General features: G+C 46.1%; 4 protein-coding genes and 1 long non-coding RNA gene across 5 annotated transcripts; 2 read left to right on the forward strand and 3 right to left on the reverse strand.

The window, feature by feature from the left end:
- Positions 1-19,676: 19,676 nt before the first annotated feature.
- LOC132316903 (uncharacterized) lies at positions 19,677-26,064 on the reverse strand. The gene is made up of 3 exons (XR_009483954.1): positions 26,026-26,064; positions 20,109-20,177; positions 19,677-19,854 (listed from the first exon to the last, which is right to left on the reverse strand). It is a non-coding gene; the product is annotated as an uncharacterized LOC132316903 (long non-coding RNA).
- Positions 26,065-32,586: 6,522 nt separating this feature from the next.
- Positions 32,587-78,541, reverse strand: RIMKLB (ribosomal modification protein rimK like family member B). Its single transcript, XM_059816503.1, has 6 exons — positions 78,475-78,541; positions 72,049-72,269; positions 40,050-40,280; positions 38,044-38,130; positions 34,869-35,072; positions 32,587-33,449 (listed from the first exon to the last, which is right to left on the reverse strand). Exons 2-6 carry the CDS (start codon positions 72,221-72,223, stop codon positions 32,986-32,988), a joined length of 1,161 nt encoding a protein of 386 aa, XP_059672486.1. The 5' UTR covers positions 72,224-72,269; positions 78,475-78,541; the 3' UTR covers positions 32,587-32,985.
- A 22,446-nt stretch (positions 78,542-100,987) lies between these two features.
- MFAP5 (microfibril associated protein 5) lies at positions 100,988-113,126 on the forward strand. The gene is made up of 9 exons (XM_059816819.1): positions 100,988-101,234; positions 101,636-101,698; positions 104,432-104,479; positions 105,652-105,687; positions 107,336-107,371; positions 108,167-108,202; positions 108,923-109,010; positions 109,444-109,517; positions 110,103-113,126. The coding sequence occupies exons 2-9, from the start codon at positions 101,638-101,640 to the stop codon at positions 110,222-110,224; spliced, it is 501 nt and encodes a 166-aa protein (XP_059672802.1). The 5' UTR covers positions 100,988-101,234; positions 101,636-101,637; the 3' UTR covers positions 110,225-113,126.
- A 14,858-nt stretch (positions 113,127-127,984) lies between these two features.
- On the forward strand, positions 127,985-129,587 carry AICDA (activation induced cytidine deaminase; the record flags this gene model as incomplete). Its single annotated transcript, XM_009821611.2, has 4 exons — positions 127,985-128,149; positions 128,647-128,917; positions 129,113-129,228; positions 129,534-129,587. Coding segments are annotated over 4 exons (606 nt in total), but the record flags the coding sequence as incomplete, so codon positions are not given.
- A 7,492-nt stretch (positions 129,588-137,079) lies between these two features.
- APOBEC1 (apolipoprotein B mRNA editing enzyme catalytic subunit 1) lies at positions 137,080-143,379 on the reverse strand. Its single transcript, XM_059817118.1, has 4 exons — positions 143,333-143,379; positions 141,999-142,026; positions 141,190-141,578; positions 137,080-137,398 (listed from the first exon to the last, which is right to left on the reverse strand). The coding sequence occupies exons 1-4, from the start codon at positions 143,352-143,354 to the stop codon at positions 137,370-137,372; spliced, it is 468 nt and encodes a 155-aa protein (XP_059673101.1). The 5' UTR covers positions 143,355-143,379; the 3' UTR covers positions 137,080-137,369.
- Between the last annotated feature and the right edge of the window lie 800 nt (positions 143,380-144,179).

Raw genomic sequence — 144,179 nt, forward strand, 5'->3', positions numbered from 1 at the left:
GCCCGTTTGGCCAAGGAACGCACGCTGCTCTGCGACGCTTCAAGAACCTCCTCGTGGAGCAAAGCCCTGATCCTAACACCTTGGTCCTGAAAGCCGGTGTTTGCCTTCGCTCCTAAAGTAGCTCCAGCCTCAACTTTGACATCCCCACCAGGAAGGCGAAGCACTGGAACAGTCTTCTGATGGTCACCGAGCAGCATGCAGTTCTTGTCCTGGGTCTCCACCCTGGGGGGAAGCATCAGGGCTCCTCCATGGTGGCAGAAAGCCCACATGGACCTTCTCTGTAGCTTGGTCACGCTGGCAGCACCAGCCCACAGATCCTGGCAAGATAAGTGAAAACTGGGACAGAGGTTTAACAGCATTAATGCTTTAAAAAGAGAAGCATCTGTGTCTAAAAAGGAGAAGGAAATTCGGAAGTGAACCGAGTTCTTCACTAAGTGGTGGCCTGGCACCAACGTAACTGCAGCAGCCCATCAGGGTCTGGAGGGTGGTGTTGGGTTGACGGTTGGACTTGATGGTCTTAAAGGTCTTTTCCAACCTTAATGATTCTGTGACAGCCACAGCTCTGCCGGTCCCTGCCCAGCCACCCCCCGGGGCTCCCCCCACCTGCCCAAAGCCCAGGACCCCATGTCAGCCCCCCAGGTCCATCAGCCCCTGCCCCAGCGACGCCATGGCAGGACCAGTCTCCGTCTCCCGCAGCCCTGCCCTGCCTGGCCATGGGCCCTATTGACCCCACCCCACAGCCTTCTCACCCGAACCTTGGACCTGCCTCATCATTTCTCAGGTGCCAAAGGGACGCAGCAAGGTTTGTGGACTCCAGCGTTAGTATTTGGGGACACAGAAGACGTGGCCCAGGAAACTGCACAAACTGAGGCAACAAATGCTCAGGCACCTGCCCTACAGAGGTACGCCCAGCACACAGTAAGAGGAACAGGCACTTGAAGCACCGCATCTCTCAAAGGGATGAGGCCCTGCTGTTACCTCTGAATTTCAACCAGAAGAGGCCCTTAGCCGCTCCCCGTGACATCGGGGTCGTTTCTCTGTCATCCAGTAACAAGGCCACGGAAATAAAGTCTCCACAGAGGTACCACGTCTGTGTCCTCTTTCTGTCCGTGCCACCACCCTTTGTCACTGCTGTGCCTCTAGGCAGTGAGCACTGGAAAAAGACCGAGGTGTTGGGGAGCCAGGCGAGAGGGCAAGAAGCATCCCCAAAGGGCATCTGTCTACACGCCCTATGGTCCTTGGCTTTCTGTGACACCACGGCAATGGCTAGCTATCCCCCAAAGGGAAAGAACAGTGACAAGTGGAACGAGAGGAGAAGGCTTTCACTGTCTCTCTCCTCTATTTCTACCATATAAAGAACAGGAAAGAGAGAGAAATTGGAGGGAAAAAACTGTGGCTACTCAACTGGTTTCATCAAAAGGTTCTCAAGAGCACAACACCGCTACCGGCTTTTCAAAACCCCCGCTACACCCCCTCCAAAAGTCATATTAAATGGCAAAAATGTCCAGCCTCTCCCTCCCTTGGTCCCTTTGGCTCTGCCATCCATGGGAAAAACCTCGCAACTGGTCTTTCTGGTTCCCTTACCACATTATAACCACCTGCCCACACCCATCAGGCACCTGTCCCATCTCCAACCTCCTCTCTGAGGGACAATGCGTGCTCCCTCAAACCAAGCCGCTAGCCTCCTTCCCTGCCTCTTTCACACGGTGCTCCCTACGCCTTTACTACTCTTGTGCCATCAGTACTCTTGTGCCATCTTCTCCCAAGTGACGAGTGACAGGACAAGAGGAAATGGCCTCAAGTTGCACCAGGGGAGGTTCAGGCTGGATATTAGGAAAAATGTCTTTCCTGAGAGAGTGCTGAAACACTGGCACAGGCTGCCCAGGGAAGTGGTGGAGTCACCATCCCTGGAGGTGTTCAAGGAATGTGTGGACGTGGCACTGCGGGACATGGTTTAATGGGCATGGTGGGGTTGGGGTGATGGTTGGACTTGACGATCTTACAGGTCTTTTTCCAACCTTAGTGATTCTGTGACCCTTTGTCCAATCTCAATCCAAAGCTGTAAAGTAGTTCCAGCAGGAAAAATTCCTTAATCTGACCATGTAGGTGGTGGCAGCAGACCAAGCTCTGTCTAAAACTCACCAGCCCCAACTCAAACAGCTTCTGTGCTGTCGCCGCTATTCCCGGCGAGCCTGCTGTAGCAGAGAGAGTCACAGCTATCAGGTTTGCTAGCTCATTTACGCAAGATTTAACAGAGAGCTCAAAGGCAGGGCATGCCTCGCCCAGGAAATCTAGCCCCACAGTTACAAGACACACAGCAGAATGCCCTGGGACCTCTCCCAGATACCTTGATCTGAGGAAAATCAGATTGTCACAGGGAAATCAATTTGATTTAAACTTACAGCTGCAACTTTTCACATATGTCAGTTTGATCCTGGTGAAGTTAGGGGAGAGTTTGCATTTTTGTTAGTAACTGGTATATCCTGCATGGTACATGTGAGGCAGACTGAAATCTTTTCATAGAATCATGGAATCATTTAGATTGGAAAAGACCTTTAAGATCAAGTCCACCTGTTAACCTAGCACAGCCACGTCCACCACTAAACCATGTCCCTAAGCACTATGTCTTCATGTCTTTTAAAAACCTCCAGGGATGGTGACTCCACCACCTCCCTGGGCAGCCTGTGCCAGTGTCTTACAACCCTTTCACAGAAACACACAGAATCACTAAGGTTGGAAAAGACCTGTATGGTCATCAGGTCCAACCATCACCCCAACCCCACCATGCCCACTAAACCATGTCCCACAGTGCCACGTCCACATCTTCCTTGAACACCTCCAGGGATGGTGACTCCACCACCTCCCTGGGCAGCCTGGTCCAATGCTTCACCACTCTCTCAGTAAAGACATTTTTCCTAATATCCAGTCTGAACCTCCCCTGGCGCAACTTAAGGCCACTTCCTCTTGTCCTGTCACTCGTCACCTGGGAGAAGAGACCAACACCCACCTCACCACAACCCCCTTTCAGGTAGTTGTAGAGAGCGATGAGGTCTCCCCTCAGCCTCCTCTTCTCCAGACTGAACAACCCCAGCTCCCTCAGCCGCTCCTCATCAGACTTGTGCTCCAGACCCCTCACCAGCTTTGTCGCCCTTCTCTAGACACGCTCCAGCACCTCAACGCTAATCATCTCAAAGAAAGCAAGATAACAGAGGAGGAAAAAAGTAAGCAGTATCTGGTTCAGCAGCTGGATGAAAAACTCTTATAGCCAGAGGAAAGCAGTTACTGGAATGAGGCAGTTCAAAAGGAGAGACTGCAAAACAATTTGCAGCGAGTTCAGAGAGAACAATGGGAACAATTCTCCACCGCTCTGGGTAACCTTTTTCTGAAGGTTATCCACAGATTTAAATTTTGAAGGATCTACCGCTTGCTGAGATTAAGAGCGTAAAAGTCAAATGCTGTTTTATTGATGCATGCAGGTTAATTCCCATGCTGCTGCTTCACCTGCACGACAGTAGGGGTTACAGTAGCCTGGAAGCTCCAGGATTCCAACTGAAGTTGTTTGTGTCCCTTGCTTTGCACACCGAATGTACCGTTATGTCTATACCTATGATTTCCTTCGATTTTTTTTTTTTTTTTAAGTCTTCTTGCATGTTTCCACAGCACTGTCACCGTGAACTGCCACTTCTGCAGTTTTCCAGTCACAAACATTTGGAAATCTGGATGTTGTTGGAGTTAGGAACTGGGAAGCTCCTCTTTCAACACACTTAACCCACAGCTAATGAACATCATTTTGAGAAACAAGCTCTATTTCTACGGTTTGCTCAGCCCATACCAGCACGTTCTGCTTTTTCCTACCTTTACATAGGGAGGCTGGTTTCTGGGAAGTATCCCAAGCACCATGGGAAGAGTTCAAGACAGCTCCAAGCCCCAGTGCAAGGCTGACAGGCACCGCGAAGTCCCCACCAGCTGCTGTATGGGCACACTCACCTGAAGGAAGTAACACGTGATCATGTCAATACCCTCCTTTGGAAAGAATTATTTCCCCTCCCCGGGTGTTTGAAAGCACATGCTGACCCGCCATCATCTGTTTGTCCTTTTTCTTGTAGACAAGCCTACCTGGAAAAATGCTTGAGCTGGCTTAATAATTTATGGCATAACGTGCTGTCCACACTGCAAATCTCACCCCTGGACAAGCGTTGCCTGCCTGCAATTCACACCTGCGACTGAAGAGCTCTACGGTGCAACCGGTCAGCACTGCCAACCTTACTCCTCTGGGCAATAAATGACTATTTTCCTGCATGGGCTACCAAAAACATGGAGAAAGTGGTTGCCCTGCTACGTTAGGTCTCCGTAGAAGCTGCAGGTTTCACTGAAAGTGCACAGAGCAGTTGCACACGTAAAATGGACTCCATGCAGCCCGCCCCGGCTTCTGGCCCTGATACAGGCTCAGGAGGTAAGTGGGCGCAGGTCGTAATGTGCACGGCACTGCTGCTCTGAGCACACCGCTAACGACAGCAGTAATTCTTGCGAGGGCCCAGCATTCAGCTTAGCATGCTCCCCACCATCCCTCTTCCCATCCTCTTCTACAGCATGCCCAGAAGTTTCTCCTTCCTCTCCTCTTCCGATCTAGAAATCCAAGGTTAACCCTGCTGAGAGGATGTTTGGCTTCGCTACAGAGAAAAGTTTAGCTAAAGCCATAGTTCCACAGATACTAGCGTCGGCTTGGGGTGCTGCCAGATCACTTGTAATTATGCACATGATCCAGATAAAGTGGGAGCACATGGTTGCAATTCTATTGAACATACCTAGGTGTTTCCCTGACCTGTGGGGCTGCAGGTGATGACTGATGAAGCAAGAAGCCTGCTAGGAACGTGTCCTCTATCAAAAAGAAAAGGAAAGCACCTTGAGCCTGCAGGACACATCTGTCTGTGTCCCACTCTGGGCCACGCAGCCACAAAGCTTATAATCTAATTATCCAGTACACAGGATTTACTGTCATGTGGAATCAATCTGGTACCCAAGTGGAGCTTGGAAACTCCACTTCTAAACCAGCATCCCAAAATGGAAGAATCCCTTTTCCATGCTCAAGACAAGTGACTTTCAGCCTCTCCTTGCTGGCCCTTAGAGGTCTGTGCCTTCTGTTGTGGGGATTATGAAAGGTCACTAAAACACAAACCCACTGTTAGTGCACACGTACTTTTGCAATATAAAATTCCGTGTTCTTACTGGAAAAGCTGCAGGAAGACAAAATTTTTCTTTTTTTAAATAAAGCTTGCAAACAGCTATGAGACCTTCTCTTCACTCATCAGCTACTCCCACCTGATCCTCTCAGCCAAACACAACCCGATGCTCTGAAAATGGTGGTGGTCCCTCTTCACTGGCAGACTGCTTCATACCGCTCCCCCGCTGTGCCTCCCGACATCCCCAGCTCCGCCGTAAAACCCCTGGACCGCCTGTCCAGCTTAAATGATCTCCTTTGTTCCAACTTGCGTACACGGATGTGGCATTCAGGTTCCTAGGGCACTAGAGCCACTACGAAGCCACGTTGCACACTGTAATTGAATTTAACAGCGCGACCTGCTCTGGCAGATGTGCTTGAGGATTGCCAGTCTGAGGTGGGGCAGGACACAGGAACACAGATAAAAGGAAGTCAGAAAGGCCAGACAGGGGAAGATAAAGCTTATGCCTATTATTTACAATACACTTGGCTTTTATTTGCCTTGAACATGTTTTTACCTTCAAAAAAAAGAGCATGAATTTCAAGAAAGGGAAGCAGAATCACAACCTAGAAACTATATGAAAGTTGTTAAGATCGAGGCAGCAGAAAAACGTTTAGAGTGAAGCTGGACAGGTAGAGTAGATAAAGCTAAGGGATGGTGGCAAATTCAGGCTGAACATCCTATTTAACAATAAAACTTCTTCGCAATTCTGGTAAGTGCAATGAGAGAATAAGACATTAAGAAACTGCCACTTCATTCTTTGAGAAGTAGACCCTGGCCTGAAGTTTTTTTAGAGACATTTGAGTCAATTTAACCTCTCACACACTTACAGGGGTGAAAACACTCACTGTAACGGCCATAGGAGAGAGCAGAAAATGTTTGACCCCTAAAAATTGGCTGCTTCTGTTTAACACCTAGTCTCCACAAAGTAAGACACCCAAAAAGGGGAGGCAAAATGACGCACAGACCCTTCTCAGAGAGCATTCATATACACATACCTGCCATCAGCTATAGGTAGAAGACAGAGTATCATTACTGTTACGCTATTTCTAACTGGCACCATTGTCATCCCTTGCGATATCCGAAACATGAATAGTCCTAAGGACAGGTAAGTTTTTGAGTAGTTTTCCTTAATTCAGAGAATCTAAGTTCATTGCTTTTCATTCAAGACTGCCTAACTACTGATAATTTCACAGTTTCATTTTTGTTAGTACTTAGTAACTACAAAAGCATACTCAGACATTGCAGACAACAGATCTGGAAAACAGACAAATCTGAAGGCAAAGCATTTCTCTGCCTCAAAGCAAAATGAGATCAGCTGCAGACAAATAATGGGTTGAGACGCTGAATCTATTAACAAGAACAAAAGATGGTTTTGAAGTCAGGGAACCACATCACATAATAAAAAGTAAAGGAGCATTTTACTACAGAAGTCTTTTCTGGGCTTTTATAATCCTCTTTCTCCTTGTCTACAGCCTAAGCAAAATACCTGGCACTCGGGACTCCTGCCCAGAGCTGGCTCCACTCAAATTCTCCAATGCGGATAACTGGGAACCACGGGACTGTTCGCTCCCTAAGAAACATCTGCTTTCTGGAGTGAAGGAATGTGAGTAATATAGTTGTGCCCTACAGGCAAACATGCCCTCTTTACAGAATGGCTGAGCAGTTATTGTTTCAGAAGGGATTTACCTAGCGAGATCCAATAATCCTGGCTGCAATCTCTGCTTCTGAGCAAACTTGGGGTTCAGTCCGCACATGGAATAATCATAGAGCGTGCTTGCACACACGCAGACCACGCAAAACCTGTTCCTTAGGTAGGATGCTGCACACCAGAACTGACTTTTGAATACAGGTAACTCTAAGCAAAACTGTAGTACGTCTTACTAAAGCTAGTTCTTCTCGCTATACCAAGCTGTTCCCAGTTGCAGCTAGCAGTCCAGGGCACGCATCTTCCTTGCGCCAAGTTTTTTTGAAAGCTTCTGCCAAAAGCTGCACACTTTCCCAAGGATGAAGATAAGGAACTGTAATGTTGAATTTTAACATCAAAGTTTTCTGGTGGTCCTTCCTTATAACTCGCTCACATTGGAACTGCAGCTTGGAAACAAGCACAGGCTCAATCAGAACGTGCTAGAGCTTAACAGCTTGCTGAAGCCTCTCTGCTAGCGCTGACAAACCCGCTACGTGTACCATCCTCACACAGCAACTTAGCAAATTCCTTTTTAGAGCTCCAGAAGTGAGGACAGATGTAGCTTCAACAGCAAGAAGCAAATGCTTGTGCTGAGCCTTGTCTGCTCCGCACGCTCACTTACTTCTCTGCGATACGACACAGGTAGTGCATGACAGGCCAACGTCAGGCTCGCTGCACAAGTGTCAAAAGCACCCTGAGGCACCCAAAGGGGATTACTGGAGGGGATTACAGCCTGCAAATGGGGACTGAGAATGGCCAGACGAGGCCACAGAAGTGGGTACGAACCAGAACCAGTGGGACTGAAATTAAAGGGAAAGCAGGGAAAGAAATTATTGGGAAGTTTAGATATGTCCAGCAGCCAAGAAAGAGAAAACCATTCAAAGGTGGGGAAGAAGGTAGGGTATGGGAGAGCTCTCAGCCTGGAAACCAGTGGGAATAGGAAAATGATCACTCCAAGAGCAACTGCCTGAATGCTGAAGTACTACTACTACTACTTTTTGAGCATCTGCAGATGCACAAGAGTCCCACACACGGTAGTTTGGAAAGATTTCTGCAGCCGTTGGCATCAAGGGTAACATATGTACCCAACACACTCTTGTGTTCCACTCCCAAATGATAAGGAGTAGAATAACCCCTTCTGTCCTCACTTAATTTCTTCTTTCTCTAGAATCCCAATGCTAAAATAACAGGCTGAGGAGAATGGGTGACAGGATTTTCACTTGCTGAAAAGCAGAAAGACATCAACGAGTCTTGGAAGTCAACAACCACTATTTTCTGTAGATCCCGCTTACGGTGATGAGCCTACAGCCTGGTCTTGCCAGTGGACTGAGTTGCGAGTTCATCTGAATACTACCCTCCCTCAAACTAGTTGGTAAAAGTTTGCAGCAGCTCTTTAAAGTGCTTTGGGGGCCATGCTGTGGAAGATCCAGCTTGTTTATAGTATAGGCTGTTGCAGTTGGATGTGCAATCCATTTTGTCAGCCTCTGATCCGAATTTTCTGTGCTGTCAAAAGAAGGTATAACCAAGGAACCTGCTAAGGGATCTCATTCTGTTTGAGTCTTTGGGCTTAGAATATTCATTTACATTGATGGGACAGTTTTGCTCCATTTCAGGATGATTAGGCTCATTGGGAAAAAAAAAAACTTCAAAGGCATTCCTAAGTCTTGATCATCATTAAAGTCTAGCACCATTTTAGATAAATGTGGAATGATGTTTCATGGCTCTGAATGGAGTACTTTGACTGGAAAGATTGACATATATCTTGTCTTTGTAAGCTGAAATAATTGCCACTAAAAAGTCACCTTCTAATAGACCGAAGAAGAAAATAGTGGCTCCAACAATGGTTTTGTCAAGTGTTGAAAGACCTGAAGTCCTACAGTGATGAAATCTTCCTGGCTAGACAATAAAGGTTTGGTCTGAGAAACTGGGTTCCTATTGTACTGGTAAGTGGCAGGCAGATATTGCTGTCGAATGTACCTCTCTCCTACTGTAAAATAGGTTCTAACAAAGACAAACACTCCAGAGTAACCGAAAGTGAAGATTGTCTAAGACGCTTTGTTTTCAGCTTCGAACAATATTTCCACTGAAGAGCGTAAGTTCTGGCATGGAAAAGCTTTGCAGTAGCATTCCCTGGGTATCTGTCCAGCAATCTGTTTCCATAGGTGTTGTTCAGATACACTCCACACCATGAGCTGAGGAATATCCATCTTGATGGAACAGTAATTCCAAATTCCGCAACGTACCGTGATTTGGGGTAGCAGTACTGACTTATGATGATTGTGTGAACAGAGAATGTAAAAACAAGAGCTACCAGGGTTAAGCTGAAATTAATACCGTTATCTGAGCACTGTCTTGTCTACTCTTTCCCTGAACTCCATGACTTCAGAGGTTTCCTTAGCTGACACACACCACCTCTCAAGAAGTAATTGCTATCAATATTGAGCTATTCTGTTCCTGAGAAAAAAGGAAGACAATTTGCATTGTCTTTGGTCACAAGGAGATCTCAGAGACAAATATCCATGGAATACTTAGGGTACTCTAAGTACCTTTAGGATGCACTTTGAAAACCATCTTAAATTAACCTCAGGCTGTACTATTGCTGAAATTAGTAGAATCAACCTTTTCAACAGGGGGATGGGTCTTAGATAACCTTAAGCTGATGATCAAAATACACCTGCAGAGATCATTTGTGGGAAACACAGGCTCTCTTGCTCCGACAGCTGCTTGCCCTCCCTGCAGCGATGCATAGCCAGTGATTTTACTTGATTTATGATGTTCAGTTCTGAAGACACATTAGCTTCCTAACATAAATTATTTCATTCCCCTTGCTTGCTTAAGGCTGTTAGATAGTCCAGGCTCTGACACAGAATGTTTCTTTTCCAAATCCAGTGAAAGATTCGTGCAACAGCCACAGAGCTTTCAGATCCCAAACACCTATGTGAAGTCTGAAATTTGTTTTTGATCATATTCCATCTATCAGAAAATGATACGACTGGGGGATTAATAGGCTCTTGTGCGCTTTGGAGGTAAACATTTTTCTGTTCTTTCCACTACAGAAAGGGTAAGAAAGAATTCCAGATTCTTTACCAGCAGGCTGTTACTGTTAATATTCTGACATCACTGACATCTAAAACTGTCTGAAGTATGACCAAGCAAACTGTCACAAACATGCAAGCTGCTAGATATGCCAAAGGACCGTTGTTTTAATCTCTGACAAACCTGGATCAGCCTGCAAGTCCTATTATCTGAAATCTTCTGGATGGCTGAGAAAGAAGGAAGAGTCCTTATGATTCTGAAATCCAAGACCCCAAGGTCTTGAAGGGACTGTCGTCTCTACAGCTTCTTCTCCCTAGAGTGCAAGTGACAAGAAAAGTCATCTAGAGATGCTCAGTCAAGGACCTGGTTCATCCAAGGAGTAAATACCATTTCTGATACCATCTCCTTGTTCTTAATTCAGAATACCTTCTGTGGCTGTTTTTGCCGTTGCCTCAACTAGCAATAGATGGCTCGGAGAACACCCCCTGATGGAAAAGGCAAAAAGAATCTCCCATGAGCAATCAACCCAAAGAGTGGATCTCCACGAAGATAATTAGCAAGCATGCAGCAACAAACGGAGTATCTGTTACACCAAAGACAGCTTGACTCTCTAACCTATTAAGAAGGACATTCTAAGAGGACTTCAGAAAAGTTCAGGCCTTCAACACTCATGCCAAGAAAGTATCCTCATCCTAGCATACGGAGTCAGAACTTATTTCCTCCTCATTTGGCTCCAAGTCTCACATTTCTTCTCTCTATGCAGTTGTAGATTCAACAGAAAGACTTTCACAAGTCTTCCCCACCCTACTTGCCTATACTCTTCCAGTGCCTATACCATGAAGGTAAGAAATAGAGATAAAGGTTCTCAGCACCTTGAAAGGGAGTAACACCATTTTTTCTTCCTCCACCATCAGGCAATTTCTGAATGACAGGCCATGGCTACCACACTTGGTGCTGAGTTTAGTGCTGCCTGACCACTCAAGGGACTGTGCAGATCTTATGCTCTAGTCCTATTAAGACAAATACCAAGATGCTCAAGACAGCACCTTCTGTTCAGAACAGAACTTGAGGTGACAAGCATCGGCTTTCGTCCCTTTCAATTCATCCCCCTGAACATCTCAGACTTCAGGCATGACTATTGCGGGGCCTCTGCTAGACCTAGACTCTACGATTTCATTGAAGCCATACACACACATTGAATACATCTTCTAGCATGGAAGCTGTAAGAGCTTAAACCTGGACTGTACTTAAAAAAGCTTAAAAAAAAAGCTTAAGTAGAGCTTTGTTCATATTTTTGCAGTTATAATTTTCCTCTTCCGAGTACAGTACAATCATGCAAAGAAAAGCAACAGCTTTTAAATTTGCATCGGCAAAGCAGCTCCAAGAAATATTGCAACTATAGGCATGAGAATCTAAATAATAAAAACAAGGTATGGAAAAATAAAACTTTTAAAACTTGAAAAAAGATTTTATGTGGCCTATCCAGACTATATAATCTAACAATTTTAAACGGGGGCATCATGGTTATTAATTATTGCTGCTTGTGAGGAAGAGCTGAAGTACGGTTTTAGCTTCTACTCATGCAAACATACACACACGTGCCCAAACTGCATTTGAGGTTCAGGAAATCAGTACCATTACTCACTTGCAAATCTACACACCTCAGTTTCTAAATGACCCAAGGCCCTAATTTCAATCTTTTTTTTTTTAAATCTATAGCAGTTTTACAAATGTAAACTAGTAAAATGGCTTTTAAAACAGTGCTACTTGTAATTTCATAGCTTTTCTTTTTAATCTTAACATGCAGTACAACAACCGTTCAGATGAATTTTATAAATTTCCAGGTAACTTAGATTAGCTAATCATGCCTGACAGCGGTATGAATTTTCACAAATGTTATTAGTTTGAGGGTTACCGAAGTATTAATAATTACCCTAGATGAATAAAAATAGGAGACACTGAAAACTGTCATTTCACCTCTTCAGTCTAACTCCCCCCTTCCCTCCTTGCCCCCTGCCCCCCCAAAGAAGGTAGCATGCATATCACACTCCGAAAAACCAGCAAGTCATTCCAGCCCAATGTTCTGCTCAAAGCAGAGCCAGCTTCGCATGCAGACTGGGTCAATCCCAGCCCGGTCCGGCCAAACGTGAACAGTGGTCCAGGCAGGGCGGTTCCACAGCCTCTTCAGACACCCGCTGCAGCGCTGCATCACGCTCACAGCGGACAATTTCTTCCCACGTCCAGTTCAAATTTTCCTAGTTGTAGCTTTAGGCTTGTACCCTAAAACAGTGTCTTTACATAATCCAATAGAAAAACTCCAGGTAATACTTCTTGACCCTTGAAGAACACAATTAACTACAGCAACTCTACTTCTGTTGATAGTTCCCCTCTAATGATACTTTTTTAATATTGCAAGGAAATACTGTTACTCTACTCCAGGTATTTCTAGTGTCTGCGTGTTTTCCCTTCTTCAAGTTGGTATTTATGTACTGTATTTAAACATATTGTTTACAATAGAAGTTTCTTTCACTCATTACCACTGTTGCTGTTTCTTTCTTAATTTTATTTTGATTAACATGCTGTGTTTGGTCACTGAAGACAGTTTCTTGGGATTACAAGGAAGCAGTAGCTTCAGAAGCTTGGTTTTGAGAAAAAAAAAAAAGTCGGCAGTATTAACTGCATGCCAGCAGAGGGAAACACAGCCTCAGGAAAACTAACTCACCCTCTTGGAGACGGTTTTTTTTACCCATCACATCCGTTGACACTGACTGATTTACCCAGGGATAAATTAGACCCGTTGAGACGTGGCAGGATACGTTGTCTTGTTATCTTGTATTTACTATGTACACTAACAGAAATAAAAGTGATATCTTCAAGTTGTACCTGTTGATAAATGACTCGGACATCTTGGGCTTGACATTTTTCAAGGTTATAAGTGTTTCCTACTCTCCATGAAGTTAATGGGTCCAACGCACACTTGACAAAACAGCATCCAAATCCAGCACAGTTAGAAGCGACCCGTGGATGTTGGAATTCACATCTTTCACCTTGGGCGATGCCAGTCAAACACTAGCCACTGCAGCAGAAGGCACTTGGGACAAAACCACTTCTGGAAACAAGAAAAAGAACGAACAGGCGTGATGGGCAAGCTCCAAGAGCACTTCTCACACACCGGTTCAATGCGTCTCTGTCCCGAATGCTGATGACCCAACACCCTTTCTACGCAAAGGAGAAGTGCAGTATTCGGCTAGGCGTTATCCGAAGTTCAACAACAGGGGAGCACTGCTGCCTTAAGGAGGTGTGTTCAGACAGCGTGGATCCAAAACACTGGGAAGGCTTCCAAAACTGATGAGGAAGGTAGGAATTGTAGAAAAAGCTTCCAAGAGTGGGACTGCCTAGGAGCATGAACTTCACCTCTCCGAAAGCCCTTCCACCACTCGGGGGTCACAACATCTGCTTCCAAATCCCTCCAAACCAGCCTGCTCCTCATACTCGCTGTTCTAGCTCCTAAGGGTTACATTTGTTAAAGGACACTTACAAAAACACGTAATTAAAAGATGCTGAACTCCTCCAGGCAACCGAAGCAAACACACATACTATGACCTGCTTGCCAACTCCATACAAACAAAACAATGCACCACAGCGTGCTCCACTCCAAGGGACACTGAATGCAGTGATATTAAACACCAGTCATTTGGGCTGAGGGGAAGAGATGGAAATTTAATTAAAAGTTGATGGCTATGACAAGTAATTTTGCAAGATTTGGCTGCCTTAAGAACACATTCTTTTCTTTCCCTCCCACATGTCCAAAGTCAGCTACAGCCTCATCCTTGAGGTTTTGAGCACCTTTTTTCTCTGAAGTCAGGAGGCACTGACAAAATTCAGCACATCAAATCACTTCCCACAGTCAGCATCCCCTGACTCTTACTGTACTCCTGCCCCCACCACGTGGAAAAGCTCGGTGCCACTGCCTGCAGAGACCTGACACGACTTTGTGAGTTTTGGTCATCAAAAGTGGGTCTGCACAGTGTCCTTAATGTTAAACTCCTGTGACTGCATACTCACTTTTGTCACCGGCACCTTCAGCTGCACGCAGCTCACTGGGAGCTCCCTACGTGACAAAGAAAACTGTGGCAACTCAGCCTGGGAAGGTGGGTCATCACGACCCTTCCCGTCAGTACACAGGCTAGCTGCTGAAGAACAGGTGTCCGTAGTTTCTGCCTGCAAATGCAGTATGACTCTGGCAGTAATACCATATATGAGAGTGAAATACAGAATCACAGAATCATTAAGGTTGGAGAAGACCTGTAAGATCATCAAGTCCAACCACCAACCCAACCCCACCATGCCCACTAAACCATGTGCCGCAGTGCCACGTCCACACCTTCCTTGAACACCTCCAGGGATGGTGACTCCACCATCTCCCTGGGCAGCCTGTGCCAGTGCTTCACCACTCTCTCAGGAAAGACGTTTTTCCTAATATCCAGCCTAAACCTCCCCTGGCGCAACTTGAGGCCATTTCCTCTTGCCTTATCACTTGTCACTTGGGAGAAGAGACCAACACCCACCTCACCACAACCCCCTTCCAGGTAGTTGCAGAGAGCGATAAGGTCTCCCCTCAGCCTCCTCTTCTCCAGACTGAACAACCCCAGCTCCCTCAGTCCCTCCTCATCAGACTTGTGCTCCAGACCCCTCACCAGCTTCGTCGCCCTTCTCTGGACACGCTCCAGCACCTCAATGTCCTTCTTGTAGTGAGGGGCCCAAAATCAAACACAGCATTCGAGGTGCAGCCTCACCAGCGCCAAGTACAGGGGCACCATCACCTCCCTACTCCTGCTGCCCACACTGTTTCTGATCCATTAATGGCCAGCCTTGTAAGAAGGGCCACGAGACCTTAGCTCAATTGCAAAAAAAGGAACCTGCAATAGTTAAGAACTGTTGACCTTTGAAACTAAAGCAAAAAAGCCACCTACCAAATCACTCTGCAAAACACTTATCTCAGTAGAGCAATGGGAGGAAGACAGTTTAGAGAAGAAAGCATCTTTAGGGACCCCTCTTATCCTTCTGCTACTATGTCATCACTACGCCAAGCAGAGTCAGCCGCATCTAACCAAAGCCATACTCCTTTCACGTCTCCCCTCCAAGCAAACTGACTTTGTGTGACAGCTGATGAAATCAGAACGAGGGGTGTTGTAACAGAAAGGTACACACACCCACCTAACAAAGTCTGGAATCGTAGATGCTGAAAGTAGTCTGTCTTTCCTTCCCTCGACTGGGCCTCTTCTCCCACTTCAGGGTTTGCTTGTTCCAGAGCGAAGTCTCGTAACTGGGCTGCACTTCTTCATTTCCATTCCCTGTTCACAAATTCAGCTGTTCTCAAAATATGTGAGCTATTACTAAGATTGGGCTAAAAGAGAAGATCACCAGTCCAAGCCATAAAAGGATTCAGGCTGCAGAGAATGCTTTGAAGGGTTTTGTAGAGGAATTCTTCCCTCGGAGTCTTACCTTGCAAATAGGACCCCAGAAAGCTGTGCGGTGTGATGTTATGGGGAAGACTAAGGACATATTCTTCCCTGTAACACAGCACTGGCCCCAAGGCTGGAAAGAAGGGACTCAAAAACTGGGGAGGTTCCTCCTTTATTTCTCCAAAAGCCCAAGCTCCTCACCCTGCCTCTCCCCCACCACAGATGTGACCACTGCTCCATTAGTGACTGACCTATCACAGCTGGAAGCGATTTGGCCCCTTCCTTCCCTGCCTCCTCCTCTCTCAACTTCCTGTTCTTGCAGAGGCAAGCACCATCACCACTAAGCAGCTGAACATGGATGGGTATCAGGGATGCTAGAAAGCAACATCCCATTCTTTCCTCTTGGATGCTCACCACTATATTCTTCTGTATCTCTTCATCCTGGATCTTAAGGGCTGTAGGGACAAAGCAGTAACACTACCGACAGCTCTGACAGCTGCTGTATGCTCTCTCTAGGAAGGAAAAGATGGGCAGAACTAGAAGGAGGGCTTTTTCCTTCATCAGAGATCTTCAGAAGCACTGTCACAAAAAATATAAAATTTTTTTAAATGAAAAAGCTGAAGAAAAATACGGAGCAGTTGTAACTCCACCTCTGACCAAAACTCTTCCTAGTGTGTTTCACGTGATTTTGGAGCCCAGTATTACACATCTTCCTCCCACAAACTGGGATAGTAGATCCGCAGCAGATGAGGGCAAACATGCAGGAGGCCAAGGGACTTGCCTGAATCTCAGCACCAGGCACTCGCAAAGCAAGACAGAGCTCAGCAGTACTGATACAGTGATCACTGATCTCACCAGCTGGCAGGGAGAACTGCTGTCTATCCCAACCACTGCTGCACGCCAACGTCTAAGTGCATAAGGCAATAAACAGCGTCGGGCTTAGCTTATTAGCTTGGGCTTTGCTCACTAGCCTGTGCACCAACAGCTAAATTGGGGGGGGGGAGGCAACTTTGTCATTGCGTTGCACGCTCTCCCTTCTCAACAACTTCACCATCTCAGCAGAGGGAGCCCTCCGAAGCAGCGTGTCTGGAAAAACGTTAAAGTGATAACGGCATGGGATGAGAGAGTCACGGAGAAGATGATGCGATGTCTAGTTCCAACGTGACACTGAGATTTTGCAGATCACCCAGAGGTAAACGTACATTGATAAACCAAGTTGTTTGGACAGGGAAAGAGCAGGCTGGAGAAGCAACGAAGGTGCTAAGGCAAAAAAATAAGGAAAGTGACCCAGAAAAACAAAGACGACAGTGGTCAAAACACAGCTGTCTGCTTCTGTCATGCACAACTGGGAATGCAGGCGAGCCGAGTTACAGAGGTTTTCCAGATCTTACACTAAACAAAATTACAACCTCTCTCCCAGTTTGGCCTCAATACAAATATACTCCACCCCAAGATCTCATTATACTAAGCAAACCAGAGTTTTACAAGTACGCCATTTCTGCAGCCAGCACAAAAGCACAATTCCAGTGAAGACAAAATGCAGCAGAAATGCAAAAGGAACTGTTTACACCGCATTTCCCTAACCATCACAGGTCAGTGTTACCACTACAGACCTATTATTACTCTGTTTTCACTGTACTGTACAAACAATGACATCAAAATATTGTATTATGAATATCCAAGTAGTATTTATTGATACCCAGTATTGATATTCAAAAGGCAAATTCAAAGGAACAAAAGAAAGACAAAGAAAAGTAAAACTTAACTTGTTACTAACACGTTCTTGACCGTAGCTCTTGAATTGGAGCTTTTAAGTGAGACATATGAAGAGATGGATTGCAAGACCAATCCCTCTCATCAAAGATAACTAAATGAGTGCAAGAGCCAGGGACCTATTGATCTTTTCAGTCTTGCCATTTGCTGATCCTCACTCACTTGAGACATTTACAGTGAAACTAGACATCTCTATTTTCATTAACTTCTTTGAATTTCTATTTACCTTCTAATGCATTTTGGGCTGTGAAATACCAAAAGAAAACACGTAGTAACAAAGCCTGTCTTTCTCCCCCTAAAAAAGGAAAACACACTTTTAGGGTAATTCACACAAACATCAAAGAACGGTTATCTTTAACAGACACCAAGGAAGAAATACACTTAAGCTACTCTGTGTGTGCCTGGGACAAGGAGAATAACAAGTAGGGCCAGCGGTTAAGAGTAGGAACAACAGCAGGTCTTTTCCTATGACAAGCAGCCCAGAGCATTTGGAAAAGGGGGGAAAAAAAAAGAAAAAAAAACCAAAACCAAAACCCCAAAGTCATTCTGGACTATGAAGGCAGGAGGAGCACATCTGTGAACTTTAGGCAATAGAACAGGGAGAACATTGCTGAATAACCACAAAGAAAATACAACTGAAATACAGATAGGGGCCTGGAACTAGCTTAGCAAGATGGGATATACAAAACTAAGAAGGAATTTAGAAGGTTCTCAGCCGTTCTACTTTTGTAACATTAAATATTAAGGGAAATGGTAGAAAAGCACTTACGGAAGCCTGAGCATCTGCATCAGCATGCTCCTAAGTACTGAACCACAAGAGATAAAACGGCCACAACTCTGCAGAGGCAGCCGGTTTACCTGCTAACAGAGGTTTCCGAGTGCTACCAGAGGTACGGTTTGACATACAGATTTGCAAAACAACCAGCCACAAACGGTAGCTATTTGAGGAAAGGCATAGCTGCAGCCAGAGTACCAGTCACGCTCCTGGTTTCCACCGAACTGTAAATAACTATAACAAGCATACAGAAAACAGGAATGAAAATATCCATACCACCACACGGAAACTTCTTCAGTAGCAGCCCTCGCTCTTTGACAGGTTTCAGAAAGCACGTTCCTGTCCTGCTTGTTACAGTGTTAAGAGAACGGAGAACCTATTATCCTAGAAGACATGCCCCAGTGCAAGGAATTCCAGCTCAAATCTGAGCCGTCAGCATTTTTTACAGCATCAGAGGTGATGTCAGCTCGACCTTGCACAATAGCATTGCATCTCTCTCTCCCTCTTTGACTGGAATACCTCTTTAGAAACAGCTGAACATTAAATTGTTTGTCTTTCTCATTGCTGCAATACATTGGTGGTTCAGTCATCATGCAGATGACAGTCATGTAAGTGCTAATAAAAACAAAACAATTGCAAAACTCTTGGCCTAAAGAGCACCTTGAAACCAATTCCTTCATCTAAGGGCACTTTCTGCACAAAGTGTCTTATATTAATTTTACCCAAACCATGCTAGCTTTCAGCCTTGTGTGATGCAATCTAACTTAAAAATATGTTCAAGATTTAAAGTCCAAGGGGAGACCACCCTTTTATTTCCTTACACTCCCTCTTGCAATTACCAGTTAGCTAAAGGTTTTACATCTGGCTCCATTTTCCACTTGTTTCACCAATTATTTCTTTTAAAATCTAATTTGATAGATCTTTATAATGCATTATCACCTCTAAAGGATTTGGCCAGGATTTCAAGGACAGAAGGAAAAGATTAGAAGGAAACTGAACATTCTACCTTGCCAAGAATAAGACGTGTTTACTGATAATGTGCCAACTCAGTATCTTGCTTCCCGTTTTTGCTTCACTTCTACAACACAAATTTCAAGTAGGCACATTACAGAAGTAGCACCAGTATATGTCTAACTCTTCACAGTGTTTCACTAACAACAAACCGAAAGAGATATGTGCAAGATCTATAACCTATGGCTTTAAAGAAGCAATATATAGTAAGAACTTGCGTGACCATGTCTATAATAAGCCCTGCCACTGTGGCCTCAAAATCCAAAGGCACATGATCTAATAGTTTAAAGAATCTCTGATAGATTAACGGAGTTGCAGTTCTGTGTCTCTCTAGCAGTCACCAAAGCTATGAGTATAGCATGATCTGTATAGTACAATTTTCCTTTTAAAACTCAAGAGACTTGTACTCTCAGTGATTTTGGTGAACTCATAACATGACTCAAAACCAAAGGCCTGATACTGAGGTTTCCAAGATATTCAAGAAAATTATTCATGTCAATATAAAGCATTTTAGAACTCTTAAGAATTAAATTAATGGAGGGGAAAAAAAGGCTAATATGATGAATAATATCCAACAGGTTTTACATTTCTGGCTTAGCTGTATCAAAGCTGCAAGATCAACGGATTTCTGAAGTTAACCAGCACTTCAAGAAAGGCACGCTGGTGCAGAAGATACCAAAAAGAACCTCACACTCTCATGAATTAGAATTCACAACTCTTTTATTCAGTTCTCCATGTTAGTAGGACAGTGTTCATCATGACTGTTACCACCCCATTCCACATTGCTGCTGGTCCATCCTTTCTTCCCTTCATTGTGAAGGGGGCATTACCAAGAGACAGGTATCCCCGTAAGAGGGAAGAGAAGACCTCCTGCTGGTGTAGAAAAACCTAGAGAAACAAACCATTGAAGAAGTTAGTCTTTTTCCCAAAAATATTAATATCAGAAATTCAAGCAGACATCATAAAAAAAGATCACTGTAACTGGCATCTATCTGGCTTCCTTGACAGTGGCATTGGAGATGCACCAAGGACTGAGCCATGGGTACCAAACTCCTCTTCTGACCTTGGGAAAGGCCTTTCCAGGTCAAGGAGTGAGACGCAGTGAAGGCTGCATTCTAAAGGTAAAATCTAGTTCCTGTTACCTTTCCTGTTGGTAGAGGAGTTCAATCTCTGCAACTGTTGATCCAGCATCTTTCGCAAGCATTACATTCCTGTGGAAATATTTCATGTGGAGGAAAAACTGTAAAAGTTTAGCAAAGTCAAACTGCAGCCTCTTTCTGCCTAGTTCTCTCACTGATAAAGCTTCAGTATTTGCCACCCAGTAAACAAACGTCTCCATTCGGGGATGGGCAAACATTTCATCACATTACATTTGCGCTACTCCTCCCATATTCTAATGTAAAGATGGGTGGGGAGAATAACCGTAACATTTGTGTTGTTTCTGTTGGCCTTGTCTTTGTTAGAGGGATGGGAAAATATACACGCAAGCATACCAAGTTTCCTCCTGAAACTTTTAAGATATTATACAAGTTTCAGGCATAATGCACAATACCACTCAACAGACAGAATCCAGAGAATAATAAATACTAGCAGACAGCACTTTGCACAGTCGTAGTGAGGAAGAGAAGCTGCACACGCACCCTTGGGCAAACCACACTTCTTGTGAACACCAGATATGAAGTATTTACAGTTGCACAAACAGCCAACGTGACATTCCCATTCCTCATCCTGGTCTAACTGAAACAGTCATTTTGACTCCTGGCCTCCCACAACATTGATAAGACAGAGTTGAAAGGATACCTGTGCATACAGCTACTGCTTAGTCTTCTCTCTCTGCTTCATGGCACCTTCCTGTTTAGTCCACATAACACTGTGTACAGTTGTCACCTCTCCAGCTCCTTTCTCCCCAAAATGTAAGTATTTTATGACACAGATAAACTAAGCATCAAGGAAGCTCAGTAGTATCACTGCTTCCACATAAACAGAATATCTGCATACAAAAAATGCATAACTGGCCAAAAAGGTAGGAACAACTGGGTTACTGGCTAACAGAATAGGGATTTTGCCTCCCTCTCTAACAACAAATACTATTTTGTACAAGAGGGATCGTCGCAATAAATTCTGGAAATTAACATATAACCCTGAAAATCTATTAATGTGATAAACTAGTTTTTTTCTGATTGCAATTCTTTATTGAAAAAAACCTCCAATGACCTCTAATAAAACTCTGTTTCTTTTCCATTCCTGTATTAAAATACCTCAATTATACTGCAATTTGTCTAAGACAGAAAGTCGGTCCTGATTTGGAAAACTGTATATATCCTATTACATTAAACCACAGATTAACATAATACAGTACCTCTACTTGGGAAAATGCAAAGCCTTACATGATATGGGAAACTTCAAAATTCACTGTTGATCAAAAGCAACTGCACATTCTAGTGACAGCTACACAGGGTACTATTTGACAAAGACTTCTGCTACTACTGTGTACATCGCAATAAAAATAAAGAGACCAGCAAAATCTATGTTAGACTTTAACCCTCTGTCCTCCTGTGGTCATGGCCCCGATGAGCGCAGCTGATGGTTCCCGGTTAGAAAGCACTCCATGCCCATTCCCCCTGTCTGACTGACCTCAGCGCTACGCACCAGAGACATTTCAGCAGCCAATACCTTTTTAATAAGATACGTCTACAGAAGCACATCAAAGAGTTCTGAAAGCAAAAAGAAATGGCAACAGAAGACGTAATTCAATGTACGCAACACTTTCAAAGTCCTTTCTCAGATGTTTCTTTATCTCCTCCTATTAAAAGACAGACCAAAAAGCCTTCTCCCCAGCAACATCAGTGAGTACTCAACTGACACCAGACTTTGGATGTAACTAGTCGTGTAGCTCCTATGCATTTTGACTGCTTTCCCTTAACCATTCTGCTTCCTACAGAAAAGGACAACAGAATGACATATTTAACTCCCTAACCACATTTCCTTCTTTCCAAACAAACAAAAAAAGCTATTCCACTAAGACAGAGTACAGTTACATATAGCAAATTGCCTCCAAATAAAAAAGTAGACTTAGCAGACACACAGAAATTCACATAAATCTTTTATGAGCCCTTCCCCCACACACTCTTGGCAGAGCTTCATACGCTGACACGTTACTCTGCAGGCTCTGTATATTCTAGTAACACTCGTACTCCTTCTAAATGGAAGAAAAGGGGGATGCAGAAATACCTTGAAAATGCCTCGCCCAAGTACAATGTAAATGTTAACTTTTCTATCAGTCCAATCCATAACCCGCTTTTCCGTTGACATGAGGAACCCATCCATTCCTCCTTTCACATACATACCACCCCTTCCTTGCCTGCCCATGGAAGTTTGTAAGAATGGAAAATATTCTGCCTTCTTCAAATCTCTACCGCATCAGAGTTGCAGAGAACACAATGCTTTGCTATGTCATATCTAGTAGAAAAAAAAATACTTTTGTATTGACAGCCTCACGTGAAAACATGGAAGATCTGGGAGAGTACTCAATTCCTGCTTCTTTTACACCCAAAAAAGTCTTCCCTGAACAGTTGACCCTAAGTCACCTAGAGCAGTCCCCTTGCTCATTAAAAAGGCTTACATACATTTCTATACCTCTATCCCTTAGTATGCTGAGAATCACAGAATGAGAGACTCACAGAATGACGGGGGTTGGAAGGGACCTCTGGAGATCATCTCGTCCAACCCCCCACCAGAGCAGGGTCACCCAGAGGTTGCACAGGGATGTGTCCAGGTGAATTTTGAGTATCTCCAGAGAAGGAGACCACAACCTCTCTGGGCAGCCTGTTCCAGTGCTCTGCCACCCTCAAAGGAAAGAAGTTCCTTCTCATGTTTAGGTGGAACTTCCTATGACCAAGTTTGTGCCTGTTACCTCTCGTCCTGTCACCCACCCCTTTAGTATTTATAAGCATTGATAAGATCCCCCCTCAGTCTTCTCTTCTCCAGACTAAAAAGACCCAAGTCCCTCAGCCTTTCCCCATAAGAAAGATGTTCCAGTCCCCTAATCATCTTCGCAGCCCTTTGCTGTACCGTCTCCAGCAGCTCCCTGTCCTTCTTGAACCAGGGAGCCCAGAACTGGACACAGCACTCCAGACGTGGCCTTACCAGGGCAGAGTAGAGGGGGAGGATAACCTCCCTCGCCCTGCTAGCCACACTCTCCCTGACACACCCCAGGGTGCCATTGGCCTTCTTGGCCCCAAGGGCACATTGCTGGCTTGTGGCCATCCTGTTGTCTCTCAGGAGTCCCAGGTCCCTTTCCACAGAGCTGCTCTCCAGCAGGTCAGCCCCTCACCTGGACTGATGCTAAAGGTTACAGATATATCTGGGCAAATAAGCCCATGTTCAGGGCCAGATGACCACCATTCTTCCCAAGTATTACCGTCATCTAAACTCAGTGCAGGAACATTTCTAATCCACATGACCACCTGTCCTAGTAGGCAAGTGCTACAGCTAGTTTCCGTATCAACAGCTCTACATCGACTTTGAGCTCTCCTCCTTGATATCCAGTCCCCAAAGGCTAGCATGCCTAGCATACATTATGTACAGAAAGTCTGGTGAGATTCCTCCTTACAACAAAAAGCTGGGAATACTCAAAATCAGCAAAAGCTGTTTTACTGCCTCATCTCCCCCTCTGCTAACAGACTGACATATGCTTCAGACACCTTTGCCTCTACCACCAGAATTCACTTTCCCTCTTTTACATCTCCAGTCTGACTGAATTTAAAAAACTTTCTCCATGAGCTTCAACTCACGCGCAGACTTTGCTCATCGTTATATTTAACAAAACTCTTTTCAAATCTCCATCCAAAATATTTTTCACTTTGCACCTTTGTTCTCCTTTCACTTTGCGGTAAGTCAGTTCTGGGATTTCCAGCCTGTGGTCCACGAAACACTTTTAAAGGCTGTATGAAAAGTGAGAAACTACTGAGAAAAGCACACCAGTTGTCCATAATCCTAAGCGGTACCTGATGTGCACTGGGGACTATTTAGTTGCCTGAATATCAAGAACTCAGATCCAGCTTAGTTCCCATATGTAAGCGTTGTTCCCGATTTTAGTGTGACTACCCCAGATAAATTCCAAATTCTGTTTCCTGTTGTTATCAACGAATCAGCTGTAGGTGAACTAGAAGCATTTATGAAAGTACAAAAGCTACTGCTGTGTTCTGCATATTGGTATACATTCTGACCGCAATTTTTTTCCCCAGTCCACTTGGATGTGTTTCTCTGCATTTTCAGCTGATCCAGATTCAAACTTCCCCTATGTCAGACCGTCCATCAGTGCTTCCACATCCTACTGTCCTCTCCTCTTTTACTTTCTTTTCAGAAAGAGAAGTCACCCTACTAGAAGTCAGCATTTTAACCTCTGGTAGGAGACTTACTTAAAATGGAGGTATTGTTATGACGGAACATACTAATGACATGCGCAACTATAATTCTTTGACGATGTCTAGATCAGCGTTCTCCAAAGCGGAGTGCACGTTCCCCAGGGTGGGGTACGCAAGACAATCCATAAGGCTGCACGAAGAAAATATTTTTTGCACCATTAATAAATACAATGAAATAAATATTTAAAATAGTGTTCATTTCATCTTTATCGCATCCTTTTTTGATTTCTGGGTTTGTGTATGTTTTATAATGTACACAGTAGTACACATATGTAACTTACAAATAAACATATATCGGGGTGCATGCTCAAAATGTTTTTTACTGATAGGGATGCACAATCAAAAAGTCTGGGAGACCACTGGTCTAGGTAACTGAATAGGTGGTTGAAATTACTAGCTGTTAGCCATCAAGTCAGAAACATTATATATTTTGTATTTCCCACTTTCTCCCACTTTCAAAAAGAATTTTAACTGTTGATGCTTTGAACATTTTTTCTATCTTGAGATATATGAAGTCTCCATAAAGAACGCAGTCTTCTACTACCATGGTGTTTCTAAGGCATCTATCATTTAGTCTATATGGTGCTCTATAAATACCATTATGCAGTAATTAGTATCTACATAAGATTCACAGAAGACAATAACAGATCTGTTTTTTGGCTTTTCCTGGTTTCGAGCTTTTATTTAAGATTTCCAAGTTTGGGACTGAGAGCATTTGAGTGCTTGAGAACATTTTGCACTTCTACTTTGTTTCTGTATCAGTATCTTATCTCCTCCTTACATAAAAATTTTTTAACATTATGTAGCTACAAATTTTTCTTAAGTGTTATGTAAAGACATCTGAGCATTTCAATTAACAAGAAGTCCTTAAATCCTTTTCATTATATGATAATGGGCTAATGACTGGTACGAACCAAAGAAGCAATTTATCTTCTGTACTCACCGGTTTGGATTTACTGCTATGACTAGCTAAACTAATCAAAAAACAGGCCAGGATTCAGAAACAGAGGGGAAAGTCTCAAAGAGGCTTTTTATATATAGGGAAGTTCATACCAGAATTTTGAAAAATTCATCTAGATTCATCTGAGTAAGTGTGCGCCATTGCATCCTACTGGACAAAATGAAGAGTGATTTAAGGCTACGCTTTAGACTTAACGCCAAACCTATTCATTTGTTATAGGTGAATCCCTGCTGTTGTCCCTAAATCTCAAGTAACTATCACGTACCACATGAAAATTCTGCGTTCTTGAAGTGTCATTACAGCATGAAGCTGGTCGCTTATTATATGCATTTGTAAACTATGCTCCTTGCACAAAAGAATGCATGTTGGCAACACTAGGATAGAGGTTCTTCACACTCAAAGGGGTACCAGGCTTTAAAGGAACCAACATTTGATGTGAAATGTTAAATACATGTATGGACACATGTAATTTCGGTTATCACCAAGTAGCATTGTGATAAAATACTCAAGAGCATTTCAAGAAAAGACTTATACATACGAGCAAGTACGTAAGAGAATCACCCCCAAAGCAGCATGAGATAGCAGATGGGCAAAAAAAGAAGTAGCAAAAAAAGCAGATGGGCTCTCAGCCCATGAAACTGACCACTGGCTGACAGTAAGGATGCTTTTTACCTTCATAGAATAAAATTCCATAGGTAAAGACTGCAGAATCTTCCTCATTTATTCCTTGGTTTTTAGACCAGGTTAAAACAAACATGTCACCAATGGCGTAACTATGACTGATCTTCCTGTGGGGCAGAGAAATGGATAGACTAGATAAATTCCTTCCAGCCTTATTTTCCAGTACTCTTTAAGATGTGGCAATTTTGCTGAAGTTTAATTTTTTTAAGGCACACACTGTGCCTTATAGAGGCAGTGGGGAAATGGGAACGTTGAATCAAAGATCAGAATTAGGACATCAGGTAACCAAACACCAAATCAGACAGATCAGTGCGTCTACCGTACTACAGCTAGTCTTTGGATGGTTAGAATTCCGTAAATCAGACTCACCATTCAAAGGGACAGTTCAGGGACTCTGCCTCTCTCCTCCGTCCCCCTTACTTCAGTTAATATTTTGCAATCCATTTCTCCCAGTACTGGAGGTTTCTCAGGTCACAGCCACATGAGTTTCTTCTGCTGCTGCTGCCACCTACCAGTTTTATTACTCTGTTGCAGCAGAAGGGCATACAGAAGAAGTTCTTGTTCAGCACACACATAATCATCATCCTTTGTCTAAGACGTCATGGCTTATTCAAGGTCTACAACATTTCCCCATACACTAGGCAAAGCACTGGGCACAACCAAGATCAATACAAGGCTTTGGAAGCCATTCCATAAAGAGGGAGGAGCATGATCTGTAAAACCACCTTTCAAGCAACATTAAATATCAAGACATTAACTTCTGCAGAATGCAGTAAATTTTGATCAACTCTCCCCACCAAAGATCATTTGCAGACACTGCAAAGAACTAGTACTGTCTTTCTTTCAATAAAATCTTCACGTGATATATATAAAACCAGGTTAGAGATGCAAAACTGTGAGCCGACATAAATTTGTTCAACAAATTTGAGGAAAAGAGATTCTTCTTTTTAGACACTATGACGAACCCACAAATCTCTCCCCCAAAAAGACACCCAACCACATGCCTGAAAGTGTTACACCCGTGTCCTATAGCAGCTGATGCACAAAAATATATACAAATAAAGGAATAGGCCTGCCCAGTGCTGAGACGCAAGAAGTGGGTGTGTCTGAAAGGAAAAAGCATTGGAAACATAAGTATAACAGGTCTGTAAAATTATCTTGCAAGTATAATTAAAGACACAATTATACACTCAATTATACCAGTGAAATTGGATATCACTCCACTGACTTTCACAGAGCGATTCCAGGTTTATCTCAGTGTAATTGAGAGCAAAATTTGGCTCTAGAATTACTCCCTCCCACCTTAATTTGAAGCTACAATTTATGGTATTGCTGATAAATTTGCTGTGTTTCAGGAAAATATAAATTGAGAATATGGAAAGTAAACTATTTTATGATGATACAGAAGAGTTATGAACGTACACAGAAAAAAAGTCTGAAACAAGTGCTAATTCTTTACAGATGTCATGGGAAATAAAATACTGCAACAGGAAACTCAGAAGCCTGTCTGAAGGCTCATATTCTTCCACTTTAAATGGTATTCCAATTGTCTGATATTTACCTTTGTGAGTAAAATACAGATCCTCCTCCTTAGAAGTAGTAAAAAAATATTAATTTCCCAGCACTTTTAAGTGGTTTGAGATTAAGGGAGGGAGTTACCAGAGAAGGATAAAGTATACAAATACTTAGATACAGCAGTAAGGGCAACATAAAACACGTCACCCCATCCGCCGCAAACAGAAATTATCAGCCCTACAGTCTTTTTCTTTAGCACATACTCTCCCATCTGTCCTCTTTACAGGCTCCTGCTCTATTGAATTTTAATAGATTTCATTTAACGTTCTTAGTACTAGTTTTTCATACTTATCAACTCCTAATTGACGCAGTTGTATTTTACGTTCACTTGGCAAACGGAAAGCATCACCTCTTTCAAAAACCTAAGCTAAAATAGTACACTCAAAGGCAAACTACCTTGAAGTGATAAAGAGGAGGTGGAATTAATGTATTACAAAACTGTGCCTCACATACTTACATGAGGGGACTCACTTTTGTCTCACCCGAGTAAAGCAAAGGACAATGACAGTTTTCTTAAAGGTCAACATGTGTAAGGAGGGGAAATAAAGAAGAAAAGTAGGATTTTCTCTAAATATCACTGTTAAAGAAATCATTCAAGAAGTTTCACCAAAATGAACTGAGGGGAAGAAAGGAAGGCAGACAAGTTAGCAAACTTACGAAGGTTACAGTAAGAGCAGAAAAGAGTCAATTTACCTGACAACAGGTCGGTTTTGGATGTCACCAAACTGCTGCGTTTACCGTTTTAACCGCTTGCATTACTGGGGGGAAAAGTTTAGGAAGGAACATTCTCAAGGACTTTTCATAAGTTCTCACTCTCGCCATCGGAAAGGGGAGAAGGGAAGGTTTTCTCTGGATTGTTTGACTTTTTTGGCTCCTGAAAAGTTTTGCAAAGAACAGTAACAAAGTGTGAACTGTTAGAACACATTTCTGTAAAAAAGGGGAGAAAAAGTCACACAAAATAGAGCAACAACAAATCCCACCTGAAATCCGCGCATCTAATTTGCGTCATCAGTTTAAACAAATAAACAAAACAAAAACTTTTCAACTCAAATTGAAAATATGGGAGGCTTGGAGACTTCCAACAGCAGGCCAAGATCCACCATCAGAATGCTCCAAAAGTCACCCTCAAAGGTTAAGAAAGACTTAAAGAAATAAAACAAAGGAAAAGGCAGCAAACAACTAGTTATAAATCCTGCAGTGTTCAGTTTAAAACAATTCCTAGAACAGTGAAAAAATTAAAACTTAAGAAAGACAGTAGCAACAGAAGTTACCTGTCCGAGCACCTACTATTCCATAGAGAGAACAGGAGTGGGTCGTGTGTCTCACACCAGCCATAAAGCCCATAAACCTTCTCAAAAAGAGTGAGCCATGAGAAAGATACTGTACATGCGATCTGTTTTCAAAGTCTCTCTAAGCCCTTAGGGTCCCTTATGTATTTAACTGACAGGTTTTTTGCAATAAGGGGGAGAAAGGATTTAGCAAGCATCACTGGTTTCATTTGTTGGATTTTGAAGTCCAGTATAACGTCTGAAGAGGTATCTCCTTTGCGGCTGACATACACAGACGTTCCAGAGGTTATTTCCTGAGTAAGTATCACACATGAAAGATGGACAGCACACGAAGTGGGAGAAAATGCTCCAAGAGCGACCATCGGCTCAGAACAAAAACGTTAACAGTCCACATATGCATCAAGCATTGACATTGTGTTACGGATGAGGTGTGTAACATTCAAAAAAAAGATTTTATAGAACATTAAAGCATTAAATACAAGGCTTAAGATACAATCCGTACATTGACATAGCAAGACATCAATTATAAACATGGTAAGTTGAACAGAAGAGAATCTCCAGCATTACAAAGAGAAACATTTCATCAGATGTAGTTTAAGAAACTTATTCTTGCAAACCAGAGTTTCTAACTGGCTCTTTCAAACATTAAAATATACAAAAAAAGCTGTACCACCATCAGCTGTATCAGCACTATTGTAACCCAGCACTACATTGACCATTTTTTCAGCACATGCTTCCAAACCCCCTTACGGAGGTAGCGTTAGTGCAACTGTATGAAAGTTTAGCATGTGTTTTTCAGCATACAGGACTGAAGGAAATAGTGTATAAAGCTGACATCTGTAAAGTTCACCTTCAATGGGCAACACCGCCTGGTTACCACAGGCTAGGTTTGTTGGTGTTTGTCTCCTTTAAGTAAAAACAAGACACCCCCCTCGCACCCCCAGCCCATTCTACATGTTCCACTATTTCAGGAGCAATGGGTAAGTAGGGAGTAAATACATGAGACAAGTGTGCCCATTTGTACCAGTGAACCCTCAGCAAGGTTTTTATGCAGTATCAATACCCAATGTCCAAACAAATGTACATGGTGTTTCAAATCCTTTCTCCCTCCCTGACCACTATGCATAGACTTATCTCCAAACTAGCAATGGAAGCACCAACCACAGAGGAGCATCTTATCCCAAGGGAGCCAAACTGTAAATCTCTCAATCCACCGACTGCCTTTCAAAAAATCTTATGTTTACGTCACAAATTTTACTACTGTGAGGTGTAACCTGGACATTCTGAAAGGATGATAGAAATGTAAAGTTCCTGTGAGCCACAAAATACTACGGAGACTCAAAAAACAGTCCAGAATGTTCAGTTACCAGCTCTTTCCTCTAAAAGATGTTTCCTGAAATAGAAATACACAGGTCCCACTATACCAACTAGCACACGTTTACTCCCTGCTGTTATTCCACATGTGCTCAATGTGTGCCACAGCTGAAAAGGGAAGGACTGACCCCATCAGCCTCTCAAGGAGTGCAGGCACCTACCAGTAAAAAGGAAAAGGAAAGAAAAAAAAAAACCACCACCACCCAAATTCCCTTTAGGGACAGAAGCAAGGGGTGAAGAGCCTCTGGAAGAGAGAGTTTACTGCTCTGTGACTAGAAAATTAGGTTCCTTTCATGTTCGGTGGTTCTGCAACTCTTCATGGAAGTTAAAGACCTCTATATTCTTCAGGTATAACCTGTGCACTTGAAGGCTCAGGAAGAAAGATTTGAAAATACCTTTACTGCTGAAGCTCCTTTTGTTGCTGGACCAGCTGGTCCACTCTCCTGCTTAACACCAACAGTCAACCTTTCACTTGATTTTAATAATAATATTTAATTCTACAAAAAAAAAGCCATTTTATTACATTCCTTTTAAAATAAAAAAAACCAAACTGTACAAAGAAGCATGATCAAACCTCCATAAAGCAGGTTAATACTGTTCTTTTTATTGCCTCTTGAAGACTCTCTGCATAGTGTCCGTGAGTTGTGTTTAAGGTCCAAGTGAAGATAAAACAGCAGAGCAGCAGAGAGGTGAGGAAGGGCCACAGAGGTGGGCAGTGCAGAGCCTCAGAGGGTACATGGGACATGCTCCATTAAAGTATCCAGAAAACAGCAGCATTGCACACACACAACCCCCCTCCAAACAAACCCTATTTTCACAAGATTATTTTTCAATTGTAAACGTTTTACTTTTTGTTTTTAAAAAAAGAGGCTTATCTTTATATATATATATATCTATAGTTCCAGGGCTTTATGAACCCAGAGAATGAGAAAGGAATGAAAAAGGGAGGAGGAGAAGGAGGAGGAAAAGGCAGGAGAAGAGAGGGACTGAAAAATGGACTCAGTATCTGTTTTGGTTCTCTGTTTTCCAAAACAGCTCAAGGCTAATGAGAAAATGCACAGCCAGAAGGACTAAGGAAAATCAGGCAGCCTGGAAAAAAATTAGGAGCTAAACAGCCAAAACCCAAAAAGAAGCGAAGCAAATGCGCACACACAAACACACACAAGTGTGTGCACTCACACCACACACACGTAAGGGTCCAGGATCAATTTGTTAATTGTTTGTGGACCTAAGTTATATATTTTATTTTTTTTAATTCTGGCTGAGCTCTCTTCTTTTTTTTTCTTTTTTTTTCTTCCCTTCTTTTTTCCTTTTTTTTTTTTTTAATTTTTCTTTTTTAAATCTGCTGCATGTTTCCCAAAGCTAAGAATTGAGTATTTCTCCCCAGTTATACTCTTTGGATTTCTGCCAACATCAGCTTTTATGTTCAGTGGGGAAAAAGTAAGCCTGGTAAGTATCATATGAACTGCAGCTTTATTCTAAAGTACCTCTAGATGTCTAATGACTTTTAACCAACTTTTCCCTCCTCCACACCTCACCATGTTTCCCCCCCCCAAAAAAAGGAAAAACTAAAAACAACAAAAAAAAACCCCCACCCCACCAATGTACAGGCTTTAACTCAGTGTTTTCTTAACAAATAGTCTGCAGTGTTTTCACTTTGGCCACTGTTAAAGATGCAGGCATAGAGAAGGGAGTGTTGGACTAGCATGTATTAAAGAAAAAGGAACATTAACATTGCAGATCTCTCTCGAAAAGACTAAAACACTAACAAATACAAGTCGATGCACGTTTGCTTTAAACTAGTGTAATTCTTTTTCACATTGGATTAAACATTATTTTGTACACCAAACATTACAGTGCTGTTTATCTCCTCCAACCATGCAAAAAATAGTTAAATAGTGCCACTTCTGCCACAAATAGAATATGACCAATTCCCCTAAATACCTTCCAAAATCAGGATTTGAAATGAGAAAAACACAAGTACTAAAATCCTCCTCCAAAAGCTTTATAAAGAAATATAGACACAAAACTGCCAATTAATACCAAGATGGCAGAAATTACAGATTTGTACAGAAAGCTCACGTTAAGTCAACTGACACTTCTCTCAGCCTCATCATTTGAAAGGCCATATCCTGCAAGGTCAGAAAGTGATGACTTTAAAAGGATCCTGAACTTACAGCTCCCATTTACAAAAGTAGGAGCAGTAGGTCTCCAGGAATTTTGGAATACCTGGTATTTAACACCTCCAACTCACATTGAGAATTTGAGGCACTCGGCAATTTACAGGATCAAGCCTTACCGAGGTAGAAGAGACTTAACTGGTGCAGTAATTCACACAAGTTTCCAGAGAGCTGCCAGACAACTTTCTGAAAATCTTCAAGTGTGAATCATGCTTCAATGCTTGCTTGTGAACACACATGAACTGCAATACGTCTGGGGACCAACGCAGCATCCAAATAAAATTCACACTTAGGTTATGAACTGAGCATCTTCATTAGAAAACTGATGCTGAAGAATGAACAGAGTTTTACATTCTGCAAAAAAGCAGGGGCAGCAATCACAGCACACATGCCTTTTACTCTTGCTCTCTTGACTGACACCCCCCCCCACTTTCCTCATTCCTCTGAGCTTCTCTGATAAACAGCATTGCAAGTTGGTTTAAAAAAAAAATTTACAAGAGAGAGTTCTGTCGGTCATCTATTTACATGTGGCGTCACTCCACGAGAAGTTTGATCTCATTGGCTAACAGCTGGTTCATGTTGAATAGAGCCCCCGGGAGCTTGGTGAGCAACTCTCTCTCCGTGGTCTCAGGGTCGCTGTCGACAGAGCTGGAGCTAGCACTCATATTGTCGACAGCGGCACTAGCTGGAGGGCCCAGCTCTGGCTCGCTAGTCTCGCTTGCCGTGGACACCACAGAGAGCAAGGACATGCGCCGCGTCAAGCGACCGGGGGTAAGGAGAGAAGCGGCATAGTCCGCTATGATACCAGCTACATCTAGATTACAGGCCTTGTCAAAGGCAATGAAACCTACATTTGCATTGGCCTCGCAGACGTAGAATGAACCGTCGTCCTTCATCAGCAGGTCAATGCCGCACACGTCCATCCCCAGGATGTTTGACACTTGGACTGCCAACTGCTTGCCTTGTTCACTCAGTGAGCACATCATCCCTACGCCACCTGGAAAAAGTGAAAAAAACCTTGCTGTCCATAGTCTGGTCACAGGTGACTGGCGTCCTTTTCAGCTCGTTGGCGCTTTTTGGTTGGGAAGCTCCAAAGCAAGCTGCAAGCATACTGCTGATGACTCAGAAAGCAACCTCCTTTCCACAGTGACTACTAAGGAACTTGAGGCCACCGAAGGATCTCAAAAGATTCTTACCTGCCAAAGGCAGGTCAAGATTATGGCTTGTTTAAAAACAGTTAAGTGCTGACTTTTTAGTCAATAAAGGTATCATACATTTTTATGATCCTGGGATATTAAAAAGATGACCTAACAAACCACCCTTGTTCCTTCTAAGGTAGAGGCTTTCCATACATATTTGTAAGTTATCACAAGAAATCTTTCAGCAAAATTAAACGAAGTGTTCCTGATAAGACTACAGCTCTAACAGATACAATTGAGGGGGATGGGGGTTAAGACATTATCATCTGCTCATGCCCCTCTCTGCTTGCTATCATAGGTTACTGTCTCTAAAGCAAGAATTAGGGAACATCTCTGCCTGAACCTCAGCTGGTCCATCATCTAATTATTAACCGACTCACAGACTTCTTTTACCACAACACTTAAGTTTAAAAAAAAAACAAACAATAACAAACAAAAAAAAAACATTTTGCAGAAAAATCCTTCAGGCTGTATTTCCTCAGCATCAAGCAGTAACTAAAACCTCTCAGGCATTTTGACCAACCAAAACTGTACTACACATGAACACATTTTATTCCATCCCTGCTCAGGTTCAGTACAGTTTCAGCCAGGCAACCTCAACCCTCCTTCTACCCTCAGAAACCCCCGTCCTACACCCACAGCTATGCAGAAACTCAGCTCTGAGTATGCTACAATCAATGCAGTAACCTTCCTCTTCCTCCCAGACATGGTCTTTCAGTGATAAGGTTGCAAGGAGGAGCCTGACAGACTTAAGGCAGCACAGCAGCTGCACAATGCAATCCAACTGTTTATTGCCTTCAACAGTTTCCTCCCTTAATACTCTCTTCTACCCTCTTACCAACCAGCTGTCTCCTCTATCTCCCTCAGTCTCGTCTCCTCTCTTCCTTCTTTTTCTGTTCCTCTTAATAGGATGAAATGAATGGTAACGTGGCATTAGCGTGGCACTGCCACCACCACATCAGTTGCTCCGTCTGTGTTCCTCAAACTTTCCCCTCCTTTTCATCCGCCCTATCCATCTAAGACTTTGCACAGAGATTATCTCTTCTGTGTTCGCTCAACATGCATCTCACTTAATCCTCACCCTCGTCTTTCCTCTGTAAACCCCCAAGCACAATTAATAATACAAAATAAAACCTGCAGCTTACTTCAGTTGGGTTTGTGATTTTTCAACTGGATTGAAAAATTCTGATCAAAACTATGAACAATGCTTTTCCTACCAAGTGAGCAGTTACTCTGCATCCTCCCATCTGTTGAGCAGCGGAGCATGGTGCCCACCACACGGCCTCCTACTACGATGACACGTACATCCTTGCCATGGGACTCTTTAACGTATTTTTGAAATAAGTAAGGGGCATCGTGACGGATCAAATGGCTTAGGTCTGCCAAATGGTGCTTGTCTCGTGCCAGGAACACAGCTTTACCTGTATGAAGAAAAGAACATCGGAAGATTGGAAGAAGCTACCAATTTGAGCTGCGTCAGTGATTCAGCACACAAAAGTAAAACCTCTGACCAATATGCTGCCCATTCTCACAGGCCCCGGCTGTAGCTTACACCCATTTACAAACTCTTCTGTGGACATCAGTGTTCCACCGCTTCAGTGTTTCTAAGTGTTCAAGTACTGACAGAGTTGAGGAGCCATATGAGGAGTTAAAAAAAAAAGGAAAGAAAAAGAAAAGAAAACAGCTTTAGATAAAGGAGGTGGTCTTGTAATTTCAACTCCTTTTGGTACAAGTCCTTAATGAGAGAAAAAAGGAAGAAACACTTAAAGAGCAGCAGACATTTAATTAATAACACAGTTTTGTTCATCCAAGAGGACCGGACCCGCAGCCTACAGCTTGGACACACAGGAATCAGTGACACGAAACTGTTAAACACCAGGCAGCTGAGAACTCTGAAGTCGCTAGTGTGCCACTGCAGAACCAACCGCTTCTCTGTCGGGAAGTTACTGAGCGCTGCTCTTCCCAATACTTACAAGAGGTCACAACTCCAGAATGAGGCTTTGCAGTGGAACAACTACCTTCAGAAGAAAACACTACACTCCGAGTAGCCAAGATAATTTAGCAGAAGATTCCACAAGACATAAAATGAATGGAATGTACTACAATTTTGAAAAAAACTCTTTAGAAATCACTAGCTTTTCTGCAAGCAAGCATCTCAAGGACTTGTTTTGTTTAACCTAAAACATGTCATTTCATTCCCCTTCATTTCTAGAGCACACCAAAGACTTCTTTGTTCTTTTCCAACTTTACTAACGCTGATGAAAGTCACCCCTGAAACAGACTCTACCACTTTCCATCTCATTTCTAGTCTCACAAGATGGCATCCCTTTCCATCTTTAGCTACGTTTCCCAACTCTTCTTCCCCTTTCTTAAGGACTATTTTATGTGTCATATTAGATTTACGTTTTTCGATAAGGCTACACAACTTTTTTTGTGGCAGAATTGTCATTCAATTATGCTACAATGTTAACAAGAGTACAAAAAACAGTTGATAATCTGCCTATCTTAACTAAGGGAACAGAAATGCGGCACTAGCAGAACCAGGAGAAATAACGTGGGAAGAAGAATTCCACCAAGTGCTCCAAAGCCCAACTGGAGCAGTGTCTGCTTCATCAGGATTTAAGGTATCCGTAACACAGAACACTGCTTGAGGAACTCATCACAAACAGACTATCAGAATGTAGTCTTAAAAATCATGACAAGAAAGCAAAAACCTCCATGTGCGTTCTCCCATTCCCAACTTTAGCTCTCCTGCAGGCACTTAATAATACCACTGTACTCCTAAAACAGGATAGGAAGAATGATGCCTTGGAGGGGAACTCCTTAGTTCTCGGAAATTATGCAGCATCACGACAACTTGGCATGACACCTTGGCAAAAAATAGATTGGCACATTTGCTGCAGCAGCAAACTATGCAGAAAATGAGCCTAGAAGAGTATGAGTTTTATTCATCGGGCAGTACCTATGACCATGTTTGCCTGGTGTTTTTTTAAGTACAATTTGCAAATGGCTGCTCTTCAATTAATTTGAAAAAGTTTCCCCAACTCTCTTAATGTGAAAGGCTATGTACTGTGCAGAAATTTGCATCAAAATGCCTGGAATTTAAAGTGCTCTAAAGCAAAACTTGCCAACAGAGATTTACATGAATTCTGACTAAAAAAGGAAGAAGAAAGTCAAGAGCTGCAAACTCTCTAATTATTTAGTAGATCTTAACAAGAGGCAGTGTCAAGCCAAATCCACTGTCTCAGATACTGCACTGTTATCAAATTCAGCTTGCTGCGAAGTCAAACTCCAGCTTGGCCTCATAGCTCCACAAGCACTTTAAAACCATATAAACAGGTATTACTGCCAACAGAAGCAGGTCTGATCTTCCTCTGCGCCAGCCTTTTGCTCTCACTCTTCCATTACATCAACACAAGCATTTGTGCAAGTAAATGATAATTCACGTAAGGAAATAATCCAAGTAAAAAGAACCCGTCTAGATTCATCCAACATCAGCTCCTGAATCCATTTACTACATGACTACAGAAACACTCGTGCCAGCAGCAGAGATGCACCAGAGCAGCACAGAGTGGGAACAAACGGGTGGACAATAAGAAGGAAGAAGTGGTGTCTTTTTGTTATGCTCTTGTTTAAGGTAACTGCTGGTTTACGTGCTTAAACTTCGGTTTCAGTCTCTTTTTACTTCTAGTATTTATTAAATTGGTTTTGAAGTAAATTAAAAACAGTGCAACCTCCTGTGCAAGTAACCTCTGAAATGGATTTTAAACCTGGTTTCCTTTAGCAGATCACTATCTAACATTAAACAAAATTGATGTATTGTTTCATATTCAACACTTAGAGCAAAAGACTGATAACAGAACAGTTTAATCTGAACCTGCTGTATTATCACCAGCGCCGTCAGAGATGTTTTTCTGAAAAACAGAGATCCAGTTTGACAAACAATACATGAGATTTTATTTAAATCAGAATCCTAATTATAGACAAAGTCAAGTTGAAAAAAAGTCAAATTAAGACTGAATGAACTAAGATTTCATATCTTATGCCTATTTAGAAACACCCCTAAGTTCCATGTAGGCTTCTCTCTACTCCCCTAAGGCCAGACCTTCCATTATTCCAGTTCAAAGCTTTCCTCACAGAAGTCACCAACGCACCGTAATTTTGAACCCCTACCCCTTCTGCTATTGCACGACTAGGTTGTACTAAAACTGCTTCCCAGCATTGCAGCCTGCTCAACATTCAGAAGTCGAAGGGTGGTAGAATTTAGAGGTACCGCAAAGAAGTCCAACACCTAATAGAAGACCTTCTTAACTATCATCCCTTGACAAGACAAAAATCTTAAAGAGTGCTGCTCAGAATACTCCTTTCCCTCACCCCTGACCTCACACCCACCTCGGTGACCCCGCGTGTTCTTCACCACCATAGGGAACTCCAGCACTTCCGCCTCATCAATCATTTTGGCAAAATTCTCATGACCACCTGGCAAAAAGAAAACCAACAACATTATGTGCCAACAATCTGGTGTGGCCAAATTAGGGATGTAATTGCCACACATTCCTCCCACCCTTACAGCTTAGACAATGCAGAAAAAACTAGCAGTTAAGAGGAACTTGGTCATGGAGCATGATCAGACTTCGAAGGTGTTTGTAATCTGTGGGATACTAACTCCTCCTTCCTTTGAAATGTAAGACACAAGTTGACAAAGGCCTCTTGATCACAACCCCAAAAGGCTCAATCCAATCTTCCAAATCTGAATGCCCCCATTCTACCATCTTGTTCCAGTTTATTCCTTTTACTTTACCAACTCCCACCTTTTCAAATGTCTAGCAGGAAAATAGCAGACATAACACCAGTAACAGTTCCAGCCAAACTACTAACCAGGAAAGCAACATGGAATACAAAGACGAGGCATAATCCAGAGAGCAGCAACAACCCAAATCTTGTCACTCCACCTCCCCCCTTTCCAAGGCTCAAGTCTCCTGCATCTCATTCTCCCTATTTCCTGAAGTAGTACTTCAACCTTTTCATCTCATTGCATCTGTAAGGACCTTAGAGAGTAGCTTTTAATGACCATTCACATGATTCTGGTTGATACTTCAAGGTTATTTGAGTTCAGTTCAATTCACAGAAGGCTGACCAGAGTACAAGAAATACAGAAGAGAAAGTCAGCGGACGAAGGGGTGAGACTCCTCTAACAGCATGTGCAGTAAAGCGCAGAAGTCAAGCCAAGACACTGGTCACAAAGCCAGCAGCAGCCATCACTACCCTGCCATGGATTTTAATGCATGTCATGGAATAACATGTCATTCAGCACATCCTGTTTTTCTTGGCAAAGCCAGCTCTCACTGATAACTTGATACTTGTGTTAAAAAAAAAAAAAAAAAAAGGAAAGAAGAAAAAAAAGAGGTCATGCTTCTGCCGAATTCCAGAGGCAGGCATTAAAAGAAGTGGCAGGGAGTTATGAACAAACAGAGATGTTCTGCAATTACCTCATCATTCGTGGTCTCCCCCCAAAAAAAATTAAAAACTCATTCCTTTCTCAAAGAGCTAGAGCAACCACATCTATGAAGAAAGGGTATGTTTCTTCTCAAATGTGTTTTCACAGTAATTGATGGAAAGAGTAATTCATAGTAATTGATGGAAACCCATGCTTTTGTTTTTGTCACGTTTGTTTGTGGTTTTGTCAAGTTCGTGTTACAAAAGCCTATTGGTGCAAGCACACAAGGGGGAGGAAAGCACTGGTATTTCCCAAGAAGGAAAGGAAGGCTGAGAGGTATCTTCAATTCTTTAATATACTGTAATTAAAACCAGAAATAGCATCAGGGTAGCTCAGACAAATGGTTCCTCTAATCTAGCACTCTGTCAGGAACCACAGACTCCAGAGGCAGGCACAAGAAACATTAATTATTAACTGTTCCGGTGGGAAACAAACCCCAAAGAATTGTTAAAAGTTGAACATGAGGGCCTATACTCTTTTTGCCCTTTCACAACAACTTATATATTTTCAGGTATTTTTATTCATACAGAAGTTTAATCTACTTTCAGGTTTCACCAAAGTCTAGATCTTTATAGTATCCTATGACATTTAGTTCTTGTTTCGGGCAATTGGAAAACAGTTCAAAGTGGTTTAGCAGTAACAGCCCACGTGAGTTGCTTGGGAGACTGAGGTACAGTTAAAGTCCTCTTCCCAAAGCATCACAGCTAATCAACAAAGCCAAAACCAGAATCTGAGTGTTGTGACTTTAATTTCCTTTTCTGGTTACCAAACATTTATCTGTGGAACTAGCCTCATGCTACTTAATTCTACGGTTTTCCAAAACTTGACTCATATCTTTTGCACTGCAAAAGCATAAATCGTGGTAGGCAACTATGCTATCCTTGTGATCCAAAAGCCTTACCATATGAAAAAGTGTCTGGAAGAGGCACACCGTGACCAGCAAGTTCCTGAAACGTCCAGAACTTGTTGACACAGTTGAGGATGGCTTGGGGACGATTCATCAATCGACAGCCCATCTTCTCTAGGTGGCGAAGGACTGTGATATCACTGTCACTCTGGACCCAAGGTGTTGGTACACGCACAACCACCACTTGTGGGTAAGCAGTAATGAGCTCCCCATTCACCCGGAGACCTAAAAAAGGAAGAGAAAAACATCCCAGTCAACTACAAAGTCTTCAGGAGGAGGGAAACAGGCAAAGAAATACTGCACTACATGTGATCACAACAGAGATAACAGACTTCAACAGTGAGTGTTAAAACAGCACAACTCTCCGTAAAATGCATCTTGTCCGTTGTGCTGTTTCATACATGTCACTCTTAACCCACTTAAAACTAAGACCAGGCAAAGAACAGACTGTATGAGGACTCACAATCTTGGGGTCCTTCCCAGGGTGAAGGACTTTTTTTATAGGTTGACATGTCATTCTTTCTATGGGTGTTAGCTGCACACTACATTCACATCAGCAGTACCAATAGCTCAGCAGGTTCCTGCCTCCCACTGCTGGTTCTTGCCTACGTGATAGAGTTCATACCTTTCCCAGTCCCAGCTGTATTGATCCCTCTGTTTGTGGTATCACATTACACAACATATTGCCAAAGTAACAGAGATTAGATATGACCCTTAAAAAAAACCCAACACAGCAGTATTTTTTAAGACAGGTAATTTCAGCAATCTGATTCATACTAAACAGGTACTCAGAAAAAACTTTATCAGCTAACAGGGCAGCACTCCATGACATGAAGGCAGGAACTAGAAGGAAAGCCAGCTTTGCCACCAAGCAATGTATTACTTAATCATGACCTACAGTTTTACAGACTATGTCTCTGAAAAAGAAACACTGAAAGACAGGCTGTAGGTATGGGAATATGACAGGCTTGGATGGGAAGGCATCAAGCTCGATGAAGACAGTCTGGCATCTGAGGATGGGAAAAGACAAATAGGATTTGATATTCACTTTATTTGCCTTATGTTCAAAGTAAAACGTTCTGACTTCAGCACAAAATACACAGCTCACACTGCTGTCAGCACCTTAAGGGTTAAAAAAGAGAAAGAAGGTGAGCTGAGAAATCACAGTGCATCTGCATTTCTGTGCCCATGAAAGGCCAGCTGTAATTATTCAGACCTAGCCCAAATTAATTACCTGATTAGCTCTATTGCAAAGACCTTACTTGTCAAATACAGACTTGCATCTACTCAACCTGAAGACACATATTGCCAGGCAATGTATTTCATTTTAAGGTGCATTTGAATTACTTGAGAGGGGGAGAAGGGAGGGTGTCCCCCTCTCTGTACTTTCCATTTTCTTTTCTTCTCCCAACCAGGATGTATTTTAGAGCTTGCCTTAAATACAGTGAAGCAACTACCTAACTCCCCAAATGGAAGTAGAAATATGCTGCTCGGTCCTCAGGAGGACACAGAACCACACTCTGGAAAGGCCAAAACAGAGCCATATCCAATACAAATCCCTTTTTCCAATCCCCACTGCCATAACTGCACAGAGATGCGAAAACATAAGCAGACGGGTGCTCTGGCTGCTCACCTCATTAGCACCAAGCACTGCCGCATTGCAGCTGACATGACTTGCGTGTTTAAGCAAGCAGGCTTCAGACACACACACACACCCCATTTTATAGAGGCATCTCAAGCAAGATTAAAAACAAGACACTGCTAAAAACCTAAGCAGAATGTGAACATCAGGAACCGGACTACCATTTCCTTTAGCCAGAAAAGGAGTACAGACTCGGCAAGCAAAAGATTTTTAACTTATTAGTCAGATTCCACCTTACACGTGTATGTTCTCATTTAGGTGCATGCCCAATTACACCCACTTTTTGCCACTGTAATTGCATGCATCTCCTGATCCAATGCAAGCTGTGTAACAATCATTTTAAAAAGGATTGCATTTTCTACAGAGCCCCAACTTTGCCACTGTATCTTTGTTATGAACCGAAACTACATGGTTTTCTAATTCATAATCTCTCAGAGTCTATTTTGTTGTTTTGCTTTAAAGTCAGACCACATGCTGAAGTTCTGCAACACGGAGACTGAAAAACAGCAGTTTCAGGAGATGTATATGCCTCACCTGGAATTCTCTCCTGAATACCTGCATTAGAGTTGACTATCAGACTGGTGTAAATTCAGCCAGGCCTCCATCCCCCCCTGGAGTGACTTTGGAAGGACAATGATGTTATCAAGAGAACAATCTGAGCTTTTGTTCCAGATTCAATCATTTTCTCTGGTCTTTATACTGTTCTCCCCAGAACAAAAAAAATTTCTCTCCCCTTATAGAAGACAGTTTACAAACAAAGAGAAGAGCTACTCAATGAAATGTATAATCTGAATCACTACTACTGACATGCGCCATAAAAATTAGCTGCAGTCTCCCAGCAACACAGTGCTGCAAAAAGAAGCAGCTTTATTACAGTAAAAAGGAGAGCCAGATTCTGCCATTTTGGAACAAGCTTGTATTCAGCATTCCGTCTGAGATCCAGCAGTTAACAATCAGGTTAATGGTCATTATTGCCGAGCGGGCTGATGAAATAATATTTATTCACTATGATGTGCTGAAAGCAGTAACACAGAAGATATTAATGCATACAAGTAACTTCTTTTCCAAAGAACCAATTCCTGAATGCAAAGAGGGAGAAAGGAAAAGAAGGTATGTTACAGAGATGTTACTTAAAGAGTGGTTAAGAGGCAATCAAACTTCTTTTTGAAAACAGAGATGAACTCTCTTTCCTTTGCAGTAATAGTACCATCCTGGTCCCAGAACAGCAGGAGTGAGTTACAATCACGCTTGCCTGTGGACAATGAACCGACCTCACAAACACGCAGAAGGCAGATGTTCACATCATACAGAAGTACCTTGACAAGTAACAAGTTGGTCCATTTGTTGGCTTTCTCAGCAGATGCCCATGACATTGCAGACACGCAAACAGGCAGCTGCACAGCCCTCTGAAGTACCAATTGTGCGAGCCAGGAAAGGGAGATTTCATGCTTATCTAATACTATGAACTTCACCAACATATAACCACCATTTTACCACTGCCTGGGGAACAATTTCTTACATTATCATAAAACATTTGGGTTTTCTTTGGCCCTATGAGATAAAAACTCCTGAGCTGGAGTATCACACTATGAAAACAGATGTAAGTCCTACACATTGAACAAGACCTGTTCTTTCACTCAGTACCAGCTTTCTTTGCTCTTCCTCTGCAAGACAGAACTCTCCAAAATGGAATATGGTAGACCTTTAACATTATACACCAAACATCACAGTATTCAGATGAAAGTGCAAAAGGAATTTTTGCAATGCAACCTGTAATCACCTGGGAATGAACTTGACCAGTTACACCACATCCCACAAATAAAGCCGAGAAGCCTCAAATTTCTCTCAAAGACAGCTCAAAGCAACACATGATAGAACTGTGTGGGTAAATGCATGATTCCTCATCAGTTGGCCCAACCGGTCCTGCCGTTTTTCATTCCCAAAAAACAGCAGGTGAGCTTAAAGTGCAAAGTAGCTGATCTCTGCTAAAAAGGCTTATTTTGACCCAAACAGATGACAAGCCATCACATGAACCCACGAAGTCCACAGAAAACTCTAGCAAAGACAGAAGAAAGAGGCAGAAACTTCTATTGCTGTTAGCAGTGAGATCAGAAGACATGTATCTATACCCTAAGAAAGTTCTTGAGACAGTAACATCTAACGCGGCAGAGCCTATTTGCATAGCAAGATACTCAGGACGACAGCTGCCTCTCGACAACCTGATTTAGTACAATTTTAGAGTGGATGCACATACTTTGGAAAAAACACAAAATTCTGGAACTTCCCAGCCCTCACTCATGCATGCAGGGTTTTTTTAGTACCTTCTCTTTTCTTCTCTATGACAAATTTATCTCACTATCACAATTTCTCAATTAAAAAGCCTCACTTTTAAAAGAGTTATCATTTAGGTGGCACACATTTCAAATGAAATGCCTCAAAATACAGCCCTACGAATGGAACTGAGTTATCCTGATTTAACAAGTTGCTGCCCATCAGCTAAGACTCCTAAACTGACTATGTGAGCTTGTTCCCATCCTACAGCAAAACACAAGGCAAAATGCTTGACCTTAAGCCTCGGTGAAGGGATACTACAATAACAAATCTCACTACACAACTGGGGTAAGTCAAGTGCCCAAACACAGGCATTGTAACAATATCCCGTAAAACTTGCAAGCCAAACACACTTCTGCAAGTCAATTACAACCACAGCCAGAGTACGTAAATTCTTAAGCTGCAGCCTCACACCTTTTACAATCTGTAAGCGTTGGTGCTTCATCTATCCCCTTATCCTACTTCCTTGTGCTTTAGAAACTCTAAGAAGCACTTCTGCATTGATGGCAGTATGGATGGCTAAAAAGGATCGCAATCTCAGGAAACTATGCGTGGCTTCTGAACATCTTCATTCACACCCAAGCAGCATTTTAAATTGCTAGACATTTTTCAAACTCATTCTAGTCAGTTGCACTCTACCCAAAACCCTTCCAATCTCTACCCAAAACCCATCCAATCTCTACCAGACTCAGTTCATCAGCAGATTAATAGCTACTGCAAAGCAGTATCTCATGTCCAGTTTGCATCTTGTGAACAATTGTACTTTCAGCTGAAACAACGCAAATGTTTTCACAGAAGGAACATCATTTCAGGAGATAGGTCTAAAATCTCAAAGATTTGCAAGGACATCAAAAATAATTACAGAGCTTTTATAGCTCTCATTATAGCAAACATTAGACATTTTTAAGAAATAATAAATCTCAGTAATATCAAATAAATTCATGAGAGTATTTTCATTCCAAACTATAATTTTGGAAAACAGTCCAAAAAACCAAACTGAGTCACCAAGACGCTGAAGTACTTAGGACTCAAATTCAGGTCTTCAAGTACAGCATGTGACTGTAGGAACCACAGCCAATTCCTTCAATAAAATGGTATGATACAAAGCTAAATGCTTAAAGTATTTAATACACAAGCAGAAGGAGATCTGGGAAGGCTTACATGTAAATCAAATTACTGATATCAAGCTTCTATTTTTGTACAGTTTGAATCACCAGTATTAACTGATTGATAGACTATGACAGACGAAAATACTGAAGTAGCCGGAAATTTCAGAAGCTATGGCCTGGGGAAGAAACCCAAAGGACACTGACATTAAGAGTAACGAAGAAGAAACTTTCTCAGGGAGAAATGCTACATTTATGTTTACTTCTATACGTACATTAGAAAAACCCAAATCAGTAAACAGTTTTCCATGATGAAAAACACCCCGCCTTTCAATCTGTGCCTGAAAACAACTGGTAACTGCCTTGCGACCCATGGATGTTGATGACCTATCATACCACGTTTCTGACCAAATGGGTCAAAAGAGCAGGAATGATGCACAAAAGGTGGGTTTGCAGAAGTTCCCCATTCAGTGCTGCCATGAATCCAGCAACATGAAACATTCTAGTCATTAAGGCTTCTTCTTTCAAACTGACTTCCAAACGTATACATTTCACAGAATTTACCTGAGAACTGTGTGACTATGAGAAGTGCCCTAACATGACAACCAAGTTAAATTATTCCTTGTAGAGCATGGATAGCTACGAAAGGAATCCTCATCTCTGCGGCCACAGCTGCCACAAGCAGCCACTTCTCGGAAGAAGAATTCAACTTCAGTGACTGCTTCTGTCTTTGGCAAAACCCCTAAAAAATGCCAACTGTTCTGAAATATATAAGTAAAACGAAACAGGAAAAAAGTGTTTCAGTATTCAGACAGATGCAGTATGTGGAATACATTTCTAACAGGCACAGCATACAAGTGGAATAATGCATGGTCATCAATGCATGCAGCGTTCCAAAAACCAAAATTTGAATTGGATTTTCAGAAGTACCAAACACACCAGCTCCCATCACATTCCCAACAGGAGCTAACAGGGACTGAGAAGTTCCAAAAATATTACCTAGATTTTTCCTTAGAGACCTGTATGCTATCCTGAAAGTCTCCAGCTGTCTCAACTTCGTTATACCAATTTATTCATCCATCCATCTATGGAGTTGCTAACGTTCCCCAAATGAACAGTCACTCAGCAAGCAAGCTATAATGAATTCAACTTATTCAGCTGGGAAAAACAGGCTAGCCTTCCATCACACAAACCTTTCCTCCTATTTTCAGGACATCACATTCTGCTACCTGCTTCTCCCAAGTAATCAGTTGTTCTAACCAAAATCACTGCATTTTTCTACAACCCCAGACTCACTCCTGTTCTCAAAACAGTGCATTTCTGGTTCATTCTTCTTCCCAATATCTGTCAGCCACAAGACACTGCATAATATTTGTGTTAAAGTTCTAAAGTGTTTAATAATTACTTACAGTTTACTTGCAGAGAATTAAATGTGTTTCATCCTAATTGCCATATATATAAAAGCAAGATTAAACCGCAAAAGGGAAATACCCCGAACTTTAACAGCAGATTACTGGCAATAACAAGATATACATTCCCTCACCAAACTCAAACAGAACTAGATGTCTAAAATTCTTTAAATTCAGCATACTTCGAACATACATTCTGCCCAGAGAGTGGCAGAATTCAGAAATAATTAACAAAGGCAGAATTAACATTAACAAAATACTATTCTATACCTCAAAAGCCTCCTGCAATCTGTTGATTTAACTTTACATATCTATCTTATGGAACAAATGTAAGCAACATAAATTCCCACAAATTGGGTGGTATGTAGTAAAGTATAGCACTTTAAATGCAATTTTATTTAAACTAGAAATTAACCTTTGAAGAGCAGCTAAGCACTGTATTTTTCGAAATCCACCGGTTTATTAAGAGCCAACTAAACTTCCCCCTTTGGAGTTGCACAGACATTTTCTCCTCTGCATCACTTACCACCTGACAGCCACAGTTTATTCATTTGAACACTAAGTTGTCACCATTTCTCCAAAACTTCACTGCCATGCAAAAGTCCCTTTGATATCTAGTATTACCAAGCTATTTTTTACTCCAGTGTACACAGAAACAGATTTCTACAATAGTTCTGTTGTGCTGGGTGTTTTAAGTTCATATTCTCCCCCTTCCTATCCTACTTACTAGTTTTTCAGACCAAATTAACCAGTGCTGGCATCTAACCCTATGGGTTTAATATGACCTCAATCTCCCTCTCCACGCAAACTTAACCAAACGGCTTTCTCGCCAAGATGCACTTCCATAGCTCAGCAGTTCAAATGAAATCACACATAGCAGAGACTAAACTGATCTCTCTAGGACAGTACTATGCCATTCTGTTCTGAAATAGAGACTAGAGAAATGAAAGAGGAGCAGCTTCAGCTTCAACTCGTAAATTCCCCGCCCAAACGTTGTGAAAAATTTCACAAAAGACAGCTGCGGCAGCTCCAAACAGAAAGCAAGCAGGTACCCGAGTTAAATCAGCTTTACTTCATCTCCCTTCCCGGATGCAGAGGACCTCTTCCCCAGGAAGAACAAGGAATCGTTCTTCGAAACGCATGGGCTACTCAAAATGGTGAAAAACTTGGGGAGGAGGACGATGCTCGAAGTGACGAGGGCCATTCTGGATGAGAGGTTCTTTTCGGGCACAAGGGTGAAGCAGCCCAGAAGCCTGTATGCGTACCTCACCAAACCAATACGAAGCAGACTGATGATGGCTAGATCTGTGTTTCTGAGCTACATTTCTACTGACAATACGCTGTTTGCTTATAATCCCAAACCACAAGCCCTTCTTCAGAGTCATGGATAAACGTGAAGTGAATGGACCCAAATATAAAAACACCTGTAAAAGGTATATTACAAACACAAATTAATTCCAGACCACCATCCTGCGCTGAGAATTGATTTTATGGTAGGTATATAAAGATGGAAACTATACTGAAATAACATTAAAGCCCTAGCTACCATTATTACATGTATATAAACATTCACACAATTAAGAAACTTTGCATCACGAACAAAAAAAATACATTTCCAGAGACCACTTAAAAGACATTCAAACAATTATAGAAAGAAATGTACAGTACTTTAGCCCTGTTCCCAAACATGAACGTTTTAGTGATATAATTGTTAACATGCATTTTAAATGGATTGCTGTAAAAAAACTGTGAAGAAAAATGCCACAAAGGGGGAATCAGAAGATTCATTAAACGAAACAAAACAGTGTTGGACAAGATGTGATTTCAGACACCTTGAAAAGTCAGTTTCTGCTTTTTCCACTGAGTTTATTTAAAGTTCTCATCACACATCTGCTTTTCTAATTTGCTCGTGGGCAAAGTTAGAAGAATTTTAAGTATTTTCCACAGCATAAACTCAAAGACACAATATTCAGGATGAGATCCATTTAAATTTACTGAAATTAAAAATGAACCGTAGCTGTTGATCAAAGTTTTAAATTATTCGGATTATAACAAAGCAAAGTCTCTCACAGCTCAAGTTAATGACTCTGAGTACAAAGGAGATGGTGTTGACTCGAATGTTGCAAAAAGGTCCCCCAATTCTTATACACACATGCTATACAGCCACTGCATAAGCAGTGAGTAGATTGTCTTTTGTCTATTAGATTTCCCACCAAAGCTCTCAATGAATATAACAATTCTGCATATTAAGAGAAAGCTCAGGCTCACAAACAGGATTTATGTATCCTGCCCTCACTACTATGTGCCTTTAAAATGTATTTCTAGCGACTGCACTACAAACATGTAAAAACCAAAAAACCTTGGGTTTCATGATCAGTTTAAGCTGATCCGATCTAAGCCAGAGCTGACATATACGGGGACAATCTTATCTTTTACCACGCTACCAGCAATGTGCTCCCATCATTGTCCAGGTGTTAGCGACCCAGAGGAAGCCCATCTGGGGGAGTGAAGGCAGTATGAAGTTTTCAGCTTACCATAGCTTTCCAGTTATTAGTATCAACACTGTGAAAAAACAAGTAAGGCATGATGAGAAGGAGAACAACACTATTTTGAGTAATACAAAGGTATTAAATCGGCATAAGCCAAAAAAAGTGAAACTAACTTTGGGGTGAGGTTTCCCAAGACAGCCGAGAGAAGAAACTTCTCACGGAAACCGAAGGCGGCAGTCTCACTGCCCTGTTCTGACCGTACAGTTCCACTCTCCTCTGCTCCACTTCTGGCACTTGGCCCATCCTCTCAGGGAGTTAGGTCAGATAACTACACTTGCAGAGCACCATTCAGGGGTTTCTGCGCTCAGTTACTTAGTCGAGACATTTGTGAGGCAAGACCTCAGTTAAACAGATGCCATGCTGCAAGAGCAAAGGGTGGGTACGCACAGACGAGGAGAGGTGAGGAGTAAGACAGGCTGCCTTTTGGGCAGTACAAGTCCAGTCAATTCTAACCTCTGACAAACCACCACACTTGGACACAAACAGGGTAAATCAGCACAAGTCAGCACTGCCACCAAAAGAAACAGTCCTGCTCTTTTGCTGTTGCAGCTGCTGCTTCCAAATCCCACGATGCCTCTCCATTTTACCAGCAAAAGTATTTGCACACCTACACAATGACCTGAATCCACAGGAAAGAGAAGGCAGAAGCAAAAACATGCAGGTAAGAATGATAGGGAAGGCTTTCCTCTACTTCTTTCAGTGTCATCTTAAAATTTTCTGCATCTTAAAATCTTTCAGATGACTTCTGAAGTAGACCAGGATTTTAGAGATTATTTGGATTAGCAACAACAGGTTCATCAGTCACTGCTACTACCAAGCTTGTTGCGGCATGCTTAAAGGAACTTTAGCTTTCTTGAAGGAATCTCAGTCAAAACCAGAAGCAAACAAGACAGTCCAACCTTAGTAAGAAGGAAAAAAAAAAAAAGATCCAAAAGCATTTAATATCTTTTATTATCCTTTAGCTATTAGCTTCTTCTCTAAGAGGAAGGAAAAAATTCTTGGCCAGATGAAGAGAGAACTACAAATGCAAAATACAAAAAGGTAACAGGGGAAAAGCAACATTTAAGAAACTCCGGATGAAAGGAAGCTCTCAAAAGGAATTTTAAAGAGGTTCTAACACAGCACTTTTCCTATTTGCTTTATCAACTTCCTGTGTTCTTGTCCTCAGTGATCAACGGTGTTAAAGGCTGCAAAGTAATTCCAAATTTTAAGCTCAACAATTTGTTGGGAGAAAGGCTTTGAGTCATTCCTTTAATATATTAAGACTATACATTTATTAAAACAAGGAATGTCTTTTTGATGCACGATTACAATTCCCAAGTTTGACCTAACACAGGTTGTTAACAGCAGTTATCCGCAATCAGGAAAAGCCTGCACATCAATAGTAGCAAGACTGTTTCAGTGCTAACATACCGACTCAAAGTCTGACTGCGTAGACCACGGGAGTGGAAATGCTGTGCCACAGCTTCAGTAACCTCACCTGCTCAGAAAACGAAGGAATGCTGATGAACGGGGGGGGGGGGTGGGGGGGTGGCGGGGTGGGGGGGGGGGGGGGTGGGGTGGGGTGGGGTAATGCAATTTCTCCAGAAATGTCTAAAACATGCCGTAAGGTGTTGGTCTTCCCTAAAGATAACACAGAGACCTTTCTATGTTGGCAGACCTCATAAAACATGGATAAGACTCCAGAAAAGAGAACTGTTCAAATATTGTTTCATGTTATATTTAACCTGGTTCAACTGCGTGCTGCAGCAAAAAGCAGTCATCTCATCTATTATAAACCCATATTCCTATTTCTCACCTTGCATCAGACCTAGCAATCATACAACCATATAGGAAGTCAGATCAGCTTGCTGCTCTGAGAGGAGGGGAAAAAAAAAGGAAAGAAAAAAAAAAAGAGAGCGAAAGAAAACCAGTGATTATTTTTGCATTTGATAACTAGCTAACTCAGCTCACCGAGTTGTCATGAAATCATTAGACTGCAAGGGAAGCGATAGGAACACTTAATGTCTGAGGGGACAGCAGGACCGTTACTTTCAGCGATGGTCTGCATTTATGTTAGGAAGCATTTTAGCGTGTTTTTCACTTAATACTGTAGTTGCAGAGTCGTAAGACCCGAGTTTGCACTGGCATTCAAAAAAAGTGGTCCCATTCAGCTCCTAGTACTCACACTCAATCTTCTCACACTGCTCCTTCCTTTGTGCTAGCAGCAACGTTCATGTGGCTGTAAAGTGAATCAGATGAGGCAATTACTCTGAATTAATACCAAACCAGCAACACTTCTTTTGTTTTCACCCCAGAGCAATTTCTAAGTTTGGTTTGTTACACAGCCATAAAAATAGTTTGAGCCAAGTGAGGAACCAGCGTGCCAATTGAGCAGACACCTGTCTGTATCTACTGAGAATACATATCATGCAGAGCAGGGTATCACTGAGCAAGACTTGTCAGAAACAATAACAGAAAGCAGTGGGAATGGTCAGGAATACAGCTCTATGTTTAAGGATTTTATTTATTTATTTACAGAGAACTCTGTACTACTTCCTTTAGATTATGTTTTATCTTTGGCATTATGGTTTTTAAACAAGATATTCAATTTAGAAAGATATTCAGATAATCTGCAGTGAATGTGAACGTCAAATGAATACGATATCCTGACAACTGAACATTGTGTGAACCAAAGATGCATTGATACATCTCTCATGTCTAGTACAGACAAATAGGAAAAACCCTAAACACACACTGAGAACCAGACCACTTCAAAATGGTACCAAAACTATTTCAAAGTTAGTGTTTATGATAAATACTTCATACACAATCCTAATGGTCTTAGAAACTCAATGTTTCAACAATCTATGAATACTCTGAAAACACAGATCAGCACTCCCAAATGAAAAGCCAGTATCCTATTAATATGTCAAAAGCAGCATGAACCAGGTCTAAGAAAAAAGTAGGGATGAGAAAGAAAGGGAAAGTTATCTATCTAGAAAACAGAGGTGTGACTGGAACAGACCATGCAAAGCTTAGGAAGTAGGGAAGAACTGAGAGAACGGTTACTTGAGATCTGAATTAAAAGCTGTCAGCTTCCCCACTATTTACCTCTCTTCTGCTTATCTGACCTGCTTCAGTTGACAAGTAGGGTCCTAACCCAACCACACAGCCGTGAGTTACAGAGACTCAGCAGTCGCCAGAGCTAAGAGAAAAGTGAACACGCAGAAAGTAAAACAAGAGGAACATGCTCTGTCATCAAAAGAAAATATTCCTATACCCATCTCCCTACTGCTTGCACTTAGAGCCAGCTTTGGTACCGACGTGCTTGTACCACAGGCCACCTCAACAAACCTGAACGCCAGAAAATTGACACGTGAGTTTTTTAGCAAACTTAATTAGCTTGTGATTAGAAGATGAGTGGAAGTGCCTGCACAAGGAAGAAATGATGGCATAACTGGGAACAGGGGTGTGAAAGGAAAACAAGGGCTCCCCATTTTGGAAGCCAGAAGCTGTAAATTTAGCAAGGCCTTATGATGAAACCTTTACCTAAAACCACTGCTCACCGCAGACCACACTGCAAAAGCAAAACTAGACATCTCTTTATAATCCAGACGGGGTCTTTTAGTTTCTACATGGCTATAGACGAGAATTCTTGTATCTCGTTAGGATTTTTGTACAATGGTTCCCACTAAGAGATCTCAGAACATTCCTGGATCAAATAAGCATGGTTTACAGTGTTACAGAAGTCTAAAGCATCCTTAACTAACAAAACACCCACTTGGGGCAGATACCTGTCTCTTTGTATCAGCTATTCAGAGCCAAGCAATACGTACAGCCTTAGAAATAACCAGTTCTGGAATCTCCCCACCCCAAAATGCAGGAAGTCATAAGCATTGAACAATCCCATCCTAAAATGCAAGACTTAAATGTTACAGAACAAGAATAGAGACTAAATATAGGTAAACTAACCGTAGGTAAACTAACCTTACTGCAAGCTCACGGCACTCTTAACAGTCAGTCAGTTGCTCCCATGTTTTACAGGTCCAATTTCTGTTCATTTTAAATAGCAGGTGAATAAAAAAAATTAAGGACACACCTGAAAAAAAATGGGTAATTGAAAAGGTCTTTCCATAAGCAGAAAGAAATCCAGAGGAAGAATTCAAGCAACCCAGAACGGCAGACGGTTCTCCTCCCATCTGAGATGAATCTAAAATTTTCCCTGCAATGCCAAAAATGTACTAAATAACTTTGAAATGCATAACCTATGCACCTCGTCTCTGCTACCAAACAATACCTTCTTCCATCTCAGTAATTCGCCCTTTTATTACTTAAGCGAACTGCTGAATGGAGAAGTATCCCATGTGAGTTTTCAACTTGAAACAAAGACATGTATCCTTCCTAACCGTCTCCCATAACAGAAAAGACATCTAGAAGCACTGCTACATTGCCAGAAACTTGTAATAAATAATATCCAACTACTCATCCTTCCCAAGGGTTCCTAAACATGTTTAACTGAGCCTGAATTCTGGGGAATGGAAAGATCCCCTCAGCTTACTGTTTTGACCTGTCATTCCAGTCTAAGGACTTTCTAGTCAAAACTGCATTAAATTTATGAATTGGAGGCACTTATTGTGGAGACAAATGTGTCCTTCTTAAAGGAAGGAATTTAACCGTAATATTTCAGGAAAATTTTGGGTTAAAACTGATTCTAAAGCTTTCAGAGATAACATCAACTCCCATCTCCAGGGAGATCCTGTATCTTTTTTTTTTTTTGCTCTGTCAGAGAAAACCTTGATTTACTCAGATACACACTATACAACAGTTCATGAGCACAGTATTTTCCTACAACAAAAAAAAAAAAACCAAAATAAAGAATTGTTCTAGACCTGAAGATATAACCCAACATTTCTTAGTTTTGACAGACATTAACGTAAAACCATACACAAAGCAAAGCTAGAGAAGCTAGAGAAGAAGAATTCCATTTTTCCCACACCTCTGTAAGCTCGCTCACTGGGCTTGTTTCCTCTTACCAGCTTTAGAGGGTTAAAACTACACTGCAGTAGCCGCACATGTGCTCCATGCCCATACTGTAATGAAAATACAAGTCTAACACACCACAGCATTATTTCTCACCTGTTCCGGATGCAGAAGCTTCCACCTACTGCCAAAAGGATGTTAACTAATTCAGACATTTGCTTAGTATATTCCCTAATTAAGACACACAATCTGTAAGTATCTTCTTAAAAGAAAATGCTCCTCAGAATTGCACAGGTATACAGTTCTTCCAACCAGACAGTCAAATAAAAAAAATCATGCAGTGGTAGTATCGTACTCACAGACAGCAGACTAAAGCAAGCAGAAGGGACATCCCCCACTGTCAGTTAGTTTTGACCTTTGAAGGCAACGCATTTAAGAGATTAGTTATCTTACCACTAATTTCTAGATTGTAAGTGTAGTCCTGAATTTACCAATCCCTACAAACTGATAAATAACTTTATATGCATTTACTCTACACGACAAGCTCTAAAGCTCTCTTTGTCTCATCTCTTCTGAAGTAAGCATCTGCCCACTTTACAAAGACACAAAAAGCACTGAGAGGCTACTGATCTCATCACAAATAAATCAATGGCAGAGATGGGAAACAGAAGCTTTTTTACCAGCATCAGGTATGACAAGTCTCCTTAGTTCCTTTATCTCACTCCTCCATAGATTCCTCTAAAAATCTCCTTTAAATATTTGCAGATTACATTTTTCTTCAAGTTCTTCCACTTTACAGCAACACAATCATAGAAATCTCATTACCAAATGCCACCCTTGATCCGTTCTCAGTAACAGAATTGTAATTTACGTTCACTCCTAAACTCTGTCTCTAACAATCTAAAAAGATTAACATTTCTTACAGGAGAAGGTTTAACCGCATGCTATGCACTTCGGAAGACCCAAGCAAGAAAGGGGAAGAAATGAGCACCTCTTTAGAAATCCCTGCGTTGGACAAAACACTCACATAAGGTTGTGGTTCTAAGACAATTTAATCACTGTGTTGCTGCAACAGTTTTACTCTCCAGCCCCGTGCAATCCTCTAGTGGAATGTAGTACCACCCACTCCCTGTCACTCGTACTAGTGCTCATCAAACCCACTGGTGAGCAGGTAAGCTTCCTACACTAGCAGAAAACTACTCTGTTGCTTTTGTGGAATCCCGTTTCTGCAGGGTTCACAAGCTGAACAAGCTCCCTGTAGGATCTGATCAATCCCGGTGTCAAGTGCAACAGAGGAGGCTGGATCACAGCAACAACAGCAATGATCTGAACAGCTTAAATTGTCAAGATAACTGCTGTTTTGAGACTGGACAATTGTCTGTAGTGAGATACATTTTTTCGTCCTACAGTTACAACTCTATGGTCACTACGCTAGCTCAGCTTCCAACTTTGTAAAAACAAGCCTGTCAGACCGATTTCTCTTTCTCCAACTCCTGCTCTCCTGTCCTATGCAGACAATCCATTCTCCAGTGGCTCCCACTCTGCCAGGTACAAAAAATTTGCAGCAAAATTGCTATAAAGGCCCAGCTGCTAGCCTTGTTCGAGCATGACAAACAATAACAAGCATTAAGACATGCAGTTGACACGTACGGCATCCCTCTTGCCTGCAGGCACAGACCTTATTCACCTCAAAGCATCCACAAAGGGCATGCACTTTCAGAATCCTGCCTCACCTTTAGTCCCAAGCATGTAAGGAGGAGTGCACAAAGAACCATGTCAGTCTTAGGCCAGAATGATCCTGGGAAGATTGACAGAAAAACAAAAGGAAGCAGGATATGAACATGCACATCTCAAAAACTTCCAGTCATTATTAAGTAACTTCCCTCTACCTTTCTACCTGCACTTACACCATGGCTCCAACCCGTAATCTCTCCTCATTGGCAGCTGGGCAGTTCGCGTGCCTGGAGTACTGTGGTGAACGGATAAAGGCTCTTTCAGAAGGACAGGCTGTGAAAGTGAGGAGGAGGGTTTGTGCTCCATACAAAGGAGCAGATCACGTACATGCAGCTTTGCTCTGCAGTCCGCAGAGCTAGTCAGGAGACTAGCCACAGATACAACTTGCCAACACAGCTGTGACCATGTATTTGGACTTTTTCCCTGCTCTGTGAGGGTGGTCAAACTTTGTGACAGATTGCCCTCAGAGGTTGTGGATGTTTCATCCCTGGAGATATTCAAAACCCAATTGCTTGGATATGCCCCAAGCAATCTGATCTAACTTTAGAGCTGGCTTGAGCTTTCAAGTTGGCCGCTTTGAGCAGAAGGTTGGTCCAGATGACTTTTAAAGGTCCTTTCCAATCTCAATTATTCTATCATTCTCTGTGGCATTCTCCTGTGGTATGCCTGGCCTCTTATGTGGCTGCAACAGTAGGATGCATGCTCCACAATGCACTATTTCACAGCTCAAACTAGATTTGTGGGTTCACTGCGAAACGTCCTTTCTTTTGCACAATCAAGATCATCTGACAAGTTTTTACAGTCATTAAAAAAATAAAAATAAAGCTCTTCATCCTGAAAGTTGAAAGTGCCTCTATAGGTTTGACAGTTGCAGGGGAGGGAACCACAGCCTGATTCCCTGACCACTATGAAACTTGGAAAGAGATTTGAGAAGAAATTCAGTATATGGTAAAGGCAAACTGTGCCTGGAAAGCAAAGTAACGGGGGGGGGGGGGGAAGCTGTGAAGCTCTTATTGTTAAGCTATAAATAAACAAATGAAAACAGGCCTTCCTCACCGGCATTCCGTCCTCCCGGCGGAAGCAGTCATCCAACAATACAGTCCTTCACAGAAAGACGCAGAAAGTTGTCAGGGGCACAAAGGGTAGTCCCTTTTAGATCCTGAGTGGAACAAGTCAGAGCTACTCCAAACCTTTAAAGAATTTTTAAGGTACAACTACCAAAATTCTATCTCACTGGGAATAAGCAGAGATGGATCGCAACCCAGGCAAAGGAGAGCTAAACCTTTAATCTTAGTCTACAGGATATTCACAAATATCGTCCAAGTCAGGGAGACAGGGACACGTAGTAACACTAGCGGGAGAACTCGATATGGCCTGTTTTGTTATTAATAAAAACCTTCTTCACTGAGAAGGAAAAGACTTGATATAGGAATGAAAGCCACACCTCAACAACATGAAGAGGTAAGATTTGGATGGCTCTGCCTTCTAGAACAGTGAGCTAAAAGATACATGTGGTTGGTGCAGGAAATCCTGGAACTGCTGAAAAATAATTTCAAGATCATAACAACTGACTGCCTCTACCATGGCAGGATCAGTCAGGTTCACCAGCGCTCCCTTCCTGCTTCATCTTAAGAAAAAGCTCAACTCAAAGCACGGCATCCTGCCTGGCCACAGAACTAAGAATGCAGCTCACCCTGTAGGTCTGTTCCTCCTCCAGGAACAGAAGGTCCAATACTTCATGTTCATATCCAGAAGTAATATATTACTTTTTCATATATATGTATGAAGATGTTCTTAACCATGAAAAACAGCCTGCAAGGCACCTCATGAAATATGAAATATAAACACTGAAAGCAGTGCTGTCAAAAGAACCCAAACAAAAAGAATTCCAGGAATGGAATAAGCCATTTTCCAAAGCAGTTGAGAAGTACAACAGCAACAGGGACAGGCCAATTTACATATTCATGAAACAAGTATGAGGAAGAACAAGGCACAAGTACAACCTCTCCAGGTATTTAGACGGGTAAAATAATCCCTCAGTCTCACTGACAGGACACATATGTATCTTGAATGTGAATATATCCATGGACTACTATTCGAAGACAGAATACTGGGTTACCCAAGTAAGCGGCTATCATTGCATCACTCCTGGTTTTCCCTACATCTACATTTTCCAAAGCCTGGCTAGTAAACAGTGTTGACGCATCCAGCACAGTCCCTATGCGACCGCACATACATTATCTACAAAGAATGTGTGTATACAATATTACATTAAAAAGCTACGTTAAGAGAAAACTATTGAAGCCACAAAGTCAAGCACATAAAGGTTAGAAAAAGCCACAATGAAGGATATGTCTGTAGCATTGATCTGATACCCCACCCACATACTGTCTTCAATTACACGAACAAACATTATTTTTCCCCACAGCATTTATCTAATGCGTGCAGGAGGTACAGCACTGACTTAACAAGCAGCTACTCAGCACTGTATTTTCTTTTATGTTGTTCAGTGTGTAGTCCATGGATTGGTGTACTGAAATCCTTGCTTGAAACACACCATTATTAATTTCTTTTTGAGTTTTATTTATTGTGCTTATCACAGTAGCATCTAAGTGTTTCACAATCTTTATTTATTTTGTCAACACCACAGGAAACCAGGGAGTATTCTAGCGATTTCCCATATGAGGAAAGGAAACCCACAGATAAGTGTTAAAGAAGGAATTCTAGATGCCACATTTGGGAGACCATGATTTCTCAGTTGCTGATGCTGCTCCGATTGATTTTATTTGTGGATGCTAGTGTTCAGCACTTTCACAAAGCTGATCCTAGCATCCAAAGTTTGGGCACTCAGAAAATGCAAAAACATGCAATTAAAGGCAATTTCTGAACAGTCCAATTTAAATCACCAGACTAACACTTTTGTTCCAGCAACGTTCTGCTTCAATTGTCACAAATCCCTACGAATTGTCCTCTCCTTCACTACGCTACAAGTTACGTTTCCAGAGCAGAACACCCTGTATTCTAAGGAGGCTGATGAAAAAGTAGCATGTGATCAAGCAATTTAAAATGCAGTATCTGAAAACAAATACACAACAAAGCAGTCAAAAATGCAAATTTGTTTTTGCCAATTTCTAATTTTTGGGTATTTGCTGTTGCTACTCGTAACAGTATTTTATCTTTACATTTGCAGACCATCAAAAGCAAACTTCGTCACTTGGCATCTAACTAACACATGCATAACACTGGTGGAATGGCGCATGAGGGTTAGAACAGTTTCATCTACCATACAGACCTTTGACACGAGCTGACAGCTAAGTGTCAGCAGCGCTGGGTCGGCAGCCTCTACGTGGACCAGCACTTAAGGCGAATGGGCTCCACTGTCAGCAAATATTTATGCAACCAACTGGCAGAGGAATGTGTCTCTGCAGGAGAGAAAAGCTCTGCAAGATTTGATTCCACTCCAGGCATTGAAAGTCAGCAACTACTGCATGCAGTTTGCTTTGCTCCCATTTCTCACTCCCCACTCACCCCCCATAGGATTCAGCCCCTAGATGTAACATCTGTGCTTCCACGTCCTTTCTGTCCCACCTTCATTCTATTCTCCTTATTCTTCCAGTTAATTGCCAAACTACAGATTTCTCCTACTGTCAAGTAGCTTCTTTGCCTGCAATTCTGAATACCCCTCTAACCACTCAGTTTCCTGCCTTGCCTCCAAACTTGTTTCCCATTTGAGGCTGCTGGTCCAGTTTGCATCTCTTCCCAAGGAAGTTTCAACACACAACCCATGTGCCCACTGGTTTCCAGCTCCAATTTCCCTCTTGAGGGAAGCAATTCGTTATCTTGCAAGAGTTTCACTGCCATCGCTTCCTGCTACCGTTCCTTGTTCCAGCGGGTTTGCAAAGCACGCTGCCTTCACACCGGATTTTTCCCCGCTGACACCACAGCCCCCAATCCCAAACCAATTTCACTCTTCTTGTCGCCACTACATTTGAATGGAGTCTTTGTCTCAGTGAGAAGAGGTATAACCAACACGAAAGAAAATCTCCATGTTAAATTGTGTGCTCAGACCAAACCGTAGCCCATCCCACAGCAAACAAGGCCACAACACCAGAAGTTCTTTTTTTTGCGTAATACAGGGGTATGTTTCAAATGTTTTCACTGTGACGCTTAAACAAGCCTCCAAGATGCTTAACAGACTACTTTCTGAAAGGGTAATAATTTGGGCCAAATTTATGTCTACTTTCACAGGTACAACAAGCAAAAGCCAATTCAGCCAAATTGAGTTCCTGTTCCAAGCTAACTCTTCCAAAAACATTCTTACAAATTTAGGAGCAAAAGAAAAACATGCTCTTTTTTCCTTGAAGTGCCCTCCTTCCACTGAATCACTTTGCAGAGAATTTCCAAAACTCCCTCAAAAAGACATTTAAGACTTAAGGGGCGGGCCAGGGGTGGGGGGGTATGTTAATACGGGAAGGACAAATGATAAGCAATAAAAATCTGGTTTATAACAGGAAGTTTTGGTCCACTGTAACGTTAAGATGGGTGATATGAGACCCATGACAGTGTCAAAAAACACCTCATACCATGTTTCATCAGATACAATATATCGCTTAAGAGCGGAGTCCGTACTAAAACCCAAGATTTCCTCGCCCAAACTAAGCAAAGTACCAGTTTTGTACCAGTGCCACCTGCCTGGACAACAGACGAAACCATGTTTTTGTTTAGTTTCAGACGTAGGAGAGAAAGCAATACGCTATTTGTACTGGAGAGCAGGGAAGAAGGCATTACAGATTAGGATATCTCATCCATTTACCATCTTGAGTGTCTGAAGTTATACTTTTAAATAAATCCTGACTTTCACAGGAAGTAAACATAATGTCAGTACATCAGCAATTTCAGCAGTCAGGTCACCCATTCAGATATCAAAGTATAAAATGAGCAAATTAAGTTAGAAACACCAGTCTTAGTACGTAGAAGCAAGCAGCTAGCAATCTAGTCATAGGCATAAATCAAATCGTCTACTTACTGTGGTGCCTTAGACAAATCTTTTCACTTTCCTATATGTTGTTTCTGCATTGGTAAACATGGCAAACCATTGCACTCACTGAGGATTTAATCTGTGTTTTCAAAAAGCCCTAAAATTTTCACATTGATATTATTTGGGGACTACTGAGTGAAACAGTTACACAAGTGAAAAAAAATCTGTGATCTCAACCTCCAAAAACGATCTACTACTGATAGGTCAGACTCTTCTGTACTGAAACAACATAAACATTTATGTTCCATCATGATATATGGCACTGTCCCTTCGTAAACTACTGTTTGAACAAATGGTCCAAATATAGCGAAAACAAACGAACAAAAACACTAAAGGCCATAATTCCCTTGAGTGCCAAATTTAATTTGTTCTAATCTACTTAAGTAATGTTTCTACCAAAAATTAAATCCGCAGATGATTCTCAATTGGGTGGTCTAAGCAGCCTCAAGAGCTAAGTGAAAAATGAAGTCAGTAATTTTTATGGGGGGTGGGGGAAAGCAAGAAAATTCATTGATTCAAGACCTTCACAGTACTATTTGGAGCAAAAAAAGAAACTTGGAAGAAGCAGCTTGACTGTTCACACTAGGTTCACAAAGGGATTTGGCACTTTTCACAGTAAGCATTTGGTGGTGGTGGAGATAATTCTTTTACCTCATCATTCAAGGACAGTTACATGGATATGGAATCCAAACACTGACACAGTCATTAGGCAACACAGTCCTCCTAAGTTGGTCTCTCTCTGTTCATATCTATCTGTTTTGTGTTACATAAAGCAAGTATCTACCAGGTCAAAGATGAAAATGTTACATCTCTAAGGTCAGGGCATGAACCTGGGAAGAAATACACTTGTATTCCATTACTTCCTCCACCTAAGACAGAAGTTGTAAGAGAAGTCTCTTACATCCAGGCAAATGCCCCAAACTCCCGACTCTACGCGCTGTCAGCTCTCCTCTCCATGTGATGGATCAATAAACTCCTGAGAGGGCTCAGTGCAGATGGGCACGGGCAAGGTGCTTGGGAAGCTCTGGCAAGAATGTGGGAAGTGACTGATCACGCCTCTGGCAAAGAAAGCTGACCCTGTACTATGACAAAGGGGACTGGAAGGTGGCTTTTAAGATAAAGGGTTAGAACAGTTAGGGGGATTGGCTGACTCACAGTTGAGTGTATCATCAGCTGGTTGTGTAAATGCTTGTCCGAGAGAGCAGCCAAAGAACAAATGTCTTCCTGAGATAACTACACCAGCATGGAGAAGCGTACACCAGGCTCAGCCCAACCTGGGGTATAAAACCTGAGCGACTACCCAAAAAAGCTCTGAAGAGAGCAATGGGCTTGAGCTGGCTTAAACCCCCTCCTGCTTTCCGGGTGGCTGGGGACGCCCCACATTGTGACGGTGAGCGTTATCAGAGACCTGTAATGAGAATCACATTTATATTGTGATCCAACAGCTCTGTCTATGCTACTTACTTATTTCCATTCCTAAACTACTTCACAAACAATAAATAGTTTAATATTCTTAACAACTAAAGGGAACACTTAAACAACATTTTACAAACAACCTCCTCTTCTGTCCTTGCAAAAACTTAAATTAAAAGGAAATCCCCCCCAGAAGTACCACAGCATTGTGCCAACACGAGACAACAGGCTGCATACCTAGAGGACACTTTCAAATCAAGTTCTAAGAACTCAAGGGAGATATTTATTTATCTTCTGATGCTATGTGTCTCTACCAGATCTAATTCTTCTTTAGACAGAAACTGCCAAGAAACAGGATTTGATAGCATGGAATTTGAGCCTATTATTTCAGTGATGTTACACTACCACTATTACTGTAAACAAAATCATCTACTCTATTTACTGTGTCAGTGCAGCCCACCCCCCTTCTCGGCTAAAAAACCCAGGAGAGAACACTGGCGTATTTAGTCTTTTTACCTCACCCCTTGCCAAAATGGATCAAATCACTAGTCTGTCTCTTCCGATACCTGTTCTTCCACTATGCTAGTACTGGGCATAGTCAATTCTCCAATATTTCTACCTGTATCATGCAGCATCACGCGTCTGAAACAGAGAGAACTTTCTTCGTGTTAAGCACGCAGTGCAAGTATTGCATTGCATTACTTTTTTACTTCAGCTTAGAAAGGAGCACATTCCTCTCCCCTCTCTTTCATGAAAATACATTCCTAGGGACTGGAAGCCAAAGTCTTCACTGGTACAATTTCACCGAAAGGAAAAAAAAAAACACAAGCCCAGAAGCATGCCCTCTCAGGAAAAGGAAAGAAAAAAAAAAACAATCCACGTTTTACGCGCAGATGAGCCAAGATGAGTAACAAGCACAGCAAGACAGTCCCCAGTTCAATACTTGCACTATATGGAAGTACAGAGCAAGAAAACCTTTCCGTATGATAGGAAAAGCGTTCTGTAAGTTAAAGCAGTTAAGCAGTTAACTAGTGTCATTCTAGCAGGGTTTCTCTGACAACAGGAGCAGAATACCTTTGTTCTCAGGTACTGTGTTCATGTTGTCAGAGCACCCTAACACATTCCACTTACCAAAGCTTGCTTAAACTTTTGACAATTACAAAGGCATTTTAAAACTCCATATCACACTTTTAATCTTAAAACAGACTGGACCCTTAAACAGGTACAGAAATCATGTCAGCTCTTCCCTTCAAACAACCATTAAAAGGACACCATCACAGATTTTTGTGACATTGTGAATGTTAATTATTCACAATACAAGGAAATTAAAAATGACTGACAGCTTCATTAGTGACACTTTATTTTTGGTTCTCCTTTTCATTCCAGTTTTTCATGCAGCAAAGGGCAGATAGAAAAGGAAAGTGTAATTCTTGAAACTGGTATTTCACCACATTTTATAGACAGCGTTTATAAGAATAAGAAAATAAAGGGACTCTCCACAGCCACTGGCACTCCTAGAAGTCCGTGTCAGTTAAAACACAGGTCTGCACACTGGCAGGCCCATCTCAACACTGAACAAGGTTCAGCAGTACCAGTCTCTCTCATACTCAGAGTCACTGAGGATCAATCAACTGCCCATCATTCACAAATGCGTAACAGCTAGACTTGGAGAAAAGGTGGAGAAAACCGAAGCTTCTGTCAGTGCTTAAAGACCAGGTAATAGAGTACTTCTCCCATCACAAATCTAGTAAAGCAAGTGTAGTTGTTAGTTTCATAAGGTAAGTTTTTCCCATCAATACTCGTGGTACTGATACTTGTGGTATCTCCTCATCTCTCGCGTCTCAACACACACACTTTGCCCTCCTGATCCAGTTGGTGATCAGTTATAAGTGGTGCTCCCCGGGGCTCTGTATTGGGGCCAGTTCTGTTTAATATCTTTATCAATGATCTGGAGGAGGGGATCGAGTGCACCCTCAGCTAGTTTGCAGATGACACCAAGTTGGGTGGGAGTGTTGATCTGTTTGAGGGTAGGAAGGCTCTGCAGAGGGATCTGGACAGGCTGGATCGATGGGCCGAGGCCAATTGGATGAGGTTCAACAAGGCCAAGTGCCGGGTCCTGCACTTGGGTCACAACAACCCCAGGCAATGCTACAGGCTTGGGGACGAGTGGCTGGAAAGCTGCCCCGCAGAAAAGGACCTGGGGGTGTTGGTTGACAGCCGGCTAAATGTGAGCCAGCAGTGTGCCCAGGTGGCCAAGGAGGCCAACGGCATCCTGGCCTGTATCAGAAATGGTGTGGCCAGCAGGAGTAGGGAGGTGATCGTGCCCCTGTACTCGGCGCTGGTGAGGCCGCACCTCGAATACTGTGTTCAATTTTGGGCCCCTCACTCCAAGAAGGACGTTGAGGTGCTGGAGTGTGTCCAGAGAAGGGCGACGAAGCTGGTGAGGGGTCTGGAGCACAAGTCTGATGAGGAGGGGCTGAGGGAGCTGGGGTTGTTCAGTCTGGAGAAGAGGAGGCTGAGGGGAGACCTCATCGCTCTCTACCATTACCTGAAAAGAGGTTGCAGAGAGGTGGGTGTTGGTCTCTTCTCCCAAGTGACGAGCAACAGGACTAGAGGAAATGGCCTCAAGTTTTGCCAGGGGAGGTTTAGGCTGGATATTAGGAAAAATTTCTTCACTGAAAGGGTTATTAAGCATTGGAGCAGGCTTGACCAGGGAGGTGGTAGAGTCACCATCCCTGGAGGTATTTAAAAAACGTGTGGATGAGGCGCTTAGGGACATGGTTTAGTGGTGGACTTGGCAGTGTTAGGCTAACAGTTGGACTTGATGATCTTAAAGGTCTTTTCCAACCTAAATGATTCTATGATTTAAGTGCTGCAGCGCACTACTGTTTGTGCAGTCATGTTGTTACCTGCCTTGGAGGACTGATGCAGCATTAAAAAAATACCCTCTACCAAGGAGAGGCTGATTTGGTTTAAAACTACACCAGTATGCAGACCTGGTTCACAATGCAACTGCTCAGACATTTGTGCCAGCACAGCTCGCTTAGGTGACACAGCACAGGAACAGGGATTGCTGGAAAAATGACACAGAAACCCTCAGCCAGTTAAAGACTGTCCAGTGAAACATTAGGTTACCTTTCATTTCTTGACTATGATGTATGGAAACACCTCTTCCATCTCGCTTTTGTCTTTTTTACATTGTTTTTGTCCCAGATGGTCACTCCTGAGAATTCTTGCAATTAAAAATCTGGCAATGCTTTCTGGCATTTTCAGATATGATGACATGCACGTATGTTCAAGATGATGTGCCCCACAAGTCTGACTTTCCTGGCTGACTGTTCTAGAACACGTGCAAATTAAAACTTCAATCCTTAACACAGCCCTCTGAAATGACCGTAATAAAATATTTCCATGCACAAACATTCCTACCTCTCCACCTTGAAAGGTAGCTTTGGACTGAGACCGTATCTACTGCTGATGACACACTGACATTTACTGAAGAAACAGAAGGATTTTGAGAAGATCAAATTCATCGTTAGCCTTCATTATTTAGCATCAGCTTGAGATAACAGGCCATCATTCATGTAAGAATCGAAATCCCTGATAGTAAGGAAAAAAACTGCAAGGACACCCAGGGTCACAGAGTATAAATCCTTTCTTCCTATATGCATTGTAAGAAAGTTGTGTTTGGTGTCACAGTTCTGAAAGAAAACAATTCTTCCTAAAATGTGTGGCAGCTATTGAAATGCACTGTTATTAAAATATGTTTCTATGATAACAAAGCAGATGTTTGAATTGCTGTTTTTTCGACTAGAGATGTGTTTGTCTGAGGTATCTAATGTTGGGGTGGTCACATAGTCACCCACCTCTAAACACAGCTACCATTCCAGAATCCCCTCTATACAGTCCCTAACTGCCTACTAGTAATGCTTATGGCTCAATAAGGTTTAACATCAATCAGACTGGCAAGCAATCGGTTTCCAGAGTGAAAGAATGTCAGAAACAGTTTCAAGTGGTTCTCAGCCCAGCACTTTCAACAACACAAAATTCACTTCATGTCTAACCACCTTCCAGTCCTTTGCACACAACGCAGTTTCTTCTCCAGCTCTCACTATGGAGTTACAAACCCATTTCCCAACTCTGCAGAGGAAGCAATGGCCGCTCTGGCTGCTGTTAGCAGCAGGAAACAGGCCAACTCTGCAGTGCTCAAGAAGGCACCTTGCCAAGGCCACTCATCTCTGCTCCGTCACTGCCAGAGCCACTGCTGCACACCGCAGGAAAAGCTCTTACAGTAAGGTGCACTGCTGGACTAACAACTGCCAGGGGACTGCTGAAACAGTCAGCAGGAAGAGGAGGTGATTACGTTCCCTATTGTGCGATAGAAGACAGTCTTCAGGTGACTCAAAGATGATTCAAAAATACTAAGAGTTTTGGTGTTTTGATAGAGCAACCGTTTTGCAGCTATAAAAGCCCTCTCTTATCACAGATCTAGCTGATAAAAAGGAATGTTATCTAAGCTTATCCTTTTTTCCCCAGCTTTCTATGCTTTACAGAAATCTTTCAACTATCCTGATTCCTCCATGTTTATTTCCAATGCTATCTAACCCAGCGTGCGAAAAAAAAAAATCAAAGATGACAACTATTTGCTACTAGTTCAGACCAAATTAGAATTGAAGGACAGATCATATGATCATTTTGCAAGGTTAAAGACTTAAACAAAATAGTGACTAGTATCGCAAATTTCAGGCTCACACAAGAAACCCAGATGCCTAAACCAGGACACCAGCAACCGTTACCAAGTTAAAAGAATCTATCTTCTAAATACTTCCTCTGCAGAAAAAATGAAGACAAGAGATCAGTTCCCAGATGTCATCCATCTGACTTAAGAAAAGCCAGCCGACCACGCACAAAGTATTACTCTTTTAAGAACAGATGACTATTACGTCCTTTTCCTTCCTCACCTAGGATGATCACTTGCTTTTACATTCCCAAAGGAAAAGCCAAGAAAGTCTTGGGAAAAAGTTCAGACTTTGTTTTATGCTTTAGGACACTCCAATTCCACTCACTCCAACATCGTTAATAGTTGACAAGTTCATGAAAGCAACCTTCCTTAAAACTGTTTTCCTTCACAGGACGCTATCAGAAAATACAGATTCCAAAAACCTACAATAAAGGAATTGGTAAATTGCTGGCTCAGTGATTTCCAACTTCTGCTATTCCGGTAGCAAAAAATTTTAATGAAGATGTCCTTGTACACAATTTTAACGAAAGAAAGATCCAAATTTCCCTAGCACCTGCTTCACCAATGAACAGTTCTTGAATGGCGTTTCCCTACAGGTAAGGTGGGTAGTCTGTGGGGAAGGTTACCGGTAAGTCCTAGACACAGGTGAGAAGAAAAAAAAAGTGCTCTATTCAGAAAGAGGAGACAAGCAACGTATTATCTTTTGTCTCTTGTCCACAAAGTCTCGTAGCATGGTTATTCCCTACAGGCTTCCTCCACCTCTCTACCCCCATCCCCATCCCACCTGGCACACTCCTGCTCACAAGCTTTAATTCATGTAGTTTCAAATTCCCCAAGCCTGCTGTATCACTGCGCTAGCAAACTTAAGATAAATAGTTTAAAATTACATGTTTTAACAGGACTCACTGTTAAGACTTCAGATGTGTGTCTGAAAACGTCATGCAGAGTTTTGTTAAATTACCTGCTATATCTTTCAAATGAATATAGGAATTGCCAAACTAGATTAAGCAATTAGCCATTTAATTTCATAATCCAGTGCTTTCCTTACAGCAGTAAATACCAAATGCTTCAAAGAAACACACACACACAGAAAAATCCTAAAACTGACACTACCAAGCATCCCAACCATAAGAAAATTCCTCTGGTTTAAAGTATGCCTTGAAGCTACAACTAAACCAACATAAATATGAGCCGTTCCCTAAACGAGCAGCCCCATTCTCCCCTGCCCTCGTGTACTAGAGCTAGCAATTTTGTGACCACAAAATGGGTTGATGCAGCAAGCTATTCCAACAGAAAATTGTTAATTATTTGGGCGGAGTTAGTGTTCCATTGGATTAGCCAACCCAGATCATACAAATGCCAGATCCTGCAAAGGAGCAGAGAATTTGGTCAACCTTTCTTTGAATTAGATTAGCTTAGTTACAACATGAAAGCAAGCCAAGAGAGACGTGAAGTCCTTGCACAAGGCAAGCAGCGACAGCAAGGCTGGAAAGGGACAAGAGGAACACAGCTGCTCCATTCCGCAGTAGATCATACCAGACTGGTGCAGCTTCAAGAATTTAGCTCTTAAGAAACTTAGGCTACAGCCACACCATAGTTTGAGGCAGTTTAAATCAAAACAGCTGCAATATCACCCTCCACTTTTTTCCATCCATGCATTCCTGTCCATTCCTATGCACCAACGTTGTGCGTGTCTGACTCGGTAACAATTTCAGCAGGTTCAGCCCAGCAAAGAAGCAGAAAAATAGTCACTGTTTTATGCAGCTGGACTTTTCCACTTATTTTAACTCAGCTTGTGCCTGGGAGATCTACAGAGTACTGCTGCCAGTGTGCAAAGGAAACAGGAATGCATGGCTTGGGTAAGCAAGCACTTACTTAAATAAGGCATAAACCACAGTTATTTTCAAAAACTATTCGTTGAGCTTAAACTATTTCCGAAACAGTTTAAGCATAAATCAGTTTAAGAGTTGCCTTCTAAACTTAAAGGAAGAACTTTAATTCTACATCTCTTAACTTGCATTTACAATCATTGTTGGACTCATGCTGTGTCGAGGCACCTGACGTGAATCTTGAGCTGCATGCAGGTTCATCTTGCGGCCAGCAACACTGGGGCTGCGGGGGGTGCGTGGGATGTCAAGTCATCCCAGGCTTCAGCTGCGGAAGAAAAGGAAGCAGCAGCAGGGACTGCTGGGGCTACGCTGTTGGCTTGCCCGGAAACCCAGCCATGCGTCCCACCCAACCCTGCCGCAGGGCAGAGTAATGCCCCAAGGAGTCACTGCTGCTGCGCCCACTGACTGAAACAACCCTACCTCTCCCTTTGGCCACATCAGGTACACGGCAAATCTTATCATCCTCTGACATACACAGACTTTGTAAGAGTCTCTGCACTGCAGAAGTTTTCCACATCTGTCTTTGGCTCTGGCTTTCAGTGATACTCCCATCTCCTGTCAAGGTATATACACCACGTAATTGGTGGAGGGGCCGGTTTCCAATTTTGGTACATATCCCACTGTTCTGCTCAATTTTCCTATGTTTAGAAGTGTCTTTTCCACTCTACCTCTGCGAGGTAAATCATTTCAAGCTTTTTAGTGTCCTATGCTGAATTTTTGCTCTCTGAAGTCTTCAGCCATGTTCTTGAGAGTCAGCAAGTCCACAAAGAAGTATCACCGATTATATCATCTACAGAAATACCGCATTTTTAAAGTTTTAAATAGCATCCCGTGACTTCCAACTTGACTTTGTAAAGTTAGCATTCTTTTAACAATTTACTTAAGAAATTGCCTAGGTTTTAAAGGACCAAAAAAAAGCACTAATCACAAGTGTGAATATGTGAAAACCTATTACTTCCTCCCAATACCACCGTCAGAGTTTGGGCCCTGTATTGCTAAGCTATCAACACAAGTAACAGTAGAACTGGAAGTAAAAGCAGGTTATTATCCACTGAAGATGTCTTCTCTTCATCAACTCCTCTATGTCATACAAAATTTTACTCAACCTGGACTACTCACACAACAGTAGATAACAGGAAGGGTACAGAATGCATTACCTCCTGGATCTTGTTCCAGGACACCTTTCCCTAGGCCAACTGAGGACTTTAACAAGGAAAATGAAACGCAAAACTTCTGCCTGTGTCCTCCATCAGAAATCTGTATCAAAACATGTGGGCAAGCGCTAGGAAAAAGAAAACTGGAAAATTAAGAGGGAAGAGTTTTCATCTCTCTCCAAGAGAAAGAATTGTTTGATATAAGACAACTCCCACACACTCCCCCCCAGGTAAAAAAAAAAAAAAAAAGAAAAATCACAATTAGCCAGTCCAGATTATTTATAAGGAAACTTCTATCCGCAATCTCACTCCTTTTCAAAAGGTCAGTTATTTACATATTTTTGAATGAACACTTTGTATGAAGATAATCTCCTTTCTTTGCATTCTCTTTCTAGTCATTTCCTTAATTTTTCTCATTCTTGTACTACACATTCCTAAGTATTAGTTTTCCAACTTGCATACTTTATCTTTGCTTCTTGCAATAGATGCAGCATTAGGAAACATTACATGGAAGAGAGCAGAAAGGCCCACAAATTCATGCTTGCCGTATTTAATTCCCCAAAAACAGGCTGGGGACAGCAAAGAAGAAAACACCAAGAAATAAAAACAATCCTGAAAGGCAGAAGGACCAATTATGCATCTTAGAGGCTGCAGCTACAGTCCAGGACGGCTGCCTTCGCAGCACACGCTGGCCAAAGGACAGCGCGCTCAGAGCAGCAAGATGTTCACTTTCTGACAAGAAGTTGCCTTGATTTGAAGACATCCTACAGAATTTCAAGTCTCTGATAAAAATCACGGACACCTCAGAATAAAAGACAAAATACGTGAATAGAAGTTTAGTAATAGCACAATCAAAAATCCTGTTTTCCCATGCATTTGTTTCATGCTTGATTGATGCGTGCTACAATAAGGTACAAATTCTGACCAAAGTTCTTCTCCAGAGTCAGCTTTTCCCTCCTATATAGACTTCCCGCCTATATAGGTTCCCCAATAAGGAACAAGCTATAAGATCACATGGCAGCCTCTCCCTCAGGCATGAAGGTACTTTTATATTTTCTTTCTTCCCACACAGAAATATTCTAATACAACTTTCAGAAATTATTGCCTGGATCTCCAGTGGTAATTTTTTGACTGATATATGGGGAAGAGAAATGGAAGAGGTAAAGGTACAAAACAACACTGCGGTTTCCCTTAGGAAATCCAAATTAAAAAGTTGAAAAAACAAAAAATTGTAATAGTAAGTGTTCCACAGCTTGACATTGGCAGTATTAATATTCTTCGTATAACATAGGCTTACTATCTACAGAATCATTTTACTTAACATTTCTAACACACCTTAACATCTTGCTTTTCCTTTTTAATTGCCACAGGGAAAAAAAAGGTAGTAAGAAAACAGAACAGAAATCTTACAATTCAGTTTAAAACACTGTAAGTTGTAGTAATAGTTCAAATCACTCTGATGCGCATACTTTGTTTTTCAGCCCCGTTCTTTTTTGGCATACATGTAACTACACATCTGTACAGCAGCATACTTTAGTTATGTCACATTATTACTTCTAGCTCCATGACAATTTGTACTGTCCACTGAAAACTCTTTGTAGTTTATTTCAAATGTGTTTGCTACCTTGGAGTCAGAACACAAACGGAAGAAAAAGGTCCCCCTGACCCTCTTACACATGACCCATAAAGTTCAAGTACCTATGCAAAAATGAAACTCTGTAATTTCCCCTTAATTCGGAGGTCCTATAGTCCTTACCCTGGAAGCAACAAACTAAGGCAACCCTCCTCGCTCTTCTACAGAGGGAAGGCAAAAATAGTTCTAATGCAAATTAGCAAAGTTAACAATTATATTTGATTATCACGATAAATGCTAAAGAACATGATATCATGCACACCTACATGATTTAGATGATGTGGGGTGGCCTGGCACACATGGAATTCGTTATTAAAGAGTACAGATGCTCCATTTCACAATCTTTTCCCAAGTACCCTTTCAGCACATTCCCAGCCTTAGCGCATTCTCACCAAGATTGCCATCCTCAATGGTCAACACCACTTCATCCATCACCAAGGCCCGGAAGTCCAGCTCCTCTTCACAGCACTTGGCCTTCAGCGCTCTCAAGATCTCCTGCTGAGGGTAATCTTCTCTGATGCGACGGTCTGTTAAGAACCACAGCCTGGGAGCAACTGAACTGCACATCTTGGACTTGTCTTGCAATCTTCAAGGTTTCCTTTCAATGGAACTTCTAGATGGTGGAGAAGATGAGACTGTTAGAGTACATAGGCTCCTCTCTTCATGTTCCCCACTGCACCAACTCCTACTCCCTCTGCACAAGTCAGTCCTTTTCAATGGAGTGCAACTTCCAACCTCCAAGTGGGAAAAGAATGCCTGCGCCTAATCCGCAACAGAAGTAACACCACCAGGAACAAATCCATTTACATTCAACGGAATGGGAATGCTAAAAATCAGGTCTTGGTCCTCCATCCTAGTTTCATCCACAAGAAGTCCACGCTTGATACAACCACTGGTACCGGTAGTAGCATCCCCCTTTCTTGACAGTACTAAGAGGCGTGCCAAGGACTGAAAACATTCTTAATGGCCATCTCCGAAGGCCAGAATTTCAGCCTCACAACTGGGTTAATTCCTTACAACTGGAAATAACTCAGCCCCTCTCCTAGGTACTGCTAAAACACTGGTGACAGACTTGATGTATCCCTTTCCACCATACATGGAAGACAACAGAGTGTGCCAAAATTTTTATGTTAAAAAGCAGCCCAAAAGAAAGGAAGAAATCCATCAACACAGAATTTTCCACGTAAGTATTTCAAGACTGATTTGCTCTCACAAATACTTCACATCTACTGTGAAATATATTTCTTATTATCCAGAACATATTAATGGAAAAACACAAAACGTTAAGAATACCGAACATTAATACATGTAACCTAAAGCAAAATCAAGGTTTGAATCTCAGTGCTAGCCCTTTCTTGCTCCAAAGTTGTTTTTTTTAAAAAAAAAAAGTCACCTTTATACATGAACAGCACTAATGAATTCAGCACCAAAAGCAGAAAGAACAGTTCAAATTGAAGAATTTCCATGGTGTTAGAAGCGGTAACAGCAAGGTGCTGCTCCTTTTGCTTTGAATACAGAGGACTTGGATTGTTTTTGACTATATACTAAAATATTTTAAAAGCTGTAAAACAATTACAGGTACATTAATGGACTACTCATTTACACTCAAGAAAAACAAGCAGCAGCATGGTATAGGGAAAAAGAATTCTGGAGAAAAACCGAGCTGTTTTCTGTGACACATTTTAACCTTTCATATTAAAATGAAGAGGTAGAAACCATTGTTGTCACCGATACAGATTACATGAGTTTCAAACAGAATTGAACTCTGGGATAGAAACAGGAGTTTTGCCTGGTAGCCCTGGTAGACAGGACCTGGTGTCAGCAGAAAACGTAAATGCAGAAAGACCACAGGTATACAGCTGCTTTCATTTAATATTACAAAGAATTTTAGTTTCTGCAGCAGGTCTTGTGACAAAAGGATTGTTTTGCTACAGCCATAACAAGAAGCTGATTTTTTTTTTGTAATTAAAAAACAGATTTTTTCTACTAGTACAGCATTTTCTTAACAAGAAGATAAAATTTTAAGTAGCCATTTTTATTCCTGGTACTGAGAACCATAATGACAAGCAAAGACTTTTTTTTGCATTGCTTTGGTAAATGAGGAGCAACAATAAAGCCAAGGACTCCAAGGACTAAAATTCTTCATGCTAAGATTGAAAGAAAGCAGAAGCTAGGGAAAGGCAATCACAGATGCAGACTCCCCTTGACAGCAGTCAAGATGCTCAAGGCAAAGCAGCAAAAGGAGTGTTTGCTCCCTGCAGGAAAATGGGTACGGGAGGTTGTAAAGAATATCTTTTGCTATCTCAAAGAACCCCTTTTTTCTTCAAAGCAGCTGGAAGTGGAAAGGGCAAGAAGAGGCTTGGGCTGCAACGGCTGACAATTCTCAGATCCTGCCCCACTTCTGGCTCTCTCAGCAATAGCTGTCTCTACGTGGTAGTTTACCGAAAACTTCCTGGGACAACACCTTCAGCTAAGAATGGGGAAAAGCTGTATTTTTCAGAAATGGCACTGCTACGGCACAGTTCAGAGGCTTCTTGTCAATCTACCTTCCTTTCTGCTATTCGCATGGATGACTGGGGAGACCACACAGCCCCACCTACCGCCTCTCTCTTGAAAAGCAGCTCTGCCCAACAGGCTACTCCACCTCATTTTAAAAAACAGCTTTAGAACACCGAGTACTTAAAAAAAATATACTAGACAGATTTGCCATAATTAAAACAAACAAACAAAAAAAAAAAATCAGAAGCCATTACAGATTGCCAGCCTGATTGGGGGTTTTGGATTGGGGGGGGTTTGGCGCTTTTTTTTCCCCCCTCAGTACTGGCTCTAACACTGGTGCAAAGAACTAAGTATTTTCTCTCCAGCAGCCGTTTTTGCTTGCTACTTACCATTGATTTCTTTGCCAACAGGGATCTGCTCCCATTTTTCTCAAACCTCTTGTCTACGTGGCCCCACCTCTACCCCCTTCAATCTGCAGAGGCTGTGCCGTCATCTCTCCCCGACTGCCATTTCAGCACTTTCTTTCTTAAAAATCAGCAAAGGGTTGGAGAAGAAAGAAAAAAGTATATCCTTTTCTTTCCTCCATCTTTCCTCTGTTTTTGAAAGGAGCTACAGCATCATCAAGAGGAGCCATCCAGGTATCTCAATTAGCACATTAAACCAGCAGGCATATAAAAATGCTGTGGGGAGGGGTATTCATCTCCCTCCTAATACTATGTCTTATTTCCTCTAAATCTTAAAAGTTTTATAAATGTATATACAAAGGCTCCCATCTCATCATGAGGCAGGTAGGTCACAACCTCAAGTCTGGAAGTAAAGACTAAGAAACTCACTTTAGATCAGGCTACAAGCCAGCGGCAGAAGCAGAAGCTAGTAATCCTATCGGTTCCTTGACCTCCAACCCAATACCGCATTTTTTTTCCACCTGGAGAAACACCCTTTTCACACTAACATTCTGCTCCTAGAAACAGAATCTACTTAGCAGTTTCAGCCTCTCCTTATAATCTCTATTTTGATTGTGCAAGAAGTCTCACAGAACACAAAACCTGCAATTTACCCTCTTAACCCAAACATCTTAACAATCCCTCCCACATCCTCAAGAAAATGGTCTGTAGGAGGAAAGCTTGCCTTGCAGGCAGATGCACAAGAGCATTAAGCTCTCAAGTTGGATACGATTTCCAGAATTTTTCCCTGAAAACCAACTCCACCCATTTCAATCTAGAAGACACAGCCTCAGACAATGCTGGGTGTCCATGGAATACTTCCTAATCCATGAGAGCGTCTATCGCAAAATAAGTATAGTATCTAGAAGGGGAAGAGCAGATTTTTAAAACGTCTTCAAGATGACTGGTTGGAATGCAGTTTTCGCTCAAAGCTACTACGGTCAATGCAAGTACAATCTTTCTGTAACTATTTAACAGATTTATGAAATGAAAAGGAAAAAATCATCATAAACTTAAAACATACAATGCATGAAACAAACTTGGAGAGGCAAAAAGGTAGCATCAAACTAAGAACTGTGTGTCACGCCAGCCAAGCAGACACTGCTGCATCTGCTTCAGAAAGATGCTGCGTGGAACAGATTCTTCACAACTTACAGAGGGAACAGAACGCTCACCTCAACTTTCAGCTGTGGCATCCCGGTATCGCTTAAACTAGGCTTTATCCTGGCATTCGCACAGCAGCTTCCTCCCCTCCCCGCCACATGCAAACGTATTTACTCCTGCGTTCCCTGAATCTGTAATACACCTTTAGCAGCTGTCCTAACAGAAGGATTCACTGTGCTACTTTTTCTACTTTACATCATAGGTGAATATGTTTTATTGACGTAACGGGGAATTCAGCCAAACAGATCAGCTGTCTAGGGAGATCTGGAAATCTTCTCTGAAGACCACTCTTTTTCCCTTGAAGGGGTCTTCTCTTCACAGAGAGAGCCTTAGAGACCTGCCTCCAGGAATGGGAGACAGGTCTCCGTTTACTCCGTGTCCTGCCTTCCACACTCAAAAGCAGGAGAAAAATGGACTAGTCTCCTTTTCATCAGGATGCATTTTCCCCTAAGCTGAAACAAGAAACCGGTTATTAGGAGATATCAATTCATTTATGTATTATTGATAAATGTGTAACATAAAAGATATCTAGTATGCCAAAAGAGTGTTCCGTATCTTTTCTATTCAAAATGCAACTGCTCAATGCCTTTGTAAATTAAAAAGACCAGGTTGTGTCTTCCCTGTGGGATTGACGAATGGAATCCCAGATGTTTTAGATCATTAGGAATCAACGGGATCTAGCTCTCTCAACTGCTCGACTTGCGATCTGATGTTGTAGCACACTGTCACTGACTGTAGCCGCGATCTGGGAAACAAGTTAGTGGAACAATTATCACCGTCAGCCCCTCCCAGAATCGCCTCTTTTTTAGACCTCGGCTCAGACTCTCAGCCTCAGCTACAGCGCTACGCGGCTAACACAACTCCATGGATTTTGGCAGTTAATAGAGAGGTAAAACCTAATCTTAGTTTTAGCACACCTCTAGGCATGTTTAATCCCTACAGCTCAGGGAATGACAATAAAAACCTCATGGAAGAGAGAAGGAAAGAGCAAAGAGACTGACAGCCATGACTGCCATGGGAAATAGAGAACTAGGAAAAATATAGCTCCAAGCACTCACCTCACTATGAATAATGCTGCACCTTCGCATTTATCGTTAATGTGTATCTCTCAATACTTGTTTCCAGAACAGTGTTATTGAAGTCGGAAAAGGTATTTTGCTTTCCTTTTTATCATAAATTAGCTAAGGCTTGAAACTGAGTACACACGTCCAATAAACCAATTGTCTCTACCGTTACCGCAGTTTCTAGAATGCTGTTTTGGAGGCCACACCTCAAGATACTGAAGACCTAACAGCTGGCTCTTAAGTTATCTCCTTTAGGAGATACCTCAAGGCAGATCTGAATTATAAAGTCAATCTTAGGTAGCAGACCGGTTAAACAGCTAACGAAGAGTCGTCCAGCATATGACCCAGCATATGATCCGTCACATGCTGTCAGGGAAGTCTCTGCCTCACCTTACTGTGAAGAGAACAGTATTTGAAACATCCCAGAAATAGGACTTTCTATGTCATAGGGAGAGCAGGTCTGAGAACAGTTCACAGCTGTTTCAAGTATAAAGCCCAATTAATTTTTTTCCACCCAAAGACACCAGAATGATGATCATTTAAAGAAAACCTTACGGAAATATGTATGGATGATGAATATAATCCATGGTGAGATATACAAAGACTGACATCTTGAACCACTTGTTAAAATTGCTTTAGAAAAATAAACTCAAGATAAATTGACTCATTCCTGACACTGCTGCTTCATGGTGATGCTTAAGGACAACCTCAAGAAAAATTCCTGTCTTACCTACCAGAGACTAGTTTTTCTAAGACTGCCACGTAACTGTTTGAGAACCTTTGGGAAGAACACGTTTTTTAAAACTGAAGAACGTGAAAAATTAAAGTACTTATTTCAATGCATTTTATGTAATATATTGAGCAGCTGCAGCGTGATCTGTCCAGTGCTGCTGCATTATCATCCGCCCTCTACACAGGCATCACGGAATTTAGAGTCACTGCAGGCAGGTGAACCCTGAGTACACCTCTTTGAAAGCACAGCACGCGCTGCACCTCCTTTTCCCTGCGAGATTTGCAGACTGCAACAGTCAAAGGATACGGGAATGTATTAATCGCTCCCATTCATGCCCAGTACATCCCCCCCACCCTCGCAGTCGGGCAACTGCACTCCCTGCGATGGCTTTCATCTGCTTGTCCCCACCTTTGCACGTTAAAGGTGCCAGCAGCGATCCTTCCAGGCACAATTGCCTCCAAAAGGCTGGCAGACACACACACACACACACACACACGCCCCGTCTTCCCTCCTCTACCTCCACACCAGCAAGCAGGTGATAACATCCCTCATTCACACACCCCAGCCGCTGCTCCCCGGTGAATCACCTGCTCTCCCCCTCCCCGCAGCCCGACACCGGGCAGCACCGGCTGTCCGCCCGCTTCGCTGCGGGGCCTTCCCCCCGCCAGGCTCCCAGCTTCCTCGCCCCCTCCGCCCTGCCTGCGCGCAGATAGAACACCCCTTTCCTCCCGCACCAGCCGCTTTTCCGCCGCCAGCTTCTTCCCCCTCTGCCCAGGCTCCCCTGCGACACGGTACAACCCCCCCCTCCCTCTCCCCCCGTGTCCACCGCCGGTTTCCCCTCCTCCCTTCCCCACCCCCCTCGGTGCACGCTTCCCCCCGCGCCCGGAGTGGGGGAAGGGGGCTGAAGAGGCTTACCAGAAATTCGGCGAGGAGGGCGCGGAAGAGGAGGAGGAGGAGGAGGAGGAGAAGAAGGCACCGGAGACGGGCGCTTCCCTCGGCGCGCCAAGTGCCGCCCCGGTCCTGGCTCCCTTAACGGGGCGCCGCCTCCCGCCAGGCGCCCCCCCTTTCCCCGGGTCCTCTCCTAACCAAAATGGGTGGCAAGAGGTGTGTGCTGGGTGCCTCCCCGCTCCGGAGGAGGGCCGGCTACCACCGAAGCTCCCGAAGCAAGCAAGGGCTGATGGTGATGGTGGTGATGATGATGATGATGATGGTGGCAACGTTCTCCTGGTCCTGCAACGGGCAATGGCTAGCGGATGCCTCGGGGAGCGGGACGGATTTCTGGGGGGGGAAAGGGGGAGTAAACGGCTGTTAAAATAATTCCCAAATCGTGCCCCCCTACGGGGGAGGAGGGGAGGGGAGGAGGAAGGAGAGTACTGGTGAGGAGCTGCAGCTTTCTGTGTAAAACAGCCTCAATCCTCGTGTCTCTGCTTCCTCAGAACTAAACCCCTAAATGACTCTGAAGTCACCGACACCTAGGGAGAAAAAAAAAAAAGGAGAAACATCCCCATTAGGCATGAACAAATACGTAAAGGCACCCAATAAAGACAAACGAAATCCCAACGGAAGAAAAGGCAGCGTACGAGGCAGTAAAGCGAAGCCAGAAGACGGGATGAACACAGTTAGGGGAAACGTGCAACTTCACATAATTCACAGAAATATACCACCACCAGTTTAAAGGGGGGAAAAAAAAAACAACAACCCCGAAGGTTAAACGGTTTGTTCCTTTACTGAAGAATGTGCCCTCCAAGGAAAGACAGATCTGTGCCTACACGTGAACGTGTGCGGAAATTAAGTTTTAAAACCCAGGAAAACTATTCCTATTTATTTGTGTGAGGCTTTAAACCCCTCCCTCCCCCGGAATAACATTTCGCGTTCAGAGGAGACGGGAGAAAAGTACGTTTCAGGTCAGGAGGCTATATCCCTGCGCCTGAGACCCCGCTCTGCCACAGAAAAGAAACAGCCCTTCAGAAACGGTGACCGAAAAACCAAACCCACCCCAAAATATCACGGCTGGAAGGTGCCTGCTTAAAGGGTGGGGTTAGCGGAAGGTTAACAGCCGCAGACTTTGGGCAGGGAGCCCCGGCGGGTCCTCGGCGGTGGCGGCACCCGTGTGCAACCGGCTCTTTAAACACCAGAAAACAAAAGGGGAGAAGAAACCGAGTTGTGAGGATTCCGCGGCAAGACTCGGCGACAGGCGCACACCCCCCCCACCCCCCCCCCCCCGCATCACGTGAAAAGCTGCCCCCCACAAGCGCAGATTTCCACGTCCACGCGCACGGGAGCGGTTTTTAGGCGGCTGCTCGCACCCACGGACGCGCGTGTGCGGGTGGACGGCGGGCGAGCCCGGGCGGGCAAGGCGGGAGGCGACGAGCCGGCCTCCCCCGCCGCCCCCGCGCACGCAGCCCTGCGCCCCAGCGCGACCCGACCGAGGCGGGAGGGAGCGCGGCGACCCGGCGGCCGCGGCGCGGAGCCCGCCCCGCCGCCCTCCGCCCGCCCGACGAGCGGCCGCCGCTGCCCCGGCCCGAAGCGGCCCCGGACGCCACCCACCTGGGCGCCCCGGCTGGCCGGCCCGCGCGGGCGCGGCGGGAAGGCGCCGGCAGCTCGGAGCGCTGCTGCCCCGCTCCGCGCGCAGGGATGCACAATCACCATGGGCGCAGCGCGGCGGGGCGGGACGCCTGAGGGGACGGTCCCAACCACCCCCCCTCCGCCCCCCGCGGACCCCACCCCCGGGCTCGCACCCGCTCAGCCCGACATCTCACCCGCCCCGGGCACCGCCGAGCGCGAGCCTGAGGGGACCCGCGGGGGTCCGCCGGCGCCCCCCGCCCCTCCGGCACCGGGCGCAGGAAGGGAAGCCGCCGGGGCGAAGCGGGCTGCGGGGAGACTCGCCCCTTCCTCCCCGCCGGCAGCGGTCGCTCGGCGGCGCGGTCCTAAAGGGGAGCGGGCGACGCGACGCGACGCTCGCCCCCCCCCCGCCCCGCGCGCTTCCCCTTCCCCCTCCTCGGTGTCCCTCCTCCCCGCGGCGGGGGTGAGGAGGCCGGCTGTTCCCTCCACCGAGACCCCCGCCCCCCGCGGCCGCCGCTCCCGCCACAGCGCGGCCTCCGCCGCCGCCACCCGCTCTCGCGCCCGCCGCCTGACTGAAGCGGCGACGGCGCGAAAGGCCGAGCGGGGCGGGCGCCCGCGGCGGGCGGGGGCGCGAGGCGGGGCGCCCGGCTCCCGGGGGGGGGGGGGGGGGGGCGGGCGCGGGGGAAGCGCGTGAGGGCGGCGGCGCGCTCCCGCCTGACGCCCCGCGCGCGCCGCCCGCGAGGACGAAGGCGGCGGGGGAGCGGCGGCCGAACCGAAGCGAAGCGACCGGCTGCGCGTGCCCCGCCGGGCCCCCGGCGCCGCGGGGCTGGGCAGCGGCACCGGGCGCACGCTGGGGCCGCCCCCGTCTGACGGCCGAGGCCTCCTGCCCTCCTCCACCTGCCCCCGCCGGGGGTCTGCTCCAGCCCCCCCCCCCCCGCCCCGCCGCCGCGGGCCCGAGGCGAGAGGCGGCTCCAGCCGCAGCACCGCGGCCCTGCCGTGCCCACCCGGCTTCGCCCGCGGCCCAGCCGGGCGCCGCGCAGCCCTGCCGGCCTGCGCCGGGGCGTGCGCCGCCCCCCCCCCCCGCCGCCCCTGGCTGCCCACCCGCGGGCGCGGCGTGCCCTGCTGCCACGCGTGACCGGCCACAGCGCAGCACAGGCAGCTGCGCCGTCAGGTAAAACGTGTGACGCCCGTCGCGCTCGCCGCCGCCGCTGCTGCTGTGGCGCGCAAAGCCAAGACCTTCGTCTTTCGTGTGACGGGCGGGCGTGTGAGGGGTCCCACGCGCCACCTGCCACGCACCGACGCATGTGGGACGTAGCCGGCGTGCGGCCTGGGCTGCATCGTCCCCCGCTGCTATCACTTCTCTAAAATAATACCTCGGCAACAAAGGGCCGTGACACATCCCGTGTATTAACCAACACGGGTTGTTTGTCAGTCTCTGGCACACCTCCTGCGTTCCCCCCTGTACCACACCCTGTTTATTTTATTCACTGTCTTGTATTGGGTGCCTGTTCCATGTTCACAGCACATTGCCCCCAAAACACATGACGGGCGCGCTTTGGACACCAAACACCCCACGCATCAGCGGTCCTTCCTCTTTCCCGTCTCCTGCGCTTCCATGAACGGTCAAACCGGCGCTTGCAACGCAGGACGACTTGCAAAGCGGCGCACGCTGAAAACCCCCCAGCTTCTGCCTTACTGCTGGCAATTGCCTTACTTGCTTCACTTGAGTGGTACAAACAAAACGCTGCCTGTACGGAACTGTCACATATCCGACAGTCGCGCTACAACCGACTGCCGAATCCAACGTGACGGTTAGCAGGATATTCTCAAGAATTCCTGGGTACGCACTGGTATCGATTGGTTTGACCTCTGCCGCAAGCGTAGCAAACCCACCCTATGGCCCCCCAGGCACCAAGGGGTACGTGTATGAACTGCACATATATGAATCATCATTCACATACGTGGCACAATGAGCTCCGTCCCGTCCATGGCCACGGGGTCACAGAGCAGTTGAGGTCGGGAGGCGCCTCTGGAGACTGCCTAGTCCAGCCCAACGTATGGTCAAATAGAGCAGGTTGCCCAGACTCGTCTCCAGGTGGGTTTTGAGTATCTCCGCAATCTCTCCGGGCAACCCATTACAGTGTTCGACCACCCTCATAGGAAAAAAAAAAATGTTTTCTTGTGTTTAAATGGATTTTCTTTGTATTTCCGTTTGTGCCTATCGACTAGACAAGACTGTGCACCGGGCATGACCGAGCAAAGCCTGCCTCCACCTCCTTCACTCCCTCTGACAGGTACTTACACCTGTTGATAAGAACTCCCTGAGCCTTCTCTTCTCCACACTGAACAAACCCAGCTCTCTCAGCTTTTCCTCACAGGAGAAGATGCTCCAAGTCCCTAACCACCTTGGCCATCCTTTGCTGGACTCAACCAGTATGTCCATGCCTCTCTCGTACTGGGGAGCCCAGAACTGGATGCAGCACTCCAGGTGTGGACTCACCAGGCTCCACCACACACACCAAACACACTCAACTCACTGCCCTGATTCTGTCCGGTGGGATTTCTCCTTCACCAACCTCCACAACCCCTAGATATGGCACACGCAGTCTGTGCCCTGGGGGAACAGCGTCTATGTTGCTCAACAATCTTGTGTTACACTCCCAACTTTGCAAAGACAAGGACGTACCCACTTGGGCTTGTCTGATACTCCCAAGCACCCATCCTATCACGAATGTAATGGGTTAAACCTGCTTTCTTCTGCTTCTTAAGCACATGGTGGTTCCATCCTAACCGTCTTAATTCTCCCACCCGAACGATGGACACTTTACATACCCCTTGCCTCCCTGGCGTAGTTCATCTACACACGACACACCCAGAACCGATTCAGGCAGGCTTTATCCAGCAGTTGCAGGATAAAGATGTGTCATCCGAACCTTTCACGCAGTACCCCCGGTATTTAACTGGCACGATGGAACAGATTTCCACAGTAGTAACTGATATATTACAAGACAGCATGCCCTAAAATATGCAACATTTATTCATTGATGCTGCAGAATGAGGTACCGTAGTATCACGTGCTCCACCTTTGGTATAGCTTCTGCAAAATTATAGCTGATAGTTAAAATACTCATAACGCAAACATCGTTGAGCATTTCTAAGACTGACTTTACTGAAGGGCATATACATTTGTCCATTTGGTTCTGCAAACATCCGGGTCCTACTCCCGGCACATCAGGTGTGACTCAGACAGCTCTTCTGAAAACTATTTGCTTCACCAGTATGCTATAGAAAAGGCTACCTCACAGATGATGTCAGTGGCCAAAACTCCCGTTTACCCAGATGTCATCGGATGCTCTCCTGCTGCTTAGGTTGCTCACCAAGACTCCTGGCTTCTCATTAGTCCAGGGCTGCAGGCCAGAGACCGCTTCTGGATTCCCGGCTCCCATCCACCTGACACTGTACGACAGTATAGTGAAAAAGACACTGTCACTCGCTTCTACACCGCTGAAAGTACAACTTGAGAGCGGGAGGCAATCATAGGCAAGTCCCAGCAGGGTAAATGAATAAATAAATAACACCAAAATGCCGGACAGTATTTTTGTTACTTTGATGGTAACAAAATAATACCTTCTTTGACAGAATGACTACATTCTACACCTTCTGGCATACAGTTCCCACTTCTGAAAGTTGTAATTTCAGGTTGTGAGGTGCTCTGCCTTGTTTACACAGGGAATTTACTAACAGAAAACTACTGAGGTAACACTACTTTGCTGAAGATGTGTGCGACCGCTGCACGTCATCTAGCATGCACCCGTATTTCAAGAAAGGATTCTTCTGGATTCATGTATGCTGTTTTTGAGATAGTATAAAGCATAGTATAAAGCAAAGAGGAGAGAAAATGTCCACATTAGGATTTATATAGGTATAACTAGAGTGATAAAATAATAGCAGATTTTTATTCTTTTCTATTTCCACAAGCAGCCAAGCGGTAAGGCAGGTGCCTCTATATCCCAAACACAGTTAGCAGTTTGTGGGAAGGAGAGAACTGCACAGCTGGGAAATTCTGTAATGTAGATTTTTGGCCACACAAATATGCGTTTGGTTGTAAGACATTGTGGTGGGTGGACCCTGGCTGGATGCCAGGTGCCCACCAAAGCCGCTCTATCACTCCCCTCCTCAGCTGGACAGGTCAGAGAAAATACAACAAAAGGCTCGTGGGACGGATAAGGGCAGGGAGATAACTCACCATTACCGTCACAGGCAAAACGGACTCGACTTGGGGAAATTAGTTTAATTTATTGCCAATCAAAATCAGAGTAGGATAATGAGAAATAAAACCAAATCTTAAAAACACTTTCCCCCCACCCCTCGATTCTTCCTGGGCTCAACTTCACTCCCAATTTTCTCTACCTCCTCCCCCTGAGAGGCACAAGGGGACAGGGAATGGGGGTTGCGGTCAGTTCATCACACATTGTTTCTGCCGCTCTTTCCTCCTCAGGCTCTTCCCCTGCTCCAGCGTGGGGTCCCTCCCACAGGAGACAGTTCTCCACGAACTTCTCCAACGTGGGTTCTTCCCACGGGCTGCAGTTCTTCATGAACTGCTCCAGCATGGGTCCTTTTCACAGGGTGCAGTCCTTCAGGAACAGACTGCTCCAGCGCGGGTCCCCCGTGGGGTCACAAGCCCTGCCAGCAAACCTGCTCCAGCATGGGCTCCTCTCTCCATGGGTACACAGCTCCTGCCAGGAGCCTGCTCCAGCGCGGGCTTCCCACAGGATCACAGCATCCTTCGGGCATCCCCCTGCTCTGGCATGGGGTCCTCCAGGGGCTGCAGGTGGGTATCTGCTCCACCGTGGACCTCCATGGGTGCAGGGGCACAGCCTGCCTCACCGTGGTCTTCACCAGGGGCTGCAGGAGAATCTCTGCTCCGGCGCCTGGAGCCTCTCCTCCCCTCCTTCTTCACTGACCTGGGTGTCTGCAGAGCTGTTTCTCTCACATATTCTCACTCCTCTCTTACCCGGCTGCTGTTGCAGAGTATTTTTTCCCCTTTCTTAAATATGTTATCACAGAGGCGCTACCACCGTCACTGATGGGCTCAGCTTTGGCCAGCGGCTGGCATTGGCTCTATCAGACATAGGAGAAACTTCTGGCAGCTTCTCACAGTAGCCACCCCTATAGCCCCCTGCTACCAAAACCTTGCCACACAAACCCAATACAGATGTCTGACAGAAAGTCATTATACAAGTACAGGAAAGACACTCAGCATGGTGACGGCAAGACATTTGATCTACATCTCAAGCCATTTGGGATATTTCAGCTGGGCCTTAAGATTATCAGTAAGAATTCATTCCACTACTCCCGTTTGCCCTCCTAGCTCTCTCGCATGCAAGTTGTAGCCTCGTACCCCTTTTATTACCGTTTGCGGAGCTGCTGGAGTTGTGGTGTGTTGAACCTGGGCACAAACAAGCTTTGAGTATTGAAGTGAGAGCAATGATGGGAGTCAGCTAAAAGAGCAGGCTGGATAACCTGGATCTCTACAACAATTTCCCATCATTGAGAAATGTAAATCAGTTTGGAGAGAGTCCTGAAAGTCTTTTGCTGTTTCTTAGAAAGGTGGAGCAGGAGAAGGGGTCTTTTTATTGCTCAGGACGTACCCACTGCTGCAGAAGCTTTTGACTTCTTTTTAAAGAGTTTTCACTGCAGCTGAGCTGGATGTAGATGTTATACTTCCCTAAAATTAGGCAAGACTTTTTTTTCTTTTTTTTTCTATTTTTTTTTTTGCCAGTGAAGGTGAGGTCTCTCCTGTCACCTATAAATCCATTCTCAGGACAAAATTCTCACTATTTGTTAGGAGGATATTGGCTACTGCCCTCAGCATTAATGGTCCAGAGTACCAAGTTTCACCCTTTAGGACAGAAATATAATTGTAGTATCAGCAAAGAACGCAACGCCTCTGACCACCGAACAGTCCTGGCACCTTTCTTTTGAGAATTTTCCCATGCACTCCGAAATGCATAATTTAAGGACTGGTCCAAAGCCTTAACGTATGCAAAATCTGATTTCACGGTTGATGCCATGAAACATCTTTTGTCACCGAGTTCACTAAAAATGCAAACTGGCCGTTTAGTCCTGAAGCCAAAGTCTGCAGGACATTATTCCGTCATCCACATCAGAAGGTTTCATATGCTGCCTCTGGTTGGGTATATGAGCTTGTGATGGAAAAACGGTGGAAAGTCCAGCCTGCCAATGTTGCTAAGCTTAATTATTTATACCTTTTTGCTTAAGCCTGCGCGCTGCCTGCGTCTGCAGTAGCTACTCGTTTGGTCAGCTAAGTCTCATAGCAATGCTTCTGCTTCCTACTTGGATGATGGAATAATAAATCAAAAATGTAAGGCAAGGTAAACGCCCTTGTTCACAGATGAATGCTTAGGTTCACATGTGAACAGAGATTGTCCCACGGAGGCAAACAATTTCTGGATTGCGTTTCAATGAAAAAACGGCCGTATCATTCTCGTTTCACCCTATGTAAAATGAGGACTATGCAAAATCATCTTTAATTTCACGCAACCTCCGTTCCTCGTTGGTTCTGACTGCTACACTAATGCCTGTTCTGAACGAAATACCGTAAGATCGCAGAAAATGGAGAAACGGCTGCCAGCACAAGGGGCTCCCAGCGAAGGGGCTCAGCAGCCGAGTTCCAGGTTTCACTGACTCAACCCCAGAAGTATTTCGGCCCGGCACCATGCACATCCCCAACCCCGTCAGCCAGCTACTCCAGGCTCGCCTCTCGCAGACTGTAACGGCGCCGGCGCCATACGTCCTCCCTCCAGAACGCTGCACCCGAGCTCGCACGCGGGCCCCTCACCCCGAGCCCACCACTGCCTTCGAATAAACCCCCTCCGCTGCCCCCCACGCAAGGGCTTCCCACTGCCAGCTGCCCAAAAACACGCGTGGGAGCGTTGGACGGGGTTTATTCCCGCGCCCGGCCCCTCAGCCGCCCCGCCCGGCCCCCTTCGGGGGCCGGGCGGGGCGGCTGAGGGGCCGGGCGCGGGAGGGCGCAGCCCCGGCCTCGCCCCCGCAGCCCGCCCTCACACGAGGCGCGGGCACAGGCAGCCCGGCAGCCCGCCGGGGGAGGCGCGCATGCGCATCCGCGCCTGGGCGCGGGCGCGTGGATGCGCGTGGCCGCGCGCAGCTGCGGGCGGGGCGGGGAGGGGGTTGCGGGCAGCGCGCGCGCGGCCTGGCGGGGCCGTGGTGAGGCGGCGGCGCGCGCCCAGCGGCAGCCGGCTGGAACCGGCGGCGGCAGCGGCGCGGTCTCTGCCGTCAGGACGGCTGCTCGCGCCGCGCCGCTCCGCTCCCCTCCGCCATCCCGCCCGCGGCAGCGCCGACCGGGCGGGGACAGTGCCCCGGGGCGGGGGACCCGGGATGGCGGGCGGGAGGGAGCGGGAGGCGGAGGGGGGGTGTAGCTCGGTCCGGGTCGGTTGGCACCCGCGGACGGAGAGCGGCCCTGCTGTGGTCAGGGCCTGGCGGAGGGGCGGTGGGGGGGGCACGGCCGTCCCTTTCCTGTGGCGGGCGGTGGGAGGGGAGCGAGCGGGCTGTGAGGGCGGAAGGTAGTTCGTTGGGTGGGAATGGTGGGACAAGATGGAAAAAGAGGGGCCTGCGGGATAGGCGGGGTGGGACCCCCCGTTCCCAGCGTTTGAAACGAGGCCTGCAAAGGCTGGGCACGATCCTGAGAGAAGGAAGGGTCTGGCAGGGCCGTGGCAGGGCTTTCCCCGCCAGGCAGCAAGCGTTTGGGGACATCGGGGAGGAGAGCGCATCTCTCGGAATACGTAACTGTGGGGAAGGTCAGAGGCTTCTGCTGTCCTTATTCTGGGCACAGTTTGAGAACCGAGAGACACAAAGAAGCTCAGGCGGGCAGTCACAAACAAAGGGATGGGTGAAGAGCAGCTGGTAGGCTTCAGAGGCTGGTATGTAACCAGCAGCTCCCAGTTCCAGGAGATGGGAGCACGTTTCTCCCAGCTAAGTCGCGGGGAAATGGGGAACAGCACTGAGGAGCTGGGCAAAAGGGAAGATGTGCTTATGATGGAAGTAATTTGGAAGGAAAACGCTGCTTTCGCTCTGTATCTCCCTTCTGCCTCTCCTTTTCGCCTGCCTGGCCCCTTCTCTTCTCCAGCTGTTTTTCTCACCCTGCGTTCTTCCTTTACCATCTTGAGAAGGTTCCTTTCTCTTTTCTGTCCCCCTGCTTTTCTTGGTTTCCTGTTCCTTTCCCCCTCTTCTTGACTCCTGCTCTGCCCTTTTCTGTCTCTTTCCCCATTGTCTGTTGATGAATGCTGCTGCCGTGATGACTTAGGATTTCAGTGCCTGTTGGGAAGGATCTGATGCAACCATAGGGTGGCTATATCTTGCAGGCGCTTCGCTGCGTTAAGATTGATGAACATCTGCCCTGCGAGCTGAAGAGCTTCAGACAGCAGGTTAAACATCCCCGAGTTTCTCTCAGTCGTGTTGGTGTTATCTCCTGTGCCCGGCAATTCTCTGCCCAGAGCTGATGAGACGATGTTGCAGGGAATCTGCTTTTTAAGACCTCTCAGTCGTGGGGAGCGGTTTCTTCGTCTCTGATGTTCCCTCTGGCCACCAGCAAGCGTGGTTCTACACCCAGCGCCCGCTCGCCTGCCTTAAACTGATGGAGGAGATGAAGGGGTGGGCGCCTGCACCCCAAATTTTGGGTCTCCCCTCGCAGGCTCCGTCGCCATTACGGGAGCGGTGCTGCGGTGCGAGGGGGCCCTTCCCCTTCCCTCCTCCTGCGGCCAGGTGCTAAGGGAGGAGGGGGATGGAGGTGCCTTGCAGGGAGGCCAGAACTAGGTCAGCGTAGCTGGAAAGCGCAGCTGGTGCAGTGCGATGGCGGGGGGAGAGCGGAGAGCCAGCGACTGCCGGAGGGGAGCCGTGCTGGATGGAGCGGGGAGGGGGGGGAGTCTCTCTTGAGAAGTTGCACTGCAGCTGATAGCATGGCTGCCAGTGCACCCCCCTGCTCCCCATCTTCTCCCAGCCCCTCACCCCCTGCACCCGCCGCCCGCTGAGCCCCTGTGCTGCCGCCCGGCCTGCCCTGCCCGCCCTGGGCCCCGGGCGCGGGGAGCGCGGTGCTGGCATGGCAGAGCGCGGTGCTGGCATGGCGTGGTGCTGGCATGGCGTTTGGCCATCGGAGAACGGGCAGGAGGAGGTCCGCAAAAGAGGGAGAGGAAGGGAGGGTGGAAGATGATGCTGGAGAGGTGGGTTGAGAGAAAGATGTTAATAATGGGGAAGGGAGGCTGGGTGGAAAAGGAGAGAAATCTGGGCAACGAGTGAGGAACAGATGGAGAAATATGTATTAAAGAAGAGGAAGAAGAGAAGCACGCGAGGCAACAAAGAGTGACAACGGGTGTTGCAGCACTTGCAGCTGGCGCAGCGGGGAGGAGGTCATCTGCATTCCTCACCGTGCCCAGGCAAAAGGACACATCCCCCTCGCCAAAACCCGCAGGGCAACGAGGCGGCTGCAGCCGGGCGCTGCGGACGCGCCCGCCGTCACCGGCAGCCCCGGCGGGGCGGGGGCGCCTCTCCGCTGCCCGCGGGCCGTGCTGCCGGCGCGGGGCGCGGAACGCCCGGTTGGGGAGGTCGGCGGGGCGGCGCGCTGGACCCGCGGAGCGCCTCTGCGCCTCCGCCATTGCCGCCTCTCAGGGCTCCGACTGCCGGAGCCGCGCTGCTTTGGGGCTGCTGTACAGCCCCAGCCTCGCTTTCTCCCCCTCGGACTTGCACCCCCCCCCCGCCGCTCCCCTTCCCCACGGCTTTTCCCCTTCCCCACGGCTTTTCCATCTTCCCTCCCCGCCGCTCCCCGCGCCGCTGGGAGCGGTGCCGCCCGCAGAAACGCACGTTCCCCCGCCCCAGCCCTGCCCTCCCCTTCCCCGTTCCCCCCCCCCAGCCCCGCTGCAGCCGCCCTGCCCTGCCGCCGGCAGCCTGTCTCCTCCCCCGTGCCCCCCCTTCCCCGCAGCGCTCCCAGCCCTCGCTGCAGTGCAATCCATCACTCCCGGCCGAGGTCCTCAGGCCAGGGGAGGGGGGAACCGGGCTCTCCGGGAGGCTGGGGGTGGGCAGGGAGCGCAACCCTCTCCTCCTTTGCCACAGAGTGAGAAAAGCTGGCAGAATACAGCCCTTTCTGGAATTGGAACCTCCCGTCTGCTTCCAGCTATTTTATTTATTCGTTTACTTATTTAGTCTCTTTGTTTTCAAAGGAAGAAAAAAAAAAAAAATTGTTTCTGCCAACATTCCAGTGAAGGTGACTGAAAGGAAACCAGGGAGACAGAGAGAAAGCCAGAGTCAGAAAAGCTTGTGCAGGGAGAGAAACCGGGAGAAAGAGCACTTGGGGGGGGGGGGGGGGGGAAGGAAAGAAGGAAAGAAAAAGAAAGGAAGAATGAAAGAAAGAAAGAAAAGAAAGAGAAAGAAAAAGAAAGACAGACATACACAGAACAGGCGAGAAATAGAGGAAGAAGTACTGAAATAGAGGGAGAAAAAAGCTTAGACGCAGGAAAAAGAAAACATAGCAAAAACCCCAAGAATTAAATCAGAGAGAAACCCAAGATGGCAGGCATGGCAAGAGAACTCACAGAGGATACAATAAATAGCCAAAGGAGCCTTGCTAAAGAGGCTGGGTTGATACGATGAAATAACATTCAGATATTTTAACCAGCAAACCCAGCGTGCTTTGATTTGAATGCAAATATTCTATACAGCTGCATGCAAATGAAATTCCAGTGTGTTTTTATTCTAAGAACAATTACAAATGAGGAAATAATGGGTGAGTGGTTGAAGTCTTTTTTTCATCCAAAGATATGTATCAGGGCAGCTGCGCTGATGGACAGAGGCAAGAAATTATTAGAATAATATCGAATTAGGTTTTTCAGCTACCGGTGTGGTTGCCCCTTTACAGGCATCTTGTAATGGCATTGTTTATGTTGGTGCAGAATGGTCTACGTTTGGTGCTGTTTTCATCTCTTTAAAAGCAAGCGGAGCTAAATCACTGCAGGCCCTTTACATGTACACATACCACATTAGGACAGATTTTCATTAACCTCCCTTGCCTTGGTTTCAGTCCTGCCATCGAGCCCGAACAGCGACTGTACGTGGGGAAGGTCAGAGGAAAATTCAAGTGATCTGGATGAAGTCAGCTGTACCAACAGGAGAGACTGATTTATGCCAATGCAGTTGTAGTAATGCCTAAAATCTTTGTTTGTTCAAATTCCTCTAACGTCAACTGTAGAATGAAACATAAAGGAGTATTTAAAAGATAAGTCAGCCTTTACAGTCCCTGTGAAGGTATAGGAAATGGAGGGATAAAAACCCAAAAGGTGGTGCTTCCTAATTTTCCCCACTATATGGACTCTTGCCCATTTGTATGCTAACAAGTAGCACCATTTGCATTTCTTCTGCTCAGCGCAACTGCTGTTCTCCTTTCTTACATCCTTTCAGAAGCAGGGTAAGTGCTGCCAGTGCTGATGCTGAGAAGGACTTCAACAGTTTGCATATTTTGGATGTGGCCAGTTTTAAAAAAGACTTTGATGATAGATCTTTTCCTAAATTTTACAGAATTTAAAGCAAACTGCTTTTAAAGTGGCTAGTTTTGCCCCCTTCCCTGATTATGTTTAAAAGTTTATAGGGTATCCTATCTTATAACGTAATGTAACGTAACATAGTATAATATAATACAATATAGTGCAATATAATGCAATATAATATAATATAATATAATGTAATGTAAAGTAATATTATATAATTTATATATACATTGTAGGCAAAACTACCAAGACCTGCTCCACCTTGGAGGACTACTAAAAGACAATGAAATGACCTCAAGTGGGAGAGATACTGTATGGTTTGGAAAGTTCAGCCGTGACGTGATCTCTGCTGGACCAGCTCTGGTGAACCTCTGCATTGGCGTCAGACACCCCTCTGCTTCCCAGCAGTGACTTCTTTAGTCAGCTCCGGTTACTGCTCTGGTGCACGATCGCTGCGCTGCGACAGGAGGATTAATCCTGCTGACTTTGCTCCAGGATTTGTGATGTTATCCACCCAAGGGTGCTGAGGGAACTGGCGGAAGAGCTTGCCAAGCCGCTCTCCATCATTTATCAACAGTCCTGGTCAACGGGGGAGGTCCCAGATGACTGGAGGCTTGCCAACGTGACGCCCATCTACAAGAAGGGTCGGAAGGAGGATCCGGGGAACTACAGGCCTGTCAGCCTGACCTCGGTGCCGGGGAAGGTTATGGAGAGGCTCATCTTGAGGGCGCTCACGGGACACGTGCAGGTTACCCAAGGGATCAGGCCAAGCCAGCACGGGTTCATGAAAGGCAGGTCCTGCTTGACCAACCTGATCTCCTTCTATGACCAGGTGACCCGCCTAGTGGATGAGGGGAAGGCTGTTGATGTTGTCTACCTGGACTTCAGCAAAGCCTTTGACACTGTTCCCCACAGTATTCTCCTAGAGAAGCTGGCGGCCTGTGGTTTAGACAGGTACACTCTTTGCTGGGTAAAAAACTGGCTGGATGGCCGAGCCCAGAGGGTTGTGGTGAATGGGGCGAAATCCAGCTGGCGGCCGGTCACAAGCGGAGTCCCCCAGGGCTCGGTTTTGGGACCGGTCTTGTTTAATATCTTCATTGATGATCTGGATGAGGGGATAGAGTGCTCCCTCAGCAAGTTTGCAGATGACACCAAGTTGGGAGGGAGTGTTGATCTGCTTGAGGGTAGGAAGGCTCTGCAGAGGGATCTGGACAGGCTGGATCGATGGGCTGAGGCCAACCGGATGAAGTTCAATAAGGCCAAGTGCCGGGTTCTACACTTCGGCCACAACAACCCCAGGCAACGCTACAGGCTTGGGGATGAGTGGCTGGAAAGTTCCCCTGCAGAAAAGGACCTGGGGGTGTTGATCGACACCCGGCTGAATATGAGCCAGCAGTGTGCCCAGGTGGCCAAGAAGGCCAACGGCATCCTGGCTTGCATCAGAAATGGTGTGGCCATCAGGAGCAGGGAGGTGATCATGCCTCTGTACTCGGCTCTGGTGAGGCCGCACCTCGAATACTGTGTTCAGTTTTGGGCCCCTCACTACAAGAAGGACATTGAGGTGCTGGAGCGTGTCCAGAGAAGGGCGACGAAGCTGGTGAGGGGTCTGGAACACAAGTCTTATGAGGAGCGGCTGAGCGAGCTGGGGTTGTTTAGCCTGGAGAAGAGGAGGCTGAGGGGAGACCTTATCGCTCTCTACAACTACCTGAAAGGGGGTTGCAGAGAGGTGGGTGTTGGTCTCTTCTCCCAAGTGACTAGTGACAGGACTAGAGGAAATGGCCTCAAGTTGCGACAGGGGAGGTTCAGGCTAGACATTAGGAAAAAGTTCTTCACTGAGAGAGTGGTGAAACATTGGAATAGGCTGCCCAGGGAGGTGGTAGAGTCACCCTCCCTGGAGGTATTCAAGGAGCGTGTGGATGTGGCATTGTGGGATGTAGCTTGATGGACATGGTGCTGTGTGGTGTTGGGTGGGTTGTGGCTTGTTATTGTTGTTGTGTGGCGTGGGTTTTGTGGTTGTGTTTTTTTTTTGGTGTTTTTTTTTTTTTTTTTTTTGTTGTGGGTTTTTTGATGTTGTGTGTTGTTTTGTTTTTTTTTTGTTTTAGTTTTGTTTTTTTTGTTTTTGTTTTTTTTTGGTTTTTTTTTGGTTTTTTTTTTTTTCCCCCCCCCCCCCAGGTTGGACTCGATGATCTTACAGGTCTTTTCCAACCGTACTGATTCTATGTCCAGAAGAGATGGGAGAAGGGGAGGGGGAATCCATCATGTCTTTACTGGTGTTTAACTTGTGGCCACAGCCTTGTCTGTATGGAAAACTTGTGCCAGTTGAATTAAAGGTGGTGTTTCTATGTGGTCCGAAGTCTATATGGACACACATAACTGGGCTTACAGGAGGGATTTATATATTTGTTAAGCTTAAAGTGTTGCCTGTCTCCCTGAGAGAGCGGTCGTGGAAAATGTGCCCTGAGAGAAGCTGTATTTGGGTTCAGCTGCTTGGAGAAAGGGGAATGCTGAGGGACCTGTGAAACAGCCAGGAAGAATCGTCCCTGTGTCAGTACAAAGGACCAGAAAGGAAGGGTGTTTGTGATAGTAAGAACTACAGAAAGAGCAGAGAAGGCAACCCCAAAGCCCAGTGAGGGAAGGAGGAGGCTCCTGACAACTTCTTTCTGTAGCTGCCTTGGCCACGAGAAGCCTGAAGCTCGTGACCAAATCACCAACCAAACAGCAAAGAGCTCTCTGACTGCCTCTTCTCATGCTCAATTCTTCACAAACGTTGAGCTGATTTGGAGGAGCTGAGCAGGTTAATTAGAGTTTCATGGATTCCCGCAGGGTATTTTGTGCCTGCAAGACTGCCTGCCCTCTAAGCACAGGCTTGTTGATTTGGAAATAAAGGGCTGAATAATTTCTTATTCTTGTAGACAGGACAACAGAAAGCATGACAGTCAAAAAGAGGTGGATCATGTCCAGGCTCCTGTACTTTGCAGTGTTCCCACTTCTCCGGTGGGTTGGATACAACGTCAGATGTGAACCTTCAGAAACTGGGGACAGATAGAGCAGGCCTTGATCTCATGTCCCTTCCCACTGACTTCGCACCACCAGCGGAACAGCCGCAGGATATTAATGGCATCAGCAGTGTGGGTCCCAAGAAAACTCATTTCAGCCCCAATTCACACGGCCAGTAGTGCTGCGTTACTGCAGTGATACATTCGAACATCTTACAGCAGTTCATTAATTTCTCATCACTCAGATGTAACTTAAGGCCCAGTTACCGTGAGGATATGTGAAGGCCGGGGAGACGGACAGAGAGGGGGAAAGAAATCAGCTGGCATTGAAATGCCTCTCTGAGACCTTTACAAATAATATGCCCCCAAGATCACTTACCTGTCTGCTGGGATGCAGTGATCTCTGGAGTGAAATGCACCAGGAGATTTTAATTTCTAGGAAGGCTGATTTTGAGTCGCATCCAAAATACCGCGCTACCATCGCTATAGCATCCCTGGTAAGTTAATGCGGTCAGTACCAACCTGGAAGGAAGAGATCTTTTTGCTGAATCACTGTCACTGCTTCTGATCTTGGGTAAACACCTACAGGCACTGCGGTCAGCGCAGTTTAAGGAAATATATATACGGAAGTGTTTGCTTTGTGAGTCACCCACGCTGTTTGCTGAGGCACGGTTCTCCTTCACACCGTGCTGTGACACCCACACCTGACTTTTTAGAGGGAAGAGTGCTTCACCTCGAGTCATCTGCTGTAGGTGTCCCCAAGTTACCTTCTCCTGAAGAAGGATGGCTGTGTACAAAGCAGAAGACAGCAACGTGAATTGAGAAGGGAAGGTGCAGAAGACAGCAACATGAAATGAGAAGGGAAGGTGCAGTAGACGGCAACGTGAAATGAGAAGGGAAGGTGCAGTAGACGGCAACGTGAAATGAGAAGGGAAGGTGCAGAAGACGGCAACGTGAAATGAGAAGGGAAGGTGCAGTAGATGGCAACGTGAATTGAGAAGGGAAGGTGCAGAAGACAGCAACATGAAATGAGAAGGGAAGGTGCAGTAGACGGCAACGTGAAATGAGAAGGGAAGGTGCAGTAGATGGCAACGTGAAATGAGAAGGGAAGGTGCAGAAGACGGCAACGTGAAATGAGAAGGGAAGGTGCAGTAGATGGCAACGTGAATTGAGAAAGGAAGGTGCAGTAGATGGCAACGTGAATTGAGAAAGGAAGGTGCAGAAGACGGCAACGTGAATTGAGAAGGGAAGGTGCAGTAGACGGCAACGTGAATTGATAAGGGAAGGTGCAGAAGACAGCAACGTGAATTGAGAAAGGAAGGTGCAGAAGACGGCAACGTGAATTGAGAAAGGAAGGTGCAGAAGACGGCAACGTGAATTGAGAAGGGAAGGTGCAGAAGACGGCAACGTGAATTGAGAAAGGAAGGTGCAGAAGACGGCAACGTGAATTGAGAAAGGAAGGTGCAGAAGACGGCAACGTGAATTGAGAAAGGAAGGTGCAGAAGACGGCAACGTGAATTGAGAAAGGAAGGTGCAGAAGACGGCAACGTGAAATGAGAAGGGAAGGTGCAGAAGACGGCAACGTGAAATGAGAAGGGAAGGTGCAGAAGACAGTAACGTGAATTGAGAAGGGAAGGTGCAGAAGACGGCAACATGAAATGAGAAGGGAAGGTGCAGAAGACGGCAACGTGAAATGAGAAGGGAAGGTGCAGAAAGATGTTAATTATTCCTATCTGCCAGCCATGGGGGCTGTCCAACTATCTTTGTCAATGTCATGGGGCAAGGGCAGGGGGGCGGAAAAATAACAAGATTCTTTTCCATCCCAAAAAGCAAACCGGTTAAAGAGTTGTGGATCCAATGCACTGACAAACAGGAGGGCTAAGAGGAGAGCCTTCCCAGCAGCCGGGGGCCCGCAGACACCGAGCCGCAGCTCTTGAAGAATGTCCTTGGACTGCAAGAGACAAAAACTGGGGCTTCGCATGCCGGTGTGCTGCAGCTCCCTCCCGTGTCCGCAACGAGCAAGAGCGGCGGGAGACCTCCGGCTATCTCACTGCGGTTTCTCTGCTCTAGAAAACACCGATCTGCTTCCCAGCCAGCCATTCCCCTGCCAAGAGCATCCCCCCCATCCCCACCAAGCTCTCCAAATGGAGGGGTGCTACTGGCACAAGTGCCCCTCTGCCCGCAACTGCGGGTGGGGACACAGTCTTCCAGTTTGAAAAAAGGCATTTAAAGCTCAAAAGCAATCAGAAGAAACCTTGTCCAGGACCGAAGGTGAATCCTGCGCCCTGTGGGAGGTGGTGATACGTCAGTGCGTTGCTAGACCAAAACATAAGGCATCAATGGAAGTTTCCAAATAAATGTGTTCGGAACTCACGAGGTCTTCGAGATATTTTACTTACTCGCTTAAGCAGTAACAGAGGCTTGAATGACAACACAGAGGCACGGGGAAATTAAAAAACCAAACCAAGCTGTGTGGAAAGGTGTAGCCCGAGCATACTGCTACGTGGAGTTCCAGAAAAAGCCAAAGGTCTGAGAGGATTCCTCAAACCGGGGTGTGGTTTTAACTTCCATCGCTTTCTTTTGGTTATTTAATCACCCTTTGAGCCTCTCCCCTGGACTGAGTTTTAGCCAGGCTCTGCAAGTGGGAATGGTGGTGTCTCGCTCCAGTGAAACAGGCTGATGGTGCTTGGGTCCAGAGGGCTGCCCTGCTCAGCAGGGAAGTGCCTAGCCCTCCCCATCCCCTCTGCCCATCCTCGGGTACTGCCCGCCTCCCGTGCTTCCCCCACAAGTCTTGGGAGGACCAGAATCGCAGAATCACAGAATCGTTAAGGTTGGAAAAGACCTGTAAGATCATCAAGTCCAACTATCAACCCAACACCACCATGCCCATTAAACCATGTCCCGCAGTGCCACGTCCACACGTTCCTTGAACACCTCCAGGGATGGTGACTCCACCACCTCCCTGGGCAGCCTGTCCCAGTGCTTCACCACTCTTTCAGTAAAGAAATTGTTCCTAATATCCAGCCTAAACCTCCCCTGGTGCAACCTGAGGCCATTTCCTCTTGTCCTATCACTTGTCACTTGGGAGAAGAGACCAACATCCACCTCACCATAAGAAGGAGCAGTCACTCTGGCTCTTCTCCTGAGCACTGCCACAACCAACGCTCAGCCACTCTTAGGTGGGAAGGGGTGGCTTTGGTTCTGTCACATGTGGGTAACACTCTTCGGGGTCTATCATGGCAGTGAGGACACGGTGAGGATTTCCTCCGCAACTGTGTACAAGGCATTATAGGGTTTTATTCCTAGTCTGCAATTTGTTGAGAACAAAGGAGGGTTACGTAGCTACCAGGATAAGAGTTAGGGGACACAGCTTTCCCCTGCGAGGTTTCTGTCTCTCGTTGCTGTATGAGGGAGGGAGCTCGGGTCATTTCCTAGCTTTCGCCTTGGCTTCAGGACTGAGATTGTGCCTTGAAGCTCAAGACAAGGGGCACCGTCCAGCCAGTGCCTCCTCAGACCCCGAGGATTAATTCCAGGAGCAGCAAAGGGAAAAGAGAAAGCAACAGGAGACAGGAGAACCTGGGGCTGTTGGAGGAAGGGTTAGGGGAGAGTGGCGGTTCCACTGGGCTGATTCATAGAACGCAGCGTGCATGGAGGCAAAGCAGCGCAAGGGGTCAGATCTCATTCTTCTTCTTCCTTTCTCAGTTTATGTCTCTCCCATCTTCCTACTTTTTTTTTTACTTTTTTTTGCAGAGGTTTTCCCTATTCCCCACATTCTCAGACTGGCCAGAATGGCAACGGCATTGCAGAACGGACCCCGTGCCCCAGTGCCCATTCCCCATCCACTGCACACGCAAGCCTGGTCCTGGGGTGAGCACCGTCCCCGTCCCTGTCCCCATCTCCATCCCCATCCCATCCCATCGACCCCATCCCCATCCCATCCCCTCCCCATCTGATCCCCATTCCCATCTCCATCCCATCGCATCCCCATTCCCATCCCATCCCGTCCTCATCCTATCCTATCCCCATCCCATCTCCATCCCATCCCCATTCCCGTCCCCTCCCTTCCCCATTCCCATCTCCATCCCATCCCCATCCCATCTCCATCCCATCCCCATTCCCATCCCCTCCCTTCCCCATTCCCATCTCCATCCTATACCCATCCCCTCCCATTCCCATCCCATCCCCTCTCCATTCCCATCCCCATCCCACCCCATCCCATCTCATCCCCATCCCCATGCCATCCTCATCCCATCCCAATCCCCATCCCCACCCCATCTCCATCTCACCCCATCCCAATCCCCATCCCACCCCCATCTCATCCCCATCCCATCCCCATCCCCACCCCATCTCCATCCCATCCCCACCCCATCCCAATCCCCATCCCCATCCCCTCCCATTCCATCCCCATCCCCACCCCATCCCTATCTCATCCCCATCCCCATGCCATCCTCATCCCATCCCAGTCCCCATCCCCATCCAATCCTCATCCCCATCCCCACCCCATCCCAATCTCCATCCCCTCCCATTCCATCCCCATCCCCACACCATCCCTATCTCATCCCCATCCCCATGCCATCCTCATCCCATCCCAGTCCCCATCCCCATCCAATCCTCATCCCCATCCCCACCCCATCCCAATCTCCATCCCCTCCCATTCCATCCCCATCCCCACCCCATCCGTATCTCATCCCCATCCCCATGCCATCCTCATCCCATCCCAGTCCCCATCCCCATCCAATCCTCATCCCCACCCCATCCCAATCTCCATCCCCTCCCATTCCATCCCCATCCCCACCCCATCCGTATCTCATCCCCATCCCCATGCCATCCTCATCCCATCCCAATCCCCATCCCCACTCCATCCCCATCCCCAGCCCCACCCCATCCCAATCCCCATCCCCTCCCATTCCATCCCCATCCCATCCCAATCCCTATCCCCATCCCCTCCCATTCCATCCCCATCCCCACCCCATCCCTATCTCATCCCCATCCCCATGCCATCCCCATGCCATCCCAATCCCCATCCCCACCCCATCCCCATCCAATCCTCATCCCCATCCCCACCCCATCCCCATCCAATCCTCATCCCCATCCCCATCCCCACCCCCACCCCATCCCAATCCCCATCCCCTCCCATTCCATCCCCATCCCCACCCCATCCCTATCTCATCCCCATCCCCATCCCCTCCCATCCCAATCCCCATCCCCACCCCATGCCCATCCAATCCTCATCCCCATCCCATCCCATCCCACCCCATCCCCATCCCGATCCACATCCCCATCCCCTCCCATTCCATCCCCATCCCCACCCCATTGCTATCACATCCCCATCCCCATGCCATCCCCATGCCATCCCGATCCCCATCCCCACCTCATCCCCATCCAATCCTCATCCCCATCCCCACCCCATCCCAATCCCCATCCCCTCCCATTCCATCCCCATCCCCACCCCATCCCTATCTCATCCCCATCCCCATCCCCTCCCATTCCATCCCCATCCCCACCCCATCCCTATCTCATCCCCATCCCCATCCCCTCCCATCCCAATCCCCATCCCCACCCCATCCCCATCCAATCCTCATCCCCATCCCATCCCACCCCATCCCCATCCCCATCCCCATCCCCATCCCCATCCCCATCCCCTCCCATCCCCATCCCCATCTCCACCCCGCCGGGAGGCGCCAGCCCCTTCGCCCCCCTCTTCTCCCCGGCGCGGAGCAGCGGGGTGATGTCATCACTGTTGCTGCCAGCCGATTGGCTGCCTGCCAGCCCGCCATCTGCCCGCGGCCGGCGGGGCGCCGCTGCCCGTTCCCCCCCCGCCCCGCGCTCCCCGCCGCAGGCCGGGCCGCCCGCGCCCCCGCCCGGCGCGGAGGGACCCCCGCCGTCGTGGCGGCTGGAGGAGCGGGACGGGCCGCGCGTCCGGAGCGGGACAGCCCGCGGGAGGAGCGGGGGGAGGCGAGGGCCCGTCCCGGCGCCGAGGCGCGCCGAGCGCGGCCTGTAGGCCGGCAGGGACGCGGGCTCCGCAGGGCCCGTGTGCGGGTGGCAGGCAGCAGCACAGCGAGGAGAGGACCCAGAGGACCGGGGCGGGCAGGGGCAGGAGCGGGGCGGGGAAGGGCGGCTGGATGTGGCGGCCTCGGGGGGCGGCCAGGGCCTGCGTAGGAGGGCAGGCGAACCGGGACGCGGATGCCTAGTGTAGAGGCAAGAATCCGTCCCTGGTGCTGGGCCTTCCTGAGGGAATGGGAGGAGCGGGCTCCCTTCGGAGGCTAATAAACTCTGGAATGAGGGTGTGGGCTGCTGCTCCTCGCTCCCCCCCTCATTCCAGATGCATGATGACACCACGTCCCACCATCTCGCTGGCTTCTCCTTTTTCTTCTCTTTTTTTTTTTTTTTTTTTTTCCCCCAAAAATCGTATTTTGAAGACAACCAAAAGTAGAACGTGTTCTGGGTGTGGCTGCATGTGATTTACCCAATAGCCAAAGTGGGGGGGACCGCTGAAGGGGAAAGACAGAGCGGCTGCTGCTGAAGGGAGCGGAGACCGAGGGCTGCAGTAAGTGATGGGGACCCTATCTATTCTCTCAGCGCTCCTCAAGATAATTTAAAAGTAGAAGAGAGTGGAGGGAGATAACAAGGGGAAGCTTTTCCTTGCATGCTGGGGGCGTCTGTGGAGGGGGGGCTTAGCCACCTGGGTGAGAAAAGAGATGGAGGCTGGAGAAAGGAGGTGGAAAGAGAAAGCAAGCAGATGGAGTTGTATGTTCAGTCCAAAATGTTTCAGAAACACCTGGAAAACTGGCGGGATGAGGAGGGAGACAGGTGGGAGGGAGGCTGGGCAGAGCAAATGGCCCTGAGAGGGAAACGGAGGCAGCAAGCAAAGCGTTTCTCTGCTATAGGGGAGGGTAGCCCTGTTCCTGCCTTAGCTTTCCTCTGACTCCTCTCTCCTCCACTCCACAGGGATGAAGAGCTCTGGAGCCTGTATACTCGTGTGTCTCTTAGCAGTCTCCTTGTCCCCAGCTGGTGAGTCCTTATGCCAGGGGGAGGATTTCTTCTCTACCCTGGCCCCGTGGTGTTTCCCGCACAGGCAATGACCTCAGGAGAAAGACAGAAACATGGAGATGGACAGTGAAGGGGGAAGGACTGTGCAGGAAAGGCCTGGTGGATATAGGGTTGTAAGGAAAAATTTAGGAACTGGGGACAGGTTCCTGTATGTGTCCACTCTCCAGTAATTACTGGGAGTCGCAAGAGACAGAGGTCCACAGCCCCCCACTGCGGGGATGTTTGGGTGAGCAAAGCAGCCAGGTCGAGTTGAGAAAGAGGGTTAGCTGTACTTTGTGCTTACTATGGACTGCTGTACCACCTGTGCTTGCATCATCTACGGGCCATTTCCCAGTGCTCCGCAAAACTTGTGCTGTCATAGTTGAGAAACATTTGCTGTCACTAGCGGTTCCTGCTGGACTGGCCCCATTCCAGGCCACTCAGCTGCCAGGAGGTTTTGTAGTTTTTTGTATAGCTGTTTTGAGAAACCTAACCTCCATAGTTCAAACCACTCTCTGCTTTTGTTGTTCGTTGTTGTTCTGTTTTGTTGCTCCACTTCTTTGTTTGCTTGGAGTTACTTTGGGAAAAATTCAGGTGGGATCAAATTTGTTAAAAAAAAAACCCCAAACCCCCAAAAAAACAAAACAAGAGGGCAGGATCAGACATTATAGTTGGAAGACTCAGGACAGCAGGAAAAGATCAATTCCAGTCAATGGAAAAAGCTTCCCTCAGGAAAGACTGTATGTCGCGACAGATGGCTGCACCTATCACATTCAGATCGGGTCTTTCCAATCTACTCCCCTCATGCGGAAGCCTGTTTCTGCTCCCAATAGCACTTTTTCCTGTAAAGGTGCACAGTAGAGGATGTCATGTTTGTGACTGCGAAGCAGGGAGGAGAGGCATCCAAAAGATGAGCTTGTAGGTGGCCTACAAAGTTAGAGGCAGAAAAAAGAGGCTGTGGTTTTTATGATGCATGAAGGAGGCCTGAAAGGAAGAGTTCTTACTTTTGTGTATTTTGTTTTAGCATTGCTGGGTTTTTGTGTTTTAACTTGGAAAACAACAGGAATCACTAGCTGGTCTCTCATGGTCTCTTTTGGTTTTGGGTGAGCTACAGATTCGGTGAATTAGGGTTGCCGTTTTCTCAGACCTCAAGGATGAATTTATTGCAACTTGGAGAATAAAGTGCAATCATATATATAAAGCCTATGAATTGGGTATCGTAGCAAATATGAATTGAAGTGATTGAAAATGTGATAAGAAGGTCACCTCTTTTGTCTCCTCAGATACAGAGGTTTCACCTCACTTGTGTCCTGTTGTTTTAGAATTGGACCAGTTTTCTAGTTATCTCCTAGGGAGGAAAAAAAAAGAAAGCTAGTAAAAGCTGACCTTCCAATGTTAGAAAAAAGGAGGGGAGCCTCCCCCCCTTTTTTCTGTATGACCTGTTTCAAATCTGGTCCCTGCGATGGTTTCAGAATTTGCATCCTTCCTTTTCTATCAGAAACAAATGAGAAAGTGTTCAATGCCATTTTTCTCCTCTACTTGTTACCATTAAGAGATGAGGCAGAGTAGGGAAAGTTTTGGGTTGCGCTGCATTGTGCACTGAAGTTATTACACACGTCTGGCTCTCCTTGCGTCAGTGGCCAGCAGCTGAGCCCTTGCTGGCAGCTGAGTGGGGAAGGGAATAGCAGGGTCCAGCGACTCCTGTAATGCTGCAGAGCAGGATTACATCGGGGTCCCAAGGGTCCCTGTGCAGCCTGCAAGTAACTGCTCTTGGAATGAGGAAGAACTGAGACTGAAGCTCTAGACCTCATAGTTTTTACCCGTGCAGTGCTCCCGTTAAGAACAGAAAGTTAAAGGCTGAGTTCGTAAGACATAGCAGGGTGGACTTTTTTCTTGGGCTGGTCCTGCACACATCCCTGCAGTGCCCCAGATCATTGGGTTTTTCCTGCCAACTCCTTCCTGCATCCCACCCCAGTTATGCAGACATTTCCCTTCTCTGTGGCTAGCAGGAAATATTTTCCTATTCCTGGCTGCTGTAGGAAGCAGCTTTCTCACCCTTTATATTTGGACATACGAACAGTCTAGCTCAGTTTCAATTTCTCCTCTTCCACACAGCATGCACAGCCAAGACTTCGTCGTTCGCCCTCTCCGGTGTGCAGAGAGAGGAAAGATCTTATGTTCTGTGCTCCATACCCAGGCAGGATGATGGGCCAGATAATTATTTGCCCAAGGAGCTACAAGACCTGCAGTCTGTTTCTTACTGTGTCAATGACTCAGTCTGTGAGCCTAAGCAAATAATTTCCATTATTCAGTTTCCTCTTTTATAAAATGGAGATAGGGATTTTGACCAGCTTCCAGCGCAGGGAGGCAACGTGCAATTTGTTTTCAAAATGCATCGAATGGGGTTTCAGAAATGCAAAGTCCAGTAGCAGATCTGGAGGTATTTGCTATCTTGTCCCTGTGCCTCGCCTTTGACCCTGGTGGAAGCAGCAGGGATGGGATCAGGACCCGCTGTCTCCACAAGACTTTGGAGAACAAACCCAGCTGGCAGCCGAGGCTGAGGCAGAGAGGATATCATTTCTCCCTTCAGCAGAGGGCAGTGGTGTCTCCTGGACAGATAAGCATCTCAAAAAAAAAAAAATTTCTCAAATCCTGCAAACTATAGAAATCCCTCCCTCTGTCCTTTCTTCACTCCCCTCTCTTCTTCTCTTGCAGACTGGTTTCCATGGGTGGTCAATGGGCAAGAACTGGAAAGTGCAACTGGTAAGTATTACAGGCATGTTATGTGCTAAAGGCTGCTCATGTGACCCAGTTGCCCTGCGTAGTTACAGCCTGTTTAACTGCAAATCCTGTTCTTTTGTTTCCTTGCCTCTGACATTGTGAGCTTGCCTTTTAGTGAAGATTAAACAAGCCCTCCAAAGACAACCTGCTAAGTGTTGTGTGTTCTTTACAAATAATTCAGTAGCGTTGGGGTGCTGAACACTGAGCTGAAGCGCCGGAGGTTATGTTCGCAGTCAAGGGCTGAGGGAGATCCATGAGAGCTGATAACTCTTCAGCCATGAGATACTTGGGGAACTCTATTGCTGCTCAGGAAGAATCCCAAGAAAGAGGGTGCACAAGTGGCATGGTGCTTTAGCAGTGAGGCCATTGAGAGACAAGGGTATTGACTGGTCTTCATATTGGCTGTGTTGTTGGAGGTGAATTGCTTTATCTCTCTGGACCTTTTTCCATTTCTGTGACATAAGATAAAATGAATGTATGCTTGCATCATGCAGAAGAACCACAAGGGCCTGCCTTTTCTTCAAACTGAAGCCCCTGGCTCAGCCATCAGACATCTCCCAGCTATGATCCGGTCATGTGCAATACCTGGGGCTTCCCAGAAAACTATTCAGAAGCCAGTCCAAAATGTCTCCACCAAGCTTCCATTTCCTTCACACTTCATCCCTCCATCACACCTACCCCAGCTTTGCCGTCAGTTGCCTGTTAAAGAAACTCATCTGCTGATGAATTTCTGCAGTCAAGGCTAGGTTCCGGAGCTGCCTCCCTTCTTCCCGGCAGTGGGTGCCTCAGCTGTCAGTCCTACTGCTGTGGGAGCCATCAGCACCTTTGTTTCCGTCTGTCTTTCGTCCGAAAGATGTCTGTCTTTCCCATCGAGGTCCCCACAGTGGCCTGAGAAGTCAGAATATGAATCCAGAGTTCAGTAAGGGTTGATGCAACATGTGCACTAAGAAATCCAGTCCCAGGCCAGTCACTGAAAAGAGGGGTGGATACGGGTGGGATGGGGATACTGTGTTTGTTTATATATTTACTGGATTGGATCCCACCGTCTCATGAGCCTACCAGGCAGCCAAGGTAATTCAAGGTAGCTACAGCTAGCTATGTAAGGGACCACAAAGTAAAAACAAGCTCTCTCAAGGATGTTCTCTCTTTTCCAGGTGAAGTTAGCACCGACTCTCTTATCAGCACCTCCGGTAAGCTCCTATCTCTTGGCAACTTCAGGCTTCTTTTCACCTTTACTCCCACCCACATAGCCCCAGAAATTACCCATTATGCTCAGAAACTCCTCTTCCCAGCTTTTGACATCTAGCAGTGCTCTTCCAGCATTTATGGCTATCTGGGAGTCCTTTCTGTGCTCTGTGCAAGGAGATGAATTTGGAGTGGCTTAATGGCCTGTTCTCCAAGGAAATGCCAATCTCACCTGGTGTACCAGGGCTCTCTGAAGCTGTTTGCACCACAGGAAGCCATGAAATCTGGAGCTCACGCAGCCTGGGCTTCCGGAGAAGGTAGCGGGAAGGAAGAGACTAAATGAGGAGGGAGAGAAATTGGTCAGATTCACCAGTTAACTAGGTAGCACTGGGACACAGGTTGTGTCCGTGGTTGCTGACAGCTAGCAGCCATGCTTGAGTGCTCAGGAGGCAGAGGTGGCAAAAAACCCGAAAGACAGTAATAAAGCAAACTCTGAGCAGTGGTGGGACGGAGAGGTGGAAATATTATTCTTTTAGTACTGTCTTCCCTGCCATGCCTGCAGCTATGTCACTGGGGGGCAGCAAAATATATGCGAAAGGTAGGGTAGTTGGAGGACACTTGAAGATGAACCCTTGTAGCATGCAGTGTGCCTCCTTAGAGAGCCAAGACTTGCTGTGGAGGTAGCCCCAGGGGTCCTTCCCACAGAGCTGATGGGAGTGTAGGCATTTACAAGACAGGCTAATCCTGCCGGACTCACAGTGGGGAATGGCGGAGACGGCCAGAGGCTCAAGAAGGAGCCTCCCCACTTTTTCCCTATGAGTCCTGTTTCAAATCAGGCACCACTGGCCTCATGACGGTTTCTCTCTCTGCTGGGGCAGTCTCTCAAACACATCCCTCTGAGGTTGGGGGGGACCCAGCAGGGCAGGGAGAGGGAGAACACATCTGGTCGATGATATGGTTTAGAAGACAAAGGAGAGGCAGCAGCGCTTGGAAGTGTGCTGTGTGTGTAGGAGAGCTCATGTGAGAGTGGTGTCCTGTTCTCCGAGACAGTAGTTCCATGGTCTCTCCTCTGCCCTGTGACTCTGCTCATCAGCTGGGTAGAGTATTGTGGGTCAAGCTGACCAGCTGTCGTGGGACAACACTGGAGGAGAAAAGCGGAAGCACAACATTGTATACGCAAGGTGCATGGTCTTCCTGGTGGGGATGGGAGGTGAAATCAACCCTTGTCAGTCTCATGTTCAATGAGACCTGACAGTCTATAGGAGGGTAGATAAGACTTGGTGTCCAGACCAAACTGGTGGTGGCTAACCTACATCTAAACCTGGAAAGACTGAATGTGAAGCCTTTGCAGCGGACTTTGGCTTCAAAATGCTTATTGTTGAGGGATCAAGAAGAAACTCTTCACAAAGGACGTGCCATAGGACACATCTCTGCTCTACAGCGTCCCATCAGCTCTAGGACACCCAGCGTATTTGCAGGGAAAGCCTGCAGTTACTCTGACAAGTCAGATAACATCACGATCAGCGTTGTCTATGAACCAGACGTGGGATGGCTACTGGTCAGGAGTGGTGAGCCATCGGCAGAACTGTGGGAGGGGGGAAAGAGGCTGAAAGCTCAAATTAAGATCTTTCAGAACATCTTCTCTTTTTCCAGCTGCAGCTGTCACACCACCTGTGCTTCTTAGTCCTGGTGAGTTTATTCACAGTTCACAGCCAAATGCTGTGGACCCCCCTTCCCTGTCCTTGCCCAGTCCCTTGCACACCCAGAATCCTGCCTTCCCTGATGGCCCCTAACCGCAGCCCCGGTGCCCAGAAGACTCCTTCTCTCTATGCCCATCTGTTTTGTCTATGCTTCTGGCTGACAGTGTGGCACGTGAGCCGGGGAAGTAAAAGTCCTCTATAACTGTTGATGAAAACTTGTGCCTGGCAGTCAATCTGCCGAGTTCCTTTCCAGTTTGTCACTGGGTAAATAATAAAGTGTACTGGTTTACTGTGGTACAGGTGGGTTTCTTTATCAGAGGGAACAACAAGCCAACCTCCTTTTGATCCCTTGTCATGGACATTAAAGAACCAGTGGTCTGGGGATGCTGTGTCTTAAAGGAGTCACTTAGTAAGAGGCAGTCACAGGCTCCATCGCTTCTTTCCTAAGTGGACGGCAATTACAGCAACTACATACATTTACCCGACCTTTCGAATTGTAAGTCGAGATGCACTTATGGTGTAATTTTGAATGGTAGTGGTAATGCTTTATGGTAAAGCTTGGACAGATTTTTAGCCTTGTTGGCTGGGTAGCTGGCATTAGATTCGTACTGGATTTGTACCTTCTCTTATGGTTTCGTGTCAGTAACAATGAAACCTTTTTCCATGTTAGAAGTTACATTGGAGGGCTCTGGAAAGAGCTTTCCAGTTACTTGTTTTGAGTAAGCTGATGTCTAGGAAGGAATCATGGTCAATCACACTAACTTTGCTACCTTCTGTCTTCCAGTTCAGTCTGACAGCGAAACTACGACAGCTTCATCAGGTACGTTTAAGTTTGCTGCCTCCACCCCCTCCCAGACCCACTTCCACCCTGTTACCTCTCCAGGCAGGTGCTGGCTGAGCACTGAGCTTTGTCTCCTGGAAAATTCCCTTCACCCTGTTCCTTGAGTTAGAAATACTGGAGAATGACTGTAGTGGAAGCTGAAGTCTTCGCCTGGGTGGCGTGCCCGGGAGTGGAGGAACTGGCAGATCACCCAATACGCTGGGTCAATATTCTGTCACTGTCAGTGGTCAAGACCTGGTATTTCAGAAGGAAATACAAAAAAACCCATCATAGTTAGCTACAGGGTTGATTGTCCAGAAAAGAAAGGAACTAGATTTGTTTCCTGAAGTGTGAGATTGCCGATCTATTAGAAACACGTGTCTTAAACACGCGACTACAATTTAGATTTTGTTTATTTGTGTCTGTCCCCTTTACAGCATGTGCCTTCTGTATTGAGGATTCCTAGCGGGTTGTTTTGCATTTCACTCAACTTTCCCTTACTTTTGTCTTAAGAGGCAAGGGGATTAGAAATGTTTGCCTTATTTTCCTCTTCTCTAAACCATCCCCATCTCTCACAAGAGAGTGGAAAGTAGAGGCCAGGGGCCTTCCCTAGAAGCCCAGAGGACGGTACCTAGTGATGAAGTTATACGTGTGCCAGAACGAGTGCACCTGCCAGTGATGCTGGGTTGCACCTCTGTGTGTGTGTGTGTGTGTTCCCAGATTGTCGTGAAGAAAAGTTCCCTTGCACACGCCTGTACTCTGTTCACAAACCAGTAAAGCAGTGTATCAGCTACCTCTGTGTTACAAGGTAAGAAACCAGCAGTCTCTAAGAAAAGCCCTAAAAACTCTCCAGAAACGGCCTGTCCAGTTTAGCAATTGTTTCATTTGAAGACTAGAGGTTCCCTCAGGGAACCAGTTGGTGAGATGAATCTCATCCTCAGCGTGTCTTTTTAGGGTGATTAATTAAAACAGCACAATAACTATTATCTCTCCAGCATTAGGAGCCATAATGTGCCCTATATTGTAATCCGTATTTAAGGTATTTGGCCATTGCATGAAGTCTTGACAAAGATTAATTTCCTGTTGACAACAGCCTTATTCTAGACTAACTAGTCGTAAAAATTTAAGGTTTGCCTCCTTGTCAGTGAATATGCATGTTTATTGCCTGTATCCTTTTCTTGTTGCTTTGGGTCCCTGTGCCTTTCGCTACTGTCCTTGGCCTGTTCCTGGTGATCCCTCAGTGTGCGTCGCATGTACATAATAAACAAGGAGGTGTGCTCCCGCATTGTCTGCAAGGAGAACGAGGTCATGCAAGGTGAGTGATAGTACAAGCTAGCCTAGAAGAATAGTTGCAGCCATCTGATAGTCTCCAAGCTACCTAATGACCCAACCCCAATCCATAGGTAGTAGTTTCCCTGGACTTGGTTTGGGGGAGCTCCAATGCAATGCAGCCTTGCATCCAGTACGCATACCATGAAAAACACTGGGAAGCAGATACCATACTACCAAGAAGTATGAGAGCTCTGCCTTCCTCAATCTTGATCACGCTCTACTAGTCCCAGACACACCCTTACTCAAAGTTGCATTCCTTTGAGGTTAAAGAATAACTCTCAGTATTTCTATTCATGAATAGAAACAGGATCCAGTCTAGATTTCTTATGCAGTCTTTGTTGCCACAAAATATGAATGATTTTAATATGTATATTAGTATGAATAAAGCCAGAAGGAAATGAGTAAAAGCCTAAGGACTTGTTCACTTACCTCATGTATATGAGGATTCAGCAGTTCCAGGAGTTTCTGTAGATGCAGTGAAGGATGTACCTCTAACTAGTCTGGTGGTGAAGAATGTGAAGGAAGCTTTGATTATCTGTCAACCTGTATGTGTCTGCTGTGTCTTCAGATGAGATCTGTCGCCAGCTGGCTGGCCTTCCTTCTCGACGTCTCCGCCGATCTGGGCAACCCCTGCATCTCCCTTGCAGACAGCTCCTGGAGCAGCAGCGCAGGAGGCCTGATTCTCTGTGAGCTACCAATAGTAGGAGAGAAAAAGGAAGGGAGAGAAGAGAAATCATCATCCACTACCTACAACCCAAGACAAGTCCTTCTCGTTTGTGATTTCCCCACCATTTCCTTGCTTCTCTGCCTTCCCCCACATCCCCTTCTTCAGGTGCTGCAGTACACAGAGTCCCCTCTCTGATGGTCTGTCATGGTGGCTGTTGTCATCTTCTAAATCTGTTGCTGAGGATGTGGGATGCTCCCCTCTTCTGTCAAACTCTGTTTGGCAGGCCATGAACTGCTCATTTCCCAGAGGTCCTTATAAATGTGCTGTATCTTCTCATGCTTTGCCCCTGCAGAGGGACATACATGGAGACAGGACGTAGTCCTCTCCAACGGTACAGGCGCCCTAAGCTGCGTCTCATCTGGAGGAGAGCAAACCTTTATGCCCTAGGACTCCTGGCCTAGGTTTCTTGCATGGCATCAGTGTGAGTTCGGGTATGGTTAGTCAGCCTGAGCCTCTCCGGTCCTCCTGAGCCGCTGAGTTTGCTGTGTGATAGCACAGCCTCCTCCTGTGTCTGCTGGCCTCAGAGAAGCAACAGAACTGGGAGATGAGCTGTCCTCAACCCAAGGCAAAGCTCATTGTCCCTGTGTAGCAGCAGATCATTTATAACTACCTCTGGGAAGTTCTTTGTCTCAAGCCCATTGCCTCCCTCACACACAACTGCTAGCAAAAGGAAGAATTCTGGATTTAGTATGGCATTATATTTTTCTCAAGAAGATTATGTTGGAACAGAGTGCTGCCTCTCCCTCTTCTCCTCTCCCCTGTTCTATCCCTCCCTTCCCATTGAAGAAATCTCTTGATGCCCATTCCAGGCAAGTTCCAGGGAGCAGTAAGTATGGCTGCCTCCGCTCCTAAGCCCAAGAGAGCCCACGAAGAACCTGTGTGTCCTCGCAGTACTGGGAACTTGCAATGAATTAGCTTGTCCCGGTGACTTGTCTTGGTCTGGCTACCTCCACACTCTCCAGCTGCTGAGCCTACTTTCAATATCTCCACTTGAGTTCCTACCTCCCAACCTGGGAGCTCCTGCATAAAGCAGAAAGGAGTCACAAATTGGAATGGGATGTGGGAGAAGAATCGTTATCTGGGATCCCTGCGTTTTCCTGCAGGTTCTCTGGCTGTGCTGACCTGCACAGGGCTGGGTGCTGGTGGGGAGGTAAACACATCTGCGGGTATAAGCGCTTATAGAGGCAGGCCAACCTGGGGAAAAGAACTCACTCTGGTAGCGTTGGATGTCTGTGGTCTGCTCGAGAACTTTGTTTTCCAGATATGTGGAGAACATTTCCAGGTATATGGGCAGCTTTCACTATGAGACTGGGTAGGGTAAGTGGGGAAGATCTGTCTGAAGTGTGTTAATCACTCTATGTGACTCTTAGTGGCATGATTCTGTGGGGCACTGGAGCTGAGCAGCTTAGCTCACTGCAGCAGAAGATCAGCAAGGCCCTGTCTCTGGGATCTCTAAGCGTTGTTGCCAACCAGCAGAAAGCCAGTTTGCTAGAGTAGGCATTCACCCCTGTCACATAACACACTCTGCTGCTGAACTGAGTACCGTTCAGCCTTGCAGGAGCACCAGTCTGCTGCGCAGAGCCGGGGTCACACAATATAGGGGACAGTTAGCTGCACAGAGGCAGATGTCTCCGAAAAAAAGAGCGAAACAATTAAGGTAAGAGCCTCTCCCTGGGACTCGGATTTCTACTGTATGCAGCAAGAAGCTGGTGACATCCTCTGAGTAGGGGAAGACACCCTGTGTAGGCAGAGTTTGTTCCATATATAAGGTCAAAATTGACCATAGATGGGCTAAATCTCTCTATATTAATCCAGTCTACAGGAGAGAGAAGTCCAAGTTATGCAATGACTGGAATTTCATCCTATACACAGGGGCATCGCACCCGTACACAGACGATGATGCTCCTCTTGAGTACTCGAGGCTCATGAGACTAGGGATGGAGGAGGAATTTCTCTGTACTGAGAGTGCATGCGTTTCTGTGGAGAGGAGGGCACTGAGAACTTGATCTCAAAGACATCCAAGGCACCGGCAGCCACTGACTTCTATGCTGGGACGCCTGTGGAATTTGCCTGTGTGGAGGAAGGTAGGATGGAGATGAGATGTTAGAGGGAGCTCTTGGAAGTTGGCCTAGGCCAAGACTCCACTCTGTATTTAGAGTTGAATGTAAGCTGATATAGATATAGATATCTAACTGTATAACATAGCTACTGTACAGTATATAGAAATTTAACATTCGTACAGGTTGGGGAATGGTTAGAAGCCTTTCTGCTGCTTGCTTTCAGCAGGGACAGGAAGAGGTGCTCCTCTCCCAGAGAACACTGTTTTAATGCTAGAGTCCATATAATGCACACAAAAATATTAAAAGAAAATTTATTTCCTGTTATTCTTGGCAACTCTCATGTGTTTGGGTTTATTTGTCTCTAGGTGTATTTCTTCTAGATTTGTGGGCAGACTTGACTCCAGCCCAAATCTGGCATTTGGACCTCTTTGCTCCCTGCTAGCCCAGTCCTCCGCTGCCACCCTTCCTTAACTCGTGAATCGCAGCTCTTCCAGGGAGGTCATTCTTTTTTCTAGAGATACAGAAAATTAATCTTCAGCGTGTTTTTTTCCATGGATAGCTGGGCTAGATTTTCCTGACAGTTGGTGGCTGCTGAGCACAGGGATAACTCCTCGCAGCCCATGAGACCTGTGCTGAGAAGACACCTTTTCACTGTGCATGTGCCATAACTTGCTGGTGGAGAATTGCCATCTCCAAGTAAAAGGGTAAGATGGCTGAAATAAGAGAAGAGCTGTGATAAATCATCTCATAAGCAAAGAAGAATTTGTCCGCTAGAGCCATTTAACTCAGTAATGGGAATAACTGAAAGACTACATTAAAAATTACACATCTAGGTCAAAAGGATTAGGAAAATTTCTCTTTCGTTGAATTTATGACTTTTGCATATCACAGAATCACTAAGGTTGGAAAAGACCTGTAAGATCATCAAGTCCAACCATCACCCCAACCCCACTATGCCCACTAAACCATGTCCCACAGTGCCACGTCCACACGTTCCTTGAACACCTCAGATAGATTCATAGATTCATCAGACACTGACTGTACATCATATTTTGGTGGAAAAGATGGAGCACTCAGAGCATGGGGGACTCTAGGCAGTGTCTTCACGTGGAAGCAGCCAAGTCTGCATTTAGATGGTATTTCTAGAACAAAAGTGGCTGTGGCCCAAATTACCCATTAAACTGCCTCTGACAGTGTCCCGTAATTCGTCAGGACTAAACCACACGATGCAGGTTATCGCACAACACTATCCCCTAGAACCAACGTTCCTTCCCGGCTGGCGCTGCGGTGTCCCTCTCTCAAACTGTTATAATGAAAACAGCCTCAGCCCGAGTGACCGTAAGTGTTGTTCCCATCTGCACGGGCCTGACCCTGCTCTGACTCACGAGCTCTCGGCCTTTGCAGCGTCCCTCCGTCGGCACGTTCCACCGGCTGTGTGAGTGGAGTACGGCATATGCCATCGGCTTTTTGTAATTCAGTTTATTCCTCCCTTTCCTTACAGGACTGGAGGCCGCAGGCGGGCTTCCCCATCTTCATTAGCACTTACCCCGTACAGAGATTTACCTCCCCTGCCATTCCAACCTGAATTGTCGTCGTGCTGCGTTGCTGGTCTCTGGACGTTGCCTTCTCTTTGTAAGCGGGGAAATGGTTTTAAATATAGCTCTGGCTAGATCTGTTTCTCATGAAGTTGGACTAGCCACAAAGAAAGCTGCCAGAGTCCCATTTTAGAAGTGTGATCTAGAGCTTGTGGTTGATTTTCATAAACTCTTCTGTCCTGGAGTGGGAGTTAGATGGCCTGCAGTCACTTCCCACACAATTCTTGCTCATTTTGCTGTCACGGCTCCTGACTACCCATCAGGGTTGCCAGTTTGAAGGCTGCTGTTTCAAGGCCAGTGCTCCAATGCCCGGTCCCCAGTTTGAAGCGGTACCTCACTTTGCCGGGCACGCGGAGCTGGCATTCCCCAAGGGAAGCTGGCCTCACCGAGGGCTTTCTGCTGCGCCTGGAAAGCAAGGGTTGTCCCACCTTCCCATCTCTCCTCCTCTTTGTTCACTGCCTCTATTTTCCTCACCTCTTCTCTTTCTTCTCCGTTTATACGTTCATCTCAGAGGAAGGAATGCGGTGAGGAGGACAGCGGGGCTGAAGTGGGGCGGCAGGAAGGGCCCTCCATGAGATGACACGGCATTGCCAAGCAGGGCTGGGGGCAGCGCTTGGCCCGTGCCAGCTCTCCTTTCCTCTTGCCCTCTGGTTCTCATGCACTGTGGCTGCCTCAGCTGCCAAGCTCGGGATTTTCCGACTTGTTCTGCCAGTCAGAGCGGAGCGGGGAGAATGGCACCTCAGGTCAACTTGTGCACCGTCTTGAGGTGGCGGCCCTTGGTTGCAGAAACAAGGCGAGGAGGAAGGGGAGTGCTGTGGGAAAGCACGGGGAGGCTGTTGGAAGCAGCTGCCGTGTCACCTGGAAGCTCCACGTTGCCTGGATCTTGTCCACAAGAACCCGCAGCGTGAACAAAACCTGTTGTCACCAGGTCTCTCAGCTTGGAGGGGTCCCTCAAGAGCATGGCTGGCTGGGGCGCAGGCTTGTCCTTCGCAGAGGGGAGCGGCGCTCGCAACCCATCCAAAAAGCACCCCTGTTACGTAAAGAATAGCTGGGTTGAAACCAAAAGGGATTTTAGTTTAAAATAAAAAGAGAGTTGTGTTTTTAAAAAAAAAAAAAAAATCGTAAAGGTGGATGATCCCGTAACGTTTACTCCTGGCACCACACAGTCTGACTTTGTTTGACAGGGTACATTTGACCAGTTGTGAACAGCCCCTTGACTGGGGCACAGAAAATCTGAATTCCCTTTCTGGATCTCCCCTTCACCTCCTGCTCTCAGATCTTCAGCATACGGCTTCGTTCCTCTCTGTTCCCTGCCGTCCTTAGCCCTTGTAACATAGCAAACCGGAATAAATGCCTACAAAATAGAGAGCTGGATTTTAGTCCATAAAAAAAACCCTACCTATTTAAAAAGTGTGTGAAGCATCATGAATGCATTTGATTATCTACTTCTGCCATTTGTGTGAATGTTTTTTTCAAATAAAAATGTTTTTAGTAATATAAATTACATCAGTTAAAATGCAAGCTGCGTGTATTTGTTGCTACTATGTTGAAGTATATAAAAAACCTGAATTGGTGAAAGTTGTCAGCAGAGCAAAGCTTCTTTTAATGGACAAATTCTCTTGCAGAATGCTCTTTTGGGCTTTTTACTAAGATTGCAATTTCCAGACACATACAGCTTGTCACAAATTAGACATTAAAAAAAGATGTAATAAATAAACACATGTAATTCAATGTGTCTAAATAATAAGTAATGTGACAACTCACCTGCTTAAATATAAGAATAAATGTACATGAAGCTGTGCATTTTTTTAAATGAATGTCCTTACTGAGATAGTATACCTTCCCAGTTAAGATCATAGATAAAATTACGTTGCAAGTTAGCAAGCAGAGCTAATCAGATTGCTCAGAGCCTTGTCCAGCTGAATTTTGAAGGCGGCAGCAAGGATGGAGAATCCACAACCTGTTCCAGTGCTGCACCACACTTAAGATGGAGAATATTTTCCTGATGTCAGAGCAGAAATGCCTTTGTTGCAGCTTTCGCCTATTGCCTCTATTCTTGTTGCTGTGCTCCTCTGAGCAGGCTGTCTCCATCGCCCCTATCACACTGCTGCAGACAACTGAAGAAAATAGCAAGAAGAAACATGTAATTCATACAAAGCCTTGAGTTTTATTGCAAAACAAGGAATTTTAATTATTACAATTATTAATCTTCCTTTGGGGAAACTGTGTTAGAAAATGCCAAACGTGATGAAAATCAATGGTTCAGTTAAAGGATTTACACTGTGTCCCTGAAGCAGGACACTTTGTCTGTGCTCATACAGCATCTGTTTCTTGTGCACTGCCTTCTCAGCCTGAGGCCACTTTCGATTTCTCTGCCTTGGGTTTGGCAACCTTGGGTTTCACTGTTTTGCCCTTAGATGGATCTTTGCCTTTTTTGGTCTGTCAGCTTTCATATTCTCTAAGCTCTTGATTGCTTTCTTGGCCATAGTGGCTGCCAGTTTCTTGGCTTTCCTTGGGATTTCCTTCACAGCCACAGCTAATCTGGGCTTCTCGGCAGTGCCGGTCAAGGCTCAGGTGGTTCTTGGCCTTTGCTGCCTTCTTGGCACTTTCCTCTTGGCTTGTTGTTGAGTTTAAAAGAGGTAGAAGTACCAAGTCCTCTTGTGCTGCCCTTGTCCAGGCTCCTGAGCCCCAGCCTGGGGTAGCTGTTGTCCTTCCGTACTGTATAGACTTCAGTTCCCTTTCAGAGCGGCGAGAGAAAATTCTTCTGTGCTTCTTGGAGGCAGTCATTGCCCTCATAATCAGCCCCCCTGGAGACTGGGGGCTTGCGGGATTTGGATTCTCCCGCCACCTTTCTGCCTTCTTAGCCAATGCCTTAGAGGCTGGAGCAGCAGTGCCATGGGCAGCAGCAGCAGTTGCTTCAAACATGATAGCCAGCACAGCCTACCAACGTGACGTCTTGACCAAGGTTTTGGTTTCACACTGATGCACGTGTCAGCATGCCACCTCTTGTATTGGGTGCCTTGTACCTACAAAGCCTTTCCATGCTGAAGGCATTCCTGCGGGACTTACTGCTCTGACTGTTCCCTTGTAGCACCAAAGTCAGACAGTGTTAGAAAACGCACCCCCTAGAAAATGCTTACACCTCGCTACGTCTCTTGGCTGGTACCCAAATAGCGCGGATCAGCTGGAGCAGGCTGCATTGGCCGTTATTATGGATTAACAAACAAAACCTGTTTTCTTCCACAGTCTAGACTTAGCCTCCAGCCTGGTCCTTGCTGTAGAGGAAGGGTTCAAAAGAGTTTCTTTTCTGCCTGCTGTAGTGTGAACGTAGTCATTCCTGAGACTCCGCACCGTGGTCACAAGTAATAGTCTTATCAGCTCTGCTTGAGCCCAGCACCATCATGATACCATTTCTCTTGGCTCCATTGTCCATCAGCTGGTATCTTTGTGGTTTCCCTTTGGTTTAGTTTCGGAAAGGCATCTGAACTCTTCATAGTCTCTGCAAGCCCCTTTGGCGTTTCTGTTCCTTGAGAGTCCCCAGGAGCACTGCTTCAGGGCAGATTTTTGCCTCTCTGATCTGTGAGGGTTTTTTGGTCTTGTCACCAGCTTTCCAAACCGGGATGGGACCGAGCTAGCCACCTTAAAGTAAATGTGCCTGTGCCCTACCCTACTAGTACCCGCACAGAAATGATAGAAGAGATGAGTGGACACGGTGTCCCCTTGTTGAGTACAGGCTGGGCAAAGGGAAATTAACTGGTTGTGTACATGAATGCAAGAGCTGTATATTTTAGTGAGATATAGTTGGTTCGGGGCCACATGTGAGTGGGAAGCCAACGCAATGCTACAAGCATTGTCTAAAACCAATAGGCACCGGTGAATTAAAATTTCTGATAATAATAGTTCATAATCAGTAGTTTCCCAGGCTCTTTGTTTCCCCTTCAGATTCTTCCTCTTCCTTCTCTCTTCTGCTTTCTAGGAGCTTCTACCAGCCTTTTCATCCAAGCAGAACCCATGCTTTTGGCTGGAACATGAAAGGGTATTTTTAAACTCTATGAAATTAGCTGGGAAGTTCTCAGACTCTTGGATACCCTCCCCTGCCTGGGCAGCTAGCTCAAGTGTGTCACAACTCTGACCTCACTGCTTACATCAGAAACTTGGGAGCCAGCCATGTGGTCATGGCTAAAGAAGGGACTGGTGCTAACAGTCAGCACAGCCAGGCACGGCAGCGCACTTGCAAGGAAGGAAGACAGCAAAGGAGGAGATCCTTATGGCGCAATGAGAATCACTTTTCACCCCTTTCTCTCTCTCTTCACTGGCCTCAGGATGGGTCTCCCATTCCACCCCCATTGCCAAGAGCACTGGGCCGCCTGGAAGAGGATCAGGGTGTTGGGTGGACCCTAATTATGCTGTCTGACACTTTGATATTAAGCAGTAGAGGTTAGTGGTGGCATCCCACAAACCTTCTGGATGTGGCTGGTGATAAGAGCATAGGAGCAGCTCTGAACTCTGGGGGGAGGAAGACAAGAAGTAGCAAGGCTATTTTGAATCTTCTGAAAATGCTTGATTTGTTGATAAGAAAACTTTGTAAGATGCAAGAACACTGCTCATGAGGACCTCCAGGCAAGGAAAGCTTGTACAACTGCAGGGAACCCAACACATGACTGCAAGCCAAGGAACATACAACACACTGCTCTTTAGTGAGCTCCCAAGCACTTCTGTCCCAGGCTCTCCAGCAAAAGACTTCTCCAAAGACAACGGAAATTAAAATCAGGATTTACCACCCAGGTCCCAGGTGCAAGCCCTTTTTGCACTGAGTAGCATGAGCTGCAGCAACTGCACAAACAGGAGCTAATAGCAGGCAACTTTGGTCTGTGAAACCATAACCACAGCTAGAAGGTGAGTCTCATTGTGAAAATCTGCGGTGCAAAACTGAGTTTCTCCCCATGACTAGCAGATGATTGCAGAGATACGGAGCCATCGACTTCCATTAAGGAGGGGGCAGATGTGACTGGGAGCAGGGTCTGGGGTGCCCAGCCCAGGGGGCTGAGCTGTAGGAGAACAGAATCATACCGCAACACAGCCTGCAGCTCCCTGCGCAAAAGGAGAGTGTTCTCCGGGTCTGCAGAGCATGGAGTGAGAAGCCAAGTCAGATGGGCAGGGCGCGCCGGAGGCTGGAGCTGCACGCACTGCTATGGGAAACATCAAGGTGCAAGCAGCTCTGGTGGGTGCTGCCCCAGCCCCAGCTCTCAGCACGGGGAAGGCTTTGATCGCAGACTCTGTGTTTTTCTTAGTGTAAATGAGATAAGCTGCCAACTATGTCACAGCCTCAAGCTAGGTAAGACACTTGAGGACATTTAGTGCAAGTACTTGGACCTTGGTCATGTTTCTTACTTGCATTCATGATGGGGAAGCCATTCACTAGGTCTCCAACTTCTCAACCCAACTCAGCCCCTTTCCTCCCTTCCTGCTGGTGATCCCAGCAGGTGTCAGTCACTGGTAGCATGGGATGGAACTGCTGCTGCCTGGAGACATGGTGCGGGGAATTAATACAGGCAGGGAGAGAAAAAAATTGTGGGGTCACAGAGGCAGGATTAAGGGTCCTTAGTTCCTATAAGGAGCCCCAGGCTGGGCTAGCAGAGAGCTGCAGGGCAGGAATAAGAGGCCCTCACAGCACTGTGGTTGAAAAATATGTACTCAATTCAATAGTTTCACCCTAATTTGCCTCATCCCCCAACACCAAAACAAGCTCAACAGTGGAACAAAAATAAACCATGAGTCAAGTCTCCAGGTAAAGGTTTTGCAGCCCAAGCCTGGAAAGCCAAATTGCTAGTAAAACACATAATAACGTATAATCTTAGCACACACCCAGCAACCAGATGACCTCAATTCTGCATCAGTGGCATCATCTACAATCCTGCAGCATGCAGTAGTGCACAGCGCAGGGGTCCAGGTTTCATAAACCCACCCTCCCAGTGGCACTCCCACACACCCTGTACTCCTGCCTTCTCTCCTTCCCACTTCCCTCTCACGACCTGGGATCGCTGCTCTTGTCTAACTTAGATGCAGCCTCAGTGACACTCACCCCACAGCACTTTTGCAACCCCCCCTCTCTCCTGGTGATCATAGAATCATAGAATCGTTTAGGTTGGAAAAGACCTTTAGGATCACAAAGTCCAACCGTTATCCTAACCCTGCCAAGCCCACCACTAAACCATGTCCCCAAGTGCCTCATCCACACGTCTTTTAAATACCTCCAGGGATGGTGACTCCACCACCTCCCTGGGCAGCCCGTTCCAGTGTCTGACAACCCTTTCAGTGAAGAAATTTTTCCTAATATCCAATCTAAACCTCTCCTGGTGCAACTTGAGGCCATTTCCTCTAGTCCTGTCACTAGTCACTTGGGAGAAGAGACCAACACCCACCTCCCCACAACCCCCTTTCAGGTAATTGTAGAGAGCGATGAGGTCTCCCCTCAGCCTCCTCTTCTCCAGACTGAACAACCCCAGCTCTCTCAACCACCCCAGGCAGACCTCATACACGTCCTCACAGCTTTCATATATCTCCATGGTGCTGCACATTCTGCATCACGAAAGGCAGCGCTTTGTCATGTAACTGCTGAAACCTTCTCCCCAGGCATGGCATCCACAGCTGTGTCACAAGATGAGTTGGCAGCTCTAGGGACAAAGCCCTTTGCCCCATGTCCTAGACAGCAAGCTGCCTCTACAACCAGTGCGGGCTTTTTTTTACACCCAGGACTGAAGCAACAGGAGTGGTCTGCCTGGCAGAGGTGCCTGAGCAAGTGCGGTACCTATGTGTTGGGTCTCTCGTTCAAAATAGGGTGATGAATCTTTGTGGAATGAACACAGAATGTAATGTAATGTGCATATAATAAATAAGCTCTTTAACATATGCTTACGCTTAATATATGCTTATATTAAATAAGCATATTACAGAATCACAGAATCACTAAGGTTGGAAAAGACATGCAAGATCATCAAGTCCAACCACCAACCCAACCCCACCATGCCCACTAAACCATGTCCCGCAGTGCCACGTCCACACGTTCCTTGAACACCTCCAGGGATGGTGACTCCACCACCTCCCTGGGCAGCCTCTTCCAGTGCTTCACCACTCTCTCAGGAAAGAAATTCTTCCTCATATCCAATCTGAACCTCCCCTGGTGCAACTTAAGGCCAAGTACATCAGCTTATTTATTTGCCTGTGTCTAACTGCAATGAACTCTACCGTTCCCCTGCTTGAGGTCTCTGTGCAAGTCAGTGTCCGTGGTGCATCAGCACTTGTTGAGCAGAGAAAGTTTTTCTGCTTGAGGTTTTCGCTTGAGGGGAGGGGAAGCAGGTGTCTGCGTTTCTTGTGTTCGGCGTAAGAACCGACCAACTGGTGATGTCGGCGCTTGTTTCAAAATGTGATTTCTGAGCAAAGGGTGAATGGAAAAAACAAATAGGTATTTATATCGGTACACATCAACACACGACTTCCTGTTGACTAAACAAGCAACCACTCCTCTGCTTTGGGGCTAGGTAATTACTTTTAATTATTCACCGCATTTTTGCTCTCTGATTTCTTAGCAGTTTGCTTTCTGGATCTTTAGTAACAGTAATGGTGATATTCCTTCTCCCCCCTTACACCTGACCACTGCTCTTCAGCCTGCTGTTATTTCTTGGTTGTTCTCACTCAAGGCAGGGAATAGAGCCCCGAGCACAAGAGACCTGAAGGGATGCTGTGATCCTGATAAGCTGGAGTAGTGTCTCTTGCTAGATAACGCTCCAAACGCACCAGCACGGAGACCCTGTCTAGCCTTACCAGCCATTAACTGGCCTGGGCTTTGCTCGGAGACAGAGATGGAGTCATCTTCAGTAAAACTGTTTTTCTCTCCCCCCCGCCCCCAAATAAGTTTTCATTGAGCAGAAAGGAAGGAAAACCGGGGTGGTCAGCACCCCTCCTCGTGTATTAGGTCCCAGCCAAAAGGGTCCCAGCATATGTTAAAGATTTGGCAATTTACAGCCAGGGAGGAAGCCAGACTAGCAGCTAGATGAGGGGTCAGCAGCCTTTCCGTGGTTTTCCAAACTATTTTTTTTTTAACCAGAGCGGAGATGACATCTGCTAATGAGCAAGATCTTGCCTTGGCAAGAGTCTGCAGCTCCTGCTTCAGGCAGAACTGCATAGGAGCTGAGGGTCCCTCTCGAAACGTCGCCCTAGACTTGCTATGAGATGCTAAAAACACATCCACGCCAACATGTTTCTGCTCTGGGGGTTAGAGCTAAAGGCAGAGAATTGCTGCCACTGACTTTGTGCGCTCACACCTCCAGTGCGAGGGAAGTTACTGGTCTAAATGAAGGGCATTAGAAAGCAAACATCAGTATTTAGACTTGAGAGCCCTGCCAAAGAGTGACATAAATATAGTTCATCTGTTCATTCGTTCGTTCTTTCTTTTCCATCTCAGTGGAGAGCAAAGAGGCTCTCAACATTTAAGGAAAGGAGCTGATGTTTTAAACATGGAAGAATGAATTCCACTTACGGGCAGGACCAGAGAAAGGCTCTAGTTAAACGTTTTATGAGACTTGACATGTTAAACCTTTGAGAAAATCATTATGCACCAATTATTTAATTTATGGGGAAGACCAGGCTGGCCATGATACTTCTTGATTCCTTTCAGAGCAGAAAGCATCCTGTAAAATTTTCTGCAAGCTTTTGGCTATGGAAATTAAGAGGCAGAACAAGACTAAAGCTGAAGCTACCTTAATTTACCTGATGAAACTCAAACAGTTGTGATCTCTAAGAAGCAGGTTTCCCAGGGCGTGTTGCTTTTTTTTTTTCTTTTCTTTTTTTAATGCCCTGTGTGTAACAAACATCCTCCTTGCATTATTAAAAGGCAAAACTAGGGGGACAAAATGACTCTTGGTCTGACCCAGCAGATTTGTCACAAGGTGCTGCTAGGGCAAAGGCTGAAAGGGGACAGCGGTTTCATTATCAGGAGCATCCTCTTTGACTCTGTTAAGCAGGACTGGGATTTGCAAGGATCGCAGGCTCTTCTAGCTTTGGTCAAACACTAGGAGCCAGATCCTCAAAGAGGGTAATTGCCACAACTCTTGGGACCAATGCAGCTGCCGAAACGTGTATTCGCTGAGCCTGTGCCCTACCCAGGCACCTCCCCAAGGAGCAGGACAGCCCAGCCCTGGCCCCCCCAAGAGTGCTCCTCCTTTTCCCGAAGCGTGGCACACCAGCCGTGCTCAAAGACAAGTACTGTCAAAGCGCTGGGCTAGAGAGTCGTCTGCTCTGTTCTGGCAACTCATCTCTCCTCTTCACGTTTTTGCATATACTGGTTTCACACAGTCCTAGCGTGCTGAAAGCCAGTAATATTAATAAGGAAAGTAAATGAAGCAGAGAAAAAACGGAGAACTACCCTAGCGTGAGGTAAACAAAAGCCCTGTTTCTCAGCCCTGGCACTGCCCGTGCCCCGTCTGAGGCAGAAATGGAGCAGAACACCCCCCGGCTGCCTCCTCAGCACCCTGCCCGGCCGAATCCGCTGCCCCATCCCTCGGCTGTCCTTCAGCCCTGCAGAGGGGATGGGTGCCCGGGCAGGTGCTGCGGGGCCGCGGTGGAGCAGAGCCCGGGTGGCAGAGCGCGGTGCTGGTGGAGCGAAGCCTGTGCATCCTGAGCGCGAGCCCGGGCGTGACGGCGCACAACCGCACGCCTGCTGGGCGCAGCCGTCGGCCGGAGGGTCCCGGCAGCCACCTTGCCGCCGGCAGATCGCAGCGCCGGTGCCACCTGGAAGAGCAGGACCAGGCCCTGAGTCGTTCCCCACCGGTCCTTCGCCTACAGCTTTGCAATGCGGGTTCCCCATCGGTTCTTCGCCTACAGCTTTGCAACACGGGTTCGCCACCGCTCCTGGCGTGTTGGCACAACGCAGGCGCCCGTGTCCACGTTCAGGTGCCGACGTGGGACCAGGCACTCCCCGTCCAACCCCGGGCTCTCTCCGGAGCTGGGTGCCTCTCCCTCTCCTCTTCGGCTTCAGTCTTGCCCCACGCTGCCAAGTGGCTGCCGGGCCTTTCAGGGGGACACGGAGGAGGGGGGCAAGCCTGCCAACAATTTGGCGTTCCCTGAGCTCCTTCCAGCTGGGCGCTGCGCAGAGCTCCCTCCACGGTGGGGCAGGGCAGGGTCACCATCTTCACTGCACAGCTGCGTGACCCGAGGCCCGGAGGGATAGTGTGGTTTTTGCCCACATTCACGTTAGTGGTACACAAGCTCCCGGGCCCCCCGCTAACCACTAGACAATACTTCCTGCCTCGTTATGTTATTGATATTAATTCAGAATAATTTTGCAGGCAGGAGGGTCCAACGGGGAGTGAGGTGGGGTGAGGCGACCAATGGGTGCTGAGCATCTTTCAGAACTGATGCCCCTTCGCATCTCAACCCTTTGCTCTGCAGCTCCTGCAGCTCCCGAGACCTTTCTAACTCCTCCCTCAACCACACCCCGATGAAACCCGGCAGGGGGTAGATAGGGGTGAATGGGGAGGGGACACACGGGGCAGTCCACGCTTCTGTACCTCGAGTCAGAGGGCTGCACAGACGGAGCCTGAGAGACAGCCTCCCTGCAATCCCGTCACCTGAGAGAGACCCTGGCAGTCATGGACAGGTAAAAAGAGTACCTCCAGTTTCTTGCTCCTATAAGAAACGAGGAGGGTCTTTCTCTTAGAATTAACTGGCTCTCCATTCGATGCTCACCGTCCCTTTCCCTTTCCCCATCTGACTCAGTGATCTAACTCCCCGCCCCGACTTGCTCTTGCACCTCGCATCTCTGTGTCTCTGTCATTCTTTCTCTTTGACTGTCTGCCACCATGTACTCTTCTCCCTTTCTGTCATTTCTCTTCCTCGTGACTATTCTCTGTTCCTTTTCATTCTTTTTCTTTTCTAGAAACACAGAAAGATAACAGAAAGATGAACATTCAGATGCTATCCGCCGCTGAAGCACCTCAATCCCTGCCCACTCTTCTCTCCTTATCCACCTATTCTTTCTCTTGCACCAGACTTCTGACTTGCTGTGTTTCTGCTACTCACACCCTCGTGCTCGTAAGCACAGGCTGTTCCAGCATTGGGTTCCTCTACTTGCACTACAATTACTTTGCAAGCTATTTATCGCTAATTACTCTACACAATTGCATACGCTCAGGGGCCTTCCCTCTGATTTGAGGATTGAATTCATGAATCTTTATTTGAGGAGAAGGTCTCTGTTCAGTCTACTTCTTCTGTGCCCGGGTATAATCACAGCTCCTGTGTTCTTGCTGCTTTCCCTTGAGCTACCCTATAGCTATAGGAGTTGCACATGTATCCAGCACTTCGTACCTAACCGCAAATTTGCTCAGTTGCTCCCCGCAACGCCTGTTCATTCATTCTTCTTCTTGTACCAGTCATGTTCTGAAATCCTCCCTAGCAAAAAAAAAACCCTGGGACAGTGAACTCCAGAGAGATGGGAAAACAGGAACTGATGTTAATGAGCATTTCTAGTTGAACAAGTGGCTTCTGCGATTCAAAATTATCTTCACTTTGTTCTGACACTGAAAAATAACCCAGGTGATCATCACTTTATTTTTCTGGGTTTTGGGGTCATTTCGTGTTCTTCACCCTTATTTGCATCCATGTGCTGCTCCGCAGGGGCAAAACCATTGAATAGAGAAAAATGGGAAGAAGTGAGGAAAGGGCAAGTTAGAAGAAGACTCAGAAACATTTTGAAAGCAAATGTTTTTGCCCAAAACTTCACAAAAAAGAGAAAAGGGAAAGCCTGTTTTCCCTAAACTTTTTGATGTGTTGAAAAGCATTTTTCCATGTGGGCTTTGATGAAACATCAACATAATTGTCATTGGTTTTCACCTGGCTTATACGGTTCTTCAACAAGTAATTGCATTTTTCACAATTCCTCTGCTCTGTTTTCTGCTGTTGTGGCAGACCCCAGGTAAGAGCTTTGCAACCCTCTGGCCCCTCGTACCTGCTCATTTCCCATGCGATTGTCCGGGCTATCCTCTCTGGACAGCCTGTCAGGTGTGGAAGGGTTGTCCCCTCTCCAGCACCTCTGTTACGGAGGAGAGTCTTCCCCACATCCCTGCAATAAGACAATGTAAGAGGGTGAGGTGATCCACTGGTTGACAGTTTCGTGAGGGGACCAACACGTGTGTACGTGCATGTGTTAGGGAATATACACACATGTTCATATGTGTTCGTACAAAGGCAGGGAAACAGGGTGAATCTAAGGTGGTGGGAAGTGGGACGGCTCCGAGCGTGGGAAATAAATCAAACCTGATGATGAAGAACTTACAGGGCGAGAGAGAAAAGTGGGTAGGGGAAACACGCACACAAGGTGAACTGCCGGAGAGGGGGGTGATGAAGTGCAGTGGGATCTGTTCGTGCTCTACTCCCAACGCAACCTGCAAGCCCAGCAGAGCAGGACTGGGGCAGTGCTTACAGGACAGACCTCCAAGAACTGCCTGAGGCCGTTGTTGGGCTGAATAAAATGCCTAGTAGGGATGCTTTGCTCTCTGAGTGTGTCCAGGACTCTGCAGAGCCTTGTCTTCTCGATGGACTTTCTCCTAGCAGAAGGCATGCCACAACTCCCATATGATCTACTTCTCTAGAAGCATGTCTGTATAAAGAGTGGCGTAAATGAGCGTGTGTGTGCTTGCTCTTTCTGCGTGAGCGCGACAGGTATTTTTGCACTGCAGGCTGAGGGTGACATGGCAGGAAAGAGGATGTGTGCAGGCGGTTCGCCTATCTGTGGGACAATCGGGGTGGCAAGGGTGCTTGAGGGAAGCGTGTGCCTCCCGGGTGATGCGGTGTGAGGTGCTAGAGGAGAGCCAAGCACGTGCACGAGGAAAGGACGGGCAAGAGGGTGTGCGTGACTATATGAATGAGCACCTGTGGTGCAGTGGCCACATGCGAGGCTGCACAACGGAGAGAAGCTCCCAGAGGAGCAGAGAGGATGCCACTGTTAGCTGGAGATTAAGTGCTCTGCAGTGCTCGGGCTTTATGGTGACGTTGGCAAACAGATGAAGGGTGTTTGTATAAGAAACTTTTCCTTGCTTAGACTCTCAGAGTTAAATCAGATTTAAAATCCTAACAAACCCAAATTCCCCTTTCCTACACCTCACTGGAGACCCCCCAGAAAACCCAGCTCAGTATCAGTTAAACTGACCCCATCTCCCTGCTGAACATCAGCCTGTTGGAGGGAAAAGATGACAAAGGACGTGATTATTTTTAACCCATTCACTTCTGTTTTGCATTGCTGTGGGGGAGGTGAGTATCTCACCTCAATGAACACAGCTGTTCTCAGCTGCCCATGTACCTCCACTTGGCAGTGAGGCTGTTCGATATGGCTCGCGACTACCTTACCCTCCCCGTGCTCCTGCTGCTTCTCCCCAGCAGGATCCCTGGCCATGGGAGCAGGACCCTGCCAATCTCGATGTTTGTCTAATGTGGGAACGGTACTCATGTTTGGAGAGGTGTCGGCATGCCTACCCCGTTAGGTATTCTGCCAGCTGGTATATGGCACTTTACCCGAGCCCCTGGCCCTGCGCGCTTTCAACCATGCTCTTCTTTCGGGCAACGCTGGGAAGAAACTCTGCCCGGTCTTCTCCAGAGATGCTCTAATTTGATGCATCCCTTGCCCCAGTGGCTTTTCAGGGTTTCGTACAGCAGAAATAACACTTCTTGGTGACTGAACTCCAGACCCTCTCATCTTCCCAGGTCTTCTCAGACACCTTCATCCTTCTCCCTCATCGGTGTCCATCTTTTGGATATTTGCAGATATTTTCACACTCTACCAAGCCATAGTTGCTGTTTGACTAACCACTACTAGTTCACTTACTGTTTCCACTCACAAGGTCACCTGCTTCATCCCCATAGTCACGTCTGCACCCTTTCCCTAACACATTGCATGCAAATTACTGATGCTCGTCTCGTACTGAGAGGCCTGGACATGAGGAGGATATTTTTGGTGCTAAGCCCTCCACAAAGACAGGACCAACTGCTGGCTCCAGGGTGGGGCTAATGTAAATTCTCTCTTGTCTTCTCCTGCAGCCTCCTGATGAAGAGGAAACTCTTCCTCTACAACTTCAAGAACCTGCGCTGGGCCAAGGGCCGGCGTGAAACCTACCTCTGCTACGTTGTGAAGCGCCGTGACAGTGCCACATCGTGCTCCCTGGACTTTGGTTACCTACGCAATAAGGTACGGGGAACACCTTGGCATCCTGTTCTTATATCCGTGCTGAGGTGCCCGCAGCTCCAGTTCAGCTGGGGCAGCAGGGAAAGGAGGGCTGCAACAGCAACACGGGCGCTGGCACACGTGTCCATGAGCATAGATACTGCGCTGGTACCTGCTATTTGGGGTATGCAGCCTCCAGGTAAACCTGTACTTTATGCTACCCCCAAGTGTGTTACCAGCAAGACATCCATGCTCCCTGCTGCTTTACCAGTCTACCCACTTTTCTACGTAGCTCCCACCCGTTTCTCTTGTTGTACGTCCCTCCGCATCAGTGCGTCCCTGTGCTCTTCCGCTTATGTACCACTGTGCCTTCTCCCTCCGTGCACTGACCCTGGGACCTACCCCCCACCTTGTTTCTCCTCCTCTCACACCCTACCCAGCTCTCACCTCCCTCCTCACCCCTCTTACACCCCGTTCCCCGCCTCCGCCTCACACCTTGCCCCTCTCCCGCTTTCACCAAGATGGGTTGTCACGTCGAGGTGCTCTTCCTGCGCTACATCTCAGCCTGGGACCTGGACCCGGGCCGCTGCTACCGCATCACCTGGTTCACCTCCTGGAGCCCTTGTTACGACTGCGCCCGACACGTGGCCGACTTCCTGCGCGCCTACCCCAACCTGACCCTCCGCATCTTCACGGCGCGCCTCTACTTCTGCGAGGACCGCAAGGCAGAGCCTGAGGGTCTGAGGCGCCTGCACAGGGCAGGGGCCCAAATTGCCATCATGACCTTCAAAGGTGAGGTGTGCAGGCGAGAAAGAGATGACGGAAAGCTGGGGGGGGGGTTAGGGAGACCCAGGAGGGTGGGAGAAGCGAGGACAAGGAGCCAGAGAAGATGATGGCAGGATGTGATGATCCGGTGATCCTGGGAGAGGTCAGTGTCCTCTCTGGGGCGGTCTCGAGCACTCTGTAACTCCCCTGTGCCTTGCACAGATTACTTCTACTGCTGGAACACGTTTGTGGAGAATAGGGAAAAGACATTCAAAGCCTGGGAAGGGCTGCATGAAAACTCCGTCCATCTGTCCAGGAAACTTCGACGGATCCTCCTGGTGAGGGCCAATTCTCCTTCTCCTTCCAGTGCCTCTTCCCCTCAGTTTCTTCCTCTCTTACTCGCTATAGTTCCTCTCTGCTCTTCCTGCTCATCTCTGCCATCTGCCATTTCATTCATTCCTGTGTTTTCACCTTCCACGTCCCTCACGCCTCTCTCCCCCAGCTTCCTTTGTATCTCCTCCCCTCATTCTCTTCCCCTTCTTCCACCTCTCATCCCACCTCCTGCCATTCCTTCCTCCTTCCTCATCTTCATAGGTTCCTGCTCACTTGACAACTGATCTACCATTTATCTTTTGTCCTGCAGCCACTGTACGAAGTAGACGATTTACGAGATGCCTTTAAAACTCTGGGACTTTGAAGCGAAAGTCATCAGCAATCAGAAGACTTCACAAACACTTGTTCTTTGATTTCCAACTCTCTCCCTTACAACAGATCTTTCTCTCCTTCCCTCTTCACATCTGTCTTCCTTCCAGCCCTGTGTCTAGAGATAAGACTATCCTTACTTTTTCATTTCCAAGGAGAATTAGGCTGATCTTCTGAAGACACATTCCCCAGGCTCACGCCTCATCCATTGGTAGCTGGGAATAGCCAGGACTGCAGCGACATTGCCAGAGAGCGATTTGCCCTCCCTCGGTCCCTGCAGAGCTAATTCAGGTGGTCCACTAAGTGGAGTTCTGGGTTTAGCCGTGCCCAGATGGGAGCAGACGGCTGTTTGTGCGACTGTGTTCTCGCTGGCACCGCACTGATCTGCACATTTCATGAGGTCTTCAGGGAGCACATCTCTTGGCTCTTAGAGCTGCACTACACTGAGCTGCTCTGTGTCCTCCCCTGTGAAACGGTGTATTTGTTCTTCTGGATGTTGGTAGGAAGTTGAAAACCACCACCATGTAAGTGGTGTAGCCTATGTCCTAACAGCAAAATTAGCCAGTTATTGGAAAGCTCGACTGAGAGCGCTGGACAGCCCGGGTAGCTTAGCTTGAAAACCTCACCTGAAGCCAGCAGGTCTTCTAAGGGGAATGTGTGCAGGACCAGACCCTGTAGTGCCTCCCACGCGGAAAGGAGGGAGCTTCAGTAGCTGTGGGTCCAGGTTTTGTGCCCTAGGAGAGGTTGAAACTAGACAATGAAAGCCTAAAATGAAAGCAGAAGACTGGCTGGCCAACATTTTCAGGTGCAAACAGCGATTCTGGGTGTCCAGCAAGAGGTTTCCCATGCAGAAATAGGAAGTCCACTCAACCCCTATTAACTATGTTGGGCAGCTTGAGGTCAGTACTGATCGGTGTGCGGACCTCCCACCCGGCCGGGAAAGAAGCTGCCAAGGTACTTCACCATTGCAATGTTTTTCCAGCATACATCTACTGGAAAACACACTTCATTTCCGCATTGTATTGTCCCTCAGATTTAATTTCTCATTCACGTAGGTTGAGGTTGTGTCTTTTTAGATGGTGTGTTGGCATCCACATCAGTCACCATCTGCTTCTTGACACATCTCAGGGAGGAGCACCGCAGCTCTCGCTGCTGGAGTACTTTTCATCCACTGAGCATTTCCTTCTAGATCAGCCCAGCGATCTGCTCCCTCCCTAGCCAACTGTCCTCTGCCGGAGGCACCTTAACAGTCCCACAGTTTGCTGGTTTTTCAGGCCTTTTCCTGCCCATAATATGGCTAGATACGGCTAAGTTGGTGACTGGACAGAGAGCTGACCGGAAAAAACACCCGGCATGAGCAAAGCTATACAGCCTGTAGATAGATATCTTTTGTAGGGGGCAAAATCAAAGCATCCTCCTGCCTGGCAATCACCGTGTTTCGACTAGGACACCCCACCAGCACCTGGTCTTGTGGACACAGTCTTCACCAAGTTGAAGACACGGGTTCATAGTACACGCCTACTCACCACCACCTTCCCACTACCTGAATTACAGATGGATTGTCCTCAGCAGTATAACCTCTTGAGGCTTTGCCTAAGCTAAGTGTGTCCCACGTTCTGGGGGTGCTCTGTCATTTCCTTCACGATGGCTGCGAGTTCTCTGCTCCATCCTGTTCCTCTCTCTGGGTAAGGCTGGAGGCTCCTGTGTCGCTCCTCGAAACACCTCCTCCGGCGATAGGCCAGCTGCAGGAGGACGGCAGAGAGCCCTGCTCTCACAGTGCCTCCTCCTCCTAGGAGAGGCCACAACTGGGTGCATCACAAGTGTCCTACAACCCCTACTCCTGAGGGACTCTCAGCTTGAGGAATTTCGACCAGGAATAGCAATGAGAATTCTTTGCAAAGCATTAATTTGCAAGCACGGTGTTGTATATTTGTTTGATACAGTGCATATTATTTATATAAATAAAGATCTTACAAATGAGCATCTACTTCTGCAATTATTTTGGTACCACGTGGGTAAGGGAAGTAAAAGTTGACACAAAGGCTCAACCTGTCATCTATCCTTTCTGATTTCTGGGGAGACAACCTGGCACTATTAAACTGTCTTTACCCTTTTCCCTTGTAACTTTGAAGTTGTTGACAGTGTCACCCAGCAGATCAAGGCAGATAAAGTGTTCTGGCAATAGATACTTTGGAATTACTATCAAAAATCCGGGATGTAAATGCTAAAGTTGTTCAGGGTGCTTCCTTCATTGATTGCAAGCCTATCATCCCCACTCATGACCCGTAGTTCACCGAAGTGGACACGGAAGAAGTGTTGACTCAATGTGCTCCACAAAACACGAGAAACAGAGATGAAAAAGGATCTCTGTCTTCCAACTTCTGGTACTGGCCTGTACAACACCGTTGTCCTTCTGAGTGAAATTGTTGGAGCTACTAGAGAGAGTAGCATTTTCTAAAAAGCCGTGAGACACTGGCTTTTGCTAAAATGCTGTCAAAGATTGAGTTGAAGATCCTTGTTGAAACGTGACAATTGGTGACATTATACAATAGGAGAATAAATGCAATGAGTAAATACAAAGAAACATGCAGTGGATTCAGAATGCTTCTTCTGAATCTAAAGCAGATGAAATTCAGAGTGGAATGTTTAGCTAATCCATGTGATTTAGCTACCGGAATTTAGCTCTCCTGCTGTAGAGATCCTTTTTAACTGCACTTTTTCTGTTCTTAAATACCAATTCATATTATTTTTTACAAGGTGTTATTTGAATTGGCATTATTCATTAATTCAGCCTCAAATGCATCAGATGTCTCTGCCGAGAATAACTCCCTGGAGGATGACTGTTACGTGGTAACATTACTTTTTCAACCTAAGATTTTTTTACTTGCTTTGTAGACTGTGTATATAGGGAACATTTCACTACAGCTTATATACGCTGGAGCATCGTTTATGTTTACAGCCTATCCCTTAGGGAGATGGGCCTATGGTGCTAGCTGAAAACCCCAGTCTCCCTTGGTCCAAGATCCCATGGCTTGCAGCGATGAACAAGGCACCGGCACATCCGAAAAGCTGTACAGCTGCTGCCCCGAGCTCTGCTTTTCCACGAGTGTGCCTGCCTCCCCGTTCTCTTGTTACTCGCACCCTAAGGACTACTGCCACAGTTAATGGCAGGATACGAACGATTCCCAGCAAATTTTGGCACAAACGTGAGCTCTCGGCAGGCCTGCCCCCATGACTGGGTGTGTAATGTTTTGGGTGCTTTTTGCACGTGCCAGCTCTATATACCGTTACTATCAGCACACCCTCACGAGGCCCAGAGTGATGCTGAAAACCTGGGCTGGGGGTAGCTCCTTCATCCTCACCGAAGGTCATCCCGTGTGTCTCTGCACGCAGCCACCTGCGTGACCTTTTGGCCATCGGACCCTCGGGACACATCCAGTCTTACGACAACTGACATGCGCTTTATCACCCCAGGGGCTGGGATACAGAGACCACCCGCTCCATGAAAGCTCCAACTCTGCAGCGGAGCGAGGTACAGGATCGGTTGTTGGTAGTGGAGGAGACAGGATAAACAGGGAATGGGATGGGTACAGCGTGGAAAACCGGGCATGGCTGCCTTCTCCTGGTGCACGGGGGTGTTGGGCACCCTTTACGAGGGTGTTGGCTGGAGGGATGTTGTTCCTCGCTGCAAACAGCTCCTGGAGTCCGGCTCTCGACAACCCCCAGAACATGCCCATTGACGAGCAGGACACTGACATCATTCCCACAGCTGCACGCAGCATTACTCCAGGTCAGTACACAGCGTCCTTGGACATCACATTGCAATAATAAGAAACAGATTACCATTAAACAATGCAAAGACACGCTCCAGGCCCTTACAAATACAAGGGGGATTTTTCAAAGCGTGTCTCCCCCCTGCTTGCTCTCTCTCCCTCTCCCACATGCTGGTACTTGGAAACCAGGACAGAAAGGGGCTTCAGGGTCATGGAGCCCAGTCCCCTGCTACGTGCCCCTTCAGGGGTTTTTAGCCTATATGTATTCACGTCCAACATTGTCCTCTAGCTCAAGTAGTTTTTCCTTCCCTCCCTGGTGCCAACCCTTTGGTGTTTCTATGAGCAGAAATTTCATCATTTAATCACATATGTATTAAATACTCGCGGCGATGGAAATCAGATTGGGTTCGCGGAAGAAAGGCGGAGGGGTTTGGCACAGAGGAGACCGTTCTGACAACGCCAGCGGGGATACGCAGAGCCTCTGAAGGGGAAGGAGAAAGCGGGTTGCTGCCAGAGCAGAGGTCAGAGCAGAAGGGCAGGTGTCGAAGTATGGCAAGTATTTTGAAGGCTGCCTTTGGCTTTTAGCTCTCTCATACACTGTTGGGATGGGCAGGTTTCCCTTCAGGCTTCCAAACCTGTGTAAGATATAGCTAAAGCACCACTGTTGCTGCTGTAGTTGTCATTATTATTATTATTATTATTATTATTATTATTATTATTATTATTAAGCATACCAGCGGAAGGACTGATGAGACTTTTGAAGGTGCGGGGCTAATATTGAGAGAGGTAATATTCGTGCCTACAAGTGGCCTGCCTCCTCACGTGGGTGAGTGCAGGTAGCACCCATGTTCCAGCGCAGGAGGATGTTGACGTCTCCATGCTATAATCTTCTTATTCATCGCAGTTAAGACTTAGCCTACTCTACAGTCCAGAGGGACAGAAGATGAGAGCAGACCAGCTCTCTTCTGTGGTTACCTTTATAAGCTAGCAGTGTGGTAGACCTCTAGGCCCTTACACGCCAGTAGCAGCACAGCGTTTGTTTTGGGAGTAAGAAAGAGAGTCAAAACTGTAACTATAGGGATCTGAAAAGGGACATAAACCAGCACATCCCTGTGCAGGCACCCACCGCTCCCTGAGGAGCTGGCGGACGCTTACCAATATTGCTTTGAGATAGGATGATGGAACAGGGGTAGGCCCAACAGCTTCCAGGACGAGTGTCCAAAAATCAGTCAGGTCGCATACCCATCTCATATTCTTCCTAGTGCTGAACTCCTGTTATTAATCCCCAAGGCATTTCTCACCATCTGAAGGGCATCACACCTTCTGCACCACCCCTCTGAGAGAAGCTGCGCTGGATAATGCTGCAGAGACCCATGTTAAATGAAATTGAGAAGCCTAGTGGGATCTCATTTTCCTCCTCCTTCACCGACAATTTTGTCCTCTGTTGTTCCACTGTATATCCTGATTTCTCTCTCGCTTTTCTCCCTTGGCCCATCCCACCCTCACCCAAGGCTTTCTGGCCTGGGGCTAATCAGATGAGCATTAGCTGAAGTTCAAAGCAAGAATAGGGTACCTCTTGGTGTGCCAGGAATAACCCTTCCGTCCTGCAGTAAAGGCACTGTCCTCTACCTTGCCTGCAGGAAAACTATTTCATGGTAACTATTTCACTGAGATGGGCCTTGCACTGTCAGGAACAAAGTTGGAGGATTCACAGCAGGGTCTGTATTCACCCTCAGATGACACTGCAGGAAAAAGCAATTATTTTGGAGCAGGTCACCATATTGCTGTTAAGATCAACTTTAGGCTGGTACGTATTCTTCCTTACTGGACTACTGGTCCTTTCTCATGTAGAACAATGTGGTTGACACAGCCCTAGCTTCTGGACCACCTAATCCGCTTTGCGTAGTGCTACTTACAGAAGGCTCCTGTTCTCTTTCTTGGGTCTTCTCAAGCAAATTCTCTCCCATCACCTCACCTTCCCCTCCTAACTCAAAGTCACATCTCGTTTAATCTCCAGGCGATGTCATCATCCTACTCCAAAGACCTGGGCCATCCAACCTGCCATCTTCCTCCAGAGAGCTGGAGTTTTAGGTACACTGAGCTCTGACCTTTCCAAGGTCAAAGTCTGATTGCATATTTATTCTAAGGTTCGGAAACATAGTGACATCTGCCAGCATTTTTAGATTATTTCATGTGAACTAGCAATGTCGCAGTAATTCCACAGTGCTATGGGTAAAGCCTTCTCTGTGCGATGCTAAGTAGTGAGCAAGATTCTATGATGCTTAAGTATCTATGGCAAAAGACATAGATGGGTCTCCAGGTCCTGCAGATTTTCCTAACACTTAGGGTTTCCGTTTTGTGCTGGCCATGGACGCTACACATTGTTGTATAGCTTTGTGCCGTTGTACTTTCTAGATTCTCAGATGGGACTCGGCTAACTTCTACAGCATAATGACGTTTCAAAGCAAGACACAGATGAAGATGTTTGAAGACACATACATTGATCAGGCTCAAATCCAGTTGCCACATTCCACAGCAGGCAAGTAACTTACAAGTTATATTGCTGAATGGTTATGGACTTCGGTGTACTCAACTACATGTTGATCAAGTGATTTGATTTCTCCCCAAGGAAACAAAGAGTTAACACTAGAATGGCCAGAAAGAAGGCATGTGGCATCCAGCCTGGGGACCTGGGCGGGGGAAGAAAACTTTAGCCACACTATATATCGCTTGGAGTAATTGTATTTAGTTAACATAGGAGACACTCCCCAGCCAGCTGCGCTCAGCTTTACATGCTCCATCAGACAGCAGGGACTGGAGCTGCTTCCTCAGCCTGCAACTTTTCTGCCTGTTTTGATTGTCTGCTAAACATCTGGAGACTTTGGCATGGCCAAAGGATGCTATAAGCATTAATCAACTAGAAGAGATAGGCATGGTTCCCACCAGCCCTTGCCTTATTCTTCAAATAATCATTTGTCCCTGCATGTTGCAGATCCCAGCGGCAGCACATTCCCCAGTGGGATCACACAATGGGCCTCCTGCTCAGAGGGGTTGGGAATCGTGAAACATGGAGCTCCCAACGTGATTCATTCAGATGTTTTGCATTATTTGCAGTGCAAACTGAAAACTGCTGCAAGGCCCAACACACCTGTATCTTCTTTTTGACTTCTGCCTGTAGAGATAGCTCAGAGCTTTTGATATCTCCTACCTCACCATTCCACTCAGTGCTTCCAGCTGGAAAAGCAGAGATTTTTTTCATGTGTTCCCCCAGTTTGCAGTGAACAGCTGGGACTCCAGAGTGTGGAATTACAAGGGAAGGGTGTGTGCCCAGGAACTGAAGAAGAATAGCAAAGTTTCCACAGAGCTGACGTTTTGTCTTTTATTCTGTTGTTCCTACAGTTATAAAAACAGGGACAATAAAACCTTAAAATGAAGCACTATAATCCTTAGTAATGCAACTGTATTATATTGTAATAAAAGCAGTAATATAATAATAGTATTACATAAATACTAATAGCATGAAGTATTTTCTGAAACATACACACATAGTCATAAAAGTGATCTTCATAAGCAGTTCTCAAAACCAGAATGCATTGCTCTGATTACTCCTTTGGAACAGATCAGACCAGGAAAAATGTTACCCCCTGGCCTCTCAAGAGGGTAGTCGCAGAATCTGACTGCAGAATCAGCAGACATGAAAGGCCTGATCCTGGGGCATGGTCCCCATCCCCACGGGACCCTCAGGAAGCCTCGTAAAGACCCAGAGAACTGTGTCGTGGCTGCCTGGCTGCATCACCCGAACTTCCTGATGGTTTCTCGTGTGCTCCTTCGGCTGCGTCCAATACATAGCAGTGCCCAGCCAGTGATAAGAGTCTTCTCTGGTGACAGTATGAAGCTCAAGGCTGTAGGAGGGAAGACTGCCGGGGACTAGCTTTTCCATCTTGTAAATAACGCTGTGATGCACAAAGTGGGCTTGAAAGCACGCTGCTGCTTCTTGCTAGTATTCAAAGTTTGCCAGCAATGGAGGAAGCCCCTAGCAGGAAGAGAGAAACATGAACATTAAATATTAGATGCCAAAAGCTTAAGTTGTCTCTTCAACATGATCCAGAGTTTGAAAACACAGCATCTAGTCCAAGAGATCACTCTGGTCCACCATGTCAGATAATCCCCCTTGGGACACAGCTTTCCAGACAACAGGGTAGCACCTTGGAATTTACTGTGCCGTGTAAACCCCTCCTAGAAAGACAGACCGCTCAGAAACAGAAGCATTTAAAAGGTGGCAGATTGCGTAGCTGAACCCAGGGGAAGCTGAGCTATGTCCTGTGGAAAGGCAGAATTTTGGGGGTGAGAAGGGCCCTCTAGAGGTCTCTACTCCAACAACATGATTGCAGCGTGGCCAACCTCAAAGCTAGATCAGGCAGCTCAGAGGAAAGTTCTCAGTGTCTTCAGGGATGGAGGTCTGAGAGCCTCTCTGTTCCAGTACAGCACCACTGTCAGGGGAAACTTTTTCGTTCTCTTCAGTTGGAATTTCCCTTGTTCAGTTGGAATTTCCCTTGTTGCAGCTCATGCCTGTTGCTTCATTTTCCCTCTGTGCAGTTTTGAGGAGAGTCTGGCTCTGTCTTCACTGCCTTTATGTAATGTCAAACTGCAGTTAGATCCCACTTAGCCTTCTTTTCTTCAAGTCTAACAAAACCAGTTCCCTCAGCCTCTCCTTGTAGGGCAAGTGCTCCAGCACCCTGACCATTGCAGCGGTACTCCACCAAACCCTCTCCAGTTCCTCAGTGTCTTTCTTGTGCTGGGGAGGCCAGGACTTGACACAACGGTCTGTATTTCTCTGGCGCATATGCCCGGAACCAACTCTCCTCATTACACCTCTGCGCTCAGGGGTCTTGGTCTGCCCAAAGAATTGTGTCAGCTGGCCATGGTCAATGAGACTTATCCGAACATCCACAATTAGTACAATGGGGCTGGGTGTTCATGAGGGCTGAGCACATAGACCTTCCCATTCCTTCTGTGGAGGGTTGGTGATTAGTCAGAACTACCAATAATGGGCCCTATTCACCTTCATTTTAGGGCTGGCTTGAGCTTGGCTGAGACAGCAAAGCAGTTGAGCAGGTGCCTGACTTTCAGCATGAATGTCCCAGTGCAAGCTTCCTAGCCACCAGGACTCAGCAGTAATCAACAAGGTTGCCAGGGGCACAGGGAGGGACAGGTCATTTGTTAGCTGGGTCTCTAAAACCAAGACCTGAAGGGCATATTCACCTTGCACTGCTGCCCAGGGAACTGTGCTGGGTTGGCCTATAGTTTGTCAGTACTCACAAGCATTTAGCAGACAGCTCTGTTCAGCTGCCTGGTAAGCATCACACTATGTATTTGATGGTGCGTAAGCTGCTAAATTATTTGATCATCATCTCAGACATTAGGAGACGCAGGAAGGCTGAAAGCCAAGGGAAAAATATCTCCTAAACAGTTACATTGCATTAACTACTTTGTTGACTGACTGGATAATGCCACTGACTCTGTATCCTGTCACCTGAATGTCTTATTCAGACGGAATTAGAAAGGTTGGGTCCTGAGGTATTAAAAGACCTATGTAAAGTTTGGGGTGGATGGAATGGCAATTAAGTCTAATGAGTACCTTTTTCTCAGTCAGAAAGAAACCAAAGCATTTATAGCATCCTACAAACAGGTTAGTTTTTCTCCTTCTAGACTTCAAGTTCCTGTCTCTATCACGCAGTTCTGTGCATCCCTTCCTCTATGTCCTGCCGTCCGTTCTGCTAGCCCCCATTCTACATATAGGGACCAGTTCAAGCAAAAACTGGCTTGCCCCACAAAGGGTGGCTGAGCCAGGAAGTTAACTCCAGTCCTGGTCTTCTCTCCTGTTCAGTAGACCACCTTCTTTTTCTTGTTTAGTAGGCTCTCAGGCCATACAAATAACTTCTGCAGCTGTATGGATTGCAAGAAATAGGGAATACAGATAGTTATATGATACTCTCATGTGTAAGCTCTGATCCTGAAAGGGAATCCACCCATCTGGGCTTTTGAACTTGCTCAGAACTTAACTACAATCAGTGGCCCTGTCCTGAGAAGAGTGTACTCGAATCATGTTTACACAGCTGAATGAGCTTTTGCGATCAAATAGCTCCAGTAAGCTGCAAGCTAATGAACTTGTAGCTGATCCATGTAAAGGGTTGAAATAATTTACCCTTTCCTTAGTAAAAAAACTGAGAGTATTGCTAAATCTTTTCTCTACTCCTGGCCACAAAGGCACAATGTAGCAGCATATTCCTTGGCAATCTCTTGCCTGCTTGGCCCTCTGTTTATGCAGAATCAAGCCCATGCTTATTTTTCCTACTATCGTTTCTACTAACACCATCGCCAGGATCCTCCAAACCTCCTTTTCCCAGGATTTTGCATTACTTTTCACTCTCAACATTTTCTTCAAGTGCCTACTAACCAAAAGGATATGATGGAGCTCCATCCAATTCAGACAGATGTATGAAGCGAAGCTGCAGGGCCAATAATCTACTTCTCCATGTTGGTATGCAACAAATCTTTTCCAACAGTAACTGTAATCTGAGAAGAGAGATATCCAGTCACTCTTGATGAAGGCATGCCCAGTTTTTTCTTCATGAATATGTCAGTGAGTCAATTGTTTCTCAGTAAGACAACGGTAAAGGGCAGGAGAAAGATATTCATCTGAGGGTATTCATGCAAGAGACCAACAATGACTTGCAACTACACAAATAAGTTAGTGGAAAAGGGAACCAAAACTCTACAAATAGCGGTATGTCTAAAAAGGGGAAATGCCAGAGAGAGAGAGATCACTACGGTGGCTTGGGCAACCCCTATCACAGATAGCACATCAGAGCATAAAGCCAGAGCACATTGTCCAAGGGAGAAGGAATCAGTGAGTGGCAGGCTGCTTCTCTGGGAGGGACTGAAAATGGAAGTGGCAGATGCAATCAGGGCTGTTCAGGCATACCTTTTGGCAACCTTGTGCTTGATCACAGCAGCTTTGGGTAAGACAATAAACTTGTTGCTTCAGACATGAACCTGTCTGACTTATCTCGATGGCCAGGGAAAACCTGGAGTGAACACCCTAACAGTTAGCAGTTTCATATTGATCTCAGTGTTGATAGGATGGCCAGAGCTTCTGTCAATGCTGTGGTAGTATCATCCCGGAGACAGGTTCCCCAAGATAAGCAATGTCCTTCAAGTTCACATTTGACCTGGTAGGTTTTGTAGCTTCACACTCCAGTAGTAAGTATCCAGACAGGTATGTGAGATTCACCTCTTCAAATGTACATTCCTTTCTGTGAGCTACTTGTCTGGACTATTTTTACAGCCAAACATCAACAGGCAAGTAAGATATATATACAAAAAGACAGACATGCACGACACAATTGTCCTCTGTGATGCATCATCTGAAAGTCTTCTTTAGATATGTCTCCTTCTCTTCTCCAGCTATCAAGCGAAACCAATCACTTGCTGCAGCCAGCAAGCTGATCTGCATATATATGCTAGGAGGGACAGGTTCTATCTTACGCTCAGGATTTTTCACTGTATATAAAGGAGGCATGGATGGCTAGAGAAAGACATACCTCTCCTTGTTCAGATTTGGCAAGAGGAAATGACCATGCTGGTCCTGCTGCTGTATGGGATTGGGGAAGAAATACGGCAGAAGAGAGTGGCATTTTGGCACTCACTAGTCCTCCCCAATGCCAGTCATCACCACTATTACAAAGCACAACTGCTGAGAGTGCACACAATTCCTGAACTTTCAATCCACACCTAGACAAAGCCAAAGAGTAGTTGGGTTACCTGCAAAATTCATGATACGTATAATGACTCCATTCCTGTCCAGGTTCCTGAGACCTTGCTGGTTACGGACATCCAGGTGCTTGAACAGCTTTGCTGCGTATATTTCCAAGGTCACATTGGGATGTTCTCTCAGGAATGTCAGAATTCTTCTGGAGCATTTCCCACAGGGGGTAGTAGATAGGAACCAGGTAATGGAGCAAGAAACTGAAGGCATGGCCTTGAAACAATTTTCCAAGAAGTTGACTTCAGCATGTTGGGTAGAATTGTTTGAGCACCAGTTCCTCCAGATCGTACCTCTGCTCCACCTGATTTCATACAGCAGGTAGACCACCTTTGGATGTTGGGCAGGTAAGTAATTTCTTTTGAAGTCATTTGGCTGTATCTTCCACCTGTGACAAAAGTACCAGCAGTGCTATGATCCCAACACTTCAGTGATGTTTCATCCCATGGCCTGCTCTCAACATCAGCCAAGCCTCCCACTCTCAGCCTTTCCCATCACAAATGAACAGCTTGAAGAATGCTGCAACATAATGATCTAAATCTGGAATTTGATAAAGGCTCCAGAATTATTCCCCTAGAGTGACCCTGGTGAAACACCCACAGCACGTCCTTGAGAGCTGTTGGAAGGCTAAGCAATCCCATTACCACTCTGAGATCAGCACTGGTCAAAGCAGTGAGACAGGTGGAAAGGAAGGTCAGGGAAAGGGATGGTAAGAGGAAAACAAGGCACAAGGCTTCTTAGCTTTGCCTGTCTCCGGAAATTGCCAGGAGGCCCAGGCAGCCCATCGTGATAGAAGTATATCTCTTACCCTTGGTTGTTCTGTCTGGGTGCAGGATCTATACAGAAAAGAATTGTGAGTCATTTGGGATAGTAGATCAGAAAACAAAATTTCCTCTACACCTCCTGTGCTGGCCCCTTTCAGTCTATACACTCCCTGCCAAATCTCTTTTATCTAAAAGAGCTTAGTAAGTAATCCCTACACAGCAGGATAGCCACCCTGGGATGCAGGAGTGGTGGATTTCTACCTGGGAGCTAAACTTGATGGTTGTTTAAACTTTGCTGTACATGAACCCTCACTCACTTTAACACATTCGGGTTGACCGTAGTCTCACTCAAGTTTAACTTCACTGATTTCAGCAGTACTGCATCTGCTTTTCCCTGACTAACTGAATCAACTCTCTTCTCCCTTTGTATCTTCCAAACCACTTCTACTAGGCAAAACTTGAGCTATTTTCCTGTCGGTACTCATAATGTCAATCTAGACAAAAACATTTTCACAGCCAACGGTTCTTTCTTTTCTTAGCATGAAACTGTTTCAAAAGCTGAAAAAATATCAGTGCCAAGGAAAAAATATCAGTGCTGAAAGGAGGGTGATTTCTGACTAACAAAAACCCATGGGGTGGCACCACAGACCTGCCTGATTATGTACATTTTGTCTCTTGTGGTGGCAAAGAAGTTTGATCTTATGACTCATTCATCCCTTCCCAGATGAGGGTCTATATGAAAACAATTGCAGGTGATCAAAGCTAGTTATTTCTTTTGTAAAAGTCCATCCATAGCAAACTTAAGGATGTAAGAACCCTCATTTTATTGAACAGAATTAATTTATTTAGAATTAAGATACTAAAGGCACCTTTCCATAGCTCTTAGCTCTTTAAGATGAGGAATTATGAAATATACACAGTGAAATTACATCTCAGCAGGAATAAAATAGTCTTTCACATCAACAGAGACCTGATCAGCTCCTTGCATAGCCTTATTGCACTGATTCTTTAAGAGGCATTTTCTAGTTGTTTATTGCATTGAAAACAAAATAGGTTAAAAGATAAGCCAACTAATTTGCTCCATTTGCCTTTGAGATCTTTTTCCACATTAAGAAGACTTTTGGAATTTGAATTCTTCATGCCTAATGCCACATCAGCGTTAACAAAATTACATTAATATTTTGAAGCTGGACCTAAGACTCAAGATACGGTAATGCATTCAAAGAGATAACACACGCAAATCCACAGGCGTCTCCTGTGTATCTTCATGTGTCAACACACACATTTGTCTGTACTCACCAGTTCCTTAGATACTACTACAGTAAATATCTCACTGAATATGGAAAAATAGACCTACTTTTCACATACATGTACTTACCTCTATCTGTGACAGCAGCCATGGCTATTTCCAGATTTGTCTGTCACATCTTGGGTGACGGGTGTCACTTTATTAGTCTTACATTTGTTTCAGTTTCTATTCCCAAAGACTGAACTTTGGGCGTTAGCGATGTTTCTCAGCTGAGTATTTCCTCACGGTGACTTGCTCCTATGCAAACAAACTATCCCACTCGGTGAAACTGAAAGCAAGTTCCTGGCACCAAAAAACTGCAAAAGAGGGTGAGTTCCATTCAGAATTGGATCTGGGGGTGTAGACAAGGTTGCCTGCTAGAAGCTGGAATTAACAGGTGAGACATTTTTTTTGCAGTGCAGAACAGAAATTATATCTCGTTACTACCACTAGCCCCAGAAGAGAAAAGCAACTCTTCTCTAGTCACCCCAATGCACCGAGAGAGAGAGCATCTACACAAATGGCATCAAGTCACATAGCTGTGGCATGGCAGATAACTTTTCTGGCACCCAGATATCATCAGAAAGTTGAGCAGAACATAGTGGAGAGACGGAAAGAGGATGTCACCTGCAAAAGCTTGAGATTTTACAGCTCTCCAGCAGGTGGTGATGGTTACTGCCATTTCCCTTCATGGGGCCATTCTGTGGAGTTCCAAGGACCACTCATCATACATCCTTGAACCTGGGTCCTCACATAAACAAGGAAGACCCTCAATGTGTGTGAGGACACACCTACAGCTGTGGTCAGAGGCTGGGCAGACACTCTCAGGTTAACGCTAAGCAAGTTGCCCAGCATCCAGGAGAGCTATGGCAGTGGACAGCTTGTGGTGGGGGAACACCCAGCTGTTTATGAAACTTCACAACTGAGAAAAGCTCTG

Source organism: Gavia stellata, chromosome 4 (genome assembly GCF_030936135.1).
Source record: "Gavia stellata isolate bGavSte3 chromosome 4, bGavSte3.hap2, whole genome shotgun sequence".
Classification (NCBI taxonomy): Eukaryota; Metazoa; Chordata; class Aves; order Gaviiformes; family Gaviidae; genus Gavia; species Gavia stellata.

Coding starts and splice junctions, on each gene's coding strand:
- MFAP5 (XM_059816819.1), top strand. CDS start 101,638: ATGAAGAGCTCTGGAGCCTGTATACTCGTGTGTCTCTTAGCAGTCTCC. Junction 105,688..107,335: donor CTCTCTTATCAGCACCTCCG/GTAAGCTCCTAT, acceptor CTCTTTTTCCAG/CTGCAGCTGTCACACCACCT. Junction 109,518..110,102: donor GGAGAACGAGGTCATGCAAG/GTGAGTGATAGT, acceptor CTGTGTCTTCAG/ATGAGATCTGTCGCCAGCTG.
- RIMKLB (XM_059816503.1), bottom strand. CDS start 72,223: ATGTGCAGTTCAGTTGCTCCCAGGCTGTGGTTCTTAACAGACCGTCGC. Junction 40,281..72,048: donor CATTGAGGATGGCAATCTTG/GTGAGAATGCGC, acceptor TTCCTTTTTTAG/GTCTCCGGGTGAATGGGGAG. Junction 35,073..38,043: donor GAACACGCGGGGTCACCGAG/GTGGGTGTGAGG, acceptor TTCTTCATACAG/GTAAAGCTGTGTTCCTGGCA.
- APOBEC1 (XM_059817118.1), bottom strand. CDS start 143,354: ATGGCTGCTGTCACAGATAGAG. Junction 142,027..143,332: donor GGCTGCTGTCACAGATAGAG/GTAAGTACATGT, acceptor TTTTCTGTATAG/ATCCTGCACCCAGACAGAAC. Junction 137,399..141,189: donor ACGTATCATGAATTTTGCAG/GTAACCCAACTA, acceptor TCTTCCTGCTAG/GGGCTTCCTCCATTGCTGGC.